Below are 144,179 nucleotides of genomic sequence, written 5' to 3'. Positions count from 1 at the left end.
GCTGCATGGTTCTGGCTCCTGGTGTCTCATGAGGACACAGTTGCTGTGTCCGCGGGGGCTGCAGTCCACTGGAGGCTCGACTGGGCAGAGAACCTGCTCCCATGTTCAGCCGGGTGCTGTTGGCTGTGGGCCTGAGTCATCCCCTGGCTGTTCACAGAGGCCTCAGTGCTGCACTGCCTGGCCTTCCCTACAAGACTGGTGGCAACAGGGCAGCTGATTTCACCCCACCCAAAGATCCGAGAAAGAGCCGGTGACCGTGATGGAAACCGAAATGTCTTAGAACCTAGTCTCAGAATTGGCCACCATCACTCTGTGGGGGTCTATTGTTCACACGGACCCACCCTGACACAAACCCCCTACAAGCCTGGGGACACCACAAGGTGAGAACCATCAGGGGCAACCCTGGGACCTGGCAAGCACACCAAATTTTCATTTGCTAAATGTTTTATCACTATCTGATATCACGATTGTTTCATAAATACAGATGGAACTCTAATTCTAAAATATTAAGAGAAATATAATACGATATGTAAGCAGTATTTCACCTTAAATGCATACAACTGTATGAAAAACATACTACATTCCCTTACCTTTTTAATTTTGCCAAGAACAACTCTATGTTGGCTTGCTTTATTTACCATTGCCTACTCCCCCAGGTAGGACAGGCCTTCCGTGTCCCACTGACTGCCAGATAGCCAGTGGCAACTACCATCACGAACATAAACTAGGAGACATAGAAACATTCCTTGGATTAATGAATGATGAACAATTTACCTTGGGTCGGTAATTAGCAACAGACCAAGCTCAAAACAATGACCTTGGGCCTCAACCTGAAGTCATTCTTTCCACCCAAAAGAGCAGCCCTTGTCCAGCTGAATGCACACATGGTGGACCAAATCCACGGTCTTGCAGCGCCTCAAGTTAGAGACACGTGTCAGTACAGGCACAACCAGGAGCCATGTGCAAGATAGCAAGGGCGGGAATGTGCCAAGACTGAGGGCTCACGTTCATGAGATTTGGTCTTTGGATGGAACACACATCTATTATAAGTGCAGACATTGAGAAATCCAGTCTTAAAGGGAAGAATCTCTCATCTTGGCTGAATTTCCATATCCTTTTGAGGGGTGGTGTAACTAAGGCCAGCAGGGGTTCTACTTCTGCTCCGGGTCACAGAGCCAGATCCAGCCAAGGTCAATGGTTTCTCCTCCTTTTGGTCTTCACCGCCCGGGATCGTGCCCACCCCCACCCCCACTCCCACCCCACGACAGAAGGGCTAAGCCGGGGCAGCCCTGGGCTCCACAGACATTCACCCTCCCCTCACCCCAGTCCCCAGCTGGAAGCCAGGGCAGTGCCCCAACCCATAGGTACCTAGAGGCCCCGCACCCCTGATTCCAAGAAGCCAAAGTCACAGTGAGCTCAGCCTCACCTTCACAGTTGATTGCTGAAAAATCCCTCCTCCCCCAGAGGAAGCCAAGTAACTACGAGTTATAGCTCAGCCTACAAATGTGCGCGACAAACCCTTCAGCTTTTCTTAATTCTGACACACCTTGTCCGACGCAACACGTGTGTTTCTTTACAAAAACAAAAAGGGGTTAATTTTAAAACGCACACACACCAGTCATTTAAATTCACTAGAGAGTTAGCTCTTTAGAGAAACCCTGTTGTAAATCCTTTCACAAACTGAAGAACATTTATGTAATTACCCTCTAATTTACGTGCTCTGTGAGGTCAACTCTTTCAATGTCTGGCTTTCTTAATTCGAGGCACACCCGCATTTATAGAACCTCTTTCAAACTCATCATGGGGGCTTCCCTGGGGGCTTCCCTGGTGGCGCAGCGGTTGGGAGTCCGCCTGCCGAGGCAGCGGACGCGGTTCGTGCCCCGATCCAGGAGGATCCCACGTGCCGCGGAGCGGCTGGGCCCCTAAGCCATGGCCGCTGAGCCTGCGCGTCCGGAGCCTGTGCTCTGCAATGGGAGAGGCCACAACAGTGAGAGGCCCGCGTACCACAAAAAAAGAAAAAAAGAAAAAAAAAAAAACTCATCATGGCTGACAAAAGTATTTCCTTCTTTTCTTTAACAGAAAAAAATAACAATATTTTTGTGAAATAGTCAGAAAATATCTATTTTCCTGGCAACACTTGTATCACAAGCTTATTGCAAAGAAGATTCCTGTCTAACTGATCTAGGCTTAGTATGATCTAGAGTCAAATTGTCTTGTATCTAAAAATATTTTGTGAGCACATACATCTTAAGTCCCTACAATTTGTATTTAATCTTTAAACGCCTATCATTTGTACTCGACCTGTGTCTAATGTCTACAGTGGTGAACCATGATGTATTTTTATGTCTTCATAAACTTAACAAAAAAGCAAACAACGAGACTAAGTTAATAATAGGAATATTAAAAAATATTTTACCAATAAGTTATCTCTTACATGTCCTTAAGTCAAAACAGAGACCCAATGGCAAGGTATTTTTCCAGTCTTGGTCTCTATCTGATGCAAGCAAGCATGCTGGAGCACAGAATATCAGAACTCACACACCCAAAAGGAACAATATACCGTCTATAATTAGGGGTTGGAAGTAGCCGCTTGGCCTTCAAAGTGAAGATCTTGAAAGAATGAAAACAGAGGACAGAGGGTACTGCTGAGTCACCTGGGCAAGGTCCAGGGGCCCAGGAGAGCTCATGTCTCCCCAGGACCTGGCCCAGGGGCGGAGCCACGAGACCAGCATGCATGGCGCCTCCTAGAGTGCAGGTCAGGGACAGCTCCCCCCCCAGGTGACCCACACCCCTCCAGGTGGGCCAGGCCCCCACTATGCTCTCCTCCCTTCAGATTCAGCTCACAAGACTCTGGTCTACACACAGGCCAGGGGGAGGGCATTGTCGTGACCATCTCAGTTCACCGCGGCCGTACACAGAATCAAGTGGTGTCTGGGCAACCCCCAGGCACTGGAACTTTTAACCCCTCTACATAACCAGCAACTACTGCAGACACCAAATGTCCAGGACCGATGCGTGGATGTGACCTTTCAGGGCAAACCCACGAAGTAGCTGTAAGGCCAGAGAGTCTAGTGGGCGCTGTAGCCAGACAGGACCGTGCAGATTCAAAGCCACGTATTTTACGAATCTGAACAGTGCGGGGGACCAGATTCAGACGGGGGGCGGCCAAAACTGCCTGACATCGGGGAACGGCACCAAGGACCCTGTAGTGTGTATGACAGCTTCCCAGGAGAGGGAAAAACATGTTCAATCTGTCCAGCGATGCTTGGCTCTTTTTGCTGCAGGTAATAATCACCATCATCACCATCACAGCCAACACTTCTTTAGAGGTCAGTGTCCCAAGCACTTTGCACACTTACGTTCTGACTGGGTGCCACCCCTGTGAGTGGTACTCCTGGAACCTTCCTGCTGCACCCCCAGCCCAGCCCTGCACTGCGGTGGGGTCTGTCCCACGTGGTCGCGGTACTTCATACCTGCTGCTCACGCCTCTGACCTCCGGCCCCAGGCTCCCCTGAGGTCACAGGTGCGTTCAGAGAACCCCACTCAGCACTCCCCTTGTGGAACCAAGAAGCCAAGAGCGCTGACCACGCCCAGTCAGAGGCGTCCGGTTCTGTGACCCTGTGTCTCCTGAGGTCCCTGGGACCGAGCTGCTCGTGTGGGCTCGCCCTCCCTCCAAGTGTCTCCCCCCAGCTCCCACTCCTGTCCCCGTACACTACCCACACGTTAGCCTTTGTCTCTGACTGAGCTGGGACGGCCGGTGTTAGGGCAGCCCTGCAAAGCAATGCTCAGAAGAAGACATTGGAACTGGGTAAGGACGCCATCGCTGGTCACAGGCCCTAGGACTCTGACCTGCGATGCAGCGGGCTGAGGGGCAGGCAGGTGGGGGGTGAAGCATACTTAGTAATGGCCGTGGCGCTTATGTGGCACAGGCAGTCGTCACCGTAAATATCATGGAGGGTGTTCTGTTCATTGCTCTGAAAATCTCCAAAAAGGAAAACATGTCATTATGCATTTGTCAAAATCCACAGAATGTACAACCCAAAGAGTGAACCCTGATGTAAACCGTGGACTTCAGTTAATAACATCATTGACATCCTCAATAGTATTGAGCCAATCAAGATTGGCTCGTCAATTGTAACAAATGTACCACATTAACACAAGATGTTACTAATGGGGAAACTCTATGGGGGGACTGGGCGGGGTGCAGAGGGGGTACACGGGTGCTCTCTGTAGTTTCTGCTCAGTTTTTCTGTAAACTTAAGACCACCCTAAAAAAATTAAGTCTATTGATTTTTTTAATGAATATATGAAGTTCAAAAGAAGGAAAACAGGAGGCTCAGCTCAGTCAGGTCTCACTCAAGACAAGGGCCTTTCTGTGGCAGTGAGTCAGAAGAAAAAGCTGCAGGGAGGGAGCTGACACCCACACCCATGGCTCAGAAAGGGCTACGGCCTTGAGGGAGGCCAGTGCAAGTGCACGGCTGGGCGAGTCTCCCGCGGGAGCACAGGGGAGGATGGGTGTCAGCCACTGAGCCTGGTGAGCTGCAGGTCTCCTAGAACCCCCTGCACTGGCAGAAGCTTGCCCTGCCCACAGACCAGAGGACCTTCATCCAGGCCGTGTTCCTCGTACAGTGATGATCCGGACGGAGACCAAAGGCAATAGCAGAACAGCCCACCTGCCATCGCTTCCCTGGACCACGAGGGTGTCACTGGGACATCAGAACTTTACAGCTGACAATCCTGGGCAATTTAGTGTGGACTTAGGACCACTGTGGTTGGAAGAGAGGGTAGATCCCTCTGGAACTACCCCCCACCACACACACACACACACACACACACACACACACACCCCACACATACACACACATACACACATATATACACATATAAACACATATAAACACACACACCCCACACACATACACAACACACATATATATACCACACACATATATACACATACACACACCCCACACACACACACACCACGCACATACACACACATGCACACATATATACACATATAAACACACACACACCCCACACATACACAACACACATATACACACACACATATACCACACACATATATACACATACACACACACACACACCCCACACACACACACACCCCACACATACACACACATGCACACATATAAACACACACACCCCACACACAAAACACATACACACATATAAACACACACACCCCACACACAACACACATATACACACACATATATATACCACACACATATATACACACACACACACCACACACACACACACACCCCACACATACACACACATACACACATATATACACATATAAACACACACACCCCACACACAACACACATATACACACACACATATATACCACACACATATATACACACACACACCACACATACACACATATATACACATATAAACACATATAAACACACACACCCCACACACATACACAACACACATATATATACCACACACATATATACACATACACACACCCCACACACACACACAACACGCACATACACACACATGCACACATATATACACATATAAACACACACACACCCCACACATACACAACACACATATACACACACACATATACCACACACATATATACACATACACACACACACACCCCACACACACACACACCCCACACATACACACACATGCACACATATAAACACACACACCCCACACACAAAACACATACACACATAAACACACACACCCCACACACAACACACATATACACACACATATATATACCACACACATATATACACACACACACCACACACACACACACACCCCACACATACACACACATACACACATATATACACATATAAACACACACACCCCACACACAACACACATATACACACACACATATATACCACACACATATATACACACACACACCACACATACACACATATATACACATATAAACACATATAAACACACACACCCCACACACATACACAACACACATATATATACCACACACATATATACACATACACACACCCCACACACACACACAACACGCACATACACACACATGCACACATATATACACATATAAACACACACACACCCCACACATACACAACACACATATACACACACACATATACCACACACATATATACACATACACACACACACCCCACACACACACACACCCCACACATACACACACATGCACACATATAAACACACACACCCCACACACAAAACACATACACACATAAACACACACACCCCACACACAACACACATATACACACACACATATATACACACACACACCACACACACACACACACCCCACACATACACACACATACACACACATACACACATATATACACATATAAACACACACACCCCACACACAACACACATATACACACACACATATATACCACACACATATATACACACACACACCACACACACACCACACATACACACATATAAACACACACCCCACACACACATACACAACACACATATACACACACATATATATACCACACACATATATACACACACCACACACACACACACCACACACATACACACATATATATACCACACACACCACGCACATACACACATATACAAACACACACCACACACACCCCACACACACACACAGATGTACACACACACACGCACTTTATGCCCAACAAACCCAACTACTTTCCACTCCCAGAAACACCAGCCGCCTTCAGGCTTCGGTGCCTTTGCACGTCCAGCTCTCTAGCTGATGAACTCATACCTCCAGGCCAAGTTTCAAGATCACCTACAATCCCAAAGCCTTTACCTGCGCTGTTTTCTCCACAGCAACGCTTTGCGCAGCTTGTCTTACATTGCTGATCCCCTCGTGCTTTACTTTGTGCCGCCTGGTGTGGCTTATAGAACTGGAGAAGCTGCTGCACACTATTTAGCAACAGGGAGGCTAGGACGATGTGAATATAAGTAGACTGTGATGGTTCCGTGGCTTATATGCTGTGGTGGAATGAATCATGGCCCCCAAAGATGTCACATCCTAGTCCCTGGAACCTCTATATATGTTCCCTTCTTTGGCAAAAGGGACATCACATATGTGAATAAGTTAAGGATCTTCAGATGCGGAGATCACCCTGGAGTTTCGAGTGGGCCCAATGTCATCACCAGGGTCCTTGTAAGAGGGAAGCAGAAGGATCAGAGTCAGAAAAGGAGATGAGAGGCCAGAAACGGAGGCCAGAGTGGTGCAGCCAGGAGCCAAGGGCTGCAGGCACCTCTAGGAGCCGGAAAGGCAAGGAATGGGGTCTCCCTCGGGGCATCCAGAAGGAACACGGCCCTCTGGCTCCTGTGGTCAAGCCTGTGAGACCCACGTCAGACACACTGTCAGAGCTATAAGATAAGAAATGTGTGCTGTTTTAAGAAAACAACTAAGCTTATGGAAATTCGTTACAGCAGCCAAAGGAAAGCAAGTCACAGTCTCTCACCCGGGAGACCCAGAGATTCTCAAAAGCAAAGATAAATTACAGCCACCTTTTCATCCCTGGTAACTATCTCAGTACCTGGCAGAGAGTAGGAGCTCCAGAAATGTCTGCTGAACCAAATCAAAACCATAATGAGATATCACCTCGCACATATTAGTATGGCTATTATTAAAAAAAAAAAAAGGTAAAGTGTTCTTGAGGCTGTAGAGGAAGATACAAAACACAAGGAATCCTTGTATATTGTGGGTGGGAATGTAATTTGGCACAGCCACTATGGAAAACAGTGGGAAGTTCCTCCAGAAACTAGAAACAGAACTGCCATGTGATCCAGAAATCCCTCTTCTGGGAATAAACCCAAAGGAAATGACATCAGTACCTCAAAGAGAGATCTGCACCCCCATATTCACGGCAGCATTATTCACCATAGCCAAGACATGGAAACAACCCAAACGTCCATTGACAGATGAATGGATTAAGAAATTGTGGAATAGCTATACAATGGAATATTATTCAGCCTTGAAAAAGAAGATTCTGTCATTTGCACCAACCTGAATGCACCCAAAAGGCATAATGCTGATTGAAATAAGCCAGACGCAGAAAGAAAAGAACTTCACAATCTCATTTGTATGTGAAATCTTAAAAAGTCAAATACATAGAGGTGGAAGTAGAACCATGGTTACCGGGGGGGGGAGGGGAGGGGAGATGCTGGTCAAAGGGTATAAAGCTGCAGTGTATGTAGGATGAGGAAGACTAGAGATTTGACGTGCAGCATGGTGACTACAGTCAATACTGTATTAAATGCTGGAAATTTGCTAACAGAGTAGATTTCAGGGGTTCCGTCACATACGTCCACAAAAAATGGTAGCTATGTAAGCTGATACTTGACCGCAGTAATCATTTCACTACGTAAACCAAATTACCATGTTGTATACCTTAAATGTATACCATATTTATTTTAAAAAATAATATACTTATTTTTAAAAGAAACGTCTGTTGACTTGAGCTAAAGTGAACATAATTTTACACTATCTTTTATTGGTTTCAGTGTACTCCTTACAATTAAATATTGATCTAGCCTCACTGGGGAAGAATATGGGTCTACAGTACATAGGAAATTAAGATTTACTCAGTAATTATCAAGTGGTAGATTAACAACATTTTCTTCTTTTTTATTTGTCTTTGTCTTTAAAACCTCTTACCTTTATAACTACATATTTCCAGGCTTTTAAAATATATATTTATTTATTTAGGCTGCACCAGGTCTTAGTTGTGGCATGCAGGTTTCTTAGTTGCAGCATGTGGGTTTCTTAGTTGCAGCATGCATATGAGATCTAGTTCTCTGACCAGGGATCGAACCCAGTCCCCCTTCATTGGGAGAGCAGTGTCTTACCCACTGGACCACCAGGGAAGTCCCTTCTGGGCTTTTAGATTTTGGTGTTTTGATTCACTAATAACCAGATAAACCCTGAAATGTTATTCGTAAATCACACACTATCTCTCTTCAATGTAACTGAGAAGTCTCTGAAATGAGCGAATTCTTAATTTCCTAAAAACTGTTTTAGTTTGGTCTGTGACTAAGCATGGAAGTGTCATTTAAGTGGCACAATTTTCCGTAAGTTACGAAGAAATGAAAACAGGAGTTCTGCTGCCTGTAACTTTAAATTTTTAAACATTAACCAAGCTTGAGCTTTTCTGAAAATTAACCTAAGAACCAAAAGGGCTAGTTATTGCCGCAAACCCAAGTCTAATTAAGCCCATCTGAGAAAAAGAAGGAACAGAGGCAATGGGCCATTCTGTGATTTGCCAGAATTAGAATTAAGAATTAAAATAATGGAATCAAGACCCATATTCCCAAATGTACCAAAGAATTTTGCCACTTCCCTATCGCAATCCCATCCCCGTAACACAAAGTTGGGGAACTCTGCCACACAGCAGTGCTCTCACTGTGAGACAGTTTGGGTCACAAATCACCCAGACTCTAATAGGTGATAACTCACCTGCCTCTTTATCACAGTCTCCTGCGCTGTTGCTGTGTATTTTTATCTGGGCTCCACCCTCACTCGCTTTCCTCTTTGTGCACTGATTACTTTCCCTCACTCCTCACCCTGTCTTATTAATTATTAAGTGGGGGTCCTAGCAGGATAAGGAGAATCCAGTTAGGTCGAGAGAACCTTTCCAGGACCCACTGACCCAAGGCAGTCACAAGTCTACACTAGCCTAACTCAGCATCCCCCTGAGACAGAGCCCTGGGCCACCCAAGCACTGTGCATCCTGTCGCCGTGAGGCAGACATCCATCTACTTTTTCCCGGGCACTGGACTCTACCCTCAAGCATCCAGTGGGGAGAAAGACACGTAACAAATCAGGGTTATCCTTCAATGTGCTGGGATACATGCAAATTACGGTAGAGGCACAAAACAGGTCGTGAAGCATTTGGAAATTCACAAAAAGATTCCTGGCAGGTGACACTTCAGTTGAGATCTGGAGGATGCAGAGAAGTTAGCAAAAACTAGGAGGGTTACATGGGAAAGAGGCAAGCAGCAAAAATAGAAGTGAAACTGAGACACTGGTGGGGACCAAACCAGGAGAGGTTCAGACTCTATCATTCATTGAAGGATGATTCGTAGGGACAGGGCAAGCTTAGATGCGCTTTCAAAGTTCATTCTGTTTTGCAAAATGCCAAATGGGGTCAAGAAAAGCAAGACCCAAGAGAGAGGTGGTGATTAAGCTGCAGCAAGAAGCCAGATTGATTCCATTATTCCTTCAACCAATATGAACTTACCTTCTATTCTACACCAGATAACCAGATGATGAAAACCAAAATGAGCCCGGTGACTGCTCTCGGGGAGCTCACATTTACAGGAAGAGATAAGCACCACTCAGTCATGCAAGTTCACGATTACAAACCAAGATAAATACCATGGAGGAAAAGTATGGGTAGGGGAACTGCATGAATCCTCCCGCAAGAGGAGACGTGGGAAATCTGAAGGAAAGGCCAAGTGGGAAATGACGGTGGCCTGAAATAAAGTGATCTCAGGGGAAATGGGGATCTGACTGACACGTGACTGAGTGAGTGAGTGAGTTAGTGTGGGGAGTTGAGAAAACGGACAGAGAGGCATCACTGTCGAAAGTGTGGATTTAGAAGAGAGAGGAGAAGATGAAGTGATAAGGACCGATTTAGAGATTCTGGATTCGAGGGAACATGAGACATTCCAGTGGAGATCTTAATAAATAAAGGAATCTGAAGATGTGTCTGAATTTTGCCTGAAAGGAGCAGATCTGGAATATAAGTGAAACAAAAACCACAGGAATGGGTGAGATTTCCTAGGACAGGAGTCTAGTGGAAAAATTGTCATGACCCCAAAGATATCATGAGGCAATCCCACATTTGAGAGACGAAGAGACTCAGAAGAGGCAGCCTGAAACGCAGGAGAAAACCTGAGAGGTGTATCCTTCAAATACGATCACGGCATCTTGATCTGCATCAGAAGGGCATATAACTTGGGTGGTCTTCACCAGAATGATAACAGAGCTCTTATCGCTGATGTCACCTTTCTCTCTCCCTCTCTCCCGTTCTTCCTTGCAGCCAAATGACGTGTACACAGATGGTTGGTCAAGTTTTGGATACAGTTGGTGGCCACAGAGCCGCAGAAACAAATTGCTCCACGGATGGTAAATCTACAAAGCTTAACTTAGTCCTATCAAATGAATAGATCCATCTCAGGCTAGACTGTACATACTTACAGATTTGCAAATTCATATACTCATTTCTGTACTCAGATAATTCAGTTCAATTTTTATTTAATAATCTGAATATTAATATAAATTACTCAGGTGATAGGTAAAGAGTGGGAATTTGGCTTCTATGAATAATTGCTTCAGCTATTTATTTTTGTACACAAACACAACCATTTCACACATATATTCAACAAGCCACAGAAGTAAAAATACCTACCTACAACCAACACCCTGGGCCCTGCTGCCATCCATTCATTTTGTTTGAGTTTTTAATTGAGTCTGATCACTGTAGTAAGTCAATCATGTACTTTTCCACCTTGATTATTTAACTGCCAGAATCAATTATTGAGCCCACTGTGTTCTGAGGACGCTCATTTCAACTACTGCCAAATCTTCTTGATCAGCTGATTTCCTAAAACCACACCTGACATCATTCAGGCCAGATGTGTGATTCCCGAATTTTCAGACGGACTAGAGTCTGTGATTGAAAACCACACCTAAGGCAGCTCTAAGACAGATATAAGTCTAGTCGTGATCATTTGTCTTCAAAATCAAAGTACGTGGACTAGAAACTAGAAATTTCATCACAGCCATCACTGCCTTGACCATCATAGTTTACATGATTTATTGTTTCTAACTACTTCCCAGGCTTTGCATAAAGTCCTCCACTGCTCCATTTTATTAAACTCCACAGTGCGAAAAAAAGACATCTGGAATCTGTCTATAAAACACCCAAACATTGCTTTTTCTTTTCAATATTCAATACCATATGGATAGCATACAGACCCTACGGACAGTCCCACTGAACAATGCATAAACAATTGTTTATTCAAATGTTTCCTTGGACTACATTGTGTCAGTCAAATATGATGCACAGAGTCAAATAAAAATCCTGAAATAATAAGGTGGAAAATGCCAGAATAGATAGCATTTTTTTTTCTTTTATGCTTAAAGACAACTTAACTTTCTGAGATCTTTCAGAGCTTTAGCACATCTTGGTTCTCCCCAGTCTTGGATAAATCAGAGGGATAGGGGCTTCCCTGGTGGCGCAGTGGTTGAGAGTCCGCCTGCCGATGCAAGGGACGTGGGTTCGTGCCCCGGTCCGGGAGGATGCCACGTGCCGAGGAGCGGCTGGGCCCGGGAGCCATGGCCGCTGAGCCTGCGCGTCCGGAGCCTGTGCTCCGCAACGGGAGAGGCCGCAGCAGTGAGAGGCCCGTGTACCGCAAAAAAAAAAAAATCAGAGGGATAACCTCAAAGTCCAGTTGCATCTCCTTCATTCTCGGAGTCGTGATCTCGACGCTGCTTCCACAGCCCTCACCAGGGAACCTTGATCTCCAGAGGGAACCTATGAGAAGACGCCATCGACCCCAGAACGTAGTCCTGTTTCTGGAGCAGGTGCTGTGTCAGATAACACACAGATGCTATCTCACTTGAGCCGTCAAGCACGAAAATGAATGAGGTATCGCCATTTTACAGTTTACGGAACTGAGGCTGGGCCAGGTGAAAGCACAGACCCAGGCCCCCTGAGATTTCCCCTGCCAGAGCCCAGGGGCTGCCCCCCAGTGCCTGTCCCCCCAGAGAGGCGTCCAGAGAGAGCAGCTCCTGACCGTCTTCTCGCAGGAAAATCTGACGCGCTTCGCTTTTCCTTAGTACCTATTCACACTTTCACTAAAAAGGTGCTTTTAAACAACTATGACCTCCATCTCACATTTTTTACTTTCCTTGAGTAAAGTTTTAAACGACCACCAACACGGAGAAGAAAAAAGACTTCCTGTTTTGAATAAACATTCCTTCTGACTCTAATACAGTGAAGCCAAATAACCAGAGTGGACATTTTTTCCTGAATGAATCAATAGATTTGATTTCCTGTTGCATCTGTGTCAGCACAGCCCACGAGTCTCTCTTGGTTCTATGCAGGGAGGGATTTCTTTTCCTTTCATTAGGATGAACAAGCCCTGACACCTACACATTATTTTAGGGTAAAAACTTAATTTTAAGGACAAAGAAGCTTTTTTTCTCATATATATATATGTGTGTGTGTGTGTGTGTTTTGGGGTTTTTTTGGCTGCATTGGGTCTTAGTTGCAGCATGTCGGATCTTCGTTGTGGCATGCGGGACTTCTCTTTTTTCTTTCTTGCATTTCTCATATCTCTTTAGGATGCTTTTTTTTTTTTTTTTTTACAACTTTATTGGAGTATAATTGCTTTACCATGTTATTTTAGTTTCTGCTGTACAACAAAGTGAATCAGCTATATGCACATATATGTCCCCATATCAGCTCCCTCTTGCGTCTCCCTCCCACCCTCCCTATCCCACCCCTCTAGGTGGTCACAAAGCACCGAGCTGATCTCCCTGTGCTGTGCAGCAGCTTCCCATTAGCCATCCATTTTACATTTGATACTGTCTATATGTCAATGCTACTCTCTCACTTCGTCCCAGCATGTGGGATCTTCGTTGTGGCATGTGGGATTTTTCGTTCTCTGTCTAGATACAGTGCGCAGGCTTCTCTCTAGTTGTGGCATGTGGGTTTTCTCTCTCTCTAGTTGAGGCGCACGGGCTCAGTAATTGTGGCACGTGGGCTTAGTTGCCCCATGGCATGTGGGATCTTATTCCCCCAGCCAGGAATCAAACCCATTTCCCTTTGCATTAGAAGATGGGTTCTTTACCACTGGACCACCGGGGAAGTCCCAGATATATTTGTTTTACCTGAAGTATAGTTGATTTACAATGTTGGGCCAATCTCTGCTGTACAGCAAAGTGACTCGGTTATACATACGTATACAGTCTTTGTTTTAATATTCTTTTCCCAATCCAGCAGTCTGGGGGATCTGGCAGGCGTCTCTGCTCCTTGCAGATATTAGGGGACTTCGGTTCCTTCCCCCTCCCCTGGGACATTGCCATCACCTGCGCATTCAGAGTGGATTGTAGGCTATTCTGTGTTTTAGTATTAACCAAAGAGAAAGGCTATGTGTTAGGACACCGACCTAGAAATGTCTCCTGTCACTTCTGCTCACGTTTCATTGGCAAGAACTTAAACACAGGCCTGAGGCTTGAAAAACAGCCCTGCGCCGAGAGACCACACAAGCGCCTACAACTAGATTATCACCATGAAAGAATGGGAAAATAGATTTAGTGGGCGGCCAATCACCTCCACACCGGGGAACACCCACAAGTCTTGGGTATAAGAACGTGAAGCAGAAGTCCGCCCTACACAAAAGAAACAAGAAATCAAGGAAAGAGGACCTCATGAATTCAAATAAACAATAAACATGCTATTTTGCCCAAGTGTAACATTGTGAGCCTGAATTTTCCACCTATGTACCGCAAATCTTTGTTTCACTTAGAACAACCTTTTGAGAACAAAAGACCGTGCCATTCTAAACATATGGAAATGGAATTCATCTCAGAGGAAGAATATTGGAGAATAAAAATATTGCTGCATGACACAGAGGGTCGAGGATGTACCCAGGATGCCTCCGAATCTGCAAATGATGCTGAGCTGGAAATCCAAACAAAATCTAAGGCTCTCCAAGCCCAAACATACGGGCCTTAGACACACATATGGTTTCCATCTCCAGCTGAAGGAGCTGGATCTAAATGGAGTTTCAAAGCACATATGCAGTTTCATAAATAGAATTAGGTAGATCAGGATACCTTCCAACCCAATGTCCTTTGCACAACTAAAGTTTGCTGTTCTAAAATCTAGTCTTTGTTAAAGTTTCCTGGCTGGTCTTGGATCCCCATAAAATTTGGTTTTCACATGTGCTGGAGAAGCTATAAAGGCTTGCTTTGTAAGCAGGATAATGAGAATGCCAGAATTTTCATTGGGGGATAAAGTATATAAACTAAGCCATCCATAATTTGAACATATGAAAAATACCTCAATAACACAAATTTGGGGGATTAACCTTTCAATAAAATGTGTATTCCATCAAAAGAGGTTGACCAGTGAAACACTGATCAAAAGTAAAACTAAGACACGTGTCTGGTCAAGAAAATTTTGTAGAATCTGGAATTGTAGTTCCTTCAGATTCCTCTGTCAAAAGGCAGTACTCAGCCTCCCCTAAGGACCATACACAAGAAAATCTAAAAGAAAAATCTAAAATTGTGAATCTAAACTGAGTAAAGGAGTTATGAGAATGTACCCTTGGGACCTAATTGTCCCTATTAGTTCTAAATTCAGCAAACTGCTGGTCACCTCTCAGTTTTATTAAGGTAATGGAGACATACATAGAAAAAAGTCCTTGCTGAGGGATTCTGTACATGGAAATTTTATATCCTGCCTATTTTATTTCATAAATGTGCTGTATTAACAGATTACGTTCCAGTAAGCCTCTGTTTGATTTGGGGACGGTTTTAATGGTTTGATTCTCAACTGCTTTGGGGCTGAAATTGGCTGATTTTATAGGCCCAGCGTCCTGATATGATTCCTCTAATTGCTATGGGTCTAGAAAGAAAAAAAAAAAAAAAGCCTAGAATAATGCTTGTCCTTCCCATGGGTAAATTGACAAACACTTTATAATTTTAATAGATTTCTACCCAACCAGCACTATCTAAATATAATAGTTACTGAAATCCTTAATGAAAATATTCCACTGAGATCTCTCAAATTAACCATATCTGTTGTACAAAAACCGGATTTCGCAGAGAATTTCCAACCTTGCTCCTTTGCTTTGTGATACGGAGTCTTGACAGTAATTTTCTGGATTAATTCATCTACTTTGTTAGGAGAAGGCTGAAAGCCAGCCAGTGTGCAGGTCTTACAGTTAAGGTATTGAAGCTGCAACTTCATATGAAATGAAGATAGTGCAATTACTGGGTGAATTCAGAACCCTCTCAAACTAGTCTACAAAATCATAGCGGAAGAGTGGACAAATACACGTTTTTCTCTTCTAGAACACCGTCTCTTAGGACTTATCGGACCCAGCAGTTAGAAGCATTTTCTCTGTGGTTAATGAGAATGAGGTTCAGAGAGGTGAAGGGCTCACCCCAGCCTATGACATCTTTGGACTCTAGGGCTCCTTCCTCACCATAGAGCTTGCTGCCAATGTCCTCCCAATATACATCTGGAGAAAACACGCTGTGGGACTCCTGAGACCACACAGTCAATGCCAGAATAACTTTAGTTTCTAGTCAACCATTTCAAAAGCTGATAGGAAGTCACACAAGCGGCAAATATGGCCGTTGCAAGATATGACAGAGGAAGAGGAAATTCTCAAGGGGTCACAGACTCATGCACAGGCTGCTGCTCTGCAGAGTCAAGCTACTGGGGATCTTCCCAGGAAGGAAAAACGGGAACGACTTTATTTGCGCTCGCCTTTCTCAATAAGACAAGTAAATGTCTTATCTCCAGCCCAGCCCCCTGGAAAACTGGTGTCATAGCCCCAAGGTCCCGTGAGCGTTCTTCTGCTAAAGATGAGGTCACCGAACCCACAGACAGAGCCTGCAGCTCCTGGTCGAGGGGTTAAAGCAAGCCTTTCCCTCCCTGAGAGGTGTCAGCTCTGGACGGTCCTCTCCTTCTTTGAAGATGAAATTCCAAAAGTCAGCTTAGAAAGGTGGCATTTAGTTAGAACCCTCGGCTCTTTGTCCGGCAGTTAGAAAGCGGTTTCCTTGTTAACGAAGGACATCCTCTTCTATCCCGCCGTTCCTTTGGTGCCTCAGTCTCTACCCAAGGGGTTTTCTAGAAACAGCACAGATGGTACACGTGAGTAGGATGCCCATGTGCATTTTCACCAGCAGTTTAGATTCATCACTAGAGTGAAGGCCTTCAGATACAGCCAGCTGCTCCTCTGTGGCTAGAAAGTCCCTGTCCACAGGAATAGCATCAGAGAATATAGGACAGAGAATTAAATGTGGGTCACCCTTGGGAGTCCCACGCAAGGTATGCAGGTTGAGCAGTCCCAGACCTTGGTGTTCTTGGTGCCAGGGGGTGAGGTGTGCTGAGAAGACAGTGTTGACAAGGATGCACATGCTTTTCCTCCATAGCCAGCAGGAGCTTCTAAAGAGTAATATCCACTACCAATCGGCATGTCCATTCTTAACCCATAGTCACAGTTTAATCAATAAATATTCACTTAGCGCTTTAGCAGGTGCTGTATTAGGCACTCTTTAAGCCTCCAAGAGCAAATACGTGAATTCTCTGCTACCCTGACACCCTTGGGGCTGCCTTGCCCTCTCCTGCCTCTGCAACCAGCAGTCCTGCTTTGCCAACATTCAGAGCAGATCGAAGACCTGACCAGAATGGACACGCGGTGACCGGGGGTCTCCTTGTTGCTGCAGTGTGTGTTTAATTGGTTTGTTTGGTGATTACGGCTGGAAGCAGAGCCTGGACTCCTGGCTGCTGAGAAAGGTGGGTGGTAGCACGTGGATTCAGCATCACACTCTCCTTTCCACTAACCTCCAGGACACCTGTTTCAGGTGGACAGAATTGTTCCAGAACAGCGTATCAATTAGGCAAGCGGAGTCTTGGCGGGAGAATGGGGTTTGGAAACCATCCTTCCAAGCTCTCCTCTCCAATTCTGTCTGTTTGTGTTTCTATTTGGTACTGTCACCTGATCACCTAGTCTCTTTGAAATGATGGCCACTTAAGAAAAAAAAAAAAAACAGAAATACATAAAGGATACAGAAAAGTCTTGCTTTCTTCTAATTCCTGACTATCAAACTCTTGGAATCTATTTGACACCCAGAAGCATCTCAGTGGCAGAGCTGAGCAAAATCTCTATAAATTCCATATTATCTGTATTTGTTGGGACATACTATATTCTGCTACTGTAACAAAGAAAGGCCAGCATAGCAGGGGCTATTCTGTCTGTTGGTGTTTCTATTCTATTCAGTACCTGTCACCTAACAGAATTTTATATCTTGTGTCTGCAAAGTCCGACGCAGATCAGCAGGGTGCTCACCCACCTGGTGTCCCTGGGATCCAGGCTCTGCCCATCGTTCGATGCTATGATGTCAAGACATGGCTCCCAGGGAAGAGAGAGCACGGAAAGCTCTTAACTGACTCTGACCAAAAATGTCCCGTCTCTTCACACAGAGCCCACTGGGCAGCGCCAGTCATATGGCCACCGCCAGTCATATGGCCACCAACTACTTTCAGGGCTGCTTGAGTCTTGCCCTGTGCTCAGGAAGGAGGGAAGACCAGATGTGGAAAGCACTGACTGAGCATCTCTTCAGCTTCCACCAATGGTGGAAGTGTACACCAGAGGTGTACAGTGTGGAGAGGTGTTTTCATTACAACCATCTTCAAAATTGTTAGCAATAGCCACAACTGAAGATGTGTGTCCCACTGCTGTGGGGACACTGTGCTCACCAAGACACCGAGGCCCACAGTGGGGGTGGGAGGCAGGCCTTTCTCATCACCAGCCTCCAGGGGCATCGCACCCTGTCTCTCACCTGAAGGTACAGATCCACTTCTCTGTAGCCATCCAGAGAGATGCGGGCCGGGGGTTGGGAGGGGGAAGGACCCGGCCTGCACATTCACATGCTGCTCCGCTCCAGACACCGGGGCTGGGAGGTAGGACAGCTGACACAAAGGATGCTGCCACCTGGGCTAGGAAAGGAGAATGCGGTGGGGGGGGGAGGGCAGGGGACAGCTCCAGCCAGGTGGCACTCAGCACACAGCTGGTCCAGAGGCCGTTATCCTCCGTGACTGATGGGAGGTCACCTGACAGGGGTCAGCCCCCTACCCCCGTGACTACCGCTGCCCGGCCCACAGAGTTTGGCCCAGGGATTCCAGCTCATCTATTATTTCGTTGGCAGGAACTTTTTAACACCTATACCTTTACGCCGTTTTCTTCTTTTACCAGCCTTAACAGGTACTATTGCATTTTACTCTTCATAACACCTTGTAGAAAGTAGCCATGGAAGATATTGTTCTTGGTGTTTCAATTGAGGGAAAGCTGCCACCACACTTCTATAAAGGGAATCACCCGACGTGTGAGCGGAGATTGGGGCTGCACCTGAGACCCAGTCCAGGGGCAGCCGTACGGGTGGGCCTGGGGAGCTGCAATGCACCCCCGGGGGTAAGAGGCCTGCAGGGGGTTCCCAGGGTGCCCCCTCCACTCTACCTGCCTCCTGCCTCAAGCCTGCTGACCTCAGGGTGGAGGCTCAGGGCTGAAGGCCCAGCTCTCACAGGAAGAGCTAATCCCACCCAAGACAGACCCCTGGCTGACACATCACCTTCCTGCCCCTCTGTGGACCCAGAAATTCCTCGAAATTCAAATTAGATCTGTCTTACTTTAGTAATTTGATGGCTTGTTCATTAAAGATGGAAAATAGATGCAATTTCTTCTTCTGTTCTTTTTCTACGGTCCAAGTGGTAGATGCTACAAATGGCCAAAAAGTATGGGAGTCTGCCTCTTCCAGAATAAGGGGACATTTACACTGAAATAGGAAGTGTATTGTTTAGAACTAAAGAGAAAAGGGGGACCAAGAAAGCCAGGACTGGAAAAATAAGTCAGGATTTTACTGTTTTCAAACACAAGCCTGTCCATCAGGGAATACAGTGTGCTGTCCGGGTAACGGACTCAATGGATGGGTAGCTCTCGGACTGATGCAGGACTGTATGCAGAGGGAAATGCCCTGGTGTCCAGGACATCCTGGCTGTTCTTTCCACGTGGGCATAAACAAGCAACGTGCACCAAGCTGCGGGCTCCCCTCTGCTGCGATTTCAGCGCTGAAGAGCCAGGGGACAGATCGTGATAAAATGAACAGAGCAGGCGACCCATGTTGGGGTTAACCTGCCAGGGCAGAGGCATCCATAAGTCGGCATCCCGGCTGCACGTGCCAGCAGGAGGAGAACGCGCCAGGCGCCTTTAAGCGAGCCAGATTAAGCCGCACGGCCGCATCTAGGCAGTGTTTTCCCTTCTAGAAACTAGAAAGGTCTTTAGAGACAGATGGACTTCCGGTTTTCGAAAACTGTAAAACAAGGAGACGCGATGCAATATGCACAGAAAATTGATGTCAGTTGTGTTTATGCCTTTTTTCTTGCCAAAAAAACAGTCAATTCAGACTTACGGGATGAAGGCTATGCCCTGTTTTCTTTAAAATCTAATAATACTTCGGGTAACAAAATAGAAAAATCTGAATCTTCCTTGTTTTTTATTTTTTAGAGAGAATTGATCAGAGCTTATTTATGAACAGACATTCATATCATGACGTTAAGAAAGCGGAATTGTTTGTTGGATGCCCACCATGTGCCGGGAGTTTACGAAGTTAGCATTTAAGTTTTTTGCTGAACTCCCCCTGAGGTAGGTTTAATTGGGACCGTTTTGCAGATGAGAAAACTAAGGCCCGGAAAAATGAAACAATTTTTCTAAAATCACACAACTCATAAGCGTTAGATCTGGAATTTAAAAGTTGGAAGGACAAAGCCAAGGTCAGCATCTCCGAGAGCTGGGGCTTTTTTTAGTCCTCCTACGGCGCATGTCAGTATTGGGAAGAATCTTATGCAGGGTAAAGGTAACAGCATAAAAAACCTTCTAACTGTTCTTGAGGGTTGATTCGGTGCCAGCTGCCTTATTTGCACTGAGGGTCCAGACTAAATCCTTGGTGCACCTGGGACCTCACCGTCCACACTCAGATCGTGTCAGTGGACGTCTTCCTCATGCATCCCCCCAACGTCCTGTCGCCCATCCACATTCATGCCCATTGCAGAGACGAGGAAAGTCAAGCTCACAGAGTCCATAACTCATGCAGTGTCTCACACAAATCAGCAAATAAGTGCCGGAGCCAGGGGAGGTGCCCCAAATTCTCTTAAATTCCAAAGCCCGTGTTCTTCTACTATGTCTCATGATTCCATCCATAAAGGGAGAAGAGACCCTGCAGGCTTCCAAGCCCCTTTATTTACTTTTTTTTTTAACATCTTTATTGGAGTATAATTGCTTTACAATGGTGTGTTAATTTCTGCTTTATAACAAAGTGAATCAGTTATACTTATACATATGTTCCCATATCTCTTCCCTCTTGCGTCTCCCTCCCTCCCACCCTCCCTATCCCACCCCTCTAGGTGGTCACAAAGCACCGAGCTGATCTCCCTGTGCTATGCAGCTGCTTCCCACTAGCTGTCTATTTTACATTTGGTAGTGTATATATGTCCATGCCCCTCTCTCACTTTGTCATAGCTTACCCTTCCCCCTCCCCATATCCTCAAGTCCATTCTCTAAGTGGAGTTCCCACAAGGGGAGCCGGCCAAGGTCAGAGGCAGGTGGCTTCCACTCCTGGGAATGGATCACCCAGGCTGGCATGTTCTGCAAACGAGGAAGTGATGCAGCGCTTCCAGGGGCTCAAAGGGAATTCACAGCATTTCACTTAGAAAACTACACAAGGACTCGGGGAGAGAAGATTCGGATAAAAAAGGATTGGACTTTTTACGTGAGATAGGAGCAAGTGACCAGCATTCCTGAATAATAAATCCAGAGCAGGCAGGCGTCAGTTTGAAATGTAAATGGATGGAGGAAGAGGCAACGCTGTCTCATCCAGGAGCAGAGGATGTGACTGCAATGATGAGTCTGCCTCACCTGCCCCCAGAAAAGGTTCAGACACAAAGGCGGAGTGAGGCCACCAGACAAAGGACCCAGAACCCTATTCCTGACTCTGACCTGCGGTTCACGTTCATGACCTTCTCCCCAAGAGATGCTAAAAAATGAGGAGGCACCGGCGAGGCGCGAGGGAACGAAGCATCCAAGGAAACATAACTCACCTGACGGGGCTGCAGGGGACACACCTGAGAAGACCTTTATTTGCCTTCTGCTTTCCTCCTTCTTGGGGAAAAAAATGTACCTTTCATGTCTCCTCTCTCCTTTCTTCCCAAATTTTCTGGAGCTCTTCCTGCAGGTGGATCTGCGTGACTCAAAGACAGGCAAGAGCCACCTGCAAAGGAGCAAAAACAACGGACAGCACAGGTGGGGAGACAGGTAAGGGGACCCCCCTTTACCTTATCACACCAGAAACGCCGCAGCCAAAACCACAAATATAATAAATACAGTCTGTGGGAGACAGGATGCTTCTCATCCAACTAAACACTGATCAAAAATGTCTGTTCATTAAAAAATAATTAAAAAATAAAATAAATCAAATTTTTTTTAATGTCTGTTCTAGAAAATATGACAGCTTGGCATTCACATCACAGCATCTTAGATCTGGAACACGTACCTGTGCCTGGTGCAGCCTGGTATACATTAGGTGCCAAATGTGTGTGCTTCTTTTTTTTTCTCTCTCTCTTTCCTTATCAAATACACTTTTCCACATGGGCAAGATGTCCCTTCAGTCCTCTCTGGAAAGTGGAAGCAGTCCCGGAGCCCACCTCCAAGGGTCGAAGGCATGACCGTGCCTGGCGCTCCTGTGAGACCTGCGGCCTTGTTTGTCTTATTCTAGATTGAAGAAGCAGCATGTGCAACTCGGTGAGAAAGTTTGATTTGTTCGGGGAGATCACAGCTGCTCCTGGGTGGCAAGAGCACTGCGTTCAGGGTCAGCGTGGCAGGAGAGGCGGCTGGGAGGCGGCCAGGGGTACCTGTTGTGTGTTTCAGGGGGTCGGGTTCTTCCGGGGCCCAGGGGCCCCAGGACCGCATTGAGATGGAGCCAGATGGGGGAGGGCTGAGGAGATCCGGATCTAGTCCATCAGGGTGGGAACAGAGGGAGAAAATGGAAACGTGAAGGACCCCGATGAGTGCAGTGTCCTGTGTGACACTGTGAACGCCACCCTCGGGGCCTGGGGACAGCAAGGTAGGAGCGCAGGGTGGATGGGCAGCCGGCTCAGGGACTGAGTCCACCCAGCAGGGTTTTAGCCGCCCTGGGGCTTCTCCGCCCCGAGATGTCACTGTTATTCTCTGCCGCTTCTCCCAGAAACTGAGAGCTGTGGCCCGGCCTCTGTCTCCCTTTCCTCTGCCCCGTCCCTTTCTCTCTGCCCCTCCCCGGCCTCTCCTCTGCTCTCCACCCCTCCTTTCTCCTTGTCTTTCTCATTCTTACCCTCTCTCTTCTGGAGCAAAATCAGAAATGATTTCCTGCCCCCAGAAACCTGTGCCCTCCTTAGAGGCCCCTCTGAGGTCTTCCCGCCCCCCTCAGGCTCCTACGTTTTGCTGGTAGTCGTGACGGCCGAGGTCGGTGCCCAGAGCGGAAGGGACCCGGGGCGGCCGGGAGGATCAGGGGTGTTTTGCTTCATTCCCAGTGATGCCCCTGCCTTGCTACAGCTCCTCGGCCCCACCTACCCCAGACCCATTGCTTCGGGTGTCGTCCTGCTGCAAAGCAACTGTTTATTGCTGAATCCTGGTTTCTTTCTGAATAGGCTCTCATAAAAATGCACGAAAGTAATCCACAATGGAAATAAAAATAGAACAAACATGGAAGCCTATTCTCTTAGGTGGTAGAAGCTGCAATGTGGCCTACATTTTCCCAAATTTAAAAACCTAGGTCTTAGGGTAAGCTGGGACGAAGTGATAGAGTGGCATGGACATATATACACTACCAAATGTAAAATAGCTAGCTAGTGGGAAGCAGCCGCATAGCACAGGGAGATCAGCTCAGTGCTTTGTGACCACCTAGAGGGGTGGGATAGGGAAGGTGGGAGGGAGATGCAAGAGGGAGGGGATATGGGGATATATGTGTATGTATAGCTGATTCACTTTGTTATACAGCAGAAACTAACACACCACTGTAAAGCAATTATACTCCAATAAAGATGTTAAAAAAACAACAACAACCACCTAGGTCTTGATGCCTTTAGATTCAGGGAGACAATATCACATAACTCTTAAGTTCATGGATGTTTCTTTCCAAAAGCGTATTATCTATGGCATGTATTTCTATAGGAAGATGTTCTAGTTCATAATCTCAGAAGTTTGTTGGCTAGACTCTGAAACTCCATAATTTAAGTATCCACTATTTCACTGTAAAATATACATATGGAAATTGTCTCTATCAGCTAGGAAATATTAGTTCTGAGAAATGGAAGGTTAATTTTTTACATTCTTTGGAATGTTTTCCAAAGGAAAAAAAAAATCCTAAAGACAGAACCCTGAGCTTTTAACTGTTGCAGTGAAGGCATGGAGAGGAATCGTATTGTTTGTGGGGTGTGTGTGTGTGTGTGTGTGTGTGTGTGTGTGTGTGTGTGTTTTCATCTCTTAAAGAACTGAGGATTTACACACAGAATATTGCAGCCAGCTGTTCTTCACCAGCATCTAGCAGGGAGAGAGAAGCCGGTGGCTTTAACTTGAGTGAGAAGGATTTAAGTTTAATAGGAAGAAAGGCGGCCCGACAATGACAATTGTTAGGACATTGGTGGAGGTTGCCAAAGCGGGCAGATTGTCCCTCCTGGGAGGGTGTCACCATTCCTGCAGATCCTCGTCTCTCTGGGCGGGCTGATGCTTGCCATCCTCTCCCAGGAGTCCACTTAAGAGGAAAGCAAGGAGACAATTCCTCCAGTCCCTGCATCCCACATCTTCCCAGGAGGAAGATGCCCCCAAGGGAGGACCCTCGAGGGCCCACGGTCAGCTCATCCTCTTGCCAGTTTTGCCAGTTGTGAAATCTTGGGAGAGTCACTTAATTGCCCTCTGTCCCAATTTTTCAGCCTCTCAACAAACATGATAATAGCGTACATCCCGCCTAAGCTTACGGTGAAGGGAAAAATAGGCCCGTGAGTGTGGGCCGCCTGTAGGTGTTGGTCCTTATCGGATGCTGTGTGAAACACCCAGATTGGAGGTCACAACCCCTGACCCCGGGGGATTAAAAACCTGCAGAGGAGCTCACAATAAAGTGTCCAGGTCTTTGGGTCTAAATTGCAGGTTTTTTCCACATATGAGAAAGGCATTAACTGGTCCAGATAGGCAATTCAAAGGCCAAAGCAGGACACGCCCATCTTGAATGACCAAGGTTCTAAGAGTGACCACAGTGTCCTAGAGCCGTGGTCCCAGGTAGCCGTGGACTGAGTGTCCCTCCACTCCACTGAGAGCCAAGACCCCCGCGTGCCCTTCACTCTAACTGCATCAGTGAGGTCCCCCCACCGGCCCCCTGGGTCGAGTACCTGGGGGCCCTCTCTTCAGAGAGGCCCGGCAGAGCCTGGAGCAGAAACCAGCCCTGGAGACCACCACCAACTTCCCTTCGAGCACTTTCTGCATTTCTTCCCGACAGCCCCTTTGATCACCGGCTGAAAGACCTGACCTCAGAGCTAAGATTGCATCGGGAGGAGAACTCCCTGAAGGCAGACACGGAAGGGAGAAGAATCCAGCCGTGGCCCTCTTGAGGACGGCTCCAAGGAGGAAGCTGTTCTAGGTCCCCTGTCAGCTACAAACTGGCGCTCGCCAGCTGCCTCTACAAGGATTGAATCATGAGCCGCTGCAGCCGCTGACCTTCAACACCCCTGAAAGGAGTTCAGGGTGGAGAGCAGGAATGAGGCACTCTGTGCTCTGGGGGAAACTGGCAGAACAGGCCTTCAGATAGTTAGATATTTTCAGGGGAAGATTTTATGAGCCCAATTCTCGTAACTAGAAAAGCACTAAAATCCTTCACGGTGACGTCTGCTCCTTGAGACTAGCAGAAACCTTCTACAAAAAACATGTGCTTGATTGCATGGACTCCCCCTTCACCAAAATCACACATACCCTGACCTTCCCCCCCACCTCTTTGTAGCAGTTCCTCAGACCTATCTGAAATGCTGTCTCCCGGGCTACAGTCCTCATTTTGCCCCAAATAAAACTTAACTCACAGCTCTCACGTTGTGCATCTTTTTTAAGTCAGTACCTCTGTTGACCATCACTGTCACAATCACTGGTGCCTTCCAGCCACGTGAGGCCCAGGACCCTGAGATGGCAAAGAAGCTTCTCCCATTGGAGGAGGCATGGGACACAGCCCCAGTGCAGGGGGGAGCGACAGCCTTCTCACTACCTCTAATCCACAGACACAGGCCAGCCGTTGCGTCTGGGATCCAAGTACAACTGGCCAGAGCTGGAGGCCGTGCGAAGTGACCTTTCTTCACCAGTAGCTCATCTTACTCTTGTCATTAAGAACTTAAAGTATAATGTACTTTTGTATGAAATACACTTCAGGAAAAATAAAAATGTCTGTGGTCTGCATATTTTATGAGTTATATATATCGTACACAGAGACAGCATTTTTCAGAATCTACAAATGTCCTCAAGCCTCAGACCCTCTTTTACTCTCGCCCCGTTCACGAAGGACGTGTTGGCTGCTTTTGTGGAGGAGAAGGGAAATTTGGCGAGAAGTAGCATGAAAAACAGAATCTGAAAAATTCCATGTTTTCTTTGTTTTGTTTTGTTTTTTTGCGGCACGCGGGCCTCTCACCATTGTGGCCTCTCCCGCTGCGGAGCACAGGCTCCGGACGTGCAGGCTCAGCGGCCATGGCTCACGGGCCCAGCCGCTCCACGGCACGTGGGATCTTCCCGGACCGGGACACGAACCCGCGTCCCTGCATCGGCAGGTGGACTCCCAACCACTGCGCCACCAGGGAAGCCCGAAAAATTCCATGTTTTGAATATGTTTTTGTGCGCTAAGAACTAGTGAAGAAGGAGGATCGATGGAAGGATTTTAGAGAGGAATGGCCTCTCACTCAATAAATATTAAAGAAGAAACAAATTAGAGATAAATAAGCACCAGAGCCCAACTCGAGAACAGGGACGCGAAAGACAGATCCACGGCTGGTTCCTAGTTTCTGGGGAAGCGGATGAGACAGAGGGACCCCATCATCGGGGTGGGGATTTAGGAGATCCCAAGGAGTGTGACAGCACAGGGACAGAAGGGTCACAAAATGCTCTCTAGACGGGTTTCCTTCTTCACCAACTACTTGTAAAAGAGTGAAAAGGGAACATCTTCCTTGAGGAAGTGTATAGAAGGGAGAAAGGTCTATGTCTCTTTGACTGTTTACCCCAAACTAGGGCACACACTGCCTGCACCTGGCCTTGGTGTGGTGACCTCTCTGGGTTGGCCCCCGTCCAGAGCTCCCCCCGGGCTGGTGGTGGATTCCCGTGCCCCGAGCTGCTGGGGTCAGCACCACTGGAAGACCAGCTACTGCTCCAAAGGGAAAGAGTGAGTGTACGTTCCTGGGGTTCAACAACCTGAGCTACGTTTTTGTTCCTGAAATGACTAGACGGAGAGTATCTTGCTGTGGCTCGAGGGCCACGTGATGCTCGTCGTTATTTAGAAGAAAGAGGCCCAGGTGCACAGAGGATGCTCCTTGATGGTGAGAAGAGGGCTCGTTTGATTTACAAAGAGCCCGTGAATTGAGCGCTAGCCGCCCTCCACCTAGCACGTCTTCACTGAGCTCCTCCCAAACTCCTATTCCTTTGCCGAAGTGCCCAACAAGAGTGGCAAAGAAAATCACTGCAAATCAAGAAACCTGGAAGAGGCAACAGGCCATAGCATAACGAGTTGTGTTCTCAGAATCCGAAGATCGGGGTTCCAACACGCCTGCCCAGAGAGCCCGGTGGGTGCTGCTTGCAAAGACAGAAGGGGCACCTGCTGAGGTCACACTGCAGACTCCGGAGGTCCCTGGCTTCCACTCCTACAGGGTCTGCACCAGCCTGTGCAGGAGATGCCAGAGGCTCATCTCTTCTTTGAGGCCACACTCAGGAACGCGTGGGAGCTGAGAGGGATGCAGGGCTGGGGAGCAAACGGGAGCCGTCAGGGCAGTGGCTGCCAGCCTGGGGCAAAGGGAGGGGGCCCCTCTTCATGCCCTTCCCACCCCGTCTGTTTCTCGCTTTATTCATCTGAGTCATCACCATCAACCTCATCTTGGAAATTCCCGCATCTCCTCTACTCCGTCTCTGTCTCTCTGTCTCTCTCTCCCTCTCTTTTCTCATCCCTGCCTGTTTTACTTCCCCAATGCGTTTCCAATCCATCTCTTCCCTGCCCCCTCCCTGGCACAGGGCGGCTTCATGAGCAGGGCAGTGGCCTCAGCACCCCTTCCTGCTCTTGCAGCCGGCAGTTTACATCTTCCACGCTTCCCTCTCCTAACCCAGATCCCAAAATGCCTCCCAAGTGTCCCTTACGAAACACAGATCTCAGAGGGTCTTCCCGACGCTGAAGACCATCCGGGCTCCCAAAGCCCCGGGGGGCTCCCTTTCCCCTAGTAACACCAATTCCCACCGTCTGCATCCACCGTCACCCAGGGCCCCGCTCAGCTCTGCACAAAATCCCCCACTGAAACCCTGCAACACCACTGGGAGGAAGCATTGCCATCTTGGATTTACGAGCAGCGAGGAAGTCGAGACGATAAAGGGTCCCTCATTTGTAGGCAGCTAGGAAGCAGCCCAGCCAGCAGGCTCGGCACAATGGGCTCTGTCCCAAAGACACTGCCCTCTCCATTTCCACTCAGTGTCACTTAGGAGGTTAAGTCCTCCCCAGCTTCCTAGGGTCAACTGCAAAATGTTCCTCGCTCCCTCTGAGGAGTCCCCACCGCTCGAGCATGTGTCACCCGGTGGCCTTGTTGTGTCTGTCCTCCCCACAAGACTGATTCCTTAAAGACAAATGTCAGTTTTGCGTCCCCAAGGCTGAGGACAGAGCCGGCGTGCAGGGAGGCTTCAATGAACTAAGTGGGGGTCAGGTAGATGCGTGCGCGGATGGACGACACCCCCACCTTGAGTGGTCACACACCTCCGTCTCGTCCATAGCAAAACTCGAAGTGCTTGCTTTGCCACGTTAGACATTTTGGAAGTGAGTTAATACGGGTTATAGAATATTCTCAGAACAAGATTGAATTTCCATCCTCTAAGGTTGGAAGCACCCTCACGGTAAAATCATTTTTGTGCTTTTGCATTGTTGTTGCCGTTCTTGTTTATTAGGGCCTGTCACTGTGCCTGAATGCTAAGCAGATGGGTTTGGGCTCCATTCATAATTTCCCTGATTTGGGAAAAGTCATCATCACAGTCGGGGACAGCGGCACCTCTGCACTGCCAGTGCCCACAGCAGCCTGGTCTTGGCACACGTGGAGGCAATTTGACTTCGCCGGTGATCTCTCTGCAAGCTGCCTCTGCTGTGGGTCCTGACAACAACGGGGCGAAGGACGAAGTCTGGGCTCACCCTCCTGGGGGGGACATTGAGATTCCTGGGCATGGTACCAACTCAGCCATATGTCAGCACAGAAAGTAACTGCTTTTTCCATATATGATCATAACTAATGTTGCAAAGCCTGTTTTGCCTGGATCCTTTTACAGGACCTGTGCAAAATATGCTGTGAGCTTTCACTCCAGATTTCTTTCTTAGGATGAATGGCTCTGCGCACACGGGAACAAGCTCTTACTCTCTTCATCGGGGGTGATAATTATTCCACAGGCTAATTCCCCAGGCGTTGAGCTCCACAGGGTGACAGTCTGGCTTGTACACTGGAGCTGATGGCAACAGGAATCCTAATGGCCAAATACGTCCTAATGTTCTCCTTACAATTCTTTCGTTTTTTTTCTTTTTTTTCCTGTCTTTACCTTTTAGAAAATGTTAATGTATTCCTGATGAATTCAGTGTGAAAAAAAATATGTTTATCAGCTTGGGTTTAAAATTTTTATTCATAATAAGAATATAGTCGCATTGCCAACACTTTCCAAAGTCAGTCCCGGAAGCTGGGCCAGCTCTTCAGGGCATCACAAACAAGATGACCACGCAGGAGGGTGGCAGGTAAGGAGTTCAGACGCCCAGATGATAGGCAAGCATCTGTGCATCGGGTCCCGGTGCTTGGTTCTTGCCAGGCGTGGGGTGCAAGAAAGCGTGCTCTGATAGCAGATAACCCTGCAAGTTGTCACTTGGTGACTACATAAGTTGTGCCTTTCGCCAGGGCCAGAAGGATGATAAGTTTGTCACTGCTAACAGGTGCTCGTTCTTTAGAGCAAACTGTGCTTTCTCCTGTGAAATCAAGCTACTGAATTTCTTGCCTGCATGTCCCCATCCATAAGATGGGACTGAGGGAAGATGGGCTCTGGGGACCTGCCCCACGCAGCCTCCTATCCTGAGGGCTCGGATTTCCAGCAAGCCCTCTCCCCACTCCCTTTCCCCAGAAGCCCACCGCTACCCACGCGCGTGCAGCGTCCTCAGCCCCCGGCCCCCTGGCACCGCACTGGACGCAGGGAGCCCACCTGGGCGGCTGACCTGCCCCCAGAAACAACGGTGGCGCACAGGAAGCCTGCAGCTCTGCGGGCCGCATCCAGCACCCCAGCTGGGTTCTTTAGTTTGTGTGAAAAGAATTCCAGCGTGACACAGCTCTGCTCAGTACAAAGAAGAGCTGAAGCACTAGGGGGGGAAGAAAGAATGCCTCTGAAAGCAAAGCAGCAGAGAGAAAGGCAGGGGTGGGCCAGCCTCCTTCCCCCCAGGGCTTGGCCTGCTCCTCTCCGCGGGTCCCAGCCACCGGGCGCATGCATCGCCTCCCGGGCGTCTGGAGCAAACAGTGCCGCCCGCTCTGTGGTCAGATGGGGACAGCCAGTCCTCCCGTTGTTTGATTTCTAAACTTGCTTCCACCTCCCTGAGGCCTCTGAGAGCTCAGCGTTTGCAAATCAACACAACATTTAATTAACTGCACATTAAAGTTTCCATCTTTCAAAAGGGAATTAGGGACAGTGCACTTTCTGAAGCATTCATTAATGAAAAACTAAATGCGAAAGCTTCCCAAGTCCGGGGTGGTCTTCCCCATGCTAGGTGGTGGCCGACCCTAATTCTCGGGGTCGGGCCGGTCCTTCCTAGGAGCGGCGGTGCTCGGGTCCTCCTCCAGGACAACGTTGTTAACCCTCAGAGACCCAGTCTTGGTTTCAGCAAACCCCAAGGCCCTCTGAATTATCCTCAACAGTTTTCAGGAATACTCAAAAATGGTCCCAATTATACCGAATCGTGAATACTGTTTTATTAAAATGAAAGGTATATACACAGCCCTGTTAAGAGAGGTGTGAATAGTATAATTAAATACTGTCTGTGTCGCCTCTGGAATGGGTGTGAGCTACTGTCAGCCCCTGGGGATGACAAGCATGTGGGCCCCCATCACAGAGGACACAGCACAGTCAGCTTGACTTCAGAGAGCGGCAGATGGGACAGAAACAAGATGAGACAGACAAGAAGATACTCAGGGCAACTCACCACTAACAGGCTGGCACCTGCCCACAACACCAACGTTACCCGCTGCTCCAGGCTGAGGCCACACACACACACACACACACGCACACACCCTGACTGTGTGTCAGATCACCATGAATGGAAAGAGCATCTTTCAGGTGTCGGTAGAGGAGGGTCCTGTTTCTACCATGAACGCGGTCTGCTTCTCTCCTCGCCCTTCTCACCTGAGGAAGAGTGGTGCCTCCCCACACACCTGCCCACGGCGGCGGCAGCCCTCTCCACTAGCGCCCCTGTGGTGTCACTACCATAGGAAGTGTTCTGCCGTGCCCTGATCCACAACTGCATATGGGGCTCCTCCCAATAGTGCAAAGTCTTGGAGAAAAGGAGTGGATCTTATTCAGCTTTACACGGTGCGTTGTGCATATTTACTTGGTCGCGCTCATGTGTCGTTTCCCTTATGTGACAGACTCTGTTCTACCTTCAGAGCGTCACCCTGTCCTCCTGGAAGAGGCAAATAACGAAACAGGGAAGGGAGCTAACTACAAACTATAATTTGTGTTAGCAGGGAACCTAACAAGAGCCTAAGGTATGAATTGATGGAGAAGAAGAGACCAACTTCAAACTGGTTCTCCAAGGACAGCTCCTGAGGAGGGGGCCTTCCGGGGTCGGGGGAAGGGGCACAGAGTCTCCTACACGCAAGAGACACAACCAACGCCTCTCCAAGAGTTGATAAAGTAGATCTAATCAATTCAAATCTAACAGATTCTACTAAATTCAAATAAATTCTAGCCAAAATATTCTTGTGTATAAACCAAAGCATCCAGTAGGTGGATTCCTCGCTTTCCAGGAGAATGGTCCTCCCAGGCTTACCTGCGACAGGGGACCACACCCCAGGCTCTGCGCTCCCACTCTCCTCCTGTACGTCTGCTTTCCGATCTCTGCTCGGTGCCCAGCATGGCAACCAAAACACTAGAGGATTCTAGGTTCTCACCCACACTTCCTTGACATTCTTCCTTTCTGTCCAGGTTTTGGGTTTTCTCACCAGTGTGGCATCACGGTGAAGCCAGCCTCTCGATTTCTTGCATTTGCTTCCTCGAGGTCCTCCGTGGGACCATCCCAAAGCACGAGAGTGCAGAGCGAGGCGGACGCAGCCGTCAGGCCCACAGCTCGTGTATCTGGCTGTGGGTCACTTAAACGTGTGTCCATCTTGTGTCCCCCTGGCTCTCATGGTCACCAAGCCAGTGTCCCTGCCCTTCTCTCTCTGCTGTAGGGCCGTGAGACTGGGACTCAGCCAGCCACATCCATCCTCCCACTCCCTTTAGAATCTGTCCAAAGGGGATCTTATGTGGAGCCTGAGAGGTAGGAAATGTGTTGGGAGGTGGATTTTCTTACCTGGACCCTGACTGCGACCCTCCCCAGGAGATAATTGCTCCTCAGTTATTTGATGATTCCTGCCATGTGCCCAGGAACCTGTGATGTGTGCCTGGAGGTAGAGGAGGGGGAGGCGGGGGGAGGGGTCTACACATCCGTATCTGTGTCCCCTGATGTAGACATGTGGCCACCCCTAGGAACCCCCTTCCTCCTTCCTTCCTCCCCTCTGCCCTTCACCATTTTTTGGACTCAGCCCTGCATTACACCATCAGGGCTACACATATGATGATAAACCCTATCTTCCTCCCCAAATCCCAGTCTAGTGGGGACGCCAGGTGGACACAAGATGGACACACCTGAGCACAGTCATCGCAACTGTGGTCATAATCAGGGTGGACGAGGGATCACAGCCGGTGGCCCCATTACCCAGCCCTGGTTTATTTTTTTGCTCCAAAATATTTTATTAATAAAAGTTTCATATAAAAAACAGAAGATAGATATGTGTCACACTGTATAATGCACTGAAAGCATGTGGATTTTCATTTCTCTACAAAATGAACCAGCCATGATGGAGTTACGAGTCAGCGTAAATATGTTCATATTTTGGGGAATACTTCAAAATACAAAGAGCTGTGTTAATTTTTTTTGTTTTTATACAACAGGTTCTTATTAGTTACCTATTTTATACATATTAGTGTATATATATCAATCCCAATCTCCCAATGGACCATGTTAATTTTTAACCACAAAGAAAGCTTATAGTAAAATAGACTTTCAAAATTACAAATAAAAGTCTGTAACTCAAGGATACGTTTCAGGCCTTTCTGTGTGCATAGCATGATGTAGAGAGAGAAGAACTGCCTAGAGAGGACCCATCACATCAGGTGTTAGAGGTCTGGCCCGTTTCAGCTTGCAAGACCTCTTTCTTCCTCTTTTCTCAAGGGGAAAGGCTTCTCAGAGGAGCAAAAGCCAGGATCAACTTTCGAGTTGGTCAAAAGTTAAGAGTGACACTTAGCAAATAGCAAGAATTAAGAGGTACTAGCTACATCAGTAAGCACATTACTGAAAATATAGTCCTTTATGCTGGTTCCCATGGAGGTCCGTGGATTGTAGAAAGGGATTCTGATGACCATGCCAAGATCCTGGAAGGCCCTCACCTCTACCCAGCAAGTCCAGTCCAGTTGGTGTGTGTTATGGCCCCAGAATCCATTCGTTTGTTTTACTTCTCTAATGAGGTATACGATAGGTGTGCGATGATTTCATTCTCATAACGTTTCTTTGAGAGTCAAGGAGCCACTCTGCTCCATTGAAGCATTATCAGGGATCAGCCAGGCCAATGGGTTTGGAGTCTCTAGGTCATTCAGCCCCAGGAATAGCACAATCAAACCCCAACTGGTTGGCCAAATGGTTTCTGCTGCAAATTTTTGATGAACAATATTTCTTTCGCCTGGGCCAAGATTTAATTTGTGCTGCCAGGGAACACTTTCAATTGTCAACAACAAAAGGCGATATTTCCTATACTCCTTGAGAATAAGCTTCAAAGGTTTCAGCTCCTTTTTAAAAAGCTTTTCAGCTTTATTTTGACGTGGCAGAAAAGTTTTGCATGCATCCTCGCATCCTGTGTTGTGACAGCTGCATTTAATGAGTGCAAAATGATCAGAAAAACATCCTATGCCATGGGGGCTGCTGATTGGTGACAGGGAAGAGGGGTGCTGTCATCGGAGCAGGAGAGTCACGCACGCATCTGCAGAGGTGGGATTCCTGCCCGGCTGGTCTGTACCCGGCAGCCCCATGCACGGCCCCGAAGCCGAGTAAGACCTGCAGACCCACATCCCACGGACTCCTCCTTCCAACAGCAGGATGAAGTCTCCACCGTGTCACCCCAGGCCATTGTTGCTGGAGGTTAATCCATGTTTCTTTCTAAATTTTCTTTCTTATTGAAAGAAGGTCTTTCTAGCTAATCTAACACATTTATAATTAACAAACTCATGAGAGGGAAAAAAAGAAAAGAAAAAAGAGCAGACTTTAAACAATTCATGTGTCAAGGCCCCAGTCAGAAAATGAAGGTCTTCTTTTTACATATAGGTAGTCATGGTAGATTAAATTATTGTTTAGCAAATATTCACTCCACGTCCCAAACACATACAACACTGACTTCCATGGGACGAATTTGCTTTCATAGCCCACAGATGTTGAGCTTGACAACAGGACTTCCCTCAGCCAATAAAACGTGGGCAGACACGTCACGTGCCAATTTGGAGTCCAGGTCTAAGGCATGCGTGTTTACGCTCACTCCTCTGAGAGCACCCACCTCCACCTTGGAAAGATCATGGGCCAGATAGCTCTAAGCCCTCCAACGATCCTTGCAGAATGAGAGGCAGATGAAACAGACCCAAGCTCCACCTGCAGCCTGACGCAGGGTTGTCCCAACTGGCCCGCACACCTGTGGAACGTATCTGCAGGAGAGCCACCCAACAGAACCCAGCCCGGATCAGCCGAGCCACAGTTGACCCAAAGCCCTGGAGCACAAGCAAAACTAGGGGTTGATTTAAGTCACTGAGATTTGGAGCTGTTTGTTACTTAGCATCATTGTGCTGTTTCATAGCTTTTGAGAGAGACCACCAACAATGTATGCCTAATTATGCAACAGAAAGAAACATTCCAGCTGTAGTAGAATGTTTACATTCTAGTAGAATTTGTAGTAGAAGCCTCCGTGGACATGGTGTGGTGTATGGGAAGGCAGATAGAGCAAATACTCCAATTATTCAATCCTGTTTATGTCAGCAAGATGAACAACAGCTCCAAGCTAACTGCATCTTTCATCTTTTGGTTCCACGTTGGAGTCATGAAGTCACACTTAATAGGTAATATTTCCAAAGCAGCTCCTGGTCCCAACATGCTTGGTTTATTTGTTGTTATCTACCCACACCTTACAGGGGAAACCACAAGTACCCACCTGCATCTCTCTTTCTCTGGAGTCTGTTTGACTTCCATGGGCTCCATTTCAATTTCCTGTCTTTCCTCCATCACAGAAAGACAGCAAAAGTATACCGTCACACTGAACCATTATGACAATTTACTCTTGAGGATACAATCCTGTGGGTGCCTAAAAGCTTACTCTAAGTTTTATTTGCCTAATTTATGCTTCTACTGACAAATAATTAGGGCAGCAACTAATTTCAAAATGCAAATGTGCAATGAGTCTCACTTGTTTTGTTTTGTTTCCAATATCCTTTGGCCCCAGTTCTACTTGTGTGAGAGTCTTAATGGATTTAGTTTAGCAAAGGAATGAAATTATTTTTTCTAATGCTTTGTTTACTTGACGGAATCAGACTTTTTATCAAATATTGACTACAAATGTTTGTTCAAGATCACATGCCATAGAATTTAATAGGAATGAAAACCTGTAGTACAGAACCATCATTTTTTACGTGTCTGGGGGTAATCTACTTGACGGTGACTTAACGGCAGGCAGAAGATGTTTATAGGGATGTGTCTGCCTGTGTGAACCAACAGTGATCTTCTAGTCAGAGAGAAGATTCTTTTTTATCTCTGAAAATACCACGGAGATGTTCTTCAAGAAGAGAAAACTTTCCAGCTGTAACAAGTAAAATTAGTTCTTATTTCTTTTACATCCTCCAGTGCTGGGAAGACTGGGAAGATAGTTAGAGGTCCAACGAATGCTCCTTTCAACTGTTCATTCATTCACCACCTACCACCACGTGAATACTCCATGCTAGATCCCACAGGACCTGCTCTCAGGGTTCACAGTGTGCTGGGAAAGTCAGACAGGAAAACCTCCCCATATTTTCGTCATCACACTACCTGGCGTCATTTTATATGCATCTTTATTATCTTTCTTCTCAACTAGAGTGTGAGTACCACAAGGGCAGGGACTGTGTTTTCTCACCACTCACCATCCAAGCAGAGCCAATGGCAGGAGAGGTGCCCTCAGTAAATATCTGTGGCTGCTGAAAGGAGAAATGTGGTATTTTAGAGACGTGAAGAGGAGAAAATGAGAGGCCAAAGGAGAGATGCCCTTCTCAGCAGAGGATGGGATGGAAGGTGGATTGGTCAGAAAGGTACCAAAGAGGAGGCTGCCTGAAGAGCAGAGTCAGGGACTTCCCTGGTGGGCCAGTGGTTAAGAATCCACCTTTCAATGCAGGGGACGCGGATTAGATCCCTGGTCGGGAAACTAAGATCCCACATGCCGCAGAGCAACTAAGCCCGTGCGCCACAAACTACAGAGCCCAGGCACCACAACTAGAGAGCAGCCCGCGCACTGCAACGGAGAGCCCGAATGCCGCAACTAAGACCTGACGCAGCCAAATAAATGAATGAATCTATCAACTAATCAATCAATCAACAAACAAAGAGCAGAGTCAGGAGCAGAGCAGTTGTAGAGTCACAGAGAAGGAGGTGATCTGGACGGCTTTGGGAACTCCAAGGAAGCTTCCCTGGAGCAAGAGATCCCTTGGGGAATGGCAGGAGCTGTGGGACTAGACAGGGAGGGAGACCCAAAGCAGCAGTCACCTTATACCCCGATGGGGAGCCTTCATCTTTCTCCGTAATCAGTACATCTTTCTCCGTCATCCATACACAAATCAGAGTATGACTGAGGGAAACAGGTAAATGCCAAATTACTCGCTGGTGTGTGCACTGAAGGAAAACATTTGTCCACTCTTGGCAGACACTTGAAGCTCTCTCTTATAACAAATATTGAATATTTTTCCACTGATAGGCGACTTGGCTTAAGGGTAAGGCCGTGGCCTTATCCACCAACTCAAAAGAGTACTCAAACAACACATGTCAGATGTAGCTAGATTTTTCTTCCATTCTCTACGTATTTAAAGGAAAATCAGCATTTTGGTCTGAATTATCTGAAGAATCCCGCAATCCTTCCTTTGCTTTTTGTAGACACTCAAGGGAAATAAGAAGTAAGTATCTTTTCTCTCTCTCTTTTTTTTTTTTTTTTTTTGCAGGATCTTTAGTTGTGGCATGCAAATGCTTAGTTGCGGCCTGTGGGATCTAGTTCCCTGACCAGAGATCAAACCCAGGCCCCCTGCAGTGGGAGCACAGAGTCTTAGCCACTGGACCACCAGGGAAGTCCCAAGAAATAAGTATCTCTAAGACTAAACATAATTCATATAAAATGTCTACTTTAAAATAGCAAAGTTATTTGCCCCTTTTCTCACCCATGTGAGAAAATATTTCACACACCAAGAACTAGTGAGAGACCATCAAACAGGCAAGTGTTTTGGATTGCTTTCTTTTGTTTCACGGACTTTTCTCTTTTATTAGGAAAAAACCACTCAACAGAGCAAGTAGGCAGAGACCATCACTTGTCTTCTGGCTGCTGCAAGCTGAGGTCATCAGTAAGTGGAAGCAGGCCACCTCTGATTAATTATGAATTCCTCTCATGTCCACGGACTTCAGCCCAAGGATGACAAGGATTTCTGAACTTCAAAAAAAAAAAAAAAAAGAGGAGGCATCACAATAAATATTTCACCGTCTCGCCAGCCCAGTTTGCTAAGCCTCAGAGTCTCGCCCAGCCTCTGGAGGCTGCCACGAGCAGCCTCCCCAGATGCTCCCTTCCAGCAGGGAGGTGGCCCAGCGTCTGTATTTGGGCAGCCCTGCTGTCAGGGAAGAGATGAAGGACGGGTCACTCACACCTGCTGAGGGAGAGGCCTGGACATCCCTCGGCAGCCCTGCCAGCCCTGTCAGGATACCTAACCACTCCCTGAATTGGGTGAGCGGATCAGTGATGGACCAAGCCTTCATCTGCTAGGTTTATACTCTGCTCCAGACAGTGATGGTCAGGGAACGTGCAGATGGAGAGTTCCAGAAGAGCAGGGAGCTGACCACCCTCACTTCCCCATGCAGACAGAAATCTTCAAAGGATGGTGCTGATTGAACAGATATTGGGAAAGAGCATGACAAGGGCCTCGGGGGTCCTTCATGCAGCCCTGCTGCGCCCCTCCTTCTGAGCAACGTGGCCCCATGTTCATCAGTAGCAACGGAGCCCGTACACCTGTGTTACTAGCTGTTGGTGTAACTTTTTAAATTCATGTTACTCTTATTCTTCATATACTGGCATGTCCTTACCCCTCTGGATCACACCTATATATTTTAGTTTGTCCTTCTACTAGTCTTAAACCCCATCTATTCCTTTAAGGAGATCACAGTGGCTATGATCACACCATCTGTTGCCAGAAAAGAGCTTGAACCTAAAGTGAAATAAGACAGAACCTCTCACCCTTACGCGAGATTATCCTGCCACAAATAACCCTTGGGAGTCAGACCAGCCAAGCTAAGACTCTTGCAACAGCTATTTCAGAAGAATTCCTCTTTGGGGTTTTTAAAACCACAAAGCCAAGATGTTGGAGGTAAATCTGATACTCCTATAGCTTGGCTGCATAAAATACGTACAGTAAGCTTCTGACAGAGCATGTCCTGCTCGCAGCTCCTCAGAGGTCTCAGAAGGCCACGACCAGGGTCTGAAAGCACAAGCCCTGAGTTCATGCAGGAGATTAGAATGGGTTCAATGTGACCCCACAGAGGATTCAGGCAGTTCCGATTTGCTTAGCAATTTCAGAAAAGACAAAAATTGGGGCCTGCCGTGCATTTTTCATTTTTAAGAAGTGAGGAGTTTCCAGTGCTATAGGTAATGATAAATCATTTATTACAAAATGACCAAGGCTTCACGGTAGCTTGTATCTACTAACAATCAAGTTTTACTAAAAATAGAATTAAAACATGAATGAAAGAGAAATCATTTTGTAAGATCCTGGATTTCTGTGTGCGTTTCTCATAAGAAATTCTATGTCAGCCCCATAACTTTGAATTATTAAATCCCGAATTTTATAATACTGGTACAAAGATGGAACCATTTTACCCATATAATAATAGTTTTAGGCAGACACTTGCCTATTACTTTAACGTTAATAAGGGGGAAATCTTTTGATCTGAAAAAAAAAAACTCTCAAGATAAAAAGATAAGTAAGATTCCATTGCCAATTAGCTAATTAGAAAATGCCCAAACTGAAGTTTTGACTTATTTTTTTTTCAGCTAGCTTTCATGGGCCTCCAACAGAAAGCTTTATGTAAATTTTCCCTTTTTGATATGTCATTTTCATTAACATCACTGTGATATATAACTAATAAGAGTTAAGTGTAATTATGGTAGTATTTAGAAAAATAATTGTGGTAAGACAGCATTTCGTGATTGATTCTGTGCTGTTCCCCTTGTGTTTTATCTTCATCTCTGCTGGTTCATGGCTTCTCCAAAAAAAAAAAAAAAACAGAGCTCGAGTATCACAAATTTCAGAAAGGACGAGACATCGCTCAGGCTTCACATCCTTACAGTTTTGTTCCACATTGTTTTTCCTTCATTTATGATCTAATTCTTTAGGCATTTATCTCTGAACGGAATTGATTACATCTATAATAAAGCATTGATAAAGTGGCCTTAGGTTTTAAAGTATGGTTGACTTTAAAAATAAACTCATATTCTACCAATTGCCTGCTAACTATAGGTATCATTCTGTTTTGTTTATTGGGTTGTTTTTTGGGGGGTTTTGTTGTTGTTGTTTTTGTTTCGTTTTGTTTTTGCACCAGTAACCAGAAATATGCTTAAGACGTACATCCAAGTTGTATTTTCTGAGATCAGGGGGTGGTATTGGCACCCAGGGGAATGTGGAGTTCCAGCTACTATTGTTTTAGTATTGTCTCACTGCTGAGTCACCAGACAGAGCAATTTCACAGAAAAGGATAAGAATGAATTTTGGGGGGACACATAGGAGGTTACTTAGGGATTTGAAAAGAGATTGAAAAAGGGAAGAGTCCAAAGAAAACTTGGAGAGAAGTTTTACAAGCAAGGGCTGGGTGATTATAAAAGAATGGAGTCGTGTTCTCCTAAACAAAGCTCAGAATGGTGCATGCTTGAAGAATCAAATGTGCTATAAAATTAAGAAATCACAACATATAACATATGGACAAAAATCCCAACCCACAGTTTTACCGAAAACTGAGGTTATTGTCAGAGAGCTGAAAGTTGGGAAGAAATATTTAACAGGACCCAGGAACCAAACAAAGAAGGACAGAAATATATCACATTAACAAAATGAAGGACAAAATTTACATGATTTTCTCAGCTGACACAGAAGAAGCATGTGAAAAGAGTTAACATCCTTTCACGATAAAAAAAAAAAAAATCGACAAACTAGGAATATAAGGAAACTACCTCAACATAATAAAGACCATATATGAAAAGCCCACAGCAAACATCATACTCAGTAGTTAAAGACTGAAAGTGTTTTCTCTAAGATCAGGAACAAAAGAAGGATGCCTGGTTTCACCACTTGTATTCCACACAGTACTAAGAAAAAGAAGTTAAAAGCATAGAAATTAGAAAGGAAGAAGAAAATTATCTCTGTTCAAAGATAACATGATCTTATATGTAGAAAACCCTAAAGACTCCATTCACGTCCCCCCCGCAAAAAAAAAACTGTTAGAACTAATAAATGAATTCCCCAAAGTGGCAGGATACAAAATCAACATACAGAAAGGCTTTGTGTTTTTATACACTAACAATGAACAATCCAAAAAGGGAATTACGAAGACAAAATCCGGGGCTTCCCTGGTGGCGCAGTGGTTGAGGGTCCGCCTACCGATGCAAGGGACACGGGTTCGTGCCCCGGTTCAGGAGGATCCCACATTCTGCAGAGCGGCCGGGCCCGTGAGCCATGGCCGCTGGGACTGCGCATCTGGAGCCTGTGCTCCGCAGCGGGAGAGGCCACAGCGGTGAGAAGCCCACGTACCGCAAAAACAAAACAAAAAAATGAATGGATAAAGAAAATATGGTGTGTACATACAATGATATATTATTCAACCCTAAAAAGGAAGTAAATCCTATAACATACTATACAACATGGATGAACCTTGAAGACATTACACTAAGTGAAATATGCCAGTCACAAAAAGACAAATATTGTATGATTCCACTTATATGAGGTATCTAGAATAACCGAACTCATAGAAACAGAAAGTAGAATGATGGCTACCAGACGTTTGGGGGAGGGAGAAAAGTGGAGTTGTCATTTAATGGGTATAAAGTTTCAGATTTCTAAGTTCTGAAGCTCTTTTTCATAACAATGTGAATATACTTAATGCTGCTGATTAATGCTGTATGATTAAAAATGGTTAAGATGGTAAATTTTTTGTTATGTTTTTTACCACAATAAAAAAATCCTTAAACAACAAGGCCCTACTGTATAGCAAAAAGAACTGTATTCAGTATCCTATGATAAACCATAATGGAAGAGAATATTAAAGAAAAGAGTGTGTATGTGTGTGTGTGTGTGTGTGTGTGTATAACTGAATCACTTTCCTGCACAGCAGTAATTAACACAATATTGTAAATCAACTATAATTCAATTTTTAAATAATTAATTAAAGGAATCATACAATTTAAAAAATTGTTTAATTTGTCATTTCTTTTACAAAGCAGGGATGGTTGCACTGGGAAAAAAGCTAAGGTCACTTGCAGCAGCGACTTCCATTCTGTGATTCCCAGGCGCCCAGTGGGCCGCTGGGGCGGCAGATGATCTGTGGAAGGAAGACCTGTCTTCAGGAGGGGCAAGGAATTTGTAGTGCCCCTGGGGCCCCTAAAGTTAGACTGGAGAAGCCTTTTCCACCTCTGGTCTACGGGTCACCAAAGGGACCCCATGGGTTGTGAGGAGAAAATATTAGAACTTCTACGTCTCTGTAAAATTCTCATTATTTTGAATTTTCACCTTTATGTGTATTTTACAATGTATATCGTCTAGTAGCAATAGTAGCGGTGCACAATAAATAAGAAATAATAGATTAGCAAGCATATATTGGGAGCTTATGCTCAAAATATTTTAGTGGTCAGGGTGAGCAATCTAGAAAAGCCCGGCGATACGTCCCCTAATAAACTCCTGTACTTGTAAGTAGGACCAAGAACCCCATGCCTTTGGGGATACCCATTGCCTTCGGTAGCAAACCAACTGGATGGCAGGAGGGGAGAAATAAGATGGAGAGAGAGCTGGGTAGGCAGGGCCAGAGTTACTGGGTGGAATAAACTGCAAAGGAGGAGAAGAGGCGGACAAGACCTGGAAGGACAGGGAAAGGAAGGCGAGAACTTCCAAAGGGCTGAGTGGTGATTGTAGAGTTTGTTGCCAAATGACAACTTTGATCAGACTTACCTACGGTTTCCCTTGACCTCCACATGCCACGCTCTTCCCTTCAGAAGGCAAAGCAGACTATGAATAGAAAGGGTCTATCCTCCAGGAGACAGAGCTTATGTCCGTACTTGGTTTATTAATTCCCTGAATCTGTCTTAAAGGGGACCTGGGGCGTGGTAGCACTCTCAGCTGGATATTAGGTTCTCTAGGGACCTTAAGCTCACAGGCACACATGCATGCATGCACACACGCACACATACACCCACGCACACGTATATGTGGCCACACACATGTGTCCACATGCACACATGAAGTCTGTGGTTCCAAACACCATGGATTTATATGTTTCAAGTCTTAATCGTTGTAATGTTCAATGTAATGTCTCTAGCTAGTAAAAATAAATAAGTAAAATTTTTAAAGGTATGTCACAGGCTGTGTGATTCTATTTGCATGAAATACCCAGAATAGGGATCCACACAGATAGAAATCAGATGAGTGGTTCAGGGGCTGGGGGGAGGGGAAATGGGAGTAAAGCACAGGCGTGGTAAGTTCTTCTGGGGACATGAAAAAGTTTCGAAACTAGAGACCAGGAGTGGTTGCACATCATTGTGAATGGACTGAACGCCGCTGAGGTGCACACTTTAACGTGGTTCATTTTATGTTATATGATTTCACCTCAATTAGAAAACACTGTGCACTAGGAAAGCCCCTTTCCTAGGTCTGCGTGTGGGTGTGGACGGGAGGGAAGAGGGCTAGGGTCTCGGGCGTTTGACTGGCATGCCCCTCCCTGGTTCGTGGGCCAGCCGGAATTACACCTGTATATTTGGTCTCCCAGACCAATGCTCCTTCCATAAAATGGCAATGGAGCCACAGTGACACTGTGTGGAACCCTCCACTCCCTCTAAGTAATTTGCGCTGGTTGAAATGGACATCAAAGAGGAACCAACCAAAGGGGAAAGGAGAGCACCTACGAGCATATGCTTGAGAGCTGTGGCCCTGGGCAATGGGCCAGGAGCCAGGACTCAGGGGGCAGAGGCAGCTGCTTCTCCCCGCCAGCCCCTTCCCCAGGTTCTGCCTGTCTCCTGCCCCCTCTGCACACAGTGCCCGGTGAGGCCAGGGGCCAGGTCTGCAGCCAGAGCCTTCCAATCCCATCGGAAGTAACGTGGGAGGTGGTGGGGATGAGACCTGGCCAAGGCACCCGTCGTCCATGGCTCAGCCTTCTCTCTGAACACCCCACAGGATTCCCTTTCCGCAACCCTGTGTCGCTGTGCGCTCTGAGACAGGCTGCGCCGAGGTCCAGTGCTGAGCAGAGCGGACCAGCCCTCGGGTCTCACTTAGCTTCTGGTCTGAGGCCTTGTGCCTCAGCCTGGCTCCATCACCTGAGAGCCGTCAGAGAAACAGAATCCCAGCCTCCACCCCAGACCCACTGAACCAGAATCTTCTCTTTACGTGATGCCAGGCACATTCAAGTTTGGGAAATGCTGGTTTAGATGCTCATTTCCATGAATGAGAGTCAGACCAGGGGCTCCAAAGACACGGAAGGTGGGCTCCCTGCCCTTGACTTTCATGAGAGCCGGCACTGCAGAAAATAACTCTTCAGCTGTGAGATCTCAAAGGGGTCTTAGGGGCTCATCTAATTCAACTCCTTCACTTAGGGACGATGACATGGAAACCCAGAGAGGTCACGTGATTGCGCAGGGAAGAAGCCAGAATTGGAAACAAGCATTCTGCTCCCAAGTTCACTATACCCGCCACAGGGCTGAAGAAAGCCAGGTAGCTGTCTGTAAGAGAAAAGGTAACAGAAACAAGACTGCTGGGACAGGGGGCTACAGCACTGCAGACTCAGGGGTCTCTCAAAAATGTCGGGGGGCAGATCCTTTCTGCAGCCCCTTTCAAGTCTGCTCTTTGACACCGTCAAAGTTGATCCAGAGATCAACTGACCCCCTTTGGCTTCTCAGCAAGAATGTGCTTTCATTCTAAGGGTGATATTCTGGTCCACGAGACCTACCGGCACAGGGAGATGGCTCAGGTGTCATTCTGTCTCATTTCTCCAGCCGGGCTCCAAAAGTGAATCCCGGAGTCTAAGACACCCCCATAAGGTTTACCCCAAGGTCCTCAAAACTTTTGGCGAGAGCATCTTAAAGGAAGCAATACACCCTCTGTGAGGATGTGTGTGGATTATAGCACACTGCATGCAGACAGGCTGTCCCAGTGTGATTACCCACCCAAAGCTCCTCTCTAAATCCAGGCTCCAAGCAAAGACTGTCAAGGATGCTGATGGCCTTTTACTCCTCCTTTCCACTCATTTGAAGCACTGGACCACTGTAAAACTCAAACTGAAATCAACTTGAGGGATTCCCCGCAAGAGACAGCACCTTTTGTCCAAAACCAGATAAAGTAACAGTGAACACAGGCCGCCGCCGGACCCGTAGTATCTGAGCACGGTTTGCTGACCAGGAGCAGGAGGTTGGCAGGCCTGAGCCGGGGGCCTGTGATGGGCCTGCTGCTGCCTTTTCTTCCCCCCACCGCCCCAGTCATAAGTACTCAATTTGAGAGAGCTGATGGAAAGAGACAGGAGTGAAAAGTGGGCTTGACACATTTATGAGAAGGATTTGTCCTGGGCTTCTTAAGTATAGTGCCTGGAGTTTTTTCAATCGTACGAAAAGTAGGAGGGAATGAACACCTGTTTCATGTTTCCCAAGCACGCTCAGATGGTAAAATGGATAACGCACCATCAGGAACCAAAAAAAAATCGTGGGAAAAAGTGTCTTGTCAAGTTAACAAAAATTGTATACTGTTTGTAATCTACAAATAGAGAAAGAGAGACAGACACCAAGTCTCCGGAGGATAGAAATACTGTTTCTAGTTGAATTCTCATTGAAGGCTCCAGCATACAGTTTCTGACATTGGAACAGAGGGTGTTTTGATGATGGATGTTTTTAACCCTTTTCCTAAAAGATGAGATTTGGGGATCACAACTTTCTCTGTGCTTCCCGATAGTGATGACAAGTAGAAATAGTATTTGCCGGGTCCATGAGCTGGTGTTTCCTCAGAGGCAGATGGAGTTGAGGATTTGTTACTTGATCTAATGACGATGGCTTTCCAATAGCCAGACATGCACGGCATCATTGATCAGTCTGCCCTCTCCTTGTTTGCGCTGGAACACTGCTCAATTTACACCAATTAAAGAATGCTTGGTTTGGGGATTGAAGAATCATTAAGGGATGCAAATCCCCAAGGGCTTCTAAAAATGACATCTGACTAGAATGGTGATTAAAGCATGAAGGCGGCATTAGTATTTGAACAGTTTGACTGATATACAAAATCATTACAACTTCTTTCCAGGAAGAGTGACATTGGGTCAATGTATGTACTTGCCTGGTCACCCTAAACAAACCTGACAAGTCTAATTTTAAGTAATTGCTCAGAGTTTAGTGGCCACCTCTGTCCCCACAAGGGCAGCTGTCTGGATCACATCTTGTAATTGAGATGTGTCTTTAAACTCTCTGTGTCAACCCAACATGCAAATGTGCTCTCAAACAAGGTTAGGGGTTAGTGATGCGCTGGTGAATCATTTTCCAGTCAAATTTCCACATGAAAACTCTACTGCAGCCGGTAGTCAACTCCTCAGCTGATGCTACCCCGTCACATTTAGGAAAGACTGGATGTTCTAGCTACATCAGACTCTCCAGTTCTGGAGACCATCTCAACGTGTGTCCTCTGGACCACCAGGATCAGCATCACCTGGAAACATTTTACAAACGCAGAGCCTTGCCCCCTGCCTCCCCCGAGACCTGCTGAATCAGAGATACTAGGGCTGAGGTCCTACAACTAAAGCTTTAATAAGTCCTCCCCGATCTAAAGCCCACTCAGGTTTGGGAACCACTGATCCAGACCCACTGAGCCTCCGTAACTGCGATGATGTGGATGTCCTGTGGGTTCATGATTTGCCTGAGGCCACGCAGCCCAAATGGCCGTGGAGGGCAAATGTGCGACTAAGCATGTTACGTTCAAACCATGTAATCCTTGACTTTCACTGTTCAGTTAAAGTTTTGAAAATACTTTGCTGCCCTGTCTTTCCACGCAGCCCTCTGCTTGTCCCTGAGAGCGTGTGCACGGTGTCCTGGAGGGATGCCTATTTCACCTGTTCCTCCTCCTGGACCCGGAGGTAGAGACCCCCAGCCTGGCAGCCGGGTGTGACCACTGGGCTAGCTGTTGTGGAAGTGTTGTCAAGCTGGAGATCTCATCGCCAAGGTGAGAGCCCTGAGAGGTCCCTTCTTTCGTCCACGGGGCTCGTGGGTACCCACGTGGACAACAGCCCTCCATCATTAGGGGTCCCTGAACCACCATGAGGGACCCCCACTGGCTGTGTCGTGAGAACCACAGATGATGTGAAGCCACAGGCACTTGGGGAACGTTTGTTACCACTTTATAACCCAACATCTCTCGGGGCCCTTTGGGCCTTCCGGATGGTCCCCTTGCACCATTAAAAGTGAGTGATGCGGAGGACAGAGAAGCATCTTCTCTATTTGGAATATAATTGAATATAATAGGATTTCTGGGAAGGCATAAGGACAGGAACTGAATTTGAGTTACTAACCAAACAACAGTTTTCTGATTTAATTTTCTTTTTTTACACAAATCACTGTATCTTTTGCCACTTTAGCCCAGTCTGACAACACTTGAGCTATAAGGAGCCTATTAGGCACAAGCAAGGAAGTCGAATCAAAACTGAAAAACAAGGGCCGGCTCATGTGCGGCTCCAGGAGCCTGAGTTCGCGGTGCCTGAGCAGGCAGCTTAGCCAGGCGGTGACCGTGTGAGAAAAAGGGTTCGTTCCGGCTTGCCCGACTCCCAGCAGATGGACAGAGCTGGTTCACACCACTTGCTCCCTTGCTCTTTGCTTCCTGGACACCCAGCCACCCAGGTGAGCCTGTGCACCCAGGACCCCACACTCCCCTCCCCTCCCCTCCCTCTCAGTCTCCCCGCAGTGATGCTCAGCCTTTCAGCCTTTCATGCTGCGCCCTGTGCGGGGCAGGGTTAAAATGTGCCTCTGAATGGAGAGGAGTAGACAGGGTGGATTAATAGCAGCGGCAGAAGAGTGATACAGCCCGAGCAGAACAAAACGAGGGCGACCCAGACGAAACAAAGCCCCACAATAGATCAGCTCTGAAAAGTCATCGGGCAGCTTTGAAACCCAGGCCTCTGCGGTCCCGGGCAGTTTCGCAGCCACGGGCTTTCAAGACACATGAATGGAAACGGAACAGTAACTCTTTCTCCCAACCCTTTTCAGGGGTCTTGTCGGCCGAGAAGGATTTACCATTCAATTCCCATACTTTTATGTGGGAAATTAGGAATTGGCTCCTTAAAAAGGAATTGCCTTTTTAAACTCTCATAAATTGTGGCGATTTTATAGATGCGCCCAAATTTCTTCTTTCTTCTCTTCTTCCCACTTAGAGTTCATTTTTTTTAACTATTCATTAAACACACACACACACACACACACACACACACACACACATACATTTCCATCTGCCCTTTTCTCTGGAATATTTTCTTCAGAAAATCTCCAACCAAAGAGGTATCTCATCTTTCTGTTCCATATACTGTTTGGCTTTAGTGCTTAACTAGTTCTTCATTTTCTCACAGTTCATCACAGACCCAACTTCTTTTTTGAATAAAAAGACCTATCCTTTCCAGATATTAATCCCTGCGTATTTGGAAAGGTGGCAGGTGTTGGGCAAAGCTGCTGCAAAGGTCAGAAGCAAAATAGGATGTTTTCTTGATTCCTGACTCAGCAGGCATGTACGGCTGAGTGACTAGCCCTGCATACATGCTACTTTTGAACTGTCTGATGAAAACAATCAAGTCTTCCTGGAGGAGAGCTCAGTAAGAAGCTGTCCCCATCTAGAGGGCTTGTGTTTGCAGGAGCGCGTAACAGGCTCTTTTCCTTCTCAGAAGCCAGCAGTATTTGGCCATGTTCATCTCATTAACCTTCCCTATCTGTTTCCACAGGACAGAAAGGAAGACTTGTAAACTGAGAATTCCCAGCCTGGGACTCAGCTCAGCCCAGCTTGGGCTCTGAGCCGGCACATGTGACATGGCTCTCCAGGCCTCTCCCAGAGCTCACACAGGGAAACCTTGCCCCAGGAAATCCAGCCGTGTTTGACCCCTGCTTCCCTCTTCCCTCTCCTGTCCCCAGGAGAGCCTGGCTCCAAGGCCAATGCCCGGGAGCAGCTGTGGTGACCGCTGGCCATTCTCCAGGGTGGTCAAGCGTACCCCAAGTCCTCGGAGATGACTTCAGGGTGAGAGATGGAAAGGGGGAGGGGAGAAAGGAGGGTTCCCCCCTCAGCCCGTCTGCAAGGCCAGGCTGGGGCACGTAACCATTTCCTGATGTGCAGAAGCTAAAACCTGGACTTCCTTTCTCATTAGATTGTTCAGATATACAAACACGAACCCAACAAAAGGAGTCTCGCAATATACTTCACTTGGACTGTTTCAGATCCTGATATCACTCCTCTAAAGAAAAAAAAGAAATCAAAAAGAAATAAATAAAATAAAATAAAGAGAGAAATCAAACAATTTCCTCTTTCTGAGGACAGTGTTAAAAAACCTTAGAAATTTGCAATATATGTGAATCAAATCCACACATTGTAAACCTAAACTTATACAATGTGACGTCCTTTTTATCTCCACGAATCGGGGGAGAAAAGAAAACCTTCGAAAGAAAATCCCAATAATAACTGCACGGACATCAGAAAGTCTGGGACCTATGCTGTTTCCTTCCTGAAGTAACTCACTTGTTCAAAGTTACTGCAGAAGGAGCCAGGATACTGGTCTCCAGAAGGTAAAAATCACACTTAAAAAATTGATATTCGCGGGAAAAGATGGTCCTTAAACACGGACTTCACTTGCTTGAGAATAATAGGCAGGCGGCTCAAAGGGCTGGGTAGGTTTTACAAATTACCATTTCCATTTCCTCCTTTGCTGCCTCTGCACCAGAGGTAGAAATTCCAAAGTCCAGGCCCCTTCGAAGCTTTTGAAAGCCCCACTGCAACTACTCCAACCCCTTTCCCCAGTCTCGTCCACAACCGCAAACCACGAATGTGGACTAGAGGGTGTGGCATCACCGAACCCTCACCAGCCTTTCCCAGCCTGCTTGCAACTTAGACGGCATATGGTCTAAGAAACCTTCTGGCAACTTAATTCTTCAAACTACTGGCTTGGACTTTTTTTTTTTTTTTTTTAAACTGGAGGAAATAGTTCTTCTTTTTGTTTTTTTATTTTTTATTTTTTTTACATCTTTATTGGGGTGTTATTGCTTTACAATGGTGTGTTAGTTTCTGCTTTATAACAAAGTGGATCAGTTATACATATGTTCCCATATCTCTTCCCTCTTGTGTCTCCCTCCCTTCCTGGACTTATTTTTTTAATGAATTCAAATACTGTGTGATTAGAGAAATTCTTCAATGATTTTTTAAAATAAATTTTCGCAATCACCACTGTCAGGACCAAGATAGCCTGCGGCAGCTGTGGGAAGCCTTACCTTCTCAGGGTCCTTTCTCCATAAAGCAGTAGAGGTGACCTTATACAGTAATCAGGTGACTTGTCTTCCCCGCTCCACACACAGACACTCCTTGTGAACTCAACAGCTTCTAGGGCACAGAGAGTAAAACCCAGATCCAGTCCCACTGGTACCGCCCACCTTCCAGTGCATTCTCCCCTCCTCCACCCCATCTTCAGTCCCTCAGATTCTTCCTCGTCCTAGGGTCTTAGCACATGCTCCTCTCAGCTTGCCTGCCTGCCTTCATGTCTCCTTTAGGGCTCAGCATGTAGGCTTCCCTGAGCACGCTGGGTAAAGTAGCTTTGTCTCGCCCACTTCTCTCTCCCCAGCCCCAAAGCTACATGCTTCACAACAACAGAGTCCAGTCTGTAGGTGGAATGTCTTAATTTAATGTCCGTCTACTTGTTTTGGTCCATCTCCCCTACTAGGAGGTAGGGACACAGTTCCAGGAAGATAGAGACACGGTCCTCCTGTTTACCATCACCGGTAATGTACCCATTGCTGGTACACAGTTGGTGTTCAATAAATACTTATAGAAGGAAGGAAAGAAGGAAAAAAACTGAAGGAAGACAAGATATTGACTTCAAATCAATGCTCTACTTCCCCACCCAGAAATGTCTTGTATTACTCAGGGTAAAAACCTCAGCTCTTAGATTAAACAGACCCCAAAATACAGTGGCTCACAAGATCGAATTGCTTTCTCTTTCACATAACTCTCTGGAGTGGCCGGTCCAGGCTGGCAGGATGCTCCATTTCACACGGTGATGAAGAGATCCAGATTATCTCCCTATCATCGTCCCGCTGTCCTGCAGGGTACCGCGCATCTGCTCGGTTTAATGAGGGTCTCCAGCACATCCAGGTTCCAGCCCACGGGGAGAAAGAGAGAGAGACCAGGAAGAGTGATGCCCAGTGAAGACAGGAAACAGGAGCTGCTCACATCAGTTCTGCTCACAATTTATGGGCAAAATTGTAATCTTATGTCCAGACAGGGAAGCTGGGAAGTAAAGACTCTAGATGAGTGACTTTACATCCAGGGAGAAAAGAAGACAGCTTTGGAGAACACTGGCCATCTGCCGCGGGTTCCTAGACTCCTCTCTGAATAGAAAACATCCTGGGGCCTGTCCAGGGGGAGCAGAGCCTGTGTGCCTGTCTTTGATTAGAGGAAGAAGACCCCCTACCCAGGATCCCCGGCCACGCGGCGGAGGTCTGGGGAGCTCGAGCGGCAGCGGGACCTCAGGGGTGGCAGTCACTGCATGGGACGTCAACATGCCCAACCCTCCCCTTCCTCGTCGGCCCTGCAGCTCAGAAAACGTCCAGATGCATTTTTGTTTTCACACCTAAATTTTCCCATTCAGCTCTTTGCTCACCACGCAAGAACATGCAAGCAGCAGGTGACCAGGGATCCCACTGCTCTAACTTGAAGGAAGGGAAATGGACAGACAGACTGCTTCCATGTCCCCAAGACAATCCCAGTTTAGCAGCTTCCTTCCATGGGATCTTGAGCAAATTACTTATACCCTTAACACTCACTTTGCTCACCTCTAAAATGGGAGCTAAAATACCTTGTCACATGGTTCTTATTAGAATTCATTTAGCTCATGCAGGTAAAGATTTTCGTTTTTTAAGAAACACCTGGCGTATAGATACTCAATTCATTTTCTTCTAGTTGGTGGCTTTTCTCTTGCTAAATCCCAGCCTAATAAACCATTTCTCTTCCTCAACCTGTTCAAATTCCCCCAGATGGCACCCTATAGCCTCAAGTCTTCTCTGGAAGAGTCCAGTAGCATTGCCTTTCTCTCTCTTCCCAACTCCTGCCCCAGCCTTATTTATGGAATACCTTGTGCTATCCACTGATTGATTGTTTCCTACGTTTGCGTCCAGCGTCACTGGATAGACGGCAAGCTCCCTGAAAGCAGCAGATACCATGTTGATTTCGGTAGCTCGTAACATCTGACACAATGGGACTGTACAATATTCACTCAACAAACATGACATTGAGTTACGGAAATGTGAACAGATTAATGTGAGGTCTGCATGACCTAGAAAAATAAATTCTTTCAGCAGGTTCATGCCAAACGTCAGTTGATTTAGGATTTCTCTTTTTAAAGAGTAAAATATTCTGCTTATGTGGACTGAATGACTACCTTACTATCCCTGTGTAGAAGCCGAAAGTGTTGCCTAAAATTATATTGGACCTTGGGACTTCTGGGAACTCAGGATGCTACCTTCTGGGTGGTGTTTATTCTGTGCCACAAACACCTGAACGACTGAAGTTGAAATCAATCCAGATTCTGTGTCTGGGGTTTCAGCACTTTGTGGACTGGCACGTGTGACAGAAAAATCCGGGGAATGCTTGGCCTTTCATTCCTCTGAGAATTATGCCATTTTCCAAGAAAAGCTAAATAGCTCATTCCTGTCTCACCGCCTCTTCTTCCAGCCTGGTTTCCTGAGGATATATTTTAGCCAGACTGGTGTGTGTTTTTTAATAAGCTGCTGGAAACTAAGAGTTTTAAACTTAAACTTATACTGAATGAGTGCATCACCAAATGAAGACTATTATCCTTATTTCATCTATCACAGACGAAAAACACATACACAGGAACGGTGGCCACTCGGTAGCTTTTTGCAGACAAATTCCCCAGAGTATAACCCAAATCCGCATGAAATCGCTCAGCGCTCTTTCTGAGGGAAGCTTACTAATAAGTACCATCAGGTAACAAAGCTGTTATGTTGGGTTTTTTTCTTTCTGCATCGCTTTTATCATCGGGAGATAGGGGAACTTCATATTTCAAGGGCTTTTTGCACAGGAAATCCTGGTGTGGCTTTAACACACACTGACGTCTCTTGGGGGGAAGTACAGAGTAACCCTGAAAACCTTGGGCAGAGCAGCAAAGCTCACCCGGATGGCATCCATCAGGGGCTTCCAGAAGGAGAGCAATGAGTATATAAACCACCCACCAAGATGAGCGCGCTCCAGGCCATCTGAATCCTTGGACCTTGTTTCCAAGAAGAGGCGAAGCCATGAACTTCAGAGCTTGGAGCCCAGATTCACTCCCCAAAATACAAGCAATAATAAGCTTAAATGCAGACAAGGAAAATACTCGGTTTGGCTTCAGGGGACAGTTCAGGCCAGTGTGAGCCGGGCAAGCAGAAGAGCCCGAGAATCTATAAAAGTTCTTTAGAAAAGACAGACTCTGGTCAGCAGAGGTGGCCAGGCAACATATAAATGTGCTCTGCCTCCCAAGCTGAAGACAAAGCCCCCCAGTACGTCCCAGTTGTCCCTGGAACTTATACATGACAGTGAGACATATTTTTTAACTTCTATATTTTATGTTCTCTATGGTTTTTTCATGGAGATGCACTGTTTTCATAATCAGGACAAGAAAAAATTAAAATTACAACCTTTAAAAAAAAGATAAAACCCTACCCCTTCCTCAAAATGATGAAACCAGCAAAGGCTCCCAAGAGCTGTTGAACTGGGCCTTCACCACAGAGGAATAAAACTGAGTGGGGGACCGGGAACGGAGCAGTGGGCCCCTGAGCACGGAGCAAGGGTAGCGCTGGCAGAGCAGAAGGCATCGACAGGGAGAAGCGTCTCCACGGCCGCAGTAAGATGCTGGACCCTTCCGGGCAGGCTGTGGGGAGCTTGCTGAACTGGCCTGTGGATGGGCAGGTCCTTGTGGCCCCTGGAATCCGGGAGGCACTGAGGGCTGGCCAAGCAGGATGGCAGGGTCAGAGGGCATGCAGCGGAGGTGCACTTGTTTTATCACGTATAGCAGTGCACGTATGGTGAGGGTGCATACATCACGCGCCTTATCAATGAGTAACTGAGTCACAGGGAGCGACGCAGCCTGAAACCCCAGGACATTTAGTCCAAAAGTGCGCAGGCGACAAGGCACCACTGCTGATGCTCTAAGCGTGGAAAAGACGGCAGGTCCCACGGCACTGCCTTCTGACCACGGTGGCAGTCAGGGTCTGGTGGTGGAAGGAGGCGCCTTCAAGTGGGTGACTGGGAAGAAGCTAACGGGTGGTCTGTTTATGGAAGGGTTCTTAAGATTAGGAAAACCAAACCCAGGAAGAGCAGTTCCCGTCCCGGGCTTGAAGCAGCCGTGGGAAGGACTGATTCCTAAACAACAGAAAAGCAATTGTGTCACCCCTGGGCCGGCATAGGGGATGGGGCCATAAGCACCCGGAGCCCACCGTCCTGCTCCCCCATTTAGGGTCCTGACCCAGACAGAGGGCAAAGAGGCCACTGATGATGCACCTTTGCCGACCTCCCTCCCCAGGGCTCCCCACACCACAGCGAGGTAAAGACGGGGTTCTGGAGGGGCACACGGAAGATGTCCAGCCCACAGACTGTTGACTTTCCTATCATCTTCCTTTCCCATCAGACCGTAAGCTCCCGCAGGACCAGGATGCAAACAGTGTGTTCCCTGCTGTGTCCCAAGTACCCACAAGTAGCCACACACAGCCGGCACTCAGGGAATATTTGTCGAATGGCTGCATAGGAGCACAGAAGAAAACCGCTCACCCAGGAGTTACCAGCAAGGAGGGAACAAGACAAGCAGCATTTTATGAAAGGTAAAAATAGTCCTTACCAGGGTGTTTCCCTATGGTAAACACGTTCTTATTTTGGCCATTCTGCCCAAAGCAAAAAACAACCGACATATATAAGAAGGAAAAGAGAGAAGAGTAGAAGAGTTGCTGAGAAGATTATATTTATGCTTTGCTTGGAGTGAAGAAAGGTTTGGGGAAAAGGTACTGAAGAATTTTAAATGGCCTTTAAAAAAAATACGAGAAATAATCTTTCTCCTAACTTTCAGACCTGTGGTCTAGGAAGGAGGGGACAGTTGCCAGGATTATTAAAGAAACTCTGTGTAAAACGGTGGAAAGATGTCAGGTTGTGGGTTTCTCTGCCATGGGAAGTTTTGGAGACCAGCGTTGTCTGGATTTGATGACAGGTAATGACATTAACTAATTACAAAACTAACCACATTTGGAGCGGTGGAAGCTGAGATCGTGATAAGCATAATCAAATCCCTGACTTCAGGGCGTCGGGAATCAGAGGATAAGTTTTCTCCCTTTGCAAAGCTTGACCAGATGCCTTTCGGAGCCCTTTGTCTGAATATTTTGGAAGCTACAGACACCAACGAGAGTGGAAACCAGCGTTCTGAACTGCATCTCCCAGTGGTTGGATTGGCACCAAGCAAGGGCACCACAGGGATGCTGTGTGGGTCCCGACTGACTGAAGACGAGCCTTGCCCACCCCCCGTTATCCAGAGCTCCATCAGGGTAAGTGCTCGGCCCTCCACCCCCTTTCTCTTCCCCTAAAAGCCTGAAGACCTGTACCTCCCAACCCCCATCACTGGCTGGGTCATCTTAGACAAATTCCAATCCACTGGAGACTTCGTTTCTTCTTCTACAAAGCAGAGATCAAAATATTGGTCCCTTTTGCCTCAGCAAATTGATGTGAGAATCCAGTGAAATAGCACTTACTCTGTGTGTTATAGACTGCTATAAATATAAACAGTATTGCAGGATGAAGCCAAATTACAGGCCAAGTACCTATGATACAAACACTACAATTATCAGGAAGGTAAGAATCCTTAAAATAAAGAAGCTGGACACCTTCTTTCTAGTGGTTAGTGACCTCCATCACTTTCCCGCTTCCCTCTTCCCCTCCCTGGTCCCCTGGGAGGAAAGAGAAGAGGCGTCAACCTCCTTCAAAGCGTCTCCAGCCCTTTAAGGAGCCAGCAGAGCTGTGAGCCAGGCCGTGGAAAACACCCTGGTCACTCTTCCCATCCAGTAACATTCCTGAAGCCCCAACATAAAACTTGAAAGGAAATGAAATCTTAAAGGGAAACACTATATATAAAATAGATAACTAATGAGAACCTACTGTAGAGCACAGGGAACTCTGCTCAGTGCTCTGTGGTGACCTGAATGGAAAGGGAATCCAGAAGGGAGGGGATATTTGTATATGTATGGCTGATTCACTTTGCTGTACAGTAGAAACTGACACAACATTGTAAAGCAACTGTACTCCAATGAAAATTAACTTTAAAAAAAGCCAAAAACTCAAAGGTCAAGTATAAGATGATCTTACAGTTCGTATAGATAAATATGCCAATTGTATAAGGAAGGGCAAAATGTGGATGCCCTGGGGAGAAAAGTACAGTAGGAAAATTTGTTCAGAAGGGAATTACTGCAAATTTTAGCTTTTATTAAACTCCGACTTAAACTTCCATTAATACATCTTTTAAAGCACTGAAACAATATTATTTTCCTTAAGTTCAAAATACATTCTTTTTCAAAAAAAAGAAAAAAACCCTTTCAGTCACTTGGAAAATTATCTACCTCTGCTTTCTCTCCCTTACCAATTCACTCTTCCTCGATTAAAGCCATCCTTTGAGTTCAACCTCACTCTTTGGAAACCAAGCAATCACTTAAGAAAGAGAAAAACATTAAGAGGTCCAGATTTCAATTAACTTTGCCATTGATTTTTGTGTAATTCTGGGGGAGGCATTATTCTTTGGGTAAAGGTGAGGGGGCAAGGAACTCACAGATTAATGAAGGTTCTAACGTGGGCAGTGGGCAAGGGCTGAGATCCCCACCGTCCTGGTCCCCAGGCCCTGATGAAAAGCAGAAATATTAGGAAAACGGCCTGGAAGAGAGGTCTGCTGCTGCCCTGCCCCTGACAGAGGCGGGTCCACCATTCATGCAGAAAAGTCTGGGTGAAGAGCACGTCCTTGTTTCCTTTTAATGTTATCTACATATTTAGTGCTTCACAGAATTCCCTCATTTTTTCAGTGGTCAATCAAGTATGTATGCAGCCTTTCTTTTAAGCTGCGATTGTTTCACAATCATTGAATGCATATCCTTCATAACGAGAGACCCCTGGGTTAGCTCGTGCCCGCACACGTGCACGTGCTGCATAAACAGAGGCAACTGCTGATACAGATATAATTTTTAATGTGCTGTGTCACTGCCTGTGTCCTGGAGGACGTAAGTCTCTGTGAAAATAGATTTAAAACAACAGGCAGTTTAATCAGATAGACGCACAGCACTCACCTCTGCCCCCTGGAAATATGATTTTGGCATAATGCCTGGGGGCGGGGGGAGCTCGCGGAAACGCGTGCCTTCTGAGCAGCAGAGTGAAAGCAACTGTCGTGAGAACCCTTTCCTGGGGAGGTTGTGAGGGGATCTGCTGGTGTGACAACCGTGAGGGAGAAGGTGATACTCACCATGATCAACAGGTTAACTGTTAGAACTGAGCAGAAGAAATGGGGTGTAATTATAAATGATGCGCTTTGGAAGGTTCATTCCAGCTACATGGGACCTGTACTAGGGCCTCTGTTCTCCCATCCTGCCCCGGTTTGGCCCAGGAGACCCAGAAGGCACTTAGTAAATAGTCGTCGGGCCACAGAAACACCCATGTCTGCGAACCTCGGAAGCTGGGCCAGCTGGGCCTTGTGTTCTCACATATGTGACGTGAGAAGACGCAGTCACCGAGGGGAGACCTACAGAGGCCGAGCCATCTAGTGCCAAGGGCGGGCTCCCTAGCTCCTGCGGGGGCTCGGAAGGGTCAGCTCCAGGCTGCGTCCGCCTGCCATGGTCCAGGCGCCCCGTCTCTTCTACACTTCAGATCATTTGGGCCACCGCATGGGCGAGCAGAGTCTGAACCTTGGCTGTGCTCCTCTCTGACCTTGGGAGTGTTACCTTGAACGGAGCTTAATGTCGTTACCTGTAAACTGAAGGCTGTGATGTCTGCCTTGCGGGGCCGCTCCATCTGTGAGAGGTGGTGGGGGGATGCCCGTGCACACTGGCCTTTTAGTCCATGGCAATGGCTCTTCCTCTTGCCGATGATGCTGGGACTTGGATTGGACCGGGAACAGAAGCCAAATCAGGGCTTCCCGCTGAGAGACAAGAAGAGGGAACATGCTCACCTGCAGGCCAGAAGATGCTCCGGAAGTGGGTTTGGCTGGTTGGTTGTTTTGAGGAGGAAGGTTGGTGGGAGGACGGGTTGGCTGAGAATGTTCCCCAGGCTGGCGTGGCTGACTGGCACTGACCTTTCAGCGTCACCGACGGGCCTCAATTCTGCATAAAACTGTGGGTATTTACATGTCGTGACGTGGGGTGGCATTTGACCTCTACAGATCTCACACAGTAGCACCCCTAGTGTGTTGATTAATGCCTTGGGGCTCTTACGGCTCCTTTGGTACTAACATATGCTTCCATGTAGTCACCTGTACTCAAGGCTACCAAAAGGGCATTTTCATCAATGCTGTGTTTAGTACAACTAAAAATGATGTGTTTGTCAAAACCTAAAGTAGAAACAATCTCTAGCTTCTCAGTGATGTGAGAACCAAGGAGACAAGACACCCGTGTGCTTGAGCAGACTGTACCTGAAGCTCCAGTGCACGGTGTGAGTTTCCCCATGAGACAGAGGGAGATGACACGCCCACAGGAGGGATGGGTGTGGCCTCCAGTCCCCCAGAAAATACTCCTCCACAGCTCCAGAGTTGAAGAAACGGGGAGTGCTTTGCCTGGTAAAAGAAAACGGAGAAAAACTGTCTTCAGATATTTGGTGAGAACTTTTGTGTATAAGAGTGCGCCCTACTTCATGTGCATCAGGAAGAAAAACTAGAACCAGTCGTGGCATCTACATGAAGGCAGGTTTTGACTCAACTGAAGGAGATTTCAGCTACTGCATTGGAAGGCGAGATGCACAGCCCTGAGTGACAGTGAGCTCCATAAGCCGAAGGCGTTCGAGCTTGGGGAACGGGCTTCGTTGGAGGAGGCCCATCTCACCTGGCTTACGGGGCTGTGATGAGGGCCAAGAGATCACAGCTTCAGACCCCCGCTATGCCTTGGTGACTTGGACACCCTGCTCTGGGCTGCCCCTACCTGAAAGTTCACCTTCTAAGCAACAGACTTCAGAGGCTGCAACCAATGAAGGCTCTTCTTGTCTCCCCATTACTGGCCTCTGCCCTCCCACCCTGGGGCTCCCCTGTGACCCTGAAGCCTGAGACCCTCCAGCAAAACTCAGTCTCCAGCCATGCTTGACCCGGAGGTAAGGGGGGAAATAAAGAGGTATTAATATCCCCTGAGGACATTGAACAATCAGAGGTTGAACAATCAGAGCCGTTGAACAATCAGAGGTTGAACAATCAGAGCCGTTGAACAATCAGAGGTTGGAACTGGCAGATACGTTCTCTCCCGTTTCTTCCTCCCCTTCATCCACTGGGTCAGATTCTCCTGAGACCTAACAGTTCATACTTTGGAAGGATGGTCCGGGCATTATCGCCCTGCAGCTGCTGTAACAAATTACCACAAATTTGGGGGCTTAAACAACAGGAATGTATTCTCTCACAGTTCTGGAGGCCAGCACTCAGCCATCAGTGTCGCCCGCCCACACGGAGCTGTCAGCAGGGGCTGTTTCCCCTCCAGAGGCTGGAGGGGAGGGTCCCTTTCTCACCTCCTGCAGCTCCTGGTGATGCCCACATTCCTTGGCTTGTGGCCGCATCACTCCAGCCTCTGCCTCATGGTCACACTGCCTTCTCCTCCTCTGTGTGTCAAATCTGCCTCTGTCTCTGCCTCCTTATCATAAAGACAGTTACAACTGGACGTATGACTTACCCAGATAATCCAAGGTAACTCTCCGTCTCAAGATCCTTAATCACATCCTGTTCCTGGATTGAACTCTCCACTGAAGAGACAGCACATGAGCTTTTCCACAAGCTCTCCTTTCTGGGGAACACAAAATAATACACATAAATCATTAAGAACTTGGCACACAGTAATGGTAGTAACAGTAGGAGTAATACAAGAATAGTTCCCACAGTTTTCAATGAGATTTTACTTGTTTTTCTGGAGCATTGCTAAATCGCTTAAAAAGAGGCTTAGACACTGAGGAAATTGAGGTCATCTATTTCAGTAGAATTTTACACTGTGTTGAGAGATTTATTTCTCTCAATGTTTCTACAAAACATTTCCAGCGTGGGGACAATTTCTCAGCAGAATACCTGCTAAAAGATTAGAATTAGAAAAAGAAGGGTTTTCCCACAGCAAACAGAAGAAAATGCACTTCACGGCAGGAAAGTTAAATAAATTGGTTAATGCTTACAAATTTCTTAGAGAGGAAAAGTGTTATCTGTATCAGGGTTAGGTCCTGCAATGCATATGCCTTCTGTGCTGAAACAAATTGCGGTTCTGAAAACAAGAGCATCCTGGGTCCAGGGAATATCAGAGAAGTAGAACAGCTTCAAGGATGACTTGCAGGGTCAGATACACCCACCTCCAAATTCAGTCAGCAGGGCTGTGACTCACTGATGTGGGAGAAAAAGGAGAAAAAGGCATAATTTTCTACTGTACTTCCCAGAGGTCTTTGCAGTGACAAGCGTACCATGGAAGATTCTGGAAGGTTTTATTTTGTTTTGTTTTGATGAGGCAACTTCATTGGTACCTTTGTTTCAGAGAATCATATGACTCTTAGGTTCAAGGTTACCTGAAGAGCGTTAAGTAGCCAACGACATTGACTATTTGACTATAAGGGAAGTACCGGCAAACGTCCCTGTTAAAAGGACAAGTATCAAAAACAGAACTTTCAAGAACTTCACTTCACCTACCAGGACACAACAAATTCAATATTTTGGTTAAAGCTGCTTCCTCCAGGCACATTTGATAATCATCATTTCAAAAATTACAAGACACATCATTGAAGGAATACAATCTGATTGAAGGCTGTATTGGACAGTATGGTCAACATACTGGCATGTTTCATATGTGTTGCCTAATTGGACAATTCATAGTTGAAAATGTCTCTGATAGGGATTCTCTTGGACTTTAGGTAAACAATTCTAACTTTCAGGGCTTCCCTGGTGGCGCAGTGGTTGAGAGTCCGCCTGCCGATGCAGGGGACGCGGGTTCATGTCCCGGTCCGGGAGGATCCCACATGCCACGGAGCAGCTGGGCCCGTGAGCCATGGCCACTGAGCCTGCGCGTCCGGAGTCTGTGCTCCACAATGGGAGAGGCCACAGCAGTGAGAGGCCCGCGTACCGCACACACACACAAAAATTCTAACTTTCAAATCTTCTAAACCTAGACTCTCTCCATCTTTTGGTTGCTGGTATAATCTGCTATCATCATTTCACCATCTCTCTTTCTCTTTCCTATCTTGTTACACACACACACACACATACACACATATATACACACACATAAATACACATACACACACACATATACAAACACACACACATACGCACACATACATACACACATTCACACACACATACACACACAGATATACACACATATACACACACATAAACACACACATACACTCATATATACACACATACACACACAAATACACACACACACACACACACACACACACACTATCCAAAACAATGTCTCTGGCAACATTTTGTTGAGCGACAGGATTACTCTCCCTTTCCCATCCCATCTACCCTCTTTCTTCGTATCAAAAATAAGGGCCAGCTCCTTGGACAGCTCAGGAGAAACCATGAGGAAATCTATATACTTCTGGACTCCAGCCATAGGGGTCCAAGAACAAAATTATTCTAAGAGTCTTCCAACTGTTCTTTAAGTAGTCATCACTCTCCCTGAAAAATTCAGCTCGTTTTCCAGTTCATAGCAGACTCATAAATATTGTTGAACAGTGAAGGAAGGAAGGAAGGAAGGGAGGGAGGAAGGGAGGGAGGAGAAGGAACTAAAGAACTGAGTATTTCTGAAACCGTGGAAACAAACATGATGTACAGAAGCGTATGGTGCACTGAAAAGCACAGTGATTAGAGCCAGGAGACCCAGCCTCCAGTGCTTCTACTGGCTTATTAAATCTTTGACAGGCTAAGTCTCATTTTCTCACATGCCAAAGAGAAGTAACACTTATCCAATGTTTTATGGATAATATCTATGCCACAAATACAGCACCTCATGGCTTAGAAAACACTTGGACTCTCTCTACTTGACCCTCCCAACCAACTGGTGCAGAGGGGTCCCATCTTTTGGCCTGGCAGCAGGAGTCCACATATTGACCATAGATGCTTTTCTTGTTAAAGGTGACCGTAGGTCTTTAAGTCATTAATAAAGGTGCACTCCAAGCCATCAACACCTTCTCCTCCAGGAAGCAGACAAAGGAAGAGCCCAGCCGTGATCCATGACCTACCACCGAGACAATCATGGCAGAACCTTTTCTCAAACCATGACTTCTTGGGCCAAATCCTTCTCACTTCCTGCTACCTATACACCTATACTGATCACCCATGACAAAAGCACATCACCAAAGGCCCTCAGCATCTCATCAAAAGAGGGCCACGATTAAAATTCCTATAAACACATTTCTCAGCACGGAGTAGATATCTAGCAGATACTCAGTGAATTGGATAGACTATATCAAGAGTCAGCAAACTTTTTCTGCAAAGAACCATACAGTAAACTTTTTAGGTTTTGTAGACCATATGGACTTTGTCACCACTGCTCCACATCTCGGTCCAAAAGCAGCCGTAGACAGCGCGTACAGAAATGGGTGTGGCTATCGCCCCGTAAATCTTAACTTACAAAGAGAGGCAACAGGTCAGATGCAGCCCGTGGGCCTTTGACAAACCCCAGGACTTACATCAACTTTGAGAAAAGCCTTGATGTCAAAAACATTGTTTTAACACTTCCTTTTAGAGGCCGGGTCCTGCCAACGCTTAATGTCATATCCAGGCATTTTTGTCCCTCTTTTCCACTGTCCTATGATAAACACCCGCTGGCCGAGGAGACATGGGGCTTCTACCCTTCCAATGCAGTTATTCTGGAAGACAAAGCAGGGGCAGAAATTAAAACCAGACCCCAGGTCTTTGTGCCGTACCCAGCAATATCAAGTACCGCTCTTCAAATTGTACCGGGTTGGCTGTATACCTAATAAAGAAAATAGAACTATTCTTTCGCTTAATCGTCTTTTAGTAAGGGGATGGGGGGCCAGGTTTACTAAAGGCCCTTATAAAATGCCGGCTGAAAGGGAAAAATGCTCCTTGTCACCACAGAAGCTTTTTCATGTGAAGCTACACGATCACTTTTCATTCTGTCTCTCAAGCACCCCATGGCACCCATCCATGTATTAGGCTAATAACTGCATGAATCTAGTTAAAAGGAACCAAGCAATTATTTTAATTAGAAGAGAACAAAAATAACACTCCTGGATTCTGTTTTAAGGGACAAGAAGGAAGTAGTCAGGGTTCAAAAAGATCCCACAAATATTTTTGTGAAAGGAAAAATAATTAAGGCCAAATTTAGAATGTACTTGCAATAAATGGGCCAAATAAAATGAATGGTACCACTGTGCAGCTAAAACCCATTCATATAGAAGAGCCCCAGAAAGTCCATTTTTATGTGATACCGTTTGGAGAGTACAGCCAAGTTTACAAAGTGAAAGTAAATGTCTAATAGGGACTTTAATGATCCTTGTGACTCTCTCACACAATTTCTTATAGAGTTTCTGTGTAAACTCTTTTATTAATAAGAGAAAAGGGGAAGGATCTCAGTCAGTTGCCTTTTAAGTAGGATTTTTTTTCCAGTTAAATTCTTAGAGTAAATGGTTCATATTTGTCACTCCGGAAAAATCTATCTTTATGGAAAATCCTTGCTGCTAATCCATTCTACAGAAAGCGAATGCCACGCAAGAGAGTTTTAACCATTTGAACTGAACTCAGTCATACAGGAGGAGATGGTATCTGTGGACTTTCCATAGCCTTGGCCTTCCTACCTCCCTACCTCCTGGTATTTGGGCCATTTTAGTCCATCTCCGGCTTCCAAAAAGAGATGAAATGAAATGTAAGCTAGTCAACCAGTCAGTGTTGTCTCTTCTGTTTGAATCTACAAATGTTTACTGAGCACCTGTTGGCTACCAGGCTGAGACCTGGACCCTGCCTGCAAAGAGTTCACCATCTAACCACAGAAATTAGAAGCTGATCGTGCAGCCCCAGCTGCGAGGAGTCAAGGGTTCTGGCCTGAGCTGATTATCAAAGAATGGATTATCCAGGAGAAAGCCCTGGACAGCCTATGCCTGGGAGGAAGAGCAGCACACACAAAAGTTGGTGCACAAAACCCCACTGTGCACACCAGGACCCGCAGGCACCTGGAGATGCTGGAGGGGGAGGCAGGTTGAGGAGGAAGGAAGAGCCCAGCCAGTGGGGGCACTGTGTATGTGTTCATGAGCCTGCACTTCACCTGGTAAAGCCATCAAGGAGTTGTCAGCAAGGGCTAAGGTGGCCAGCTGTCCATTTTGGAGCGAGCACTTGGATGGCTGAGAAGAGGATGAAATGAAGACTAGGTGTTCTGGAAATGCCACAGTCTGGAGGACCACAGCAAGAAGGTATGGAAAGATGGGTGAGCTATGAGATATACAGTATTGAAGGAGATTTAATAAAAAAAAAAAAAAAACTCAGTGGAACAGTGACTGAAGGGTCAAAAGGAGGAGATGAAATTGGCTTTGAATATTGTCACTGGGATCAGGTGTTTTATCTGAATGCTTATCATATGTCCAGAAAGTTCTCATCTTATAGGTTCTCCTTTAAACCCAGGATGGACCTTGATCGTGGGTCTTGGGATTGAGACACAGTGACACAGTTCAGCCTTGGGCACACAAGCTTACTGCTGAGAGACACATGAAAACTCCTAGATCATCTAACTTCTATTTACCTTCCCAGGCAAAACTCACACAAAACCAGTTTCCTGACGAAAGTCTAATTTAAAATATACAGAAGCCTGGAATGAAAGATAATTATGATGAATAAACACTTAACCGTGATGGTTGATTTTACATGTCAGCTCGACTGGGCTAAGGAATGCCCAGGTGGCTGGTGAAACATTATTTCTGGAGGATATCAGCATTTAGATGGGTGGATGAAGTAAAGAAGATCACCCTCACCACTGCGGTGGGCACCATCCAATCCACTGAAGGCCTGGATAGAACAGAAAGGCAGAGGAAGGGTGAATTTTCTCTCTGCTTGAGCTGGGATGCCCATCTTCTCCTGCCTTAGACATAGGAGGTCCCAGTTCTCAGGCCTTCAGAATCCAGCCAGGTGTATAGCACAGGTGTATTCCATTATCTTGTAATAACTTTTAATGGAATATAATCTGTAAAAGTACTGAATCACTATACTATACACCTGAAACTAATATAATATCATCAATCAACTCTGCTTCAATTAGAAAAGAATCCAACCAGGACTTACACCATTGCTCACCCTTCAGCCCCCAACCCCACAATTCTCAGGTCTTCAGACTTGGACTGGGTTACACCACCAGCCTTCCTGGTCCCCAGTTTGCAGACAGCAGATCAAGCGACTTCCTGGTCTCTATAATTGTGCTAGCCAGTTCATAGAGTAGATCATATATATGTCTATGTATATCCTGTTGGTTCTGTTTCTCTGGAGAACCCTGACTAATATACTTAGGACAAACTATGTATATTTTTAATCACTATATTAGATCAGACTCATTATGTTTTATTTTTTTTAAGAATGTAAAGAAGACACTTCTCAACTCCTTTTATGGGCCAGCTAAACCTTGATAACACACCTGGCAAGGACATTACACTAAAGGAAAATTACAGGTAAATTTCATCCATACATATTGTAAAAATTATCAAAACATGCAATAATACATGAAATAAATAATACATCGTAAACAAATTCAGTTTAGTCCAGAAATGCAAGGTTGGTTTGACATTCACAAACCTACTGGATAATTCACCACCTTAACAAAATAAAGGGGAAAAAGTCATATGATCAGTCTATAAATGAGTACTTAATTTATGACAAAAGTGTTACTTCAGAGCACTGGGGAAAGGAAATCTTTTTTATTAATGGTGAAAGGTAAGTAGATATGATGGAGGAAAAACAAACTTGATCCCAGCCTCACACCATATACAAAAGTCAACACCATGTGGATTACAGATGTAAATGTGAAAGGGGAAACAATAAAGCTTCCAGAAGATAATATAAAAGAATACTTTCATGGCATCGGGGTAAGCAAAGCTCTAAGTAGGACATAGGAAGCACTAACTATAAAGGAAAGTATTGGTAAATTAGACTACACTAAAATTAAAATCTTCCTCTCATCCAAAGACACCATGAAGTGAAGAGTCAAGCTCGTGGTGGTGTGTGATATTCGCAATATATATAACCAAGAAAGGATCATATCCAGAATATATATCTCCTACAAATCAGTAAAAGAGGTGAACAATACAATAGGAAAACTAGCAGGATGCTTGACAACCCGTTCACAAAATACCCAAACAGCCGATGTACATGAAAAGATGCTCAACTCATCAATAATCCAGGAAACCAAATTAAAACCACAATGAGATTCAATTACACACCACCAGAACGACGAAAATCAAAACGACTAAGAGAACCGGACGTTAACGAGAAGGTAGAGCAGCCTAAGTCTCTCCCGCTGCTGGTGGGAGTGGAAACTGCCACAACCTCTCTGGAAAACTGACATCATTAAAGCCAGTCACAGCTGTGCCCTACAACATAGTAAGTCCCCCTTTGGTCTACACACCCAACAGAAATACACTCTCACACACACACACACACACACTCACACACACACACCAAAGACGTGCACAAGAAAGCTTACAGCCACCCTCTCTGAAATAGCCTAAAACTGAAACAACTCAAACATTCATCAGGAGTAGAATGGGTAACTGATCCAACGGAAGGAAATACAACAGGGAAGAAATACGATAATTACACCCAACAACATAGACACAGCTCACAAACATAGTGTTGAAGGAATGAAGCCAGACACAAAAGAACAGCTACCATATGATTCCATTTATATGATGTCCCCTCTACAGAAGAAAAAAATCTATGAGGAGCAAGGAGGGGTCCCATCACAGGAGCAATCAGGGATAGCTGTGTTGTCTTTCTTATCCCGAGGGTGGTTACAGGGGTTCGTTCCCTCCAGGATAACACATTGAGTCCCGTGCTTCTGCTCTTTGCAAGCTTCCATATGTGGAACCCTAAAAAAGCTTCAAAAAAGTTCCAGGGCTTCCCTGGTGGCGCAGTGGTTGGGAGTCCGCCCACCGATGCAGAGGACACAGGTTCGTGCCCCAGTCCGGGAGGATCCCACATGCCGCGGAGCGGCTGGGCCCGTGAGCCATGACCGCTGAGCCTGCGCGTCCGGAGCCTGTGCTCCGCAACGGGAGAGGCCACGGCAGTGAGAGGCCCGCGTACCGCAAAATAAATAAATAAATAAAAGTTTCAAATGTTTATTTCTTAGGTGAAGCAAATGGAGGGACTAACACAGAAAATAGTATAGAATCTCTTTATTAAAATCAATCAGTGGTTTGCTCTTGCCTGGGTTCAGTTTGCTCTCTTGACGTCAGCTACTGAGCAGAAAATGGGAAGAACCACACATCTGATTAGAGGTCAGCTGGGCTGGGAAGAAGAGAATGTCTTTTCTTGAGGAAAAATGAATAAAACTGGGACCCTCTGCAGTTTAGCGAAGAGGTAAGGAATGTATGAGGAAGAAAAATTAAAGACCCAATGTATAAAATAATGGCAATAATGAAGGACCTTGGAGAGACTCCTATATTTCCAGCCTTCTTATGTAAAGCAGGATTAAAAGGTAACAAATTTAGGCTGGCTGCAAGGAAATACTTTCTTATGAAATGTATAATTAACCTCTAGCCCATGGTTTAGTAAAATCCAGCTCCTCCCTGAAAAAAAAAAAAAAGATGAGCTATTTATAGCAGCTGAAACAGCATCAGCAGTTACACCGACTAATATTATATTACAAAGACTCCCCTGCTTCCAGGCAAAAACCGATAGCCAGCTGGGGTCAGGAAGGAAATTTTCCCTTTGGTGTAGTATTTCACAGCTCTGTTATCTAATAGTGAACCAACCAGGCGCTGCCTGGTGTTTGCACCTCCATTCCCGGCACCTGGCTCTGGGATCCAGGCTGCTGCACTGAAACAGGCCATTGTTTTTCCTCCTGGATGGAACACCTGTAGGCCTATATTTAGGCAACACCTTGTATTTCCAAAAGGTAAACACAAGGAATATAAGCAAAATTGTTCCTAACACTACTGTTTTTACATCGACAATCTATAAATATATGGAAGAACTCTGTATACGTGTGAAATAAACAGAGCAGATACGCCTACGTGGACGTAACTCAAAAGACGGCTCTGTAAATTAGCAAGCTTGGATCTCAATTGTTGTATTTTGCCGCATGAAAAACACAGATATTATTCATCAAAGTGATTGTCCTGCGCACTTGTATACCTTATATAATTTATTTTTTCAGGGCTTTTTACTTCAAAGAAATCACTAGCTAATGACATTTCAGACTTTAGAAATTTTTCTGATAGCACACTGCTATTCCCTCAGGGACAGGATTGTGAATAAGTGGATTTTTTTAAAGATCATTAACAGATATTACAAACCAATTCAACCGAGCATTTTCTTTGCAAATTACCTTTAACTTTTAAAGCCATTGGAAAAGGAAAAAGAAAAGAAAAAAAAAAAAAGACAGTGAGTGATTTAATTTACTTAACCTGTCTACAAATTGCAGCTTTGCACTCCATCGGCGACTGCATTTTCAACTAAAAAACAACTCTAACTGTCTCTAATAGAGATATTTTTCTAAATGATCACACTTGATGAGTGATATTTCAAAAGATAGTGATGCTTAGTTTTTTTTATCATTGAGCAAGTTGTCCTGGAATTGAGAATGCTTATTTTATTGATATGTTTAAAGCAAAACGAGCCCTGCACTGTCTGTATCTGTTGCTTAATTAAAACTCTCAGGTAACCAGCAGGTTTATCATTTCCTGAGCAAATGGATGGCGGAGCTCTGGTGGTAGACTGTGAGGTTTTGGAGGCAGGGAGGGGCTCTTTTATTTAATGATCAAACCATAGTTTCCTAGCTAAAGAGCTAATATTTGGGTGGAGAAGCCCCTTTATTCCCCATGTACATCAGGCCTGATTCCTATTTGCATCAGCACCCCGTTGTGTATGTTTTCCATTCAAAGAGCTCCCATGGACTTCAAAGGGAGTTGCCTGCGAGGCCTGAACGGGCCCTGAACTGGGCGAAACCATGCCAAGACCAGCTTGCGCTGGAGCCCCCAAATCATGTCACAAAATTAAAGGGTGTCCCCTACCTACGCCGTCCCACAGAGCATGTGGGAAATGTCCCCAGGCTTGCCAAGCGCTACACTGGCTTCTCAGGCTACTCTTTATAAATATTTGATGAGTGGCACTCCATTTGTAAGGAACTATGTTAATAAGAATATTCTTTGAAATCGGAGTCCAACGTAGGCTTTAAAAGGGGTCATTGTTTGAGGGACTACACGTTTCCCTTTTTTCCCTTTTAAAGTGCAAAGTCAACTTACCACAAACCAAACAAAGACACCTATGTCCTTTCGGATGTCCCGCCAGCCAAAAAATGGGTAGGATTCTATCCTGAAGGATGTTCTGTTTTTGGAAGGACTCATGACATTATTGAGGGCAAAGGAACATAAGAGTTAATGTCTCTTAAGCATGTCTTGTGTGACAGATATTTTCATTCTCTTCTTTTCATCCTCACCGAAATATTATGCGGTAGACTATACTACCCCCATTCTAAAGATGGAAAAATGGGCCTCACAGAGATCGTACAAGTTGTTACTCCAGAGCCGCACGACAGGAAGCGCAGAGCTGGTCTGGAACCTACATCTACCCAACACCACAGCCCTTGTTTGTTTTTCTACCTCACACTAACTCCCAGGTGTCGGCCAATTTCAAATGTCAAGTTCACATCTTCCAGCAGCTGCCATTCTTCTCAAGAGCTGGAACTCGAAGATGAGGGGTTCCTTCAATTCAAGCTCAGGCAGGGAATACTGTATCCCACCCGCTGACAATTAAATTGCAAAAGAAATGTTTTGCCCCAAAGAGTTCCCGGTGGGATCCTGCCAGGAAAGGCGAAACCCAAGGTGGCTGCAGATCTACAGTAGCTGGGCTGAGTACCACGTGTTTGTCCCAAAGCCTTGACACACCTCAGTGGACCTCAGATAATAGGGGTGATGTTAGTGATCACAGCAGACTCCCTTGGAGACAAGTTCAAGGAAGACGAGGAGGACCGGCAAGGGCTCCAGGAGGACAGGGGACTCAGATGCCAACGTGTAGAGGGGGCACGTCCAAAATCATCACAGCCCATATTTTTAGGTGTTGGGATGGGAGGAGAAAGGTGGAATTCCACTGATCTCCTTGGGCGCCTCGCCAACCTCAAGATGTGGGAGCCCTGATCAGGTCTCAGAGGTGGACACTCGGTGGTCAGAAAGGGAGGTTAGGGGGCCGAGTCTCTAGTCTACCTGATGAGCAGACACGGGCCCCCAGTGCCCCACGGAGTAACGAGAACCCCCATGACCATCCTTTATCCTTCCTGTTTCCACAAACTCCTACAGCAAGAGTCCCAGAGGCCACAGAAAGGAGCCCAAGCAACTCCATGAGGCCGTGGTGGCCACCATTTGCCCTGGGCTCACGGAAAGTTCACCAGAGCAGAGACACGCGTTCCCGGGACCTCACACAAGGATGTGGCCTTGCCAAACCTCTCTTCACGTCTCTGAGCTGCCTTCTCACCTGTACAATGGGTGACGGTTTCTGAAAGCACTCCACACGATCCAGGCTGTGGAGACCTGCCTCATCAACCTTTCTTCTCATTTCAGGCACGTTTCTCAGCATCAGACGTTTTATTCTCATCCCTGTAAGCTTGGCCTTTTAACAAAAATAAATCGAAATGGGAGTGATTTTTCATGTAATAGAAGCCAAAACCAAAGCTTAAAAATAGAATAAAATAAAACAGGATGTTTTCCAAGCACAGAACATCAATTTGTTTATTTATTTTGAGCTCACTCAACAAATCTTTACACACGCTGAGTTGAGGCTTCAGCAAGGCGTTATGATGTTGGATTTCTAAGCACTCTTTACCTTGCCTTTGCACTTAGGGTAAAATCAAACTTCTAAACATGAAGCACGAATGAAGCCAGGTGTGATCTGATGCCTGCTGGCCTCTCAGACCTCATCCTGACCAGCTCACTGCTCTGCTGTCACTCTATGGAACGGCTGAGACGCCTCCTCCCTCCTGGGTCTGCCTTTCTTCACCTGCTGGCCTGTCTCCTCATTCTTAATTTGGTTTAAATGTGCTCTCCCCAGAAAGACCTTGCACTGCCTCCAAATCCAAAATGGCCCAGCCCTGATCCTTGCCCGTTTCCATTTCCTTTGGGGCATCATTGCCATGGACCACACTCTCCCTGTTTGCTTGGTCCCTCGTGTACCGTCCACGTCCCCAACCCAGCTGAGACTCCGGAAAGCCAGAGACTATCACAGTCTGTCCCCCGCTTTGTCCCCAGGCCCTAGCACGGTCCCTGTCCTAGGAAACAGTGTTGCCTCAGAGAAGCTTTACCTGGTGTAAAATAACATAAAACCTCAGTCAGATACTTTGTATCATCAGCTGCAGTGGCAACGCTGGACTGAAGAAGAAAAGCTCTCATTTCTCCTCCTGCACAAACTCGAGTTCTTCCCACTGCCCTTAAGCCCTGCCTTCTCCCTGCCAGCCCGTGACGCACACTGGATCTGGAAGGACGGCCTGTGTTTACTTCCAGCCAGGGAAATGTCTTACCTGTTCACAGGGTCCTGCTCGCCAAGGAGGCACGGCTTCCCCGTCATCTGAGTGCGAGATGGCCGTGAGCTCGGCGTCCTGCAGGGTCCAGGTATGACTCTCAAGGGCTCCCTGGGGCTGCTCTGTCCAAGTCAGCACGGACACCCATGACAGCCCAGAACTCAGCTCCTGTCGCCTCATGAATTGCCGACCCTGCTGCAGGGTGGAGTGTCTTAATTGTTTTTTTCTTTATCTGATCATTTTCAAATTAGAGAAGTACCCTATACTAGTTGTAACAACTGAAACAACATTTTGAGCTGCCAGCCCCTGTATTGCCACTGACCTTGTCTATTTCCGGTGGCCTTCTCTCAGTAACAAAGGGTCAAGGCCCCTTTCCCTTTCTCACAGGTGCCTCTCCCCATACGTCAGCAGGCAGAGCTGCCCAAGCCTTCCATGGGTACCACTGACTCAGCCTGTTTGTCTCCAGATGGCCATTCCTTCTGACCCTCACCCTACAGGTCATAAACGTGGTCAACACATTTGTGTATTGCTGTGTCGGTTTCAAACATATTCAAATAGGTTATTTCAACTAATTCTTACAATAGTCCATGAAGTAGAGAGGGGTACGTATATTGGCCCCCCAAATATGTGGGTTTTCAAAAACATTAACAGGCAATTTGCAAAGAAGATGTTAAAATGGCCACATGAAAAAGTATTCAGTTTCACTATGGGAGTTGGGATTGACATGTACACACTGCTCTATTTAAAATACATAACCAACAATGACCTACTGGAAAAATTCGAGACTTCCCTGGTGGCACAGTGGTTAAGAATCCGCCTTCCAATGCAGGGGACACAGGTTTGATCCCTGGTCCTGGAAGATCCCACATGCCGCGGAGTAACTAAGCCTGTGCACCACAACTACTGAGCCTGCGCTCTAGAGCCCACGAGCCACAACTACTGAGCCAGTGCACCACAACTACTGAAGCCCGCATGCTCTAGGGCCCGTGTGCTACAACTACTGAAGCCCACGCACCTAAAGCCTGTGCTCCACAGCAAGAGAAGCCACCACAATGAGAAGCCCGTGCACCGCAACAAAGAGTAGCCCCCGCTCGCCGCAACTAGAGAAAGCCGACGTGTAGCAATGAAGACCGATGCAGCCAAAAAAATTTTTTTAATTGTTAATTAATTTTTAAAATATAAAAGAGTGCAATAGAGTAAAAAAAACATAAATTTTAAAGAAAGAAATGCAAAGTGGAAGAACTTGGATATACTTTTTACCTACGGATTAGCAAATAGAAGAATGACAACACACCGTTCAACCAAGGAGGAGTGTGGCCGGACACTAACCGATCGCAGGTAGGAGTACGTATTGGTGGCACTGCTCTAACCGATAACTTGCCAACATATAGTGAATTAGAAAACCATGGAACCATACAATTCCTCTTGTAGGAATTTATCCCAAGGAAATAAAGCTACGTAGAAAGTTTAAGCTCCAGGGATGTTTTAATAGGCGGCTAAGTTGAAGTCAAGTCATAGAATAAAATGGTCTGAAAAAATTAAAATAATAACACAGAAGAATATTTAATATCTTGCAAAGATTCTGGATATAAGTTTAAAAAAATTACACAATAATACACATTGTCTGAATCCCATACATATAATAGATATGCATATAGATAGAAATATAACACACCCCAAAATGTCAAGAAAGGCTATCTCCAAGTGATGGCATTACGGGTGATGAATCTTATTTTCTTAAGTTCTGCTCATCTCTAGTTTCTGAATTATTTTTAATAAACACATAGAATTTTGTAAAGAGAAAAGCAAGAAAATGATAAAGTTAAAAACACTGCCTTTTTCTAAATGGAATCAATTCTACATTTGAGTCTTTCATCCACTCACTCATTCATCTGACAAATATTTATTGAACTCCTACTATATACAAAGCATCCTGCTAGTAATCAAAATTATTTTTAAAAATTGTTTTAAAAGAGAGGTGGAGAAAGTATTCTTGGTAAATAGGAGGAAGCCAGCGAGGGTGCTGGTTTCAACCAGGAATGTCACCAGGCAGAGCTGGAGGTCGCTAGGCATTATCCTTCCCTAAACCCAAGAAACCACCTCAGAGGATACCAGTGCATCCAGTCATGCCTGGCCGAGATTTAGTTTCAGAACTGAACCTGGACCTGAAAAAGTGGTTTCTGGGAGTGAAAAATGGAGAGAATGCATGAGTGTGAGAATCCCCCATGCCTTGAAAGCTCTTCACTCCTGGGTCTACTGCCAGCTTGAGACAAGTCGATGGCATGTCCTGACCACAGGAAAAGTGGTCCCGGGGGTGCATGAGGACAGACGCTAATTGGCAGGCCCCAAATGGTCCCTCTTTTGAATAAGTGATCAATGAAAATGCAACCAAATTCCCCTAAAGCATCCCCCTGACTGCCTCTTGAAGAGGCATCCCACCTCTCACTGTTTCTAGAAAACACTCCCCTTTCCTTGCAGGACAGAGTCCCACACACACATCAAAGCCAGCTTTCCCAGCACGGAAGCCACCCCAGGAAGCATAGCACTGGCACAGTCTGTAGGACGTCTTTGCAGCCTCCTAGGGTACCATTTAGTCACCCCATGGGATCACTGCCATATTCCAGGTTAACTCAAGGCATCTGCTTTGAGTTGTCTTTTCCCACAAATCGTGAAGAATTTGTGTTGATTCTTCCCCAGAAGGCCACTTGTGACCAGTGTTCCTCTGGAGGTGCGGCCAGGGTCCGGAGGGGGACCACGGAGAAGTGAACCAGCCCTCCTGGGGACTGAACTCGTGACCTCATTAGCACGGGGCTCTAATCAACAGAGCCACCAGACACATACTTCATTTAAGGCACTGAGGCAGTAATTTGCTAAATGTTAATTCTTAGATTAACTACAGATGCATAGAGTTCCTAGGGGGGGAAAAAAAAACGAGAGAGATTTGTTAATTCTTGAAAGGAAATTTGGGTCATCAGTAGATGATACCTTTGGTTCGTTTTAAAATATACTTTCAGCATCGGGAGATGACACTGGGCAGGGTCCATGGCGCCAGATTTTTTTTATCAACATCCTGACCAGGAGACTTTCAAGGAAAAAGCGAATGGTGTCACTTCCCCACGAGCAAAACTGCACAATGATACTGTATGAATTCCTCCAAAGTTCACGTTTCAAACTCAGGCACAAAACTTATGTGGCAACATGAAGGAAAGGTGTCCCTACCTGAGGCAGAGGTGGTCCTCCCAGGGTGGGAAAGGCTGGACCCCAGATCTCTCCCGGCTCCCGAGAACCCTAATTCCTGTGGCCAGAAGCCCCTCCTGCAGCCCTGTCTCAGTCACTCGGCAGCCAGCCCCCACCCCCACCCCTTACCTTATCCGTAGCTGGTCCCTGAGGGACCAGTTTTACAAATAGCAAATATGGTTTGGAACAAAGTTTCGACACCGACTCGGCATCCTGTGTCACATTACACTTCTATGAATATTCCACCAACTGTACAACTCTGAAGAAAAGTTTCCGCTTTCCGGCCATTTCAACTTCAGTTGCTCGCACCCTGACAGCGATCTTTGAAACTGATATGGCCCTGAAAGAAGCCAGAATAACTTTTTTTAAATATTAATAATCATGGGCAAGTTTCCCAGTCTTTGTAACCTTGTGAAAGAGCCCCTGGGGGAAAGCACACTGGGACTTGAATTGAACGCGTGCCCACGTGAGCTCTTCCATGGAAAAGCCTGCTTGAAGATGCATGGACGTCGTACAGGAGAATTTCTATGAAGGGAGAGAGGATGGGAAGCCAGCCTTGCATTTTGCACTTATCACCTTTTGCCCCAGGAGCTTGAAGACCATCTTTACCCAGGTCTCTGCCCACTGCAAGGGAAACCCCACAGCATCCCAGCCTCCAGGGGAGAAAACCAACCTGGCCTCTCGAGAGCAGCCCAGCTCCGCCACCTGCCAGCTGGGAGGAGTGGCGGTGGGTGGGAAAGTTAGTATCTTCTTTGAGTTGTCAGTTTCCTCACCTGTAAAATGATGATAATTATAGTTACTTCAAAATAGTAAGTGTCTCCACGTGAAAATGGACACAAAATTCTTTAGTCGATTGGGACATAGTAACTGCTCATCGGAACTTAAATATGGTAGCTACTATCTGCCTCCTGACTGCCTCAGTGCTTACATCTTCATTCCAGATATCCTTTCCTTTATAAATCTAAAATAAAAATTAGGTTGTACTACAACTAGAGTTGTACATCCATGCAAAAGATACTGATGATCCAACTGGCCACAGCCGAGTTTAACTAGTATGCTCTGATTCAAACAGCTAAGAGGTAGCAGCCTGAAATGAAAACAGCTAGTCCTGATTTCTAAATAATGCCTTTAAAAATATTTCCTTATGAAATACGTTATAAAATGGCATAAGGAACTTTCCAAACTGGCATGATCAACATACATGATCTTAAAGTCATAATTCTCTATACCATACCAAAATTTTAGTCACCCTAAAGATTCTCAGGAATTTCAATTCTGAACACGTTTTTTAAAAATCCACCAATCCAAATAAAATCAGACGAGGTATATTTTTATGAAAATACAATCTGAAACAACCCAATTTTATATTCAAGGAACACTCTCGTAAGCATTTAGTAAGTTACAATTTAAAACTTCTACTCAAGTTCAAGTTGACAGTTAGGGACCAAATAAATAGACACTCAGTTGCTGAATAGTATCTGTCTTACAGTTGTGGGCTCGATTTGCTACTTTAATCTCCAGCAGGGAATATTAGTTCAATAAAATAAACATTTTTAATTTCCTCTATGCATTTCCTCAAACCATGCCAATGCACTTGTCTATGGCTCACTTAAAAGATTTGTTAAGTAGCCCCCCACTTACATAAAAGAGGATGTTTGATTTTCTTATGAAAATGGAGGAATGAACACGAGTGTTCATTGTTTTAATGTACTGAGCCCTTAATCACTTCCAGTTCTGATTCATCAGAAAAAATAGTACTCTTGAGGGATTCTTTTTTTTTTTTTTTTTTGGTCACTAAATATTGTCTTTCATTTTGAGATATTTATTTCTTGCCAGAAAATGATACTGTGTTTTTTTCCTAATGATGAAGGATGAAAGATGGAGAGAATTCCATGTGGTGATTATTGGGCCACAAAGAAGTAAACCGATTCAGAAAACAAATCCCCAAAAGAAAAATAAAATGTATTATGTGAGGTGGAAGCATGGAATTCTTGGCATATGTTCAATTGGAGCCAGGATTGGTAATTTAATAACATCCTTGTTTTGTTAATATTTGGGGGGTGGGAGGCGGGGGCGGGTAAAGCTCTAGGGCTTTAGCTTTGGGCCAGATTCCTTCTACTCTCCACCATTACCTCAGCCAGCAACGGTGTTTAAAGACACAAATCATAGGCCACGGGCAAGGGTCAAAGATGCCATCTTTCCCACATAAGCCAGAGGCTACGACAGAACGTTCATCTCCTCGGCTCAGTGGGCAATGGAATCACCTCCAAAGAAAGCCCACTCTGAACACTATTCCCAGAGGCCCAGAGCATCACACCCAAATCAGAGCAGACAGGCAAACTCATGAAGTAAAACCTTCCAACTGCAATGATTCTGCTAAATCATTCTGATTCACTGGGTAACTGTGCCACTTTCCTTTGGACTGGTCCTTCTAGCTTCCCCTGCTGGCTGCTGAGCAGAGTATGGAGGGAAAAATAGCCTCATCTCTGGAAACCCGAGCCACACCTGTGCACTTTACTTATTTATTTATTTTTGGCGGCACCCCACGTGGCTTGTGGGATCTTAGTTCCTTGACCAGGGATCAAACCCAGGTCCTCTGGCAATCGAAGGGCAGAGTCCTAACCACTGGACCTCCAGGGAATTCCCCACACCTGTGCACTCTGTTAATCTCTGAGTGATGTCTGTGGTAAAGGACTTAAAGTCAGCGCTGCAGTAATACAGCCCTTTCCTGGGACCTGGAGGCCATGGAGCATGTCATTTTTTAGCTCTGGTTCTCTTTCAAGTTTCAAGGAGGAAAGTACCACAGGAAGAAAATGAAAAGAAAAAAAATGTAAATTGAAGAGGGTAACAGATAGGCTTAATCCAAACTCAGTCCTGAAGACAGTTCTGAGTTGTCACTTTCTTCCATGACCTTTTAATTCCTAGATTAGGCAATATGTAGGAAAAAAAAACAAAATTACTAAAAATCTTACCAATGTTATGGCTCCCATAATGGTGTGAAGAGAAACATTATATGGGTCACACAAATTTGTGTTTATAATGATAGATGGTGGTACTAGTGATGGTGGTGAGGGTGGTGGTGGTGGGTGATGGTGGTGAGGGTGATGGTAGTGAGGGTGGTGGTGGTGATGGAGATGGCAGTGAGGGTGATGGTGGTGATGGTGATGGCGGTGATGGAGATGGTGGTGACGGAGATGGTGGTGATGGTGATGGTGGTGATGGAGATGGTGGTGAGGGGGGTAGTGGTGATGGAGATGGTGGTGAGGGTGGTGGTGGTGATGGTGATGGCGGTGATGGAGATGGTGGTGACGGAGATGGTGGTGATGGTGATGGTGGTGATGGAGATGGTGGTGAGGGGGGTAGTGGTGATGGAGATGGTGGTGAGGGTGGTGGTGGTGATGGAGATGGTGGTGAGGGTGGTGGTGGTGATGGAGATGGTGGTGAGGGTGGTGGTGGTGATGGAGATGGTGGTAAGGATGGTGGTGGTGAGGGGAGAGTGGTGATTAGTCAAATCCCAGAAAATGAATTAAACACTTGAACTCACATATCAGAGATTTGAAAGGTCTCTACCTATCTTCTCTGAGTCTTAGCTTCCTCACCCATCAATTGTTGATTAATCTGATCACAAAGATGTTCTTTGATAAAGACTTGAAAGGCACTTTCAAAAGAAAGAAAAGAAGTGGAGTTTAAGCAACTGATTAAGAGGTGTATTTCTCTCTGTGGGTGACTTTCTATTCTTCACTATTATTTTCATTCTAATCATTGTTACTGAAAGCATTCCAAAGTATCGTAAGAGTCCAAGGATGCAGAACAGTCAATGCATAGAGACTGTTGTGGAGACACGTGACACTTTTTTAGCAAGGCTCGAAAATGTCTGGGGCAGAGAAATGCGCACTGACAGTGCTGATTACAGTAAATATAGAGCAATCCCTCCCCTGTGTAGATTTGTGTAATGGAGGAGGAGGTCGTCAGAGGCGGTTTATTTACATTTCTCTTCCCCTCCCTCTACGCTCAGAGTAGGATTGAATGGCCCCAACTACTTTGAAGTCAGGCATGGTCACATGACTTTTTTGACCAATGAGATGTGAGGAGTGCCAGGTGGCTCTTCTGGGCAGAAGCTGTAGAAGCCAGGGCAAGCTTCACCAGGTCCCCTTCCCACTGCTGTGGCACGTGGGGGACCAGGTACAGAGAAGGGCCCCAGCACCCTGAGTCCCTAAATATCTACAGCTGGTGGATACCTCTTCCAGCCCACAATGGACAAGAAATGGAATCAAGAAACAGACCTGCAATACACACACACACATACATACATACATATATATATATATATTTAAATAACTGAATCGCTTTGCTATACACCTAAAACTAACACAATATTGTACTATATTTCAATTAAAAAAATTTTAATTAAAAAAAGAAACAGACTTTTTGCTGTAAAGCTACTGAGATTTTGATGGTTTTTTTCTACCACAGCATAACCTTCTCTATCTGAACAGATACAACTAGCAAAGAGCCAAAGGAAGAGAGTTTAAAGTCACTGGTGGTCATGTGGGAAAGAAGGAACCTACATGTTTCTGAGACTAAACCAAATTCTCAAGGCTCTGCTATCAAATCACTAACTCTGAGGCATTTAATCGTTCCCTAGAAAAGGTCTATCCTAGCAAAAAGTGCCCAGGAAAAAGGTATAACATGACCTGCAAGCAATTGGAAGTCACCGTAATCCACACGGACCGCAAGGTAATTTGGAGTCTCTTTAGCTGAGCTCTGTTTCCGACAATAAAGCACCTTTGCACCACTGTCCACCAGACAGACCCAGATTGCGTCTCATCTGCAGAACTGTTCATTTAAAGACTGCACTGCTCAGGATATAAGCCTTCTTAAGGAACTCTACTTTTAAGAAAACTAAGTCTCACAAAATTAGTACATTTCCTCATTCAAAGTGAGGTGGCACATGTGAAAAGCCATCTGTGCCCACCCTCCCCTCCACCCCACAAACTTCCCCACCACCCAGAGCTGCAGCTCTGCATGAAAAAATCTAACACATGCAAAGCATAGAGGCTCTTTGAAAATCTGGCCCAGTGTGTGCCTTCTATGTGAGTTGCCGTCTTACAGAGTCTTGCCAACAACAGCAAAGAGGAAAGAAAAGGAAAGGTTTTCTTTTCTCTGAACTTGGGAATGAAACATAAAACTCCTCTTTTCTATGAGGCTGAATGGCTCCAATTTTCTACACTCAGGACGACCTTTTTGTCCCCATTACCTTCATAATATCCACGTGGCTTTTCAGTGGGCATTTCTTTCCTCCCAAGTGAATCATATGGCAACAGTGGCCCCACGAGGGCCACTGTTGAGAGCACTGGAGTCCTCAGCAGCCCTCGGGGTCATTGTAAAGATGAAGTGAAATGGACGATATGAATATACTTCGAAACACTAGAAGTGCTACATTCACAGCATTATTTCTCCCATCACATCTAGCGTGTCTGCTGTGTCGAACTTACAGGCTTTAAGTTTTCTGCAACCTCTAAGTACAGAGGGGATTAGCATACACTGGAAATGCTGCGAGTACACAAAAACCCTATGAGTTGGGTGTTATTATCTTCAAAAATGCAGAGAGGCACAGAGAATTCAGTGTTTACCCAAGGCGACACCAACAGTGGCAAGGGGAGAGCCACGGACAGAACCCTGACTGTCTGTCTGTTGACTCAGCGTGTACACGGTGCGATGTCCCACCTAGGGTGTCTTCCTGGGACCAGCCAAGTCTGTTCCAAAAGGATGGGTGTGGAGGCACCATCTATTTAGCCGATGAGAGGCTGTCCTAAACTGCCCATGTGAAGTGGGCTTGGCGGAAATCTCCACGATGGAACCAAAGCCCACCAGACAACCAAGGACTCACCAAGGCAAGTGAGGAAGAAAGACAGGATCTGTGCACATAAGAAAGAGGAAAGGACTGAGCAACTGTGGAAAAGAAATTAGGGAGCAAGTCCACCTACAAACTAAATGAAAACTACAAAAACTAGTTGTCTGTCAACACAGATTGGTTTGATATTTCTAATAGCTTGGGAAATATCTATGTGAAGAAGACAACATACCATATCCATAAAAGCAAAGAGAACAGGAAAAGATAAGGATGCAGGGATAAAGGGCAGTCAACAGATGCCTATGGGACATTGAGAGGGAAACTTGATGCTGGGGCAGAGAAGAAATTCAGCAATATCACTGGGAAAGAAGGGAACCACGGAGCAAAGCAAAGAACAGCGAATGTGGGCATGGGAGATTGATTTTAAATATTAAAAAGAGGGTAAGGACAAAAGGGAAGAAAATCCAAGGAGCAAACTGGAAAAAAGTAAATAAACCTAAAACTGAGGGGTTTGAAATGGCCAAAACTATTTCTGCATAAAAGTATATACACACTGCCTCCTTAGAAAACAAGTTGAAACAGACGTCAGAGGCACTAGAAACATCATCAAGGGCCAAATCATCTGACTCAGGTTAAGAATGCCGATAAAACCATTAGCTACTTAAAAAAGCATAACCGAAAGAAGAGAAAGGAAAGCCTTTTAATATTCAAAACACATGCAGGTTTCTAAAACAGATTTTTGGTGTAAACCTCCAGGTTTCTAGCTAGTCTTTTTCTCCACTTACTTTCCTACTTTATGCACCCAAAAATGGACACGTTCATCTCAAATAATTGACAAAAATGTTTGCAATCTCTTTTGTCACTTCTTTGCAAATGGCATCACAAGATAGTCGTCATTTGGGGAGGCACATCCCTACTCTTTTATAGCATTCTTTGATTTTGATCTACTTGAACCATCCAATTTATTTTTTTAACTTAGCTCTAATGAACTTGTTTACTGAGTGAACTGGTTCACCAACTTAACTGGAATTTATAGCTGAATTATCACTCATTTCAGTCCACACAGGCCAGCTGTTTAAGGATATAGACACACGATGCGCTTTCCTCAATAGTAATTAATTTGCAGTGCTCCCTCACTGCAGATCAGTGGCAAAATGGTTTTTCTTAAATTCTGGACCTATAACACGAATCTTCAGTATTGCATAGTGAATGTTCATCCATGAATTCCCAAATTTGAAGGGATAACTTAATAGCCCAGGCCACTTTATCTAGATAATTTAGTAGCCCATGCCTTTTCTTATGAAGAATCATACCTTGAAAAGGCACACTTCCTGATCTCTTTTAATCATCTTTTCCATCAGAAAAAACCTTCCTGGTTGATAACATGAGGAAAAGCGGAAACTTAAGACCATGTATAGTATTCTTAGAACAACTAGTAAGTAAAGGAAATATTTTTATATTTAAAATGATAATGCTTTCCATCCTAGAATGCAAAATATAGTTTAGGAAACTGTCCTGGTCATTTTTGTAATCTCACGGTGGTGTTTTGTAAATAACTCCTAGAGAAGAATCATAGAGATTTCTGGCCTCAGTGCCTTCACTGGAGAGAAGTGAGGTGGCTGAACAACGATATTTTTCCCCATCCAGGTGCCTGTTTCATATTTACTTAGCAATACTGCTCTGGAATTCACAGACAGACATAAATAAGGTTCAAGAGACAGAAGAAAACATTCTCTAGGCAGACCCCAGACTAGAAACCCCAGCAGAGGATCTCAGTTCTCACCTGTGCAAATGCATAACCTCCCCAAGGTGGAATTCTATCCCCAGTCTGAATCACGCTATCCAACTCCCAAATTACCATTGTAAACAAATGAGGTTTCCAAATCAAAATAAGGTAGGTACTTAAGTACAGCAGGATCGCCCAGGACTTAGGGAAGGGACTTGGGAAAGTCTGAATAAGGAGCATCACAGGGAGTGTCAGAGATCTTTTTTCGTTTGTTTATTCTCTGTCACCTTCCATTTCAGGATCTCCCGTTGAAAGGAGGTAACGATCCTTTCAACCTGTAAGGCAGTTTCTTCTAAGGAGCTGTAGACACACTTTACTTCACTTCTTCTTGGAATTCAAATAGTGTTAACGCCTACGAATAAACAGATACACTGTTGATGGACGGGGTTATACTGAACATAAACCAGCTAATGTCATCGACAGCACGCCCTTCAGTTTTACTGTGGTTGCTTTATCCGTGCGCTCAGAGGTTTTCCCATGAGAATATGCCAAGGTAGAAAGCTCAAATGTCATTTAGCAAAGCCCGGAGTGGCTGCTCTTCCCTGTGGCAGAACACGGAACTCCAGGGGACAAAACTTGGTCACTCAGATCTCTTCCAAGGTAGACAAAATGCCGTCGAACGTTGGCAGTCTTTTATTTTCCTTCCTTCCGGAGATGAAAACATGACATCACTGCCCAAACTGACTCGGACCTCCCACCTCCTAGGGTTGCCTGGGACGCAGGCTGAATCAAAGCATCTTTCCATCAAGGTGAACGACGGTAAGGGGCAGAGCCATAACTCAATTGCTTCAGAAGACATTCAGTGCAGGGTGTAGTTCTGCTTTTGATGATGCTTTGGAACATTACAGTTATGATCCTTTAGGAAAAAATACATTTTTGTCTATTTCCTCATCGAAATTTGGTCTGTGATATTTCAATCCTTAATCATGTCTCCTTTTTTTATCATTTCAATTGGTCATGAAAAGTTCCGTCAACCATTAGAAAGACGAATTAATAGTAAATAAATCCCAAGGTGCCCAGATTTCCTAGTGTCGTTAGGATACATCACAACGTATGTGATATTTCAGACTTCATATGAAGTTAATGACCACAGACATCTCGCTAGAGGACCCTTTCAAACCACCCCCCGGAAAAATTGTCTCTTTTGGGGGTTTGAACTCAGAAAAAGTCATCACCTCTTGTTGTATTGAATGATTTGTTAATAAATCTGCAATACAGAAAAATATCTGGGGAACGAGAGGAAAGAAAGGTGGGGTGAGTGCCAGCCTCTGAGGTTGGAATCTGGTGTACAGCATGCGTGTGGAGTTAGCCCACACTGTCATAATCCATCTTAAGGGCTCAAAAATAAATAAATACACCTGAGAGAATCTGTCCAACAAATACCTCTCAAATGAAGAATTTTTGCACAATAGATCATATAAGCTTCGGAGGTTGGGTCTACATGGTACCATAATCACTAACTACAAAGTGAAAATTTTAGGAAGCCTTCTTGATGTTGGAGCTACGCCATGTGAAATATATAGAAATTGAGAGTTACCATATTGCCTGAGGCCAGCGGTGCCCATTACCACAATATTCTACTGCGTCTCTCCTAGCTGACCACATCGCCACAACCTGGTGAGGCGCTCCTCTCCCAGGGCGACCGCTGGAGACGCCCCGGCCACACTCACTTTCTTCATTTGCCCAACTCCAAGGAATTCTCTCTGACCTTGGGGTTGAAATATCAAGCTGAACCTCTTGGAATTTATCATCAGCCTGGCATCCGTGCTCAGCAGTAGAGCCTCTGAATTCAAAACAGGACTGTTTCCTGGCTCAGAACTCCAGCTCCAAATTCCTTAGGCTCAAAACTGATGGGAAAACAGATCTTCAGCATTCTTCTGATTTAGAAATCATTCAAACTGACAACAGATAAGAAACTGACAAGGAGATGAGAAACCCTTCATTTACATAGCTGTCTCTTTTTTCCTTCTACATAGTAAAGAACAGAGCATCCTTAACCTTGATTTTCTCACTTCTCTCAGTTTAAAGCACAGCCCATAACATTAATTAAAGTGTGTGTGTGAGCTGCAGGGTACAAGTTATATTTCATATGCTGTACCACATGGCATTCTAGAAGAGCTGTACAATTTGTAGGTGTGCTTTTTTCCCCAGCTTTGCTATGTATGCAGCCCTGCACACTATTCAGCATAGACTCACCTAGACTTCATGCAGAAACTCCGCAATTACAACCTAAAAAGGAACGTAGAGGATAGGACAGATGCTGAGGGCACTGGTGGCTGAAGCATTTAGGTAGATGGAGGTAAGTTTCTGCCTGGAGAATGCTGGTGTTGGAAAGGGCATCTAAGATTATCTGGTACAATCCTTTTACTTCACAGGTAAGGCCTGCAGAAGGTGGGTCCAACAGCTAGTAAGGGGTAACCCCAAGTATTTCTTATGATTCTAAGTTTTCTACTACACCAGGGCCATATCTCTTTGAGATACAAATATAAGTTAGGTCTTTTCCAAAGGGGGGAAAAAAAAGATGATCTGCATATCTACACACACCAGTGTTTGCATAGAAACTCAGGAGGGTCACAGAGCCTCTGACGCCTGCCTCTGGATGTTACCGGGCCCATGGTCCCCAGGTTACGAACTCCTATACCTGAAGAAGCAAGTTTTCTTAGTAGAAAGTCCTACTTTCAACCCCTTTCAAAACTTATCTCCTCTAGAATAGAAACTAGAGTTCATGATGTAATCTATAAAATTCAGGGAGAAAGCAATCCCAACAACTCAGATAGATGAATTGAGCCCTAATCAATATTTCCATATTTCTAACATGTGTAAAGTAAAAAAAAAAAACGCCTAAGAGAAATTTTAACCTACATGTATTTTACTACCGATTTCACATATGGACGTGGAATATCGTTTCTCCTAATATGGAGATGGCTCAGCAGTATTTAAATGATTCCTTATTCCAAGTCATGTAAATATGCACCAGATGTATCTTTTGTAAATGTTATGTTTTTCAACTTCTCAGCATTTGCAAGTAGTTGAAAGCTATGTCAAGCATGCTTTAATGGGGCATAAAAGTGTATTGTATTCAAAGAGATGACACAGCTCTGTAATAGGTGAAAATACAAATGTTGTCAATGGATACATTTTCATTTTATTGATTTACACTGCATAATAGCATGCCCTGTATCTCCTTTCCATGCAAGTTCTGTATCAATTGAAATATAACTAGACATTTAAAAATCATGCTTACATTAATGGATCCTCAGGACGACAGAAAATTCAAAACACAGAATTTTATGACTAGAAGGCAACTCAGAGATCAAGTAAATCCCATGCCCTGATTTAATAAGACGAGAAACTGAGACCAGAAAGGTGGCACGAGGGAGCCACGCCACTAAGCTACTTGTGGCTTTGTGCATGAATTTATACACCCCTGAAGATACGGAACCTTCCTGAGTTCTCTATACTACCTGCCTCTTGACCACCTAAACCAAAAATAGAAGGAACAGCAAAACATATATCACCTATTGATTTCCTGCGACTTACTGAGAAGAAGCAGACGTGATCTATATTTTGCAAAGTGTCAAATTATCTTATGGGAAGTAAACATAGGAAGTAAAATGCCAATTGCTAGCATTAAAAATTGTCAAAGAATATCATAACACTTTTTCACCAATGTAAAATCCTAACGGACTCAAGATTAGCTTTTTCATTTTTAAAACAAAAGATAGTGTAGTGAATTCTTTTCAGAACATTTTCTTGGAGGTTAGATATTATATCAAAGATGTTTAGGAAATACATTCAAGTCAGATGTAGTTGATAGTTCATCTTGAAAAGAGTGCCTTTTTAAAATAAAAGTTAACATAGATTGATAGCTTATTGTAAAACTCTTTTTTTGTTCTTTTCCTCTTTTTTTTGCTGTGGAGAAAGCAAACCCTAGCTCACGTCATGACTTCCTAACATCACTAAACAGAGTAAGCATTTGAGGGTAGGTATCAGTATATGCTGACCTCACCTGCCTCATTTTCCCCAAATTAGTTTCCCCGTCACATATTTTTATAAACTGTCGCAAATTCTTTCTTGGAATGAGGCAGCATATTAATTAACTAATAACTAATTAATAACTTGGTGAAAGTCATTTTCTAAAAGCCAAGTAACCTTTTCACTTTGAACTTTACAAATGACATCTTGCCCTTTGGGGACCCGTGGCAGCAAGGAAGATTTCCTTTGGAATGAAATCATTGCAGAGCTTTTTTCAACCTTGATGTCACGGTCACAAGTGGAGCACCTGTGTTTCTCAGGGTTCCACAGCCGACTCTATCTCCTCTTGGACCCCAAACAAAACCCCATCTTTTCCCTCTCGCCGGGAACCAGGCTTGCACACTCTGCTCCGTGGCCCAGATTCAAGGCGCTCCCCGGGGAGGCACAGAGTCCAGCCTTGCTGATTGATCCCGGGCTCGCCTGAAACAGCTCCTTTGTCTCCGAATGATGCCGGATCGGTGAGAAGGTTAAAGACAGTGGCTCTGCCTGTGGCTGCAAGGCATCCGCATGGTCCCTGCGAAGGTGTTTACGGGCTGAGCCGAGAGAGGAGCAGAAGCAGCGAAGCGGCCCCGCGAGCTCCTCCGTCAGCCTGGAAGAAGAGACATCTCCGGACTCAGAGCCAACATCACGTTTAGGGATGGCCCTTCCCATCAGTAGGTTACCCTCCTCCCCAGGGTGCTCGGATACAGAGGAACAGACACACTACTGTTGTCTATTTAGTGCAAGGTTTATAGATACACACGCATGCCCCTTAACCTGCCATGCCTCAGTGTTAATGGGGCATCCAAACCGAATTGTAATACTCATTTCTGGTGAATCCGTGAAGTCTTACGGAGCCTTATTCTGCCCTCATGATCACGGAGGGCTGGGAGACGGGGCTCAGTATGGTACTACTGTACACAGAGGTCCCAAGAGCCTTTACCATCCTGTTTTGGTTTTTTTGTTGTTTTTTTTTTTTTTTTTTTTTTTTTTTTTTTTTGCGGTACGCGGGCCTCTCACTGTTGTGGTCTCCCGTTGTGGAGCACAGGCTCTGGACGCGCAGGCTCAGCGGCCATGGCTCACGGGCCCAGCCCCTCCGCGGCATGTGGGATCTTCCCGGACCAGGGCACGAACCCACGTCCCCTGCATCGGCAGGCGGACTCTCAACCACTGCGCCACCAGGGAAGCCCACCATCCTGGTTTTGACGTGAGACTGCTGGGGACGCTGCACTCACAAATGTCACAGGACAGCTTTGCAAGCCAGCACAGAGGTGGCCCCAAAGAGGGGACATCTGGGGATCTCCAAGAAGGGGAGAAAGCAGCAGGGTCCCAGAATTTGCAAAGCAGTAAAGCATCACTAGTAAAAGCACCTTGTCTCCAAGAGACGTGACCAAAGTTCAGAACTGGGTACCACCACTCCGGGACCTTGGGCAGGTAACTTAGCCCCTGGAAGCCTCGGTTGGCTCATTTGTCCAACTGGGATACAGGCTGCATTTCAAGGGGTGTTTAGAGGCTTAACTAGGACAATGCACACAAGGTCCATGTTTCAATACCTGGTACATGGTAAGTCCTTAGTAACACGTGGTTCTTATTATTACTGTTGTTGTCATAGAAATTCTCTTTTGAGTCTTTATATGCTTGAAAACGAGAAAAGATTTGCTTGGAAGAGCTCACCTTTTCTCATCTTCCCCAAATCAGAGATGAACACAAGCTGATGAGTCCTGGTGGACCATTCACCCTCCAGCCCATGCAGAGGAGTTCAAAACGGACGAGAGAGAAGAGGGGAGAGAGAAGAGGGTGGCCAGGTCCCGGGTTAGAATCCACTGTTTCCCATCAGCAACAGCTTTGGAGTCCAGCCACCTGCATCCCCAAGCGTGGCTACCTCGCTCCCATGACAAAGCCCAGGCGACGGTGGCAAGAACATTTTCAGAAGGACAGAAGGACCTCATGGGTTGACACTCTACCTGGTCGCCCTCCCAGTTTACTGGGAGGACAATGGAATCCCGGCTGTTTCAGTTTTCTGAGGGCAAGAGGGGAAGCCCTATCAAACCTGAAGCGCTGGTACCCAGGTGTCTGTCGGAGGTTGGGCGTGGAGAGTCTGTACCTCCAGCGGGTGCACGGCGCATGCTCCATAAAGACCACACCCTCGCGCAAATTGACTGCCAACGGTGGTTTCCTCCGCATCACCTACTCCGCTGCCACCCAAGCCCTCCTAAGTTTCTCCGACGCCTTGGGAAACCAATTCAATGCTACCCTACCCCCACTGTATACCTATAACATCTTTAAAGCATAAGGCTTGGCACAAGAAAATTTAAAAATAGACAGCTCTACATTTGATGCTAAATGCATGTATCCCTTAGGAAAATGTATATGAAACTTTTCCCCTCTCCACAAAAACCAACTTAGCTTTTAACCAGCGCCACCGAATTGACTGCAGGCTAAAATCAGCTCATGGACACAGCCAGAGCCGGTCCGGCATTGACTTCTAAGAGCCGGAGGGCAGAGCGCATGCGTGACTGTGTCCGGTTTCCTATGAACATGAGCAACTTACTTTACTGGTACTGCAGCAGGTCACACACACACACACACACACACACCCCACTTAGAGTTGGGTCTGGTGGGCTGGTCCTGTTTAATAGAGAGGGGTGAGCTCTGTGTAGACTGAGGAAGGTAAAAAAGTAAGGACGTGCTCAAGCCCATGCTCTTTGAAGGGTAATTCATGTTGTTGCCGTTGATTTTTCGTTGTCCACTGATTTTACTTCCAGGGCAGCTCATCACACTGGGCCTAGAGCCTCACAAATGAGACCTTTCCTTCTCGCGAACACAATGGTTGCTAATGTATCCAATTCACCGACGTCAGTACTTCACAACAGCACTATTTTCAAGATGCTTTTATATTTATCAGAAACGATATTTTTTTAAATTGCATCAAAACTCTTTTGATGGCTTGGGTTTGGGTTTTTTTTTTTTTTTTTTTTTTTTTTCCTTTCTTTAAGGACCCTGCATTTGGGGTTAAGGGCAGTAAACAGTAGCCAGTCCTGATTGGACAACAGCTGTTTCTTTATGGGAACCTTACTTGCCAAGTAGCTGGACAGCAATACCCATTTGGTATTCATGGGAAGTACTTGCTGAACAATAATGACAGTAATTGCCTCTGATTCTTGTGTTTACAACACTGCCAAAGTATCATTAGGGCCTTATTTATAGATAATAATGCTTATTAATCACAAGTATTTGAATTTTGGAATGTATTAGATTAATATTCTTTTGTACCTCAGTTCTGTACTAATGCTGTGAAAGACATTTACTGAATGCAACTCATTGGGAATGCTTATTTTGAGCTGCAAAATAATGTGTGTAATTTGCAGGTGAAAGATAAAGAAATTACATGGCTACCTCTGAACAGCCTCCACCATGATCAATGGCCAACATGGAAAATTAGGCCTTAACTCTAAAATGAGAAAAAAAGGAAGCAAAATAGATATCCCTAGAGGTATTATTTCCAAAAAATCTTGTAAATTCTTATGACAGGAGAACTTCCCAATAATGAGTCTATTATCTTGTTTTGCCATAAATCTTCAGTGGATGGCATTATTTCATTGAAAAGGGTCTGGGGTGAGAAATAATGAGTGATTCTGTAATAATTCCGCGTTGTGTAAGTTTTTGGAGGCTCAAGGAAAAAATAGGGTAGTATGACTAGACTAGTAATTGTAAATAGCAAAAGTACAATCTTAGGTTTAACTGCCCAGTTGTTAAATATCCTTCATTCACTTATTCATTACATTTTTCTAGATGTTTACTTTCTGTGCAAGCAAACATTAAAGCTCTAAGAATTTCCCTATTTTTAGGCGCATCTAGAAGTAGGAATCATGAAAAATGTCAAAAGATTATCACACGTTTTCATAATTTCTGTTAGTGTAAGAAAACAACTTTATAAATAAATATAAAGCATTACTCACCTATAGTTTTCACCTGGCCACTCCCTCTTGTTATTACAGCAAATATGAAATCAGCAATATTTTTTGTCTGGCATACATTTTATTTGTTCTTGGAGTAGCTTATGTGTTAGAACAATATTTCAGTTGTTTAATTAGATGAATGCAAAATGTAGTGACATCATTTTCCAGAAATTTTTGAGAAAGTAAGCAAAGCTCATTAATATAGATTCTAGGTGCTATTTTTCAAATAATATTTGCAACTAGATATCTTTTTAAAAATCTCCTGTAATTAAGGTTTACTAATGTTCTCTAAACTAAACCCAAATCTTATCCTACTCTACCAAAGACTACTTTAAAATAGTCTATGGACTAATTACCACCTACAATACATAACATTTCCTCTCATATTTTTGTCCCACAGAGAAGGTAAAGGGACTGCACCTTTGAATTCAAATTATACAGAGAAAATTGTCCTCCCTAAAAGACCCTTGAAAACGTGTTCAGCAGATGTTTGCGAGTCAGAGCGTACAAGATTCTAATTTATTAAATGTATAATGCTAACATTTTAATCCATTGCTAAATGTAAATAACTTCAGCAATCCCAGTTGGACTATTTGACATTAATTTAAAGTATTTTACAATATGTGTGTGTCTCCTCTCATGGGGCTAAGTAGAAAGGTGAACAATTATCTAATAACTTCAATCAATGTACTCAGACGAAGCTGGAAAGTCAGCCCCCTCCACTCTCTTTATTTAAATCTAGTAACTGCCTCACCTGGAGGTCCATTCAGGTGTGTGTTCCAGCGGTACAATGTGGAATCAAGCAAGATCTTCTAGAACTTGTTGCTAGCTTACAAATTTAATCACTATAGATAGCCAATCTAGACTGTTCAAATTTCACTCTCTCTCTCTTTTTTTTTTTCTTAATAGCTAGGCTGAAGGAAGAGGAGCAATGCCTGAATTCTTCAAATAATTAATTAAATTCTCTGATTTATTTTGCCTTTGGTAGACATTGCCTGGTTTTCTCTTTAAAAGATGCTAGTAGTTGGATGAGGAAAGAAAATAAATGTTTTGAGAGAGCACAGATACATCTCACCTCGATGTGTGTCACTAACAGTGTCTAAACAGTGAGGCTGAGTACCTGAAATCCCCCTGGGTGTCGTTCAGAACCTCACTAAAGCAGTCTCACCCAACTGCTTACAGACTTAAAAAAAAGGCGGGGGAGGAAAGGCAGAGACTGAGGGAGGGAGGAAGTAGAGGAGAGAGGAAGAAAATGGTTAGTCTATGAAGCTGGAGTTTAAATTTATTAAGAAGATAATTCACTGTGAAACTGGTTTCACAGAGTAACTTGCTCTCCACCGACATCTGAGCAGTTTTCTAACAGCCTGGTTGGCTATGAAACTTGATGTCTGTCAACATCTTATAGTTGCCCTGAGTTAATAAGCTTTTTCCCTTCTTTTCTGTAACTGACAAATTTTTTAAAAATTGGATCTTGGATGTCTACATTCTAGGGAGTTTTATCTGCTATATTATAGTTCTGTCTGCTTTTCGGCCACAGAACACCAAAGTATTTATTCTTACAAGTCTTTCTATATACGTAACTTGAGCTTACTAAAACAGTCCTTTACTCACTTCATTAATTAAATCGACAGAAAAGATTCTTTTACATTTTGGAGTGAATGACTCTTTATCCAAATTTTTTAATTCACGTTGTGCAATTTTAGATCATTATATAGCCTATGTCTCCTATCATACCACACCATCAGATAGAAAACGTTCTAAAATAAAAGACTAACTTATTTTTACAGTTGATTTTAAACCCCATCTAGAGTAAAATGTTTTTACTTCTTTCCAAGGATTATTCTTTTTTAAAATTTTTTCATTTGTGGTATTTCCATCGTTTTAATTTTTTTTAAGAAATTAAAAAACAAACCTCAAAAAGCACTTCGGCTAAACTGATTTTTATTTTCACAAGCTCATCACTAATATTTAGACACCACCGATGAGTCATCAGTCTTTGAAATACTCTGAAATAAACAAGCAATAAATTACATGTGGGAATAAATACCATCATAAACACCGTGTATGTTTTTCAGCAAAGAAATGTACGTTGACATAAACATAGGAAAGCCAACAAAATATTTTGTAATATCAGTAAAAATAACTCTCATTACATGAGAGAGCTCCTATCATGGTCCTCAAGAAAATTTCAAAACTTTACCATTTTGATTCTTTTTATCAATGAGGACAAATAACTTTTCAAGCATAACCTTCAGGTATAATATTTCTTTACATTTGCTCAGCGTGAATAGGCATTTGGATTCTTGCCAATGTATTCATTTTAACTGTAATTCTTATTTCAACCAAAAAAAAAGTCTTTGAAAATGCAGAGATTCAAAATACTATGTAAAAAGAGGCAAATAAGTAAGACGTCATCCCATATTACACAAATCATTTCAAGGATAAACATATGCCTCCAACTTGCTTTTCCATTTGGAATTATCACTAGACTACTGAATGTCTTTTAATGACATAAAGGCCCACAGAATTAAACTACTTAAAAAATGTTTTCCTTACAGCAGAATGGAAAATAAAACTAATGCTCTTTTCCATTGTGTGCCGAATTGAATTTTTGTTCGAAGACAACAGTATTTAATTTGCAGGGGAAAAAAAGATGAAAAGTACCTGAATTTAGATAGAATGTTTATATTTTAAATTCTAACGTATGGTGCCCTTTTTTATTTTATGTAAAATGAGTCGTTTATAGTATTTTTAAATGGAACGTGCTGCAAATATTAATACTGTGCGTGGATTTTTTTTAACTGACTCCTGTGGTGTCATCTACAGCTGGCGCAATTCAGATTTCAAAAGAAATTTTGAAATTTTTTTCAATAGGCATAAGATTTACTCACTCTTCCTCTTATTTTAGGACTATCTGTTAGAGAATGTATTGTTACTCGTTGAAGTTTGGTATAGTACACATGGGCATGTTATATGCAAATGTATTCAGTTGGGGTATGTATATATTTTGTTATGTTATGTACATAAACATCTACCCTCGTGCATATGTATATTTACATCATGTATAAATATGTGTATATTACCAAAGGGTCCTATACTGAAGGAGGAGGAGCTTCCAAGGGACTGTCATACAATATTTTAGTTAACTGTTAACTGAGGCTGTTTTCTACGAAAGTAATTAGGTTTGCTTTTTCTCACAGTCCCAAAGGTGGGTGTTTATAGACATGGTTTACTTATTACTGTTTTCCAAAAGGCTAGTTTTTTAATCTTATGTCAACATATGCTTCAAATAAATGAGTGGTTCCCCCCCCCCTTCACCTTGCCCTTCTCTTAGGAAGGCCTATGGGCAAACAGCTTGATAAATAATTCAAAGAAAAGCTGAACTTTGAATCCAAAGACAAAAGCTCATCCTGTTAAACATTGACATTTTACCATTAACCTTCTTTACCAAAATTTAGCTGTCTACACATTATCTTATGAAAAGGAATGATGGAAATAGTATCAAGATACTAGCTGGTGAGGGTCTCTTGAGGTGAGTGTGAGTAAATTTCACTCAGAGCCTTTCTCCAGAACAGGAGGTCTTATAGTGAATTGTGGCTAAGAGTTAAACCACATAATGTCCATTTAAATCCAAGAAGCAAAAACATATATACCAATGGTGTTTCCAAATTAGTGAAAATCCCCAGATGCAAACATTAGAACAAAAGAGGACACAAAGTATCTATAAAGTTTATTTTTAGGATCCTCTGAAAGTCACGTTATCAAAACTACAGGTAGGCAACTGGGTTCCTATTTTCAGTGATGGAGAGAAATATTTAGCCTTTTCTGAATTCCCTCTGCCCCGTGTTTCCCCTGAGAGTTGAACAACTTGGATAGGCTAGTTGATGTTGTAAGAAGGAGGGATTTCACTGGGCCCAAGTTTTCTATTAGGCTGCTTTCCTCTTGTCTAATAAGAGATAACTGACAGCCCTGTTCTGTATGAAATTATGAAAATCAGAGATTGGAGGAAAGGAGAGTCATTATTTCAGAACTGAAAAGGTGTGGGTGTCTGCACTCCCCGCCCCCCCCCAAAAAAAATTCCCATCACTGGAAAGGAGCCCGCAAACTGGCTGGCAGGTCAGCTAAAGAGACCCACAAAAGTGATTTTCAACTGGTTCCTACCTCCACCCTATGCCTCCCAAAATAATAAAAACAACCTCCACGCAAGCCCCTTTGAAGGCCAAGACCGAGAGGAAGCAGATACACAAGCCCCTGAAACGTGGCTTCCCAGTGGGTGAAATCCCGTCTCAAGGGCAGGCAGGAGCCTGGAAAGGCTCTTGGTCGCATTTCTCAGCGGACACGGTCCCTTTCGGCTCACCCTCGCTCACGTGAGTCCGGGGGATCCATGAACATGCCGGGACCCCAAGAGGGATCTCTCTGGGGCTCAGAGGGGATGGAAGGTGGAGAAAGGAGACGCCCGCGTGGGGGGGCGGAGGAGCTCTAGGTGGCAGATTTAGATCTCACAGCTGCACCAGAGCATCCCTCACCGCCTCCTGCCCTGCCCTGCGCGCGCACCGCACTCCCACGCACGCCGCCCACGCACGCAGCCCTCGCACCCGCGCACGCGCGCACACACACACATACACACACACACACACACACACACACACAGCACCACGCACATCGCACCTGCACACACGCACAGGTACACTGCTCCAAGCCGCTCTCCTTGCCGCTCCGCAGGGGAGCCCCTCCGGGCGCCCGGCCCTGCCCGGCGAGCGGACAGCGAGGCTCCCGGGACTCCGGAGCCCGCGGGCCGGGAACGAGGCGCGCGGCCGCCGACTCCGGCCGGGGTTGCCTGGCGCCGACCCGAGAGGGGTCGGGAGCGGGCAGGAAAGGCCAGGGAGGGGTGACCCGGCGCGATCCCCACCCCACCCCTGGCTCTCCTGCCGCCCTCCTGCGCCCTCCTCCAGCCGGCTCTCCCCCCGCCCCTCCGCCGGCAGCTCGCGTGCGGAGGGGGCGCTGGCTGTGCGCGTGCGCGCGGGCCGGGCGCGGCCGTGGGCAGCGCGGGAAACCCACGCGGCCCGGCCACCCGCGGGCGGCGCGGTGGCTCCTCCGGCGCCGGCCTGCAGGGGGCGCCGCCCTCGCGGGGCCGCGGCCTCTGGCGCGGAGGAGGGGCCGCGAGGCCGGCGCGGAAGCGGTCTCGGCCGCGCGTCTCTGGAAGGTCGCGCGGAGTCCGGAGGCTGGTGCTCGCCCGCAGGACGGGGACGGCGCTTTCCCGCTTGTCACCAGCTAGTCCGCTCTCGTGTCCCGCGGCCGGAGGGGGACGGGAGCTGGCCGGGGAGGTCTCCTCCTGGCCGGTGGGCTTTGCCTGCCTGCTCGGAGCTCTGGGTGGGGAGCAGAGCTCTTCTCTAGCGCACGGCCGCGCCGGGCATCGGAAAGTTTCCTACCAGCTGGGGGACGGAGGCGGACGAAGTGCGAGCCTGCTTCCAGGCTGGGACGACCTGAAAGTACCAGAAGTGCCGCCGGCCAGCCGCGCCCCCGGCTTCCCCAGCAGTCACCCCCTTTCCTGTTCGGGCGGGCCCTGGGCCGGGGGCCGGGGAGACCTGGCAGTCCCGCCGCCCGCCCGGTGGGCTTCGCGCCGCCACCCACGGGGACTGCCCGCCCTGCAGCTTCGCTAGAGGAGGACGGTGGAGCCACGATCCCAGAGGAAGAGTCCGTGTCCTCGCAGGGCACCGAGGAGTCTCGATCAGGCCCAGGGCCTCTGCAAATACTCCAGAGGGGCGCCCGGGCCAAGAGTACCCTTGGAATAGAACCTCGGACTCCGGGGTGTCCACGTCCCTTTCTCACTTCAGAAGTTCACCTGAGCTTGGGGTGGTGACTGTCCCCCGTCCCGATCGATACGGACCCAGCAACCAAGGCCAAAGGTGTGCAGACTTTTTTTTTAAGACCCACATCTTATAAACGTGAGATTTTTTACCAGGCAGCACAGATTACTTAAAGCGTACCATTTCTCCGCGATCCAATTTTATTAGGATTTACTCTCATTTGTGCTCGGCTTCTCTGGGGAAATAATGCTTTGATTAATGTAATCCTGGCCCGGGATCCGCCACATGCCCCTCGCCCCTCTCCCAAGAGAAAGGGCCTGTTTGACAAACAATAACAGAGCAGCAACTCTTGCAATCTGCCCACACCTTTGGGGGTGGCTAGGGAGAGGGTGACACACGATCCCACGCCGTTTGCTAAAGGCAAGGGTGAGAGGAGGGAGCGGGCTGTGCGAGGGACGAACTTTCCAGACGCAGAGCCGCGGGCCCCGAGGCGCGGGGGCTCCAGGGGAGGGCCCCGGTGGGGTGCGCGCCTGGGTGCCTGTGCGCGCCCGCCCGCTGGTCGCTCCGGCCGTCTGCCTCTTTGTCCCCAGCCACAGGCCTCGGCGACGGGGATCTGCGCGCTCCCCGTGGGCAGCCCCCGGACCCAGGGCGCGTCCACAGCGCCCACGCGCGGTCCCAAAGCATCTCGAGAGCAGATCTTGGGGGAGAACCGGGCACTGACCCGAGGCGCCCCGCAGCCGCCAAAACCTTGGCCAGAAACCTGGAACGCGGGGCCAGATTCAGCGGCTCTCCTCCCGCACCGATGCCTGCGCCCCTCCAGCCGTGCACACTCGGACACAATGCGGATCCGCCGCTAGCCGCGCTCGCCCCCGCGGCAGGCGGAGAGCGGGCGCCCCTTTCCCGCTCGTCCTGCACCTCCCGCGCCGCCCGGCCCCCGCCCCGAAGGAGAACAGCTCAATTACGAAAAGAGCGAAGGCAGGAAATCCCAGGCTCCAAGGCGCCCGCCGACGCTCCTCTGGTCCCCGGCCCCTTCGCCCCGTCCCCACCCCCAGCTTCCCCAGCTCGGGGGGGCGGGGGGGGCGGGGGCGGCGGGGCGAGGGGTCCTGCCCTGCTCCGCCAGAACAAAGCCCGCCGCGGGAGGCCGCGGCCGCGCACCGAGCCGGTGACAAAGGCGGGCGGGCGGCGCCGAGCTCCACGGCCGCGCTCCGCCGGCGGCGGGCGGGAAGGAGGCCTAGAAGGTGGGGTGCGATGCGCACCGGCTGTTCCTGGGCTGCGGCATCTCGCCGCCTTGTCCCCGGTGACCGGTTAGGGTGACTCAGCGTTTCCCTCGTCGCTGGCCCGCACCCCGTCTGGTCTCTCTCCCCTTTGTGCCTCTGGCCCCGCGCTCCTCGCTCCCTCCCCGCTTTCTCCGCCACCTCACTCCTCCTCCTTTACTCCCTCTCCCCTGGCCTTCTCGCTTTTAATCGCTTTCCGTTTTTCTTTTTCCCCTAGAAAAGCAATGCTAATTCGACTTCTGAAGGCCGCTCAGGGTGTTCAGATAACAGTCTCAAAGTCCTTGCCGGGCAGTGTGTACGGAGAAAAGGGGAGGAATGGGTCCTCTTCATTTTATTATGCAAATTGTGCTCTCAGTAAAACAAAATGCAGTCTAAGGAAGCAGAGCTCGGCCCTGGGACCCCCAGAAGCCGCCGCCTATTCGAGAGAAGCCGCTTCGGAGGGCCGCAAATCACAGCAGGGGGCGGGCAGGGGGACCCTGCGGCTGCGGAAGAGAGACACTACCACCACCACCACCCCCCGCGCCCAAAGCAAACCTTTCTAGGGAACGTCCCAATCTGACTTCCTAACCCTGGAAAGGAATCGCTTGCTGGACCCTGGCACTGACACCCCAGTGTTTTCGAATTTTGGAGACTTGAATAGTCAATGTTTTTCCAAGTGAAGTTTTACTTGTTTTGTTTCTGCGATGTGAATTTCAAATAAAGGGAACAGAGCCTAAGCCATTTGGACAACACACGCCTTGACTTCGGGAGGTTTTTTGCACCCTGATATAATATTAAATTAAGAGCTGAGGGCTGTCCAACACCACTGTAAGCTTGGGACCCTCCCCTTGGGCTTTGTTGAGAAACCAGCCTCCCTACCTGAAATCTGGGGGGAGGAGGTGGGCCTTCAAAGCTATAATCAGACACAGAACTTTTAACTGGGGACTAACAAGCCCCAGTTGCATGAAGCTACAATGAGCAAGGTCATTTAGTTCTACCGCCAAAGTCTCTTTGCCAGATATTTTAGTGCTGGAATTTTATTGCTGCAAACCACAGAGTATCCGAAGTATCAGTTCTCAGTGAATATTGGTACTGTATTTTAAAAGTGAGCAGCATAGCCAGCCTTGAAGACCCCCTAGGGCTAACAGTCCAGGGTGAGCCTAGGGAGGGAGCAGGGCAGGGAAGTGGGAGCTTCAGCGTCCACAGGAGAAAAGACACCACAGAAGCATCATTTGGGGGAAATGCCCAAAAGAGCAGCGTTCGGCCTGATGAGCTGCAGTCTGCACCCGGCTCCTCAGACAATAGCTAAGTTCAAGTGTTAAAAAAAAAATCTAAAAAAAAAAAAAAAAACAGAGGCACTAAAGTACAAGAATTGCTTTTTCTGGTGTGCTACAGACATCCATCAGGAGACTCCCTGGTTCCAACCCAGAAAGGAGAAGCTATACAGGGAAGCTGGGGGGTTCTGGGCAGGGCGTGTCCTCAAGGAAGAGAGGAGAGTTCATTCTGTTAGGGCCACAAGCTCAAAAAAATCCAACCACCCCTCTGGCAAAGCTGAGTTAATATTTTGTTTTTAAAAACACAGACACAAAAACACCAAGTTGACCTTGGAATATTTTTCTAGCCAGACATACCCACATGTTTTTGTTAATAAATCATCATCATCACTCTGGTCAATCAGCTGGGTTCCCTGTTACCTAGCCCTGTGAATTTAAATTCCAAGAAGACCACTGTTGGTGAGGGGAGGTGAGGGGGGGACAGGCAAGAATAGCCCATCACATTGTGTCAGCCACGGCTTCCCTAGCGATTGGTAGCTTTCATTACCAGACTTGTCAGGTGCACGAATGCAGCTACAGTGAGCAAACTGTTGGAAATGGGTTGTTTTAAAAGCATACATTCGATGACCAACTTATCGTGCCTTCTTAATTTAGATTCCACAATCTGAGGTGGTCTGTAGTTTAAAGCTGTCTTATAAGCATCAGCAGTAAAGCTTCTTACTTGAGGGTGAGAAATCACAAGTGTCTGAATTTATCATTGCTCCTTTCAGCCCATCTAAGAGAACTAAGTGCTTGCTCCTTTCCTGCAGATCAGATAAATCAGTTATCAAAGTGATACAAAGAACCACACGGGAGGAACCATCGGGACACTTCCCAAAACTTAGCAAGACCAAGAAACCACCCACCCACCGCCCAGCCAGAGGGCAAATCCTCATTTCCACCCAAAAGCTACCACTGAAGAGCCCTTTCTTTGGACCTAGCACACAGTGTGGATGGTGAGTATGCTACACGTTTTAACTTGTAACTGCAGACGGCAAATGTGCTTCTGCATTGCCACGGCACCGGACGGAGCACCTTATCATTCTCAAATGGAAGCAAATACCCAGTTTGTATTCTGTACATCTGACCCAGGTAATGTTCTTCATTCTCTCTTTTGGCAAAAGCAATTTCACCATCCCCAACAATTTAAAGTGTGTAGCTTTGTCCAGCTCTTTGGATCTTAATTCATATCCAGCTTGATTGTTCCCACCTCCAAATCATTACAGAATGCTAACGCGGTCTCTATAATATGCCAGTTCTCGAATTAACTTGTTGCTTTACCCAGAATTATTATTTTCTATTTCCTTTACTCGAGGTAACCTAAGGTTGTAGATATCATGAGTAGCAAGCTTTTTTTTTCTTCCAGGTTTTTTTTTTTAAGTAACTTTATAGAAAAGGAACATACAAAGCAGCCAAGATAGTAACCATCCCAGTGATGGTTAGTGAAAAGTGATACCAAAAAGTACGTTCCCAATATGTACAGATATTGCTTAACTATTGCTTTACAAAATGCCTGGCTAAACAGAAAAGTGCCCTTTCTCCTGAATAATTTTAAAATGCATTTAGCAGCCCAGGGCCTGCAAAGTAACCTAGAGCTTTGAGGCATTGGTCTAGTGCGTGTGCATCTCCCCCAGAAGTCTTTTGTCTGAAATGTCCGGAGAGCTGAAGAAAAAGCCATGTTTGGGTTTCTTCCATTTCCCACTTTGTGTTATTCGCACAGACCTGATAGTACATTTCCTGACTCTAAATGTGAGAGCTCCTGGATAAAAATCATGGAATTAAAATGTTTTTTTAAAGTGTCTCCTTTGCATACGTTATTCCCATAATCTTTCAGCCCTCCTAGATGCAATACCACTTAAACCCAAACCTTGACTTTTTCAAGTTAGTTTCAAAGCAAAACTTCTGGCTGGAACCTGGCTGGCTTGGAGTAGAGTTCGAAAGGATAAGATGTCTTTCCCGCTCCTCCAGAGGGACGGTAGAGCCTCCAGCCCGGGGCCCTTCCTGCTGGCTCGGTGGCATACTCACAGGTGTGGGGAGCCGCTGAACAACGGAAGCCAGCTTCTCACAAGCCACTCATGGCTTCCCTTTCTTAGGCTCTCCAAATCTCCTTGGGAAAATTGTCAGTGACAAACTGACTAATTCCTCAGAACCGGGCAGGATTTGCCCTTCACTATTTTAGGAAGTTTTCCACGTATCTTTTCATCCTTCCCCACAGTAAAGTTCAGTCTTCCTTGTCTGTATCTAAAAATCTCTGAGGCGGAAAGCCTGTGCTCTCTTAAAACTTTTCTGCAACTGTGTTAAGTCATACTGTGCCAAAAAGTTTCAAGCGCACAGTGACCTCTCAGGGATGGCTATTTTGTATTTTCCCTTTTCCCTAACAAGCCTTTCAAGGATAAATCCAAAATCTTTCTACAGCCAGAGGAGGTATGGAGAATTAAAGGAGCCATTAAATATCAAATGGAGTAAAAGAGATCCAGGATGCCTTGACTAGGTCTCCAGGAGCTGGATTTTTATTTAGAAGTCAAAGCCTGCATCAAGTTGAAGAATGTTCACTATTTAGTAGATAATATCTTTAGAATGTATTTTTCTCTTCTTGACTGTTTCCCAAAATATACAACCCGAAAGCCAGCTTCTGAGGTAGCTTACTACATACCCCTAATAATTCTGTAAAGTGTTTTTGCTTTCACAGCCCAACTCTGTTTTCCAGACTTACATCCACTCTGCGGAAAGAAATGGAGGAATCGTTTTTTGAACTGTTTTTCTTTCGGGGCCATTTCACAGAAGGGGCTGGGTGGGAGATGGGGGGGCGCTCCTGTCCTTCTATTTCAAAGCGCTGTGCTCCGCAGTGAATTCACTCCTCGTTGTGAATATGCATAGAAAGGTAGGGGCATTTGTTCCTTTGGCAAGTTTGGAAGAGCAGATTTGCTTTTGAAACAGCTGCATTTTACACGGTACCTGCTAAGACGAGTCAGTGCGCCCCCTGCTGACGAGTCAAGAGTGCGACTCCCGAGCACTTGCAAAGTTTATTTTGTTCAGTAAACCGTGTCATATAAAATTAACAACAACAAATAAAATTAGCTTATATGTTTCAACTGTAAAAGTCCAAAACAAAATAAAGCTAGTTTTGGTGGCGCTAGAAATCTCCATCTCGGCTTCTTCTCTGGCTGAGCCAAGGTCCTTTTATCTAAAGCCCAGTGCACAAACATATAGCTTAATGTGACCAGTGTTCTTCCTTTTCTTTTTCTCTCTATGGCAACCAATATGCTCTGCTCAGAAATGTTCCCCATCAAGGAAACAAATGATCTTCAGGGAGCAGCTCTATATGGCATCTGGTCCAATGGAGCACAGAGAGTTAACCTCAGTCAAAAGCGACGCTGCCGGGCACGCAAAACAAGGAGCGGAAAACTGGCGATTCTTCCCCCCTCCCCAAGTGAAACCTGTTCCTCCTTCCTGAGAAACCATTTCATTGATTTGGCATCAACTGTTTCCAAAGAAATTACAAATTTCAAATTGCAAGGTGTTCCAGAGACAAAAGTGCAATAATATTCCAGCTATTTGATTCTCACCCCCTCACCACCCCAGACATGACTTCCTCTAAAAAGAACAAAACCAAGAACCTTTTAGGATCCTCTCCAGCCCATTTCACTACAGTAAGTAAGGTTCTCACATGGGCTTGGACTTGGCCTAGCTATTTCCTCCAGCCGTATTTCTCGAATTAACTGCACCTAGCAAGCAAGGCACTCTTAATTTTTACAAAACCCAGGGACAGTGGCGAGAGTCGGGGGGGGGGCGGGGGTGAGGGGGGCAAGGCCGGCCGTCAAAAATAGAAAACAAAGTAAAACACTATGCCACGCTAAAGCTCCAGCCTCCTTTGGGAATGAAGTGTAAGGTGTCCGGGTTAGTTTTGATTGATCACCCTCTTTCTGATGGCCTTTCACTACCGAGCTGGGGGACTGCGGCTTGCGGCCAGCTCCCCAGACGCGGCCTTAACCAGGGGGGCCCCGACTTCCTGCCACTTCTTCATCCCCTGCCTCCTTCTTCTCCAGCTCTCTGCCCTCCCTTTGCCAAGCCCCCCTCCCTCACCCCATCCCCCTGCTCCCAGCAGGAATCCCTCACCCCAATCCCAGGCAGGCACACGTAGTTCAACACATCAGCATTGGCTACAGAAAAGGGGTTTCTTTCCCTCTAGTCCTGATTCTCTAGAAAAAAAGAAACCCCAAAGCAAGAAATATTTATAATACTGCGTGCTTCATCATCACTTCTTTTTCTAGGGCCTTTATATTTCCCTGACAATCAACAATTAAAATTAATAGCACTCTCCTCCTCCCCAGAAAAAAAAAAAAAAAAGTGAAGTGTCTTGCCGTGGGGAGCTTTGGAATGAGGCCATCGTTTTATGTAATATTTTAGCAGGGTTGGGTTTTTTTAACTCTCCCCCCAACACTCTTTCCCTTCCTTCCTTCAAAACAGTTGCCCTCTCTTGTCCCAAGCACTGGAAACAAGCTCCCAAACCTACAAGAGCATAAATAAACCGGAAAGGAGGGGCAGAGAAGAGAAAGCAAGGAAAGAAAATGAAAAACACTTACCGAGCAAACTTCCAAGGTTAGATTTTAAAATAAATGAAGATGTTTCATTTTAAAAAATAATAATAAGGTGACTGGGGTGGGGGGAGGCATATTCTCAACTCCCCAGAAGCGGTGCTTCCTTAGTCTTGCCTTTCCAGCGACTCCTCTAAGCCCAGCTCTCCACTAGTCTATTATTTTCACCAAAATATATGAAAATGTATGCAAATGAAAATCAGCACTAACTGTTCTCCCCTTGTTATATACTTTGGATTTTTTTTTTTCCAGACAAAACAATCACACTCGGCAAAGGGAGGGGACGGATGGGTGGGGCTGGGGAGCGACTGGAGAACTAAGTACGCGAAGGGGGAGGACGAAGGGGACAGAGCTCGGAACAGAAGCGTATTTCTGATTTCGAGGAGCAAGGCGTTTTGGGGGGCTTCCCGTACGCGCACACACACCCTCCTTGAAAAGAAAGAAAGTGGATGTGTGTAAAGTGGATAGCAGAAGCGTTATCACGTTTCATCAGGCCACCTGAGACTGCTTTTGAAAGCGTGTACTGTGAAATTCATAGCAGTAATTTAGACAAAATCCTCACTGTATATTAATGAAAGGGGCCCCATGGCTCTGTTCCTAACCTCCCCATTCAGTGTAAACAAAACCACGAGACTCTCTCGGTTTTTGAGCCGAATCCAAGCAAAATCGGCAGGAAAGGAAAACATGGGGTGCTGGCACCGACTATTCAAACGTCTGCACCTGGAGATCTCAGATTTATTCAATGAAATCTGTGTTCCATCTTTCATATAGACATGTACGCATACATAAATATAAAAAGGAACCTTAGGGGGACGCACAGGGAAAAATCCGTTCTGTCTGGGGTTTGGTTACCGCCGCCGTTCAGGTCTATACCTTCGCAATAATGGAATCACTAAAACCTACCTACGAGGGCATCTCTCCCCCCGGCCCGGCACGCAGGAGCTGGACCAGATCCTACACAAATGCTACGCGCCCACTGTTCATCTCGAGATCTCGCAAGGGCTGCGTGTCTGCGACTGGGCTGGAGAGCTCCGGCTCTGAGTACCCCTAACTGCGCTCAGGAGAGGAATTATTCGCGGGAGAAGGGCAGCCCCGAGCACCCCGGCGGCTCCCCGTCTGCGTCCGGGGCGGCGGGCAGGGCCGGCGCAGCGCGGCCGGGTGCGGGGTGCAAGCACACGCACACTCATTAGGGACGATGTATTTACTGAATGTCCGAGTCGGGTTAGTTCATTGGAAATCCCCGAGGAGGGTTCAATTTGCCCTTGTTTTCGTGGCCACTTTCTCTTTTTTCTTGGTTCGCTGAGGCTCCTCTGTGCAGCGTTTCCGCTCGGCCGCTTCCCCCCACCCCCTCTTCTCCCGCCCACCCCGCGCGCTCCCCCTCCCGGCCCCCTTAACTCTTTCCGCCGGGTTGGGCTGAGAACGCGCTCAGCGCCGCCCGCCGCAGACCCTCCGAGGCCGGAGAGAAAGAGAAAGCCCCAGCGTGCCCAAGAATACCGAGCAGGCGAAACACCGCTAATAACGACCGCACCGAAATAAAGAAATACACACACGCACCCGCACACAGTGTGAGCGGTGGAGGGCGCGGCGGGCGGATCCGCTTCCTTAGGCCGCTCCCGCTGCTGCAGGCTTCCCGACGCCTTTGGGGGTCGGGGGGGGGGGTCGGGGGGAGACAGACTAACGGTGTGTCTAGGGGGAAGGTCGGCCGAGCGCTCCGCCGCCTGGCACCCCGGGACTCGCAAGGGCACGCGCGATCCTCGCCGGAATCCCGGCGGAGGGGGCGGGGGAAGGGAGAGGCGGGGGTGGGGAGCGCGCTGCAGCCTGCGGTCCTTCTCGCACGCGCGGGCCCGGCGCTGGTCCCGGGCTGCAGGTTTCCCAGACTATGGCATCCGAGAACTTAAACAAAGGGGGCGGCTGCCGGCGCGAAGCGGCTGCGGAAAGTTGCGGTGGCGGATTTCCAAGGAGCGCGGCCGCTACCCGGGCTCTCGGCGCCGCCAGCTCCCCCTTCCCACCCCCGCCGAGGCGGGGACGGGGGCCGGCTGGTGGAGGAGCAAGGAAACTTTGAAACCACTGGGGACACATCTGCCTATAGGTATTGGCGTGAATGGCACATCCGTGCCGGGCGCGTTACCGATCTCTGGGATGGGGTGGGGGGCGGGGAGGACGGCAGCACAACGCGGTACCAGGTGGAGTGGGTAGGTTGCTATTTTTCACGATTTTCCCCTCTACGTTCTCCTTCGGACCCCCGCACGCCCCCCGCCTCCTTTCCCTTTCTTCCCTCCCCCTCCCCCTCCTCCTCCCAGACCTATTGAGATGCCCAGAGCCACGGAGGGAAAGCCTACGTCTCGGCCGGACACTAAGAGTTAAGATGTGGCGGAGGGGGTGGCGGAGGAGGGGCGGGGAGGAGAAAGTGGCGAACCGGAGGGAGGAGGCGGGGGGAGGGGGGGACGACAGATTTCCAGCTTCTACGACGCTCTGCCTAAATTAAAAAGCAACCAATCGGAACGGCCGGAAGGGGGGCCGCGCGTCCTGAGCCAGTCATTCCGGACCTGCCAATCACCCAGCGGGTAGCCAATCAGCGGGGGCCCTGGTGCTCGACTTCCTTGTATTTGGGAAAGTGCAGTGGTGGGTGCGCGCTCGCGGCGGAGGGTAAACATTCGACAGTCCCCGCTCGGAGAGGGAGGGACAGAGAGCGAACTGTCAGATCCGAGCGGGCGGGCGAGAGGGCGAGAGAGCGAGAGCGAGAGCGAGGGAGGGAGGGAGAGGGGAAGAGAGAGGGAGAGCGCGCGAACCAGGGCGCAGAGCGAGCTCCCGCGGCAACTCCGCTCCGGCACGGCCAGCGCCAGCGCCGTCGGGGCAGCCTCCGAGCCGTGCGTCGTGCCACTGGAGTTGGTTGTGTATCAAGGATCCCCTATATGCACACACACATCTCCACCTCCACCAGTGCACTCTTCTTCCTCCTCCTGCAGACCTCTGCTGGGAAAAAAACAAAACACCAACCCCAACCATCAGCAGCAAGGTAACCGAGAAACTCGACCTCCTTTTTCTCCTGTTCAATTTTTTTCCTTGTTATATTTGTCTCCTAATTTCTACCCAAAAGGAAAGATGTCGCATCAGACTGTGACTGTTGCGAGGAGAATGAAAAAGGACTGTTGTTTCAGAGGCAACCACGAGCTCCGGCAATAGCAACTTCAGAGAAATGCACCAGCGCCAGAAGTTTTCCTAGGACAGAACAAAACTTGAAACGAGAGGACCGGAGGGGGAGAGCAGGAGCCAGCCTCTCCTCTCCGCACGCGAGCAGCCAGCATCACCACGCCTTCAAGGACAAAAAAAAGTTTTACTACTCCAAGGGGAGACGAGTGAGCTGCGTTCCTGAGGAGGCGGCGAGGAGCGGCCGGTCGCCGGTCGTCCACGGTTTGGTCCAGAAGAAAGGAACGGCTGCTTTCTTTGTTGCCTCCAGCGAAACCTCCACTTAGCAGGTGGACCGAGCCCCGCGCCCCGGCAGAGTCCGCGCTCGCCCGAGGACAGGAGGAGGAGCGCGAGCCGGCGCGCCCGGCCAGGAGCCCCGGCGCAGGCCCGCGCCCCGCCCGGCGAGCCCCGCTGGAGCAAGCCGATCGCGCCGGGGCTGGGGGGCGGCCACGACCCCCCCTGAGGGGGGCGGCCACGGAGCGCGCCCCGCCGAGAAGCGAGCCCCCCTCCCCGGAGCGCGGCTCCTGCGGCGGCGGCTGCGGCGGCGGCGGCTGCTGACCAAGGCCGGCCGGCGACCCCCGCGCCCTGCCCAGCGGCCTTGCAGCTGCAGCCGGCGGCCGCGGCTGCGGCGGCGGGGGCGGAGGCGGCGGCGGCGGCGGGGCCGGCGGGGGCCCGCGGCGGGGGCGGAGCGGGGGGAGGCGGGGGGGCGCGGCGGCGGCGGCGGCGGCGGCCGCGGCTGCTGCTGCGGCGGCGGCGGCGGTGGTGGCGGCGGTAGGGTGGCGGGAGCGGAGCGGGATGGCCACGGCGGCCTCTAACCCCTACCTGCCGGGGAACAGCCTGCTAGCGGCCGGCTCCATCGTCCACTCGGACGCGGCGGGGGCCGGCGGCGGCGGCGGCGGCGGCGGGGGCGGCGGCGGCGGCGGCGGGGCGGGCGGCGGCGGCGGTGGCATGCCGCCCGGCAGCGCCGCCGTGACCTCGGGTGCCTACCGGGGGGACCCGGCCTCTGTCAAGATGGTGCAGAGCGACTTCATGCAGGGGGCCATGGCCGCCAGCAACGGCGGCCATATGCTGAGCCACGCGCACCAGTGGGTGACGGCCCTGCCCCACGCCGCCGCCGCCGCCGCGGCCGCCGCCGCCGCCGCCGTGGAGGCGAGCTCGCCGTGGTCCGGCAGCGCCGTGGGAATGGCCGGCAGCCCCCAGCAGCCGCCGCCGCCGCCGCCGCCACCGCCGCCCCAGGGCCCCGACGTGAAGGGCGGCGCGGGGCGCGACGACCTGCACGCGGGCACCGCGCTGCACCACCGCGGGCCGCCGCACCTCGGGCCGCCGCCGCCCCCGCCGCCGCCGCACCAGGGCCACCCCGGGGGCTGGGGGGCCGCCGCCGCCGCCGCCGCCGCTGCCGCCGCCGCCGCCGCCGCCGCGCACCTCCCGTCCATGGCCGGGGGCCAGCAGCCGCCGCCGCAGAGCCTGCTCTACTCGCAGCCCGGGGGCTTCACGGTGAACGGCATGCTGAGCGCGCCCCCGGGGCCGGGAGGTGGCGGCGGCGGCGGCGCGGGCGGCGGCGCCCAGAGCCTGGTGCACCCGGGGCTGGTGCGCGGGGACACTCCCGACCTGGCCGAGCATCACCATCACCACCACCACCACGCGCACGCGCACCCGCCGCACCCGCACCACGCGCAGGGACCCCCGCACCACGGCGGCGGCGGCGGCGGCGGCGCGGGGCCCGGACTCAACAGCCACGACCCGCACTCGGACGAGGACACGCCGACGTCCGACGACCTGGAGCAGTTCGCCAAGCAGTTCAAGCAGCGGCGCATCAAGCTGGGCTTCACGCAGGCCGACGTGGGGCTGGCGCTGGGCACCCTGTACGGCAACGTGTTCTCGCAGACCACCATCTGCCGCTTCGAGGCCCTGCAGCTGAGCTTCAAGAACATGTGCAAGCTCAAGCCGCTGCTGAACAAGTGGCTGGAGGAGGCGGACTCGAGCACCGGCAGCCCCACGAGCATCGACAAGATCGCGGCGCAGGGCCGCAAGCGCAAGAAGCGGACCTCCATCGAGGTGAGCGTCAAGGGCGCGCTCGAGAGCCACTTCCTCAAGTGCCCCAAGCCCTCTGCACAGGAGATCACCAACCTGGCCGACAGCCTGCAGCTCGAGAAGGAGGTGGTGCGGGTCTGGTTCTGCAACCGGCGCCAGAAGGAGAAGCGCATGACGCCGCCCGGGATCCAGCAGCAGACGCCTGACGACGTCTACTCGCAGGTGGGCACCGTGAGCGCCGACACGCCGCCGCCGCACCACGGGCTGCAGACAAGCGTGCAGTGAAGGCCCGGGCGCAGCGCGGAGCGGGCCGCCGCCGCCGCCGCCGCCGCCGCTGTCACGCCGCCGTCGCCGCCGCCGCCGCCGCCGCGGTCGGGCGGGCCGGGCCGCCCTCCCCTCCTCCCAAAGACAGGCCTGCCCGCCCTCGGGGGGAAAGGAGAGGGACGCACCGAGGAGACGTTGTTTGAAGTCCAAGGAAGGAGGGGCGAAACAAACAAAAAAAGCCTAGAAATGCCCAGACTGTTTTATATACACGACCGTGGCAAAACCGGAAGAAAAAAGGGGGCGATCGTGAGATCTCGTTTCTACTCTGGTGGGGGTTCGTTTGGGGGCTTCTTTTTAAAGAAGGGTGAAGATGCCTAGCGCCCCAAAACTGCGCTCGCGAGGCTTTTCCCACCCTGAGAAGTCCTACGGGGCGACGGTGGAGAGCACTTAGCACCTGCCTCGTCCTATCCTCTTAAAAACAAACAAACAAACATTTGTTTAAAAAAAAGCATCCCCCCTCCCTCCCACCTCCTCCCTCCAAAGGGCCGCCCCCCCACCCTCGCCTCGAGAGATCCACCGAAACTTTGTTTCCTGGGAGCGACCAGAAAGCAGGCAGAGGCGCCGGGTTTAATCAGGGGTGACTCTGTGCTCCCGGACCCTGTTATTCTTGTCCATATCAAAGTCATTTGGGGACAAACAAATTGACTATGAAACGGGAAGGAGAAAAAAAAGAACAATCTCTGGAAAACAAGAAATATATATATATACATATATGTATTCACAGCTTCTGAAATTAACAGACTGATAGCAAAGCCAAAAGAAAAAGAATACGTATCCTCAAAGTAACCTTGGAAATAAAAGCATCTCGAAAGAGCAGAGGGATGGGCGAGGGAGCAGGGGATGTCCAGCGGCCAGTGGGAGAGGCCCCGGCGAATCCGGGAGCGGGCGGGCGGACTGGGCGCGGAGCGAGGCCCGGCATCCAACCCCGGCTTATCGGCTGCCGCTCCGATGGGTGGACGACGCCTAAAGATGCCACCGCTAATATTTTTTTTATTAATATTTTTTATTTTTTATTTCTGGACTGACTCAGATCAAGGGATTTAGAAAGACAGCACTTCTCCGGACTCTTCTCCTCAATCCGTTGCCAACTTTGATTGAATGGGTGCTGTGGATGTGATTATATAATACTGCCCTTTCCAAGCAGTGTTTTTGGTAGGTTTTAATAAACAGACTTTTCAAAAGACGGCAATATAGAATTGTTAGATCCGTTGTTGATCTAAAAATATTTGCTTTATATTTTCATTAAATGACTTCTTTTAATATTTTATTCAGAATACTTATGAACTGCTGCAAAACGGTAATTTATTTTTCCCCAGATCTTGTATTACGTGTTTTTTTCAGACGAGCACAAATCAAAATGAAATGAAAATATGGACAGTTGCTAGGTAATAAGGGTATCTTTTGATGTGATCATTTGATTGTAATTTAATTTGAGTAGTGATTCCATAAGAGCTGATCGAGAAAATAAATTTGTTAGAATGAAATAGTCTGTGTCTGATGCATAAACACTGTGTGGGAAGAAAAGAGTCCTTTAGAAAATATTTTTTTACAATGCAAATCCTGAAGGAATAGAGCTGAGGAAGCCGTCTGCTCCACCTAAGGTACATTTGCAAATCTAGAATAAAAGGCAATGACAGAAACCGCTAGTAACTGACCACGTAGTCACTCCTTGTTAGTCTGTTAATTTCAGAAAATTTGTCCCTCCCTTAATTTTAGTGGGTGTTTTTAGTGTTTTTAGGTGAGATTGTCTAAATGCTAGTCCTTTTCTCAGAGATACCTGTGTCCTTTATCACCTTTATCAGAATGTTGGACTACATCCCCAGTAAAAACGTGCCAACTGGTTATTAATGGTGAACACAGAGTTGCTCACCACCACCACCAAAGTTTAGCCTCTCTTTTCCCTCTCATCTCCCCTCCCCCATCATATTGCTACATCTCTTTCCTCTTTTTTCTGAAGACTAATAGTGGTAAAGAATAGCTTACAAGTCGATGAAATATTTTTATATCAATTACTTCCCATTCATAACTATACGTAATTAAGTTTAAATTATTAAGCCGGTTGGGGGGGTGTTTTGTTTGTTTTCTCTATCATATGGGAGAATGTAGTTGTAAACCCCTCATTGTGGACCACACTGCATTACCCTCAGTGTGATCACCAGCTCAGACTTAAGCTTCTACATTTTTTCTGTGTTTCCCTCTCTCCCCAGTATGATTCTGTATTTTCTTCACCGGTGCTGGGGGTTTTCACTTTTTGATCACTCTTTAGTTACACCCTGCAGAGCGGTCACATTTATCAAGTTAATGTATCAATATTTACAATGTGGGAAAATGAAAGTGTAATGCCTCAGGTTGTAAGAAACAAGACGCAAAAGGCTCTGCTTCCTTGAGTCCCTTCGTACTGTACTTTAAAAAAAAAAGTATTTGGGGGTGATAAAGCAATGATTTTGTAGATTAGTTTCCCCCTAATCTCATTGAGCTGTCACTCACTTTTTGCGTCTTCTCTCATCTTTACTCCCTCTCCCTGTGATATCAATGCAGGGGTTAAAAAACCCGGAAAACTGTGAGAGCAACAAGGAGCAGTTATTTCTTCCAGACAGACCCTGTGTCACTTTCATAAATCAAGCCCAGCCAGATGGCCGTGTATTGGGTTGCATTATTTTAAACACCAAATCGTACTAAAAATCACAATCATTTTGATTTGTGAAATCTGAAAAAGGCCATATTTATTAAACAGAGAACAGGGAAAAAATGAAAACAAGAAACCACAATTTACTTTTCTTTGCCTTCTCGTTTCCTATTTGTCTTGCTATTGTAATCTCTTTGCCCAGCAAATTTACAACCTGGAGTGGGGGGGTGGTGACAAACTTTATCATTTTTTGAGGGTCTACAGGGGCAAGCACGGAAGGCCTTATTGGAAAGCTGAGGATCGGGTGTGGTTGTTTTTATAGGGTGGATGCTACTGGCGCGTGAGATGAAAACCTATGTTCCCTGCAGGACTGGTAGTGGTTGATCAGACAGAGAATGGGTCTATTTCAAATGTTAGGAGGCATTCGCTTACATGATTTGGCTGACAACAAAAGAACTAACATTGGATTTCACCCTGTTTTCTATTAAAAAGTAACCTTTGCTGTTTACTTTGGAAGAAGCTCTGATTTAGAGGTAGCAGAGTAACTTAGAGCAGCTGGGAAAGCTGGCCCATTTTATTCCATTATTTTGTATTTTTTTAAAGTGAGCTCATGCTTGCACTCCATATTTTTTTTAAAAAATCAACCCTTTGAATGTATTTACAAAATGAAATTCATGGTTGCAAAACAAGTGAGGGCAGATACAACTGAGAGGTTTTGTGCTAAGGCTTATATTGTTACACATGTAAATAATGAAAATATTGTTATATATCACCAGATCTTTTTAATGAATTTGGTCATTGTGTTCCTTTGTAGCGCAAGTGTCTTGTGCTTCGTCAAGTGTTCGTTTGTTTCCTCCATTTCAGCCCACCCCCTCCTCCCCTTCCAACTCAGAGGAAAGTGACAAAGTTCTGTTCCATCAATCTGGCTAATCCCAAGCTAGGCCCATTTATAGTTTGCAGTCTCCCGTGGCTTCTGATCAGTTGTCCAAGCTACAGCCATCTCATTCACCCAACCATCTTCCCCTGCAAGTCTGGGCGATAAATCATTCAAGGTGTATTTAAAATAGTCACTTTGTTGTTGTTGCTCTGCCTTTTCTTTTTTCTTTTTTTTTTTTCTTTAAGTACTTAGCCAAGGACTACTTCTTTGTTCCAAAACCGAACTATTCATTATTGATCTTAAAGATTCCCTTTGCTTCCCTGTAGCCCCCAGTGTACGCTCATTACCATGCTCATAATCTGTTTTGTATGAATGGTTTTCAACATTCAGAGAATAATCGGTTCTAATATTAAATGCAGTCTATGCTATTGATAGTTTTATCGATAAGTGTAATATTTTAAATAATTTTAACAATTAAATTTGTTTTTTAAATTATATATTTGTAAAGTATTTATCCTGTTGGAAGCAACAATATATTGTTGTATTTATTCGTTTATTTTTGTAATAAATGATCAACCTCTTCAAGCTAAATCAAAAATGACACTTTTATATATTTATACCAAATGCATTTTAAGAGATGGCCATATTTGCACCAATTTTTATGTAAATAGAGTAGAGATCCGTCATTAACTTGTAGCTTTCAGAACTAAATTGAAGGAAGAAACACTCTCTCCACACTGAGTTTGGTTTGCCCAAGTTCCGGGGTAATTAATCAAACTCTAAAATGGATGCAACAAGTATTGGCACTGGATGCAGACTTGAAATTAATTATTTAGGAGGTGGACCTGGTTTTTTTCAAGGCAGAAGGATAGAAATGAGAGAATCCACTTCTTTCATGAATTGCACATGGCTGACTGGACCTATTAGAACAGATGCTATGTAGCAGTGATAAAACCTAGTACCTGGCTGTGCTCAGATGTCTGTGGTGGGGAAGGGTGTGGAAGGAGAGTTAAAACTTGGAGGTTATCGGTGACCCAGAAGCAAGGTGATGTGGAAGAAGAGTTGTGCTATGGTTTTTTGAAAAAGTGGACCCTCTTAAAATGGCTCTGAGTGAAGAATGGCTCTCTCCTGGTCCTGTTACAGCAGAAGCAATCAGTGCAGGTGTAGTGATGGTGGTCGTGGTCGTGGTCGTGGTTGTGGTTGAGAGTGATACTTGTAGGAAGTGTAGGGGTCACCTCTCCAGCTTTGCAAATTCTGTAGGTCACTTGGTCATCTCAGTTCCTCAGAGCGGCTGTTCCGAGGGCCCGAAGGTCACCCACGTGACCTCCCGGCTGATGGAGCCCCACCGTGGGCTTGATCTTGATTTCAGTGAGGAAATCGGAGGGCTCTGGGTTTGCCTCCTGGACTTTCCAACCTAGCAAAGGAAGCGGCGGGGAGGCTGGAGGAGACGGGTGTGGGCGGGGCGGCGGAGATAGCAAGAGGGGTACTTGTGTAATCAGATTCTTTGATTCTGTTAGCCTGGCTCATGGCCTATTAATTAGATTACTGTCTCTTTCATTCTTGATTTCACATCCGTGTTTGTTCCTGTCTCCTAAAATGCGGGCGCGAGCGTGGCAAGCAGGAGCCTATGATGTCATTGCCGGCCTGTGGCGGCCGCCTGGCCTTCTGGAGGGCTGTGGGCTGCGTTCTGTATGAGTCGGATCTTCCTTGAGGAAGAGTCCTCCTGGAAGTGACCTCAGAGGGGTCTGGGAAGAGGGCAACCGGCGTGCTCGCGGCGGCCGGGTGTGCGCGCGCTGCGGGCCTGGGGGCGCGGGCGCTGGGAGGAGGGCGGCGCGGGGTCGCGGCCTGGCCCCTCCACCCTGGGGTGCAGACGGCTGGCTCAGGTGCAAGGTCTGCCGCAGGTGGAAGTGGGAGATCGGAGGAGAGGGGGAGGGTGGTGCCGGCCTCAGGCCGCAGGCTTCAGACGCCCGCCTCCCTCGGGGATGCAGCGCGGGGCCCGGCGCCCAGGTGGGGCGGTGGCGCTCGCGGGGCGGGGGAGGGTGGCCCGACCCTGCCCGGCCCGGCTCTGCCCGGCGGCCCGGCCGTAACAGCTGCGGACAGTCCCACAAGCTGTTTTCCTCGTGGCGACCATTCAGCAAAACGCAAGATCCTTTCTCAAAGATTTAAATTTCGCGGATGAATTACCATACACCAGTTGCTTAGCAACTAAATTCAAGCAGGGCTAAGAATATGCAAGCTTTTTGTATTCTCATTAATAAAAATGCCACTCTGACACAGCAACCCGACTTTGGATCACTGCAACTTCTGTAAAAGCCGTAGGAGAATACAAACCGGTCCTGCCGTTTAATTACAGATCAAAACGGCTTGAAACGCGAGGTTTTGTTCATCTATCTTCCTAAAAGCGATGTAAAAAATAACGGCTTTTCAAGAGCAGTAGTAAATTTTTTTTTAATGGAGTTGTCTATCGGGGTTACTGATAATTGTCAACTGAAACTTTTTGAAACAGGTTGAAATATCCCCCTTCATCAGCATTTCTTCTCCATTTCTTCCCCCATCCTCTGCTTCTGCGCTCCGTCCCCAGCCTGATAATAACAATGATTATCATAATTCTGGACCGACTCAGGCCTCGGGAGCCCTAGAGACTAAAGGACAGTTGGCAGAGCAATCGACAAGGCCGGTAGCTGGAGAAAACCTAAGAACCTGAGGAGCGGGCTGCGAACTTGTGGAAGTTTCCCGGGTGGGCTGGGGGGCGGCTGAGCCCAGCGCGGCTCAGGCTCCGGGCGTCTGGAGACACTTCTGGGAACACCAGGGTAGAAAGGCCTGTTGCCCTCTGCTCCACGTTTGCGGATTTTCCGTCCTGGGGCCCGGCCTGCTCTGCCGGGAATTCGATGACCGTGGAGCTGAGAAAGCTGAGCTCAGGGCCTGCTGACCGACCCTCTCTGGGGCCCACGCCCGAGGGCCCTGGAGGAAAAGTAAAGACGGAGCTGGAGCCCCGGGTCTCCGAGGACCTGGGTCGGGGCCAGAGACCCGGGCCTGGGGCTTCCATCGGGGGCACGGCGTGTCCCTTCCCGAAGGGTGCAGCGCAGGGAGGGGACGCACCGGCTCGGAGCAGGCTCCAGCCCTGGGCTGCAGTCCGAAGATGGGGGGGGGGGCCGGGAAGCAGGGGTCAGCGGGGCCGGCCTGGGGCACGGGGCGCTGCTTTGTTCGGGATTCGAGCGGAGGCGGGACGGCGGGAGGCCGGCGCTTGGTGGACTTCGGGGCTCCAGGCCCAGCCGTCGCCCCCGGGGGTGGGGGGGGGGACTCGGGCGCCCCACGAACGCTGGGGTCGGCCGCGTGTGCCCGGCCGCATCGCGATCCCCGTCCGGGGGCTGCGGGCCGCTGGCCTGCGCGGCGACCCTGAGCGGGCGGTGGGCGAATGCGGCCGCAGGGGAGGCGGGTTTGCCAGGCGGCGGGTCGGTGCCCAAGCCGCCCGCCAGCAGGATCGCGCCGGCTTCGCCTCTCAAGCTGCCACAGGAGGCCATGGTCAGCTTTAGAAAGATCCGGGGGCAAAAGTGAAACTCCCCAGATTGATTACAGCCGCATTTCCAGGGAGCCAGCCCCCTTCGCTCGCACTTTGGTAAACGTGAGAACTTAAGAGGTTACTTTTCCCCCGGTCAGCCTGGACGCTTCAAGATCCTGAACACCGCCCCCCAACTGACTCAATTTAACCTGATTTCTTTGTAGTGAATACAAAAAAAAAAAAAAAAAAAGAAAGAAAGAAAAGAAAAGAAAAAGAAAGAAACCCAGTGGAAATTAAACCAGAAGTTGAATATTTGAATATTTGTTATATTAAGTGCTCAGAGGCATCAGAGTTCTCAGGAAAATGTACATAATAAACAAGAAGCCATTTATTTACAAATACAATTGCCCTAGACAAGCCACATTCCATGTACGTAATTCATTAATGGAATTTGTTCCTTCTCCTCCCTTTGGAAAGAGAAATTTTAGCTTTTAAAAATAGCTGCGTCTTGGGGGAGGGGAAGAAGAATGGTTAGTTTACCTGTTCCTAGAAAAAGAAGCAGTGGTGTCCCGGCCAATTCCTGTCTGTGGGGATGTTAAATAGTATAAAATAACCGTTTAAAAGACATGCAGAGGTTTTGTGTGTGTGTTTTTTTTTTCCTTTTTACTCTTCAGAAAATAAGTTTGTTGGCAGTGGTTCCTGTCACCAGAGTTGCCCAGGGAAATTGTGCTGGTAACTTAACCCTAGTTGGGGTGTGTGTGCACGTGTGTGAACAAAACTAAAATTTAAATAACTTGAGCTGGCTGGGAATATAGCAGAATTTAACCGTAAACCTCACGTAGTTGCCATAGTTTTAGCCATTTCTGTGGCAATGTGCCTGCTGCCCTCACTCCTTCCTGACAGGAGTCGCCCCTGGGGTGATGCTGGTTCTTGGCTTTCTTGCCCCCAGTATAAGCATCGCTTACCTGGAGAACTTGAGTCTGGTCTTTATTAACTTGGGATGCTTTCTCTAAGTAAGTCCCTTTCCCCTGCGAGTTTCGAGTTGCGAGAGGGGCATTGTTTGGGAGAGAAAGGATGCCCAGGGGAAGGGGGAACCTAGTGTGAGTCTCTGGGCACCCCAGTGAGTAGGGAGTCAACATCAAAAGCACAGGACACACCTGAGGTAGGTTTGGAGCTTCCCGAGGTCCCCAAATGAGACATTTACAGAGGACAAAAAAGAATAGCTGTTTTCCACGTTTCATTGTTGTAGCCACAAAATAACAGGACGAACACTGAGAGGAAAGAAAACACATCTTTTAATTCAAAAACAAAAACAAAAGGGCAAGGGATGTTTTGACGAAGAGCTTCCTGGGAGATCCAACATTTGTTCTGTCCTGCAGGACTGTGTCCCTCCTGGCAGAAGACAAGCCCATTTAGCCGACTGGGACACTGCACTCTGAAATAGAATAGATACTCATTTCAAAGAGCTCGCCTTGCGCCAGCACTGAAATAAAAGATGCCCAACCTGTCACCCTCAGTCCACCTAGGTTCAGGCAGGGCAACTTCCAGGTGTGAAGGGGAGCCAGGCAGGGTCCTTCCATTCTGCCCATGTGAGAATCTCGGAGGGAGAGTCTATGCTTCATTTATATTTCCAAGGTTGAAAACTCTCCAGCAGAGTTTTTAAAAAATAAATAAATTAGGTCTAATCGGAAAGTATCGTGTCACCCAGAAACTAACAAAATGAAACTAAATGTCTTACTAGCTTGGTCTTGAGAATCTGTAGGTTACAACAGGGAAACACCCATCAGTAAAGAAAACAACACCTACAAACTCTTTTTAGTTAACGTTTTGGGGGAGAAATCTTTCAAACTTGCTCGGGCCATCCTACTGATTATGCTTTGTACTTCTCCAAGATTTCTTCCAAACAGGGCTTTAAAAAACTGTTTCAAACCTGAGAGATGTCTTTAACTCTTCCAGGAACTATTTAATAGTTGTCCTGGATGTTTTTCACAAGAGAGGGAGGCTAAGCAGATAGCCTTGGGTCCAGTGACATCTGGGGGAGAGGAGGTGGTGGGGACTCAAGGCACACCTAAAATGGGGTTTTTGATTTTCAGTGGGGGAGCCTCGCAGGTCAGCACTACTTACTTGTGTACCTGAACTCACAGGCTTTCCTCTGTTTATCAAGGAGGAGGGCCTGCAGGTCTGCAGGTGAGGGGGGTGGAAGTGAAGGGAGAGAGACCAGAGGACAGATCAGTTACCTCTCCCTTTGTTCCTGGGCCTTGAACTGGGACTTCAAGAAGGGGGAAGAAAAGCGCCTCCCCCCCAGTGAAGCCGCCACATCCGTGTGCATCACCCTGACACCCCTACCCCAGCCCAAAAGCCAAGTGCTGGCTGACTGGGAGCAAACTGGTAACCCGAGGAATCCCCGTGTGAGTGTGTTACGTAACATACAGAACTTTCTGCGGGGAGAGGTGCTCACACTTGATTTTTCTCCAAATGTCTATGTGCAGGCATAAAGGCCTAGAAGGAAGGAATGGAGACAAATTAAATAGCTTTAATTTAAAAACACTAGGGAGAAACGGGAGATGTGTAGCCACATACGACGACGCATGCAAGCCTGTGTGTGTGGGAACAGTCATTCTCTGTACCTCCTGTTTGCCAGAGTAGCCTTTAAACACCCTGCATCCAGCTGTACTTTGGCTAAAAGAGGAGTTGTACCTAATTTGGGGGCTGGGAGAGGGCCACCCTACCCGGGAATACCGGGCCCTGGTGGCCCTGTTGCCAGTAGGAGTCAAGTTAGTTCACGGCCGTGTTATCCTTAACCTGCTCTTTTCGTCTGAATCCTCAAATTCTTACCGTGGGAGGGCAGGTGACCCCCTACCCATGGCCCTGCTGTGCGCACCCCGGTCGCCCCGGCCTGTGGCTAGAAAGCTGCTCCTTCACCAGCAGCAGGAGGCCGCCGGCGCCGCCGCCGCAGCCCGAGGTCACATTCAGAAACCCTGTTCTGGGAGAACCTGGCCCCAAAGGCGAAGGCGGTGCAAACCGTGTTCATTTGCCCCAAGCGCGAAGGGGAGATGTAACCGAGGGACGAGCATTTTGCAGGAGGGGATCTGGAGCGGGGCAGTTGATCCGGGCAGGTTCCCTGCGCCAGGCCCTCTCTGCAGGGGTTGGGGGGGGCCGGGGGGTGATGGGGGTGGAAGGGCCCGGGAGGGGGAGCTGCCGAAGGCGCGCAAGCTGACAAAGCTGGAACAAAGGCTTCGCGCAAAAGTAGTACCAAGGATCTTTAAATCATCACACACCTTACAGGCGTGTCCCCAGCTCCCGGGACGGAGAGTCCGTTGATCGTCCCCCCGGGCTCCGCGGACGTGCCCGGGCTGCCAATGGTGCGGGGCTGCCTGCCGGGCGTCGCAGCCTCGGCCCCGCGCTCCGCCGCGAGCGAGGGCGCGTGGCTGGTCCCCCGGCGGCCCGGTGAGGCGCTGGTCCCGTTGGGCAACATGCGTCGCCCCCGGTTGGCCCCGGGAAGGTGGTGGGCTGCGGTCCGGGCCGGCGGTGCCAGGGTGCCCGGCGGTGCCTGGGTGCCCGGCGGTGAGGCCTAGAGCTCTGCGCACGCCTCCCTGTCTCCCCACCCGGCCAGAGCCGAGCGCTGGAGAAGGGAGCTCGTGGGGTTGGCGGCGTCTGAGTCACCAGGGCCTTGGCAAGGAAAGCAAGCGGTACGCGGTGGCGAGGACGCCCCCAGGACGCGCTGCTGGGGCGCTCACGGAGGCAGGTGGGCCTTTCCCAAGGCCTCGGCCTGGGCCCTGCGCCCAGTTCCTCGGCCCCTGCAGCCCGCGCCCCGCACGCCGCCGCCACCGAGCCCTAGCGGTGACCCTGCGCCCCAGCGCAGCCTGGGCCGCCAGCTGCCGGGTGGGAATACGTGGGTAGGAGTTGCGCCCTAGCCCCGGGATCGGGCAAAGTTGCGACCAGCGCAGGGGAGTGGGTGCCTGGAGAGCGGGAACACCTCAAAGAACCGTGCCTTCCCCCTCACTGCCCCCGCTGGGTTCCAAGGCTCCCAGGGCACTACCCACGTTTCCCTGGGAACTCGGGGGCCCAGGAGTGGGGTTCAGTGAGACAGGCGGGAAGCGAGAAGCTCAGGGTCCGAGTTCAGGACCCGAAGTAGGTGGAGGAACGCATCAGGCAGAGGTGTCCCTCCACCCGTGGGTGGATGAGGACAAAGTGGGTGACGGGGACAAAACCTTGGGAGAGAGGTAGAAGCGGGTATACTATGTGGTCAGTGACTCTCCTCGGAGGTGTTTCCTTTCTTTAATTCAACCCAGGGGGAGGCCCTGGGAATGGCTGACGACCTGGGCATCCAGCTGCCAGCACCCACCCCTCCAGGCCTCCCAGCCCCCCCGAGCTGCCCAGAGCAGGAGGTCTGCCGAAGGTGGCTCCAGCCCTCGGGCCAGGCCTCCGGACGCCTCCCACTACGCCCTCCTCCTGGCCTGGGCTGGGCCGGGGCTTCGACCCCACAAATGGCCCCTGCGGAGGGGCCTGCTCGGAAATTCCACCCAGTCCGCCCAGCCTGAGTGACACTGGCTCCTACCCCCGGCTACATACAAGTGCAAATGAGATGCATTTCGGCTGATCAGTCCACTGTATTTTCTGCAACTTAACGTGTCTGCGTCTTGTCAACTCCTCTAGTTGGGAAGAATAGCAGAAATTTTTAAAGAGAATTTCTTGTGTGTGTGTGGTTTCCAGCTACAATTCCATCCAGGGAGATGGGTGGGAGTGGAGACAAGGAGGCTTGCTGACATGAACAACATGATATAAACCCTCCTGAAGTGCAACTTTAAGGCACAAAGAAAGGAAAAAGAGGTGGGGGTGTGTTGCGGTCGCTGACTAGAGACCTGGGTGAAACTTAGGTGCATCTGGCTGGGGAAAGTGTCAAGCTCTAAGTTTTCTTTTTGAGAACAAAATTCATTTGTACTTACTTGGGTGGAGGGGACGGATCAAACTCCTTCCCCCAGCTAACCTGACATCTTGAACAGTGCGTTTGGGCTACTTAATGGGGGTGAGTGGGATCCACAGGGGAGGTGGGGAGAAGTTTGCTGACACCACAGAGGTCCTATCTGGGTAAAGCGTTTGCTGTCCTCTGTATGTCAATTTCCAAACCAGGTGTAAGTAAATTGAGGAAACGCCTCCAATTCTCACCAGATCCGCCCCACCCTGCGTTTCCTGGGAAAGCAAGTCCTCTCAGACCCTGATGATGTGGGCCTTCTGTAAGGTAAGGCGAGGGACCAAATGGCCTCTGGTATTCTGCCCCCAGCCACCTCGGAGGGCTCCCAGGGCCCTAGAACCCTGGTAGGACACAGGGCCAGCTCCAGCCTCCACGCCTTCCCCTCTTCACAGGTATTTGCAGTCTCAGGCTTGTCTGCAGCTGACCCAAGGAAGCGGAACAGCAGAATTTCGGAGCCCTGGCCCTCTCCCTGCCACCAGACTCAGTGGTGGGCAGGGCCCAGACTGCCCCGCGTTACAGGAGCTGCGTGCCAGCCTCTAGCCCCCTCTTCCCTGGGATTCTCAGGGTCAGCAGGGAATTTGTTGTTGAGTATGGAGCCGTCGTGTTAAGCCTCTGGGGTCGGCCGCCCTCTCCGAGGAGCTGTAGCAGGACTCTCAGGACTCCAGGGTCTTATGTGGACTGCTGACAGCCTGAGCCAGGCAAAAGGAGCCACTGGCAAGAGCATACCCCAGGCCCACTTCATTCAGGTGAGGTTTGGGGACTTGTCAGGTGTCCAAGAGGAGCCCGCACCATCCAGTTACCTGTGGAGGACCCCTTCCCTGCTGTCCTCCTGGGCTGAGGTGCGAGGTACCCTCACTGCAGGGCAATTAACTCTAACAAAACAGAATGGGGTAGGGTCAAGTGCTTCACCTGGAGAGCGGGGGCCCACCCAGCACTCTGAAACCATCCAACCACTCACGCCCCTTTAGCAGGACTCTACTGGTCGGAAGCAGCTCAGGTTTCTGCCGTGCAGCCTGGGCATTTCCATACCAGCCTGGTAAATACATCAGAACCAGATGTGCGCCGCTGCTCTGGCTTCCACCAGGAGCCAGCGAGGTGCTGGGGAGATGTCCTGAACGCATTCACTGCCTCAGCTCACCCAGTGTCCTGACAGGCTAGCAGGAAGGGCTGAACGCTGGGGAACGAGCAGAGGTGACCCGACACCTCCGACTGCCCCGTGGCTGAGCCTGCCTGCGTCATGGTGGCTGGCCAGGGCCCCTGCAAGCTGCCCTCCCTTCTCACTGTGGACTCCCAGTGGCGATGTATTCCCTCCCTCCCTCCCTGCCACCTCCTCCCATCCCAGAACTGAGCCTGGATTTCCGTTTGGGGTGAGAAGCGGTGTCAAGAAAGAGGCAAGGGGGGCTGGTGAACCATCTTCAGCCTCAGTAGCCTTTACACCAACAGATGAGTCTCACTAACCTTTTCTTTTGAACAGTCACTCAGCCTGTGACAGGCTAAAACCATGTGAACCCATGAGCAAAAAGAAAATCTTTTTTCAGACCAAGTTCCTTATTTCTCCTTTGCTCCCTGAGTTCACCAGCCCTCACTTCCCCAGTTCCCAGCCTTCCCGATATCCATGAGTCCAGCTGAAGATTTAAAACACTTGTTTCTTCAAATCTTCCAGGGCTCTCAGTATTACCAGAGGAACTGGAGAGAGAACGCACCCTCCCTTCCAATCCCCCCACGACCAAATTCTGTATCCAAACCAAATAACCACCACCATCAATTACACTTCGCATAACTTGACGCAGCCAGAAGTGAAGACTCCGTTATTTACCAGAAGTAGAAATCAACTTTACTGAAAGAAAGAAATTCAACCTTGACCATGGGATACCTACTGGAGAGCTCTTTGAGAACTTCATCCGTCTTCTTACCTCCTTTACGGGAGGTAACTCCAATCATTAGTAATACAGTCATTAATAGTCATTAATAGTCATTATTGGCACTTAATTGCTTGGTCTGATGGGTGCTTTAGTTATGACACTATTTAGTTTCCTGGAGAAGTAGAGGTGGTCCAGGATCAGTGAAGGGAAGCCATTTGCAGGCAACTTTTTCCAGCAGAAGGGAAAGTACTTTTGATATACTTGCAGACATGTGTCTCACACATTTTTTTCCCTGCCTTTTGTAAACTAAGAATAAACATTACAGATCTGGGTTTTAATTTATCCAGATGGGATCATAAAGTACCTAGGAGATTTCATAGATATGTGTGTGTGTGTGTGTATATATATATATATATATATATACACACACTCACACTATAGAATATATATACACACTATTTCATATATATTTCATATATATACAAACACGATAGAATATATATACACACTATAGAATATATGTATACATAAACGCACACCTTAGAGTTAAGGACACAAAGGCTGTTCACACTGAAAGGTGGAAAAGAAACTCAATACCAAAGCAGAAAGAACTGAACCGCCAGCAGAATCGAGTAGCTGAGCAAGTTCACTTTATTCCTTCGCAGGAAGAGGGTCAGCGGCGGCGAGGGAAAGTTGCCCCGGGTCTTTGCAGAGGGACACGGCTGCGAGGCGCGCCAGACCTTCCCACCAGCGGCCGCCTGGGCTCCAGGCTTCGCGACCCCTCGTCCCTTATCACCTCCCCATCCCCCCCCACCCACCCACCCACCCTCACACACACGCTCCTCTCTGCCGGGGTCTCCGTTTCCACCTGGCTCCCCAGTTCAGAACCCAGCCAGCCGGAGGCCTGCCTCTGCCAGGCGGCCCTCCCCCTCCGCCGCCGGGCCGGCTGCCCGCTCCCCGCGCTCTGGACTCACCCGGCGCGGTCCTTCCATCCACTGCGCACACAGACAGGAAACCGGCCTCAGTCGGGGCAACTGAATTTGAAACCGCACTTGGTCGATACCATCAAAGACAAGAGCGTACACTTGGGGCTCAGAGCTCCCGAGCCCGCTTCTAGCAGAAAACCGGGTACGGGGCGGGGCGGGGCGGGGGGGAAGGCGGCCGGGGCCAAAATCGTCCTTCCGACCGCGCCGCCCGCTTTCTTAAGGAAATGAACGCGACGGGCCGCGCGCCCCAGCCCGTTTCTCGCCCCCGGCCCACCGGCCCCCGGTCCCCGTCGCGGCTGCGGGGACCCGGGCGCGGGGCTCGCGTCCGCCCCGCCGGCCCGCGCCTGGCATTAAATATTCATAGAGATCGCTACTTTCTTAAAGGAGAACCCACCGCGCGGGAAAGTTCACAGCCAAGTGTAGGCACAAAGGAAGGTCTCGCTGCTGCGTGTTCCGGGTCTGGGAGACGCACCCCTTTCCTCGGCAGGGCCCGCGCAGGCGACATAAGGAGGAGCCTAAGGGACGGGAGAGCGTGATCAAGTCACTTTTCGTGGAGAGGGTGGAAGGGGAGCCGAACTTGGTGGCGGAAGGAAAGCTCGCTCCCTGATCCCCGAACAGTTACTTAGAAATTAACCGTCGCGTTTTACGCCCCAGAGTCCCAGGAGCTTTTTTTTTTTTTTTTTTAGGAAGGCTGCTTGAGCTTCACCCGGGCTCCACCCGCATCGGGGACAGCAAGAAAGTTTGCCCCGTGTTGTTGGAAACGCGAGCGCCCACGAAGTTTATTAAACCTCGTACCGAACCACAATTTCTGCGGAACGGTTCAAACACACAACCGACCCCGCACCTGCCCGCTTCCCCGCAAAGCAGAGGCCGGGCTCGCGGAGAGCGGGGCGGCCAGTCGAGGAGCAGCGGGCGGGCGCGGTCTGGAGGCTTGTGTCTGCGCCCCGGTTCCCACCTGGCGCGTCCCCGGCCCCAGGGCCCCCGCAGCCTGAGCCCCAGCCTCGCGGCTCCTATCCCCGGAGCGCGGCCGGGCCCCGGGACCGAGCGCGAGTGGGCGGAGGGGCGAAGGGTCGGAGGCCGCGGCCAGCGAGCCGAGGCCCAGCGGGAGCTCCCCGCCCGCGCCCCGGGCCTGGTTATGCGGCCCCGTGGGGTCGGCCTCGCGCGCCCTCGCCGGCAGGCTGCGTCCCCCCCCGGCCCGCGGGGCTTTGTGTGCCCGGCCCGGCGCACTTTCGCGAGTGGTCGGAAAGCCTCGAGCGCCATCTAACGGGAGCAGCCGAAGCTGCCGCCGGGCTGAGGTGGGGACAAGCAGCGCGGCCCGGGCGGGGCCTCCCCACCTCCTCGCGCGCCGGCCGGACGCCACCCCCGGCGCGCGCACCGCACACGCGCTTGGGAATCTGGAGCCCCCGAAGCCCGCCTCCCCCGGGGCGGGGGTGGGGGTGCAGCGGCTGCCTGGCCGCCCGGGACCGTTCCCTGCGCCCCTGCCCTCTCCTCCCTTCCGCGCGCCCCAGGCCACGGGAGACGAAGGCTCGTCTTGCACCTGCCTTATTAGGGCCCTGGTGTCCTTCAAGCGCTTTTTCCTTTTGGCCCGCGATGGAAGGTACTAAGAAGTCCCCGTCGGGAGCACCAGTTTTCCGAAAGAAACAGCCACTTAACGAAGAGGTCTGCAGCCAAAGAAGCTTCCAGAGGGATGGGGAAAGGCGATGAAAGAGGATAATGGTAACAAACAAAACAGAAGTGCCCAGCTGAGGGAGATTTGGTTCTGCTGGGGCCTCACGGGAGCTTCCGTGGCTGCTACTTGGGAGCGGCTGTTTGGCGGGGCGACAGGTGGGGAAGCCCTGCAGGGGCCTCTGGGGAGGGCGCAGGGAGCCGGGCGCAGGAAGGGACGGAAGAGAGGAGCCGGCACCCCAGAAGATGGGCCGGAGCTTGAGGAGACTCAGGCCCCCTGAGCGTTCCAGGCCACCGTGGCGGGCCAGCCGTCCTGGGCGGTACACGTGGCGGCCATGCTCTCCTGTCAGCTCAGGGACTTCCGCAGAGTTGGGAAGTTGGCAGAAGGACTGGCATCCCTGACAAGGCCCAAGCCGCCCTCTCCGCACACCCCGTAGCTACCGTCTGCCCTGAGGTTTCCAGTGGAGGTGACCTGTCTCCGTGCCTCCAAGTAAAGGGCCAGAGGCAGGGAAGGCCGGTGGGCAGCCTGAGACCCGCCGCGTGGGCCCTGGTGATGAGACCAGAGGGACTGGAGTCTAGATCCCCCCGACTCCCGGGAACGCGGGGCATCTCCCCAGTCCAGGCCCAGAGGCGGTGAAGAGCTGAGAGTTTTCTGCCCTGCCTTCCTGGGGACTGGAATGCCTGTTCTTCCCTCAAGTATGTCAGGAGGGTAGAACATGGTGTCAGATGGACAAACAGTTTTTATTGTGGTAAAACACACATACAGTTCACCATCTTAGCCATTTTTACGTGTACAGTTCAGTGGCGCTAAGGACATTCCCTCTGTTGTACCACCATCACCACCATCCACTGTCATCTTCCCAAACTGAAACTCTGTCCCCATTAAGCACTAACTCCCCCTCCCCTCCCCCAGCCTCGGGCACCCACCATCCTACCTTCTGTCTCCATAAACTGGACTACGGGTCCCTAATATAAATGGACTCATAGAATATGTGTCCTGGCTTATTTCACTTAACATAATGTCCACGGCATACATTGTAAAGCAATTACACTCCAATAAAGATGTTAAAAGAAAACAAAAGAACTCAGTCCTTTTTAAGGCTGAATAACAGTCCATTGTATGCATAGATGACGTTTTGCTTCTTCATTCATCTGTTGATGGACACCTGGGTTGACACCACCTTTTGCTATTGTGAATCATGTTGCTTTGAAAGGGCATGGACAAATATCTCTTTGAGATCCCACTTTCAGTTTGTTGGGGTGTATGCTGGATCATATGATGATTCTCTATTTAATTTGGGGGGGAGACTGCCCTGCTGTTCTCCACAGTGGCTGCACCCCTTTACATTCCCACCAGCAGTGCCCGAGGCTTCCGATTTCTCCACGACCTCAGCAACACTTGTTATTTTCTGTTTTGGCTTTTGAAATAAGAGCCGTCCTAAGGGTGGGAAGAGGCATCCAACTGTAGTTTTGAAACGTTTTTAAGTGTAACTATAGAAACATAAAGAAATCATATTAATAAGGCAAATTGGCCATGGATTTTAGCAGAGTGGAAACATCCTGGTGACTCTCTCAGTGTTTAGTCTAATTTACCAAAGGGGAAAAGGGGAGAAACCGCCATGAGAGAGGGGGGCGTGCAGACCTAGCACCATCTATGATCACTTCTAATCACCTCTCTTTCTAATCACGAGCTGGAAAATCGAGGGGCTATCATATTAGCGAGCCCTATTCCTTTCTTTGTTTCCAGAAGGAGACCAGAGATTCACCCCCTCTTAAATAGGGAGGAGAAAAGAAAAAACATGTGCTTGTCTTCTTCCTGGATTCTTTCAATTATTCCACTTGGAAGCGATGCTGGTGTCCCTGACATGGGCCATGGGGGGTGGTGGGGCTGCTGGAAACCCCTGAAGTCCTCTTTCCTAGGGAAGGGCTAAGAAATAGCAAGTGCGCATGCCGGAGAGCAGCCGTTCCACCCCGACTCCCTGGCTGGGGGCTGCCTTCCTACAGCACATCCTCTGCTTCCTCACATGGCCCTGGTGGCTGGTGAGCCCAGCCAGCTGTATTTAGAAGTTCCTTGTGGTGTACTTACAAAGTGCCCCGTCCTCCTTTCCTCTTCTTTTTAATATTACAGCCTGTGGAGACAGGTCAGGGTTTTTACTGCCCACATTTTAAGTGAAAATATCTAGAGTGGGCACAAGATAATCGGTGGCCAGGACTGTGGTACCAGGGTCACAGCTGAGGCTCCCAGCCCGAGCGCCGCCTTGGCCACTGAACCACACTGTTTCTTTCATCCGACAGGAGGGCTGGCGCAGGACACAGATGAGAGAGACCAGAGCAGCCAACCTTGGCAGAGGCCTTGACCTCCCTTCTGCCAGCAGGCCAACCCTGCCCCTTGCCGCGCAGCCAGAGCTCCGCAGTGTCGCAGGGGGCATGGAGGGAGGGGGCTGGGCACACCCTTGGGGAAGGGTGTCTTGGAGGCCTTCCCAGCGCCTCGGCTCTGCGTGGTATCTGGCCCTCCCCTTTAATTGCAGCGGCTGCTCCCCAGAGAGAAGGGCACACTGCCCATCAGGGGCTCCGAAACAAGACAAAAGAAAAACTCACGACTGTGCCACACGCGTGCACACACAGTCATTCCCTCTCCCCTTGTTAAAGCTACCTCCACGTGAAAGAGAAGATGCCGGAGGATTACGTCTGGGGGCGCTGGGACTGAGAGACCTCTCGGCATTCTGAAAGGGTTTTGTACTGTTTGGATCCAAGCCATTTGTTTCTAGAGAGAATCACATGGGGTATAGGAGCTCGCTTCTTCCATTTGCAATGGCTTATTAAGTATAAGCATCTCTCTCCTCTGTTTACTGAGTGATTAGCTCCCCCTCCAATGACCCGGCCGGGGGAAATAGCCAAAGTATACCCTTAACACACAGTTACCCCGCAAAATGCCCTTCCCGTACCCCTGGAGACCACAGGCAGGACTCGTGGTGAATTTTAGTGTCTTCTTTTAATGGTCCACAGCGAGGAACTCCACTGATGGTACTGTGTCACTAATGCCACCCACACTTCCACGTTCCGCTCCAGTCCCAGTGGGGAGACAGAAGTGGTACCTAGTATAACAAAGGCAGGCCTGGGCTGTGCCCTCTGCCAGCGGCTTGGCGAGGAGGCCACAGTCTCAGGGCTCACTTGTTGTCACGGAATCTTGTCTGCTTTTCCCACAGAAGATTGTTCTTCCTGTTCCCGCAGGACAGGACAAAGAAAAACAAAGTTTCCTTCGTGCACCTGGATGCCGGCAGTTGAAAACTCTGGAAACTCAATAAAGATTAACCAGGTACTGGCTGATTAGTAGCTGGTGGCCTGGCTGAACCGGCTGGTTTCTCGTAGGTCCATTTAGTATAAGGACGGACCACTGGGCGTGCAGACCCAGCCTCCATCAGCCAGATTGCAAAGGTCAGAGTGAAAACAAAATCATGCGATTTACCCAGATTTCAGAGACTGAATTCACTTGTAAGGTTTGGTCTGGAAAGAAGGATGAATGATTTCCGACTACGTGGATTCTTTTTCCTCCCTGCCAATTTCTTTATAGTGATATAGAGAAAGCCTAAGATATATCGTCCCTACTGTTAGATCAATACGGTCTACCTGCCTGTACCATAGTAGAGACTGTAGTGACATAATTAAACCAAACTATTTTCAACCTCTTCCATATTCTCAGCGGAATATTATTCCACATTATTAAGCTTTTGTGATGGGGCTGCGCTCTCACTCTTGTTAGAGTTAGAATTCTTCTGTGGGGGTGTCTCTATTGTGTGGATCTGGTCTTCTTTTACACTTGGTAGAACACAGGACTGAGGCAGATGCCGTAGATAGGAGTCGGCATCTTGTCTAAGGCTTGGGATTATCTCATCTGCCAGTCACTCCAACCTTACCATCTCCTGAAGACAAAGAGACCTCTCAGGTCACATTACTGAGTGGGAGGGGTCGGGGGTGGGCGGCAAAGACAGACTTGAGCTCTGTTTGAGCTCAAGGTTCACTGCACTGCATCCCATGATTTGCGTGTGTGTATCACACCACACACACAGCGCACATGACATAAACAGGATACACAACACACACAGCACATACCACACACACCTATGTGTCTAGTTTTTTTTTTTTGGCTGCGTTGGGTCTTCATTGCTGCGAGCAGGCTTTCTCTAGTTGCAGCGAGTGGGGGCTACTCTTCGTTGCGGTGCGCGGGCTTCTCACTGGGGTGGCTTCTCTTGGTGCGGAGCACGGGCTCTAGGCGTGCAGGCTCAGTAGTTGTGGCACGCGGGCTCAGAAGTGCTGGCTCGTGGGCTCTAGAATGCAGGTTCAGTGGTTGTGGCGCACGGGCTTAGTTGCTCCGCGGCATGCGGGAATCTTCCTGGACCAGGGTTCGAACCCATGTCCCCTGCATTGGCAGGTGGATTCTTAACTACTGCACCACCAGGGAAGTCCCTCACCTGTGTGTCTTAAGTCGCATTTGGGCTCTGAGCCCGATTCCTTCTCCTCTGGGAGTCTGGGAGACCAGGTCATTGAAAGGGACGTGAGCTGGCGTGGGTGTGACATGGCTGCCCAGGCTCGCCTGGCCTCTGAGATGAAGCATGGTTATCTCAGGTGAGAGCAAGTGGTAGAGGAGGGAAAGCTGGCCTTTTGTTTTGGGGGGGTTGGTTTGTTTGTTTTTTGGCCAACCCTTGTGGCATGGGCATGTGGGATCTTAGTTCCCAGACCAGGGATGAAACCCACGCCCCCTGCAGTGGAAGCTCAGTGTCTTATCCACTGGACCGCCAGGGAAGTCCCCTGGCCTTTTGTGTTTCTGATGCATAGTCTGCTATTTGTTCTCTCATGTTGTTTTTCAAATCTTTTTGAGGAAAAAGCACACACACACGTTACCCATCTCAGCTGGGCTAAGAGAAATCCCCAGAAGCAAGTTTTTCCCACGTTTGGGCCGGAAGATGGCTGCCCAGTCCTTTGGCAAGCAGGACAGCGCAGCAGGTCTCGAAGAAAGAGGGGCCCTGGGGGAGAGGGCGCCAGGTCCCTTCCTGTCCACGGGGCCTCCTCCCGCCGCCACGGCCTCTGTGCTCTGTCTTCACCACAGAGCCCCGTCCCACGGGTGCCAGTGTTCTCTTCACACCTGCAGAGGGCGCAGGTGATGTGTCCGGTCCCAGGACGAGTGCAGCCTGTCTTCCTGGAGCATCAGGCACCATGTGATTCTTTGGGGGACAAGTTAAGTCATTTAACTGATAGATAATTTCAAACTCTACCTTTAGATAGAAACAAGCATGGATCTATTATACAATAGCATACAAAATCATCCTATGATTTAAAAACAAAAACCAAGACTTCAGATGCATTTTGTGATTGGAGATGATGGCTTTGGACCAATATCTGGCCCTTCTTCTCGTCCAAGGCACATGGAGTTTCTTCTGACATTAGTGATATTTTGGCGGAAATTTTTGAGAATACTGCCTTTCGGCATATTTCCCCCCTCCTTTATGTGGTTGGGATTGAAGTTTCAGGGCATTATATTTTAAGATTCATCCTCTTCCCACCCACCTCCACCCCCTACCACATAGACAGATTTGGGGCCACCTGTTCACTCCACAGCCAGGAGGATGGAAAGATGCCTTGTGCCAGATTCTCGCCTGCATCCTGCGTACTCTGCAACAATGCCCTCCAACGTGACGGGAGGAGAACGCTCCCTTGGCTCCACTGCCAGGTTCTGCTTGGACGGAGCACAGGCTGTACAACGATTAACTCCGTGGGACTGGCTGGAGGGGCACCATGTTCTGGGGGAACAGCCCAGGGGTCCCCCTTGCGCCTTCACGTTCCCTGCCGGCTTCAGGGCGCGCTCTGTGCTGGCCCACGCTCCCCGCCAAGGTCTGTGGCCGAGTTTGTATCCATTTTGCTGGTGTCATCAGTTCCTTCCCTTTAGAAGTGTTCGTATGAGTCTCCTCTTGTTTCTTGGGCATCACCATCCATTCCTTTCTGATTTGTTCTCCACTCTGCACCCAGGAATGGGTGCAGAGCCCAGAGAAGAAGGACAACCTCTGCGCTCTGCTTTCCTTTTTTCTCCTTAAGATCTGGTCTGTTTGGTTGGCTCAGTCCTCTGAAAACTCTGACGGGCGCTGTGGTCCAGAGCGAGTCCCACGGGCGATGTTCCCGCCTCTTCCCGCAGCCAAGGGCTTGGACAGGGTTTCCTTGTTCAGGGCAGGGGTGGGTTGGGTGCTGTTCTACTAGATAAACCAACACAAGGCTGTCCTCTGCCCTGAGCAGAGATTGTGGAATTAGACTCAGTGTATCATACAAATTCTCTGAAAAGTCAATGAGTCAGAGACGTTGTATCAAAAGCAGCTTTTACTACATTAACAGGGTGAAAATATTATTTCTTAGAGGCTTTAAACTCTTAGAGGATGAAGGACATCTGGTTTATTTCAAATATAACCTTTTAGTTTCACATCTAGTTTATTTCACTTACAATCTTCTTTTATTCGTATCCAGTCCGTTTTTTCCCCTATACAATGGTCACAGTGAAGTTCCGTGTGCCCTGTCTTTGTCTCTCTGCCTCTGTTTCTCTCTTTATATATATAAATGTACAGGTATATGATACCTATACACCACAGTGCAATTTGGACAAATATAATATCTTATAATATATTTTTTCAAACTCGCTTTCAGCTGGTTGCCTTGATTTTCTTCTGACACAGGCTGAAGTGTGTCCATAAAAACCAATATCTTCCTGAATTCAGTAAAATAAACTGGATTTGAGCTTTAAATGACGGTAGTTTGTTGGGCCAGGTCACATGGAGGGTCCCATGTGGTTCTTGGGGTTCCTCTGATGTGTGGTCAGTGCTGGGTGGACACCCCCTGAGGTGTCTCACAGCTGGAATATCTGTCATTAGACTGTCACTGTCCCCTCCCCTTCCCTGTATCTCCACGTTGCTCTTCTTTTCTTCCTTATTTGAAAATGAGAGAAGAAGAAGAAATAAAATCTGCATTTATAAGGAAAATAATGAAGCAAGTTGATATCTTGCTTATTGTCTAGTTGGTAGCATTGACTCACCAGATTATTAGAGCAGATAAAGTCTACTGTTAGGGAATGGGTTTTTCAGAAATATATAGGGTTTCAAAGGAAAAGGTGGTTTGTTTTTCAAGTCTTATCTGAATTGAAAATTTCAGAACCTGCACCATCTTTCTGGGGAGAAAGAAGACCTGGATTTTAGAAGATGTTGGGGGTAAGAGTTTATTAATTAATTTATTTATTTTTGGCTGTGTCGGGTCTTCGTTTCTGTGTGGGGGCTTTCTCTAGTTGTGGCAAGCGGGGGCCACTCTTCATCGCGGTACGCGGGCCTCTCACTATCGCGGCCTCTCTTGTTGCGGAGCACAGGCTCCAGACACGCAGGCTCAGTAGCTGTGGCTCACGGGCCCAGTTGCTCCGCGGCATGTGGGATCTTCCCGGACCAGGGCTCGAACCCGTGTCCCCTGCATTAGCAGACAGTTTCTCAACCACTGCGCCACCAGGAAGCCCGACCTGGATGTTTTTATTTACCCTTTTCTTCCTTCAGCCTCGCCTGGTCTCCCCACAGACTGGATGTTGGAACTAAAATGGTGTTCGTCCTGACTTTTAAGATCCCGCACGTTGATGGTCTGAGTAATCCCATGAGTTTCCGCATCTTCATCTGACATCGTGTGACTGAAACACTCAAAATCTGACTTCAGAAACAAATTCACACTCTAAGTGCTTTGAGAGTTACGTCCACCTTTTCACATGATTCTCTTCTCCTGTTTTTAAATTTGAATTTAACTCACTTCCTCTAGGAAAGGACCAAGAAGAAATATCACAGAATGAAATGAAAGCTTTGCCAAGTGTACTCAGGATGAGGATAGAAAACAGAACAACAGGTGAAAATGACAGGTAGCAGAAAGCAAGAATATTGAGTATCAGGAACAACAGCACTTAAATGTAATTCTGTACCTGGCTAGGACCTGGGAGGGACATCACCCCGCCATCAGTGTCCGAGGCAAGGCCCTCGCCGAGAAGAGGCATGGGCAGCGTGGCTGCTTTGTGGAAAGCAGGTGTCTCCTGTGGAGAATTGCCAGGATTACCCTTAAATGGATTAAGGGGAAGTCCTGGAGGAAAAGAGCTTGCCTTTTCTGACCCACCCCCAGCGGCCAGGGCATTAGAGGGGCAGGATGCCCTGGTGTGCAATGCAACAGCCACGCAGCACCCGCCCCTGGGCCTCGCGCAGCCTTGGCCTTGGGCCTTTGTGAAGCAGTTTAAGACCCTGGATTAGCTTTGGCCATAGAAGCTGTACACTAACAGCTTCTTTTTTTCCCTCCGAATTGTGCGTGAACTCACGTTGGTCTGTCATTAGGCAGGGCTGGAACGGGTGGGTCCTTCCCCCGGTGGGAGCTTTGTGTAATGTGCTCTCACTGGCAGAAGATGTGGCAGGGGAAAGTCAGAAATATTACCCAGCAGCTTTGGATCCTGTCCAGCTCTCCATTCTCAGCCCGGCGCTCTTCTCTTAGCATCTGGGAGATGCTAACAAATGCAATTCTCTACTTCCAATCCAGAGGGGGAAACACATTTCCAGGCCCCTCCCATCCCAACCTTATGTCTGATGTCAGAAAATCAGCATGTCGTCTTGTAAAGTTGCAAACATTTCGGAAAGAATGCCGTTAGGGTTCAGACCGTTAGGATGGATACGCAGGGCAGGGTGGAGGCTTTTTGCCCCTCTAGCAATAGGAAGTCAGGATAGACTTGGGGTTGTAGGAAGCTCTGGTCTCTAGGAGACCCTTTCTCAGAATTGCTAGGCTCACCAGCAGCTTCTGGTAAGGACGGGGAAAGGGGCGGGGGTGGGAGGGGGATGGAAAGAGCATCTTCCCTGGGTGAGTCCTCAGTGGCTCATTTCAAGTGGCTGCAGATGGTGTAGAAGTGCCCTTACCTGTTAGGACGGATTAGAATAGAGACCATGCTTATTAAGTTAGAGAGATGACACCAGACTGGTCTGATCGGTGGAGAGAAGATTATGGAAGGGACGACGGGGAACAATGTGAGTCCCAAGGCTGGCACACAAGTAAACTCAAGACTAATATGATCCTGCAATCCTACTCCTGGGCATATATCCGGAGAAAAATATGGTTCAAAAGGATACATGGGGGGTGCTTCCCTGGTGGCGCAGTGGTTGAGAGTCCGCCTGCCGATGCAGGGGACACGGGTCCGTGCCCCGGTCCAGGAAGATCCCACGTGCCGCGGAGCGGCTGGGCCCGTGAGCCATGGCCGCTGAGCCTGCGCGTCCGGAGCCTGTGCTCCGCAACGGGAGAGGCCACAGCAGTGAGAGGCCTGCGTACCGCAAACAAAAAAAAAAGGATACATGCACCCCAGTGTTCATTGCAGCACTGTTCACAATAGGCAAGTCATGGAAGCAACCTAAGTGTCCATCAACAGATGAATGGACAAAGAAGCTGTGGTACAATGCACACAATGGAATGTTACTCGGCCATAAAAATGAATGAAGTAACGCCATTTACAGCAACACGGGTGGACCTAGAGATTGTCATACTGAGTGAAGTAAGTCAGAGAAGGACAAATATCATATGATATCACTTATATGTGGAATCTAAAAAGAATTGAATCAAATGAACTTATTTCCAAAACAGAAACAGACTCACAGACTTAGAGAAGGAACTTATGGTCACCAGGTAGGAAGGGTGGGGGGAGGCATAGATGGGGAGTTTGGGAATGACATGTACACATGTCTTGCTATATTTAAAATAGATAACCAACAAGGACCTACCATAAAATTAACTAATTAATTAATTTAAAAACTCAAGACTAGTTTGGAAGAGTGGTGGAAATCCAAACCCATTCATTTGAGAGTGATGTGTTCACCCTAGGATGTGTTCAAAAGTGTTGCAAGGGGGGAGTTTTCATCATTCTCTGGTTGTGGAGGGACTTCCCTCTGGGAACCCAATTCTAGAAGGATAGGAAAATCCTCACGGAGTTCTAAGGTACCATAAGGCTAACAAGCCAGAAAAGGAGGTTGTTCATGGAAGCTAGGGATGTCTGGAACCTGCTCAGTTCCAGGCGTACACAATGCTTATTATTCAGTATCTGGTGTGTGTGGTGGACCAGTGTGCGTGGTCGAGGGGCAGGAGGTCAGCGATATATACAGAAGGTGACTGCACATCCCAGGCTCTTATACAGAAACGGGACTTGCCATCCTTCATTAAGGCAGAAAAGGGGTGAACCGGCGTAAGCATAAGGGATTTAGGTTGAACTCTGTGTTACTGAAAACTGTTGTCCAGTGGCCTGCCTAGTAGAATATTCTAGGCTGCCCATTGATCTGCTCCCTGTGCAGCCGCTGTGGAAACCACTGAAGAAACTCCGCCAGCTTTCCTCCCGGGGCTCAGGGTCCAGGTACATAAATAAGGCATCAGGAAGGACCACTTGGGAGTGAAAGAGCCTCTGGACGCTTTCATCCAAGAGGACTTTAAACAGAGGCTGGAGTCGCGGGTGCTGGGGCCATTTTAGACGTGGAATTGCTCCGTGTCTGGAGCCTGGACCAGACGGTACAGCCAGGGTATGGGCTCCCAGCTCATCATGCCAACGAAACTACATTTCCAGATTTCAGAAGAAAAATGCAAGATTTGTGTCCCCAGTGGAGCCTTGAATGCCGGCACATACTGGTGCCAGGAAACGTGGAAATGTGGGTGGAGTGCAGAGCCCACCAAGGACTTTCCTAGTCCCACGTGCTTTGCCGAGCGGATGCGAACCTCTGCCCTCAGCCTCCCAGACGGATGCCTGTGAACACACACCTCTGTATCCGCACCCAGAAGCATTTTCAATTGGGGGCCTTCAAAACAGTGTTGAAAGGGGAAACACTGGGGCTTCCCTGGTGGTGCAGTGGTTAAGAATCCACCTGCCAATGCAGGGGACACGGGTTCGAGCCCTGGTCTGAGAAGATCCCACATCTCACATCCCACGTGCAGCAATGAAGACCCAATGCAGCCAAAATTTAATTAATTAATTGAAAAACAAAAGGGGGTAATCCTTAAGAAGCACAATACTTTCTGCTGAATAACAAATCAGGAACAGTTAGGCGTTTCAATCATGAAGAGTTCTTTTTTTCTTTTTTGGTAGTATCACAACGAAGGTGGTGCATGTCGACAGAAAAATGCACAACGTGAGAGCTGTGAGTTAAGTTTTATTTGGGACAAAATGAGGTCTATAGCCCGGAAGATAGCATTTCAGATAGGTCTGAGGAACTGCTCCAAAGAGGTAGGGGGGAAGGTCAGGGTATGTGTGATTTTGGTGAAGGGGGAGTCCATGAAATCAAGCACATGTTTTTTGTAGAAGGTTGCTGCTAGTCTCGAGGAGCAGACGTCACCGTGAAGGATTTTAGTGCTTTTCTACATACGAGGAGATGCAAGAATCAGGCTCATAAAATCTTCTCCTGAAGATATCTAACTGTCTGAAGGTCTGTTCTGCCAGTTTTTCCCAGAGCACGGAGCACCTCATTCCTGAACTCCTTGCAGGGCGTGTTGAAGGTCAGCGGTCATAGCAGCTCGTGATTTAATCCTTGTAGAGGCAGATGGCAAGGGCCAGTTTGTGGTTGGCATGCGGCAGCGTTTTCCTAAGAGGGCAGAGCCACCCTGAACGAGGGGGTGCCGGCACTCACTACTTATCAAAGTGCGTCCATTTCAGAGGTAACGTGCCTGCCGTATATAAACATTGCTGCTCTTGAAAAAGACACCTTTTCCTCTGAAAAACGCACCCCTGCATCTTCCTGGGGGCAGCCTGGCTCCCCGTGCCAAATGGGCATATTTCTACACGCTCTGAGGGGGCAAACAAATACTCTGCAAAGGGTTAAGTTTCATCAGGAAGGTCTGACGAGTACCTTCTGTTGTGCAGAAAACCAAGGAGCTAATGTGGATTTTGAACAGGACGCGAGTGAGAGAAAAATATTCCGGGATGAAAGAGCGGCTGGGATGCCAGGCGGGCAGTGCATCTCCCCCTCCTCCTTTGTGCCGTGACTTGGAAAACTTTCAGAATGGGATGAGTACATATTTTGTTGTTGTTGATCAAGGATTTCTGCATGTTGGAAGGGCTCAGCCTGGATTATGGGCAGAAAAAGTGAACTGTCCCTCAAGGCATGGCTTTGTTATCTGGACTCCAGAAAATGCTTATGTAAATCCCACCCCCAGGAGAAGGAAGGAAATGCGAAGGGAATATTTGCTAAGATTCATCTGATGGAGCCCATGGTTTCCAGCCTGATTTTGCCACTATTTTCCCCACCTGTCCACCCACCCGCTTCCTTCCCCGATCTCAGGAGAGTCTCAGTAACCAATTTGGGGTCTCCATGTAACACCTGCAAATCTTGGCTAAGTGCCCCCCTCGTTTCTCCTCACCTCCACCCTCCCTCTCACCATCCAAACACTTTGAGTCAGCGCTTCCCATATGACGCCGCTGAGAAGAGGGGGAAAAGGTTTTTGCCTCTATACTGCAAAGACCCAAAACGTTTGTTCTCAGTTGTCCTAGTTGGTGATCTCTCATCAAATTTGGATAATGCTTTTTTAAAATGAGCTGTTGAGGACTCGATCTGTTTGATGTGTGTGGAGCTCAGCCTAAGAGGTAAGAGGGCCACACCTTCTCGGCCGGAATCATAACAAAAGCACCTGCGACTTCCCTGGTGGTCCAGTGGCTAAGGCTCTGCTCTCCCAATGCAAGGGACCCGGTTCAATCCCTGCTCGGGGAACTAGATCCCACATGCATGCCGCAGCTAAGGTTTCGCAGGCCGAAACTAAAGATCCAGGTGCTGCAGATGAGACCTGGCGCAGCCAAAAGAAATAAATAAACAAATAAATATTTTAAAAAATAACAATAGCGCCTGCTAAGAGCCAGAGACCGTGCTACTGAATGTTTTCCACCCATGATCTTGTTGGATCCTAAAATGTGCATGCAAAAAAAGAGTATTTATATATTTTCTAAATAAGAAGAGTGAAGGTCAGAGGAGTTAGGTGACTTGGTGGAGGCCTCATAGCTAGTCCCTGGGGCCTGTGCCTTTGACGCCCGAACCCTTTCCTCATGTGGGCCCCTGCCCTCCCATAAGGCTCTCAGATGAGCCAGGATTCTGAGCCCGAGACCCACACCGAAAGGGCCACCATTGTGGTTCAACCACCCAGCAGGTAACTGTCACCTTGGTATTTCTACTTCTCACCTTGGTATTTCTACCTGGCACCATGCAGGACATATAGCAAATGCCTGGGTAATGCTTGCAAAATTGAATTCGTTTTCCATTTTTGCAAAACTCCTAAGTCTTTAGTGGGAGGAAGAAGCTTGACGTGTCTAATCAATAGATACTCCTAATGTATAGCAAATGTATTATGGAATCATCGTTTCTCTTTTTACTCACTGACTTATCAGAATACACGAGGAAGGTCACCGACTGGACTGGGGGGCCTGCCCAGGTGTGGTCGGGAGCTGGTTCATGTTGGTACGTTTCCTCCTCACCTAGGTCAGGTATGCCCCTGTCTTTCAAGGGGCACCCCTTCCACATGTTTTGCTGGTGGCTGACTCTCGTGTGCTCTCACACCCCAAGGATCACCCTCCTTTCTGCCCTTTCCTCTCGTGGCCACAGTCAGATATCAGAGGGACCTCATCAGCCCAACTCTGTGTCGGGAGCGGCCTGAGTCTGATGAGAGAGGGGGTGTGACACCGAGCACCGGGGGAAGGGAGCGGTGCTACCAGCCCCGACTATTTCTAAGCTCACAGGCGTCTAGTGGAAGATGCCTGGGTTCTTCTCTCTTCTCTCTCTGGCTGTGCTGGGTCTCCTGCCCTGGGTCAGAGCTTTTCAATGACTCTGAGACGTTCCGATCCCGTCATTTCAAACCTCCTGGGCCTCGACAAGTGTGCGGGGCAGCCAGCCCATCTGATGTGCCCCTCCACGCCCAGGTGCCCAAGCTGCCCCAGGTCCAGGAATCCCACCCATCATGGGCTGAGGGGGCCAGGCCCTGCCTCTGATCCCCCATCCAGCCAAGCCGCCTGTGGAATTTCCAGAGCTGGGCAGAAATGACTACACGGGGGGACTAAGAGAGCAGTTTCAAGGGAGCATGAAGGGGATGCAGGTGTGGGCTCTGGAGCCGGACTGGCTGGGAGCGTTCAGGTTCCTGCAGCTATGAGCTGTGCAGCCTTGAGGGAGTTCCTCCACCTCTCTGAAACTTCTGCGTCCCTACTTGGAAGCTAGAGAAAGTAGGCTGTACCCTCTAGGTTTTTGTGAACATCAGATTGAGATCATTTGCGAAGCATTTGGTACCTACTCCATATTCAGTAAATATTAGTTCCTGCCCATCCAGGGTCTTGTAGATATTAGAATCATTTTACTTCTCCGTAGCTACTAGCCCTGAGGGATACATTCAATTCAATTTAATATATTACATTTTATATTATTAAATATATATTAATTTACATGAATATTATTTTACTATATAACACAGTATATGTTAATATTTTAGTATATTAAAAATTAATAAGTATGTTATATTGATCGAATATGTACCTAATGAATAAATATTGGGCGTCTGTTATGTGCAAGGCATGGACATCAGTAATGGCCTACTTTTTTCAGCTCAGGGGACTGAAGCATTTTGACAGAATATTCAGGCTTGCTTATTTAAAATTATGGCAGCAGGGACTTCTCTGGTGGTCCAGTAGTTAAGATTTCACCTTCCAATGCAGAGGGTTGCAGGTTCTATCCCTGGTCGGGGAGCTAAGATCCCACGTGCCTCGGGGCCAAAAAACCAAAACAGAAAACAGAAGCAATATTGTAACAAATTCAACAAAGACTTTAAAAATGGTCCACGTTGAAAAAAAATCTTAAAAAAAATTATGGCAGTGAATGATCACAGATGAGTTTGAAAACCAGTTCCAAAGTGGGATAGAAGGGTTGATGACAACTGAATTCTGAAGGACTTAGGGGTAGACTCCCAACGCAGGGGTGGGCACCATGACTTTGGGAAATGAAGCTTTTTTTTTTTTAATTGGGGTATAGTTTTACAATGTTGTGTTAGTTTCTACTGTACAGTGAGGTGGAGTTCCCTGTGCAGTACAGCATGTTCTCATTAGTTATCTATTTTATACATATTAGTTAGTATATATATATGTCAATCCCAATCTCCCAATTCATCCCAACCCTCCCTCCCCTTTGGTGTCCATGTGTCTGTTCTCTACGTCTGTGTCTCCATTTCTGCCCTGCAAACCGGTTCATCCGTACCATTTTTTTCAGATTCCACATATATGCGTTAATATATGATATTTGTTTTTCTCTTTCTGACTTACTTCACTCTGTATGACAGTCTCTAGGTCCACCCACATCTCTACAAATGACCCAATTTCGTTCCTTTTTATGGCTGAGTAATATTCCATTGTATATATGTACCACATCTTCTTTATTCATTCGTCTGTTGTTGGGCATTTAGGTTGCTTCCATGTCCTGGCTATTGTAAATAGTGCTGCAGTGAACACTGGGGTGCCTGTATCTTTTTGAATTATGGTTTTCTCAGGTTATATGCCCAGTAGTGGGATTGCTGGGTCATATGGTAGTTCTATTTTTAGTTTTTTAAGGAACCTCCGCACTGTTCTCCGTAGTGACAGAAACGAGCCTTTAGCTGGCGTGTGGGACAAGGTTGTCTCAGCCATCATGGAGTTTCTGTTCAGAGTCATTCATCGAGATAGAAAATATTTATGGAAAAAGAAACTTTATACAAATCTTTTCTGTCCTCAGAGGACTTAAAGGGCACAGTCTCCCCAACATCCAACATTCCTGTGAAAAATTAAAAATTCAATCTGTCAACCAGCTGTTTCTAAATATACCAAAAGATGGTACCAACCACCTAAATGTTTCACTCTGGGGCTGGAGAAATACATCATTTGGACAGCCTGAAGCACATCACGCACATGGTTCACGAAGAGCACAGCCTTCCTGAGGAATGAAGAGAAAAACGTCACCAGCAAAATGTTCCTATCAGGCGACTCGAGTGTACACTTGAGCTCAAAGCAAACCCACTGAGGTCGCGAGCCTGGGCCAGGGGGCTGAGGAGGACACCTGAGCTTTTCCCGGGATCCCTGGGGTCTGGGCCACGGACTCTGCACCTACAGGATGGCAGGACCCGGGCAGTGAGCCATACGTTCAATATTCTGACTCCATCCTTTTGTCACTGTCAAGTTTGATGGTGAAGACAGCCCCCCTGAGAGAGGCAAGAATTAGAAACATCTGCTCACCTCCCCGGGCACTGAGGACACCCACTTGACACCCCAAATGCCTCCGCAGGCCCTTCCTCTGGCTGGGGGCAGAATTAGAGGAGCTGCGGCCTGTGAGCATTTCAAGTCACCTGAGCACTTAATAATCTAGGTGGTGAAGATTCAGCCAACCCAGAGAGTCAAGCTTTAGACTGATATGGGGGCAGGTGGGTGAGGGAGGTCAAAGAGGACAGGCTTCTTTTTTTTTTTTTTTTTTTTTTTTGCGGTACGCGGGCCTCTCACTGTTGTGGCCTCTCCCGTTGCGGAGCACAGGCTCCGGACGCGCAGGCTCAGCGGCCATGGCTCACGGGCCCAGCCCGCAGCATGTTGGTTCCTCCCGGACCGGGGCACGAACCCGCGTCCCCTGCATCGGCAGGCGGACTCTCAACCACTGCGCCACCAGGGAAGCCCAGAGGACAGGCTTCTCTGAGAGGTTTACCTGCACGTGTAACCTTCATGCCACGATCAGATTCAGGTCATCAACACTAATGCTATTTCATTCAATTAGAATGATTCGCTTAGTCACAGACAACTCCAAACGCATAAGGAGCGGTTGGCTCCAAAGAATTAGGTTTTATAGTCAATGGACAATGTGTACACTACTTATACGTGCTTAGCATGAAGTCTGAATGTCAGGACCCTTGCAGTCACTCAGCGATCCCAGGCTCACCCTTGCTTTCTGGAACTGAAATAAACACCGGTGGGCAAAGAGGAATTAGAACACCCGTAAAAAGGTTATGATCCCCGGGGGTAGGTCTGTCATTGGTGGGGTGGCCTTGCACTCACTCTGGGTCTCATTTTACCCTGAAAAATAGGCCAACACCCTGAGGACAGAGCTGTTCAGATCAGATCTTTGTTTTTTGTTTGTTTGTATGTTTGTTTAATATTTATTTTATATTGGACTATAGTTGATTAACAACATTGTGTTAGTTTCAGATGTACTGCAAATTGGTTCAGTTATACATATACATGTATCTATTCTCTTTAAAATTCTTTTCCCATTTAGGTTGTTACAGAGTATTGAGCAGAGTTCCCTGTGCTATACCGTAGGTCCTTGTTGGTTATCTATTTTATATATAGTAGTGTGTATATGTTAATGCCAAATTCCTAATTTATCCTTTCTCCATCCCTTCCCCCTCTGGTAACCATAAGTTTGTTTTCGAAGTCTGTGAGTCTGTTTCTGTTTTGGAAATAAGTTCATTTGTATCATTTTTTTTTTAGATTCCATATATGAGTGATATCATATGATATTTGTCTTTCTCTGTCTGGTTTACCTCACTTAGTATGATAATCTCCAGGTCCATGCATGTTGCTGCAAATGGCATTATTTCATTCTTTTTAATGGCTGAGTAATATTCCATTGTATATATGTACCACATCTTCTTTATCCGTTCCTCTGTCAATGGACATTTAGCTTGCTTCCATGTCTTGTCTATTGTAAACAGTGCTGCAATCAACATTGGGGTACATGTATCCTTTCGAACCATGTTCTTCTTTGGATATATGCCCAGAAGTGGGATTGCTGGATCATATGGTAACTCTATTTTTAGTTTTTTAAGGAACCTGCATACTGCTCTCCATAGTGACTGTACCAATTTACATTCCCACCAACAGTGTAGGAAGGTTCCCTTTCTCCACACCCTCTCCAGTATTTGTTGTTTGTGGATCTTTTGACGATGGCCATTCTGACTGGTGTGAGGTAGCTGATACCTCACTGTAGTTTTGATTTGCATTTCTCTAATAATTAGTGATGTTGAGCATCTTTTCATGTGCCTCTTGGCCATCTGTATGTCTTCCTTGGAGAAATGTCTATTTAGGTCTTCTGCCCTTTTTTTGGATTGGGTTGGTCTTTGGACCGTAGGGAAAATGGAGCAAGCCCAGAACAGAGCCGCTGGGCTGAGACCATGCAGGGGG

General features: G+C 47.8%; 1 protein-coding gene and 3 long non-coding RNA genes across 15 annotated transcripts; 2 read left to right on the top strand and 2 right to left on the bottom strand.

Annotated features, from left to right (window-relative positions):
* Positions 1 to 37,607: 37,607 nt before the first annotated feature.
* Positions 37,608 to 104,149, bottom strand: LOC137205843 (uncharacterized). Of its 10 annotated transcripts, none has more exons than XR_010934312.1 (14): positions 103,923 to 104,149; positions 76,027 to 76,126; positions 75,483 to 75,693; positions 72,117 to 73,877; positions 71,078 to 71,212; positions 63,079 to 63,258; positions 60,562 to 60,763; positions 60,075 to 60,185; positions 58,841 to 58,981; positions 58,505 to 58,542; positions 58,180 to 58,351; positions 51,120 to 51,259; positions 50,418 to 50,526; positions 47,466 to 49,390 (listed from the first exon to the last, which is right to left on the bottom strand). It is a non-coding gene; the product is annotated as an uncharacterized lncRNA (long non-coding RNA). The 10 variants fall into 10 exon arrangements; XR_010934314.1 differs by lacking the exon at positions 63,079 to 63,258 and having other exon boundaries at positions 72,117 to 72,308; positions 72,439 to 73,877; positions 103,923 to 104,147; XR_010934318.1 differs by lacking the exons at positions 47,466 to 49,390; positions 63,079 to 63,258 and adding an exon at positions 37,608 to 38,126 and having other exon boundaries at positions 103,923 to 104,148.
* On the top strand, positions 96,137 to 98,778 carry LOC137205842 (uncharacterized). Its single transcript, XR_010934309.1, has 2 exons — positions 96,137 to 96,872; positions 98,265 to 98,778. It is a non-coding gene; the product is annotated as an uncharacterized lncRNA (long non-coding RNA).
* A 3,697-nt stretch (positions 104,150 to 107,846) lies between the features above and the next one.
* Positions 107,847 to 113,563, top strand: POU3F3 (POU class 3 homeobox 3). Its single transcript, XM_067704042.1, has one exon. The coding sequence runs from the start codon at positions 107,916 to 107,918 to the stop codon at positions 109,434 to 109,436; it is 1,521 nt and encodes a 506-aa protein (XP_067560143.1). The 5' UTR covers positions 107,847 to 107,915; the 3' UTR covers positions 109,437 to 113,563.
* Positions 113,564 to 117,749: 4,186 nt separating this feature from the next.
* On the bottom strand, positions 117,750 to 124,945 carry LOC137205841 (uncharacterized). Of its 3 annotated transcripts, XR_010934308.1 has the most exons (3): positions 124,692 to 124,945; positions 124,286 to 124,345; positions 117,750 to 118,976 (listed from the first exon to the last, which is right to left on the bottom strand). It is a non-coding gene; the product is annotated as an uncharacterized lncRNA (long non-coding RNA). The 3 variants fall into 3 exon arrangements; XR_010934306.1 differs by lacking the exon at positions 124,692 to 124,945 and having other exon boundaries at positions 124,286 to 124,678; XR_010934307.1 differs by lacking the exons at positions 124,286 to 124,345; positions 124,692 to 124,945 and adding an exon at positions 119,756 to 122,773.
* Positions 124,946 to 144,179: the final 19,234 nt, after the last annotated feature.

The sequence above is a fragment of the Pseudorca crassidens genome, chromosome 14 (assembly GCF_039906515.1).
Source record: "Pseudorca crassidens isolate mPseCra1 chromosome 14, mPseCra1.hap1, whole genome shotgun sequence".
In the NCBI taxonomy this organism is placed as follows: Eukaryota; Metazoa; Chordata; class Mammalia; order Artiodactyla; family Delphinidae; genus Pseudorca; species Pseudorca crassidens.
The sequence above is the reverse complement of the archived record's forward strand: the minus strand, read 5'-3'. Positions and strand labels throughout refer to the sequence as shown.

Excerpts from the sequence above, each read along its gene's own strand:
- POU3F3 (XM_067704042.1), top strand. The coding sequence starts at position 107,916 with ATGGCCACGGCGGCCTCTAACCCCTACCTGCCGGGGAACAGCCTGCTA.